General features: G+C 33.0%; 3 protein-coding genes and 1 long non-coding RNA gene across 5 annotated transcripts; 2 read left to right on the forward strand and 2 right to left on the reverse strand.

Moving 5' to 3' along the window:
• Positions 1 to 14,532: 14,532 nt before the first annotated feature.
• Positions 14,533 to 27,939, reverse strand: LOC127721317 (uncharacterized). Its single transcript, XM_052228053.1, has 5 exons — positions 27,680 to 27,939; positions 25,152 to 25,296; positions 22,853 to 23,080; positions 16,410 to 16,629; positions 14,533 to 14,780 (listed from the first exon to the last, which is right to left on the reverse strand). The coding sequence occupies exons 1-5, from the start codon at positions 27,738 to 27,740 to the stop codon at positions 14,559 to 14,561; spliced, it is 876 nt and encodes a 291-aa protein (XP_052084013.1). The 5' UTR covers positions 27,741 to 27,939; the 3' UTR covers positions 14,533 to 14,558.
• A 20,569-nt stretch (positions 27,940 to 48,508) lies between these two features.
• Positions 48,509 to 81,798, reverse strand: LOC127721320 (uncharacterized). Its single transcript, XM_052228054.1, has 12 exons — positions 81,788 to 81,798; positions 74,360 to 75,483; positions 68,317 to 68,392; positions 67,462 to 67,556; positions 66,001 to 66,248; positions 64,951 to 65,054; positions 63,312 to 63,444; positions 61,701 to 61,782; positions 58,597 to 58,687; positions 56,871 to 57,019; positions 53,684 to 53,825; positions 48,509 to 50,764 (listed from the first exon to the last, which is right to left on the reverse strand). The coding sequence occupies exons 1-12, from the start codon at positions 81,796 to 81,798 to the stop codon at positions 50,620 to 50,622; spliced, it is 2,400 nt and encodes a 799-aa protein (XP_052084014.1). The 3' UTR covers positions 48,509 to 50,619.
• Positions 81,799 to 82,009: 211 nt separating this feature from the next.
• LOC127721322 (uncharacterized) lies at positions 82,010 to 84,714 on the forward strand. 2 transcript variants are annotated; one of them, XR_007991143.1, is made up of 4 exons: positions 82,010 to 82,125; positions 82,491 to 82,537; positions 83,679 to 83,757; positions 84,244 to 84,714. It is a non-coding gene; the product is annotated as an uncharacterized LOC127721322 (long non-coding RNA). The 2 variants fall into 2 exon arrangements; XR_007991142.1 differs by lacking the exon at positions 82,491 to 82,537.
• A 4,127-nt stretch (positions 84,715 to 88,841) lies between these two features.
• LOC127721321 (uncharacterized) lies at positions 88,842 to 118,258 on the forward strand. The gene is made up of 8 exons (XM_052228056.1): positions 88,842 to 88,937; positions 93,425 to 93,630; positions 97,791 to 97,953; positions 100,534 to 100,625; positions 102,345 to 102,558; positions 106,279 to 106,431; positions 109,394 to 109,495; positions 109,924 to 118,258. The coding sequence occupies exons 1-8, from the start codon at positions 88,898 to 88,900 to the stop codon at positions 110,076 to 110,078; spliced, it is 1,125 nt and encodes a 374-aa protein (XP_052084016.1). The 5' UTR covers positions 88,842 to 88,897; the 3' UTR covers positions 110,079 to 118,258.
• Positions 118,259 to 144,179: the final 25,921 nt, after the last annotated feature.

Raw genomic sequence — 144,179 nt, forward strand, 5'->3', positions numbered from 1 at the left:
ATATTCAAACAGCCTCAACACAAAAAAGAAGATAAACAGATAGCCTAATTTACTTTGTCTTAGAGAGAAAATAGTGAATCCAGGTGCAGATTCTGCTTAACATGCGGCATCCGTCGTATAAGTCGCATACCGATTTTAGTATGCACTACTCGATCTGGAATAGCATAAAAAGGTATTTCCAGATCAAATATTCGCAATACAAAGAGATAAAACATTAAAAAGCCTCAAAGCAAAAACAACCTACACAAACATGCTAATTGTATTTTTGTCTTTTTACAGGATGCCAGTGTCCGTTATGGTGCTTACGGCATGTAAGACAGTGTCTTCAAACAGGCAAATGTGCTTTATGTAGAAGAACAGCATACGGAAAACGAGAGGTAATGGTTGTAACTGTGCTATAGAACTATGTTAATTCATATCCCGTTGTAAAATCCATGGTTGTGCGGGATATATAAATACGCAACCACGTCCAGTCGAATTGAGAACATAAACCCGATTCCTCCTTTTTCATGTTTCATACCAAACTGTCTTATATTCTCTTCTAATGAATCTAAAATCATTTAAACTATAAAGAAACTTAGGTTACATATCCTTCTTGCAAAGTTGACCTAAGGTGGATCTGACCACTTTCATTTTGTTTTACATCTCCTTTGCGAATTCAAGTGTTTATACACGAGGGTCTGGATGGGGTCCTTCATTTCTGTCTGCTTTAACTGTTTAGGCTATTTTTCTGTATTCTGTATACTTGTTGCCCATTATTCTCTATTCTTTATATTTTAGCACCTCATTATTCTCTATTCTTTATTTTTTTGGTCCATTGTTCCCTATTCTTTATATTTTTTTCCAATTATTATCTTTTATGTAAACCCCCATCCACACACTCATACGTCTTAGCTTTCAATTTGTTAGGATTTGAACGTTCCTGATGATGAAAGTTTGTCCAGAAAAGCGTTTCAGACGCTCCAAATTTATAAACTGTAATTTCATTTTGCAACCACTCGTATAGTGTCCGCTTGTTTCATGTTGCATGGCAAAATGTCTACATCTATCAAATATTCCCACTTAAGGATGTTCGCTACTCTGTTTCAAAATAACAAACTTTTAAAAAGGCTGTAATAAATTAAAAGTATACGAATAAAGGAACTTAAAAAGCAGAAAAAATTGAAGGTTTCGTGTGCTTGTTTTCGAGATATAAGCCATTGAAAATTTGGCGGGAAGTGATTCTCTCTAGATTTTTCATATATTTAACATTGGCACCTTTTTTCTTTCAGAAACTATAAAAATAACAAGGATTTGATAAGATTTTCAAAAAAGGCTTTTTAAACTATATCATAAAATTATTAAAAGAAAAGTAGGAGTTTGGGGGAAAATTTTTCAATGGTACTACATTTCAAAAAACTAGATTAGCAAACATCCTTAATTGTCATTGGCAACCGATTGTCCGGGTTGATCCACTTTACAGAAAATACCTGTTATATTTATTAGTATATTCTCGACCTGGATATGCATGAAAATTTTGCCACTTACGTTTAGGCTAATATCACTGATATTCAATTTAGAATGCTCATGAATGTCTTAAATAGTGTTGCAAGATATCCCGCTGAACGTTATTTATAAATTTATCAAGCTAAGTACAATGTATGACCTCCAAGCATTCGTGATCAAATTCCTTTTTCTGAATCTAGTGCATTGTTGACAATATTTTTTAAAAGAAGCTTACGCCAAAAAAGGTTGTGATTGGTTGAATATGTCCTTGAAATTGGTAATTCAAACAATGCCGTTACATGACGTTACATGTATTTTCATTTTGAGATAAGAGAAAATAAATTAACCCAAAGTCCTTAGATTCCAAATTGATGAATTAAAACTAGAAAATTATTTCGATTGTAGGTACTATATTTTGCTGAGTCTTTTTGTCGTATTCATTTCGAATACACATAGCTATCCAACATATTTACAAATACAAAATACTATTTCCAAACATGTACGATGAGCCTACAATTTACAGTGCTATTTAATTTTGAAAGAACTGCATTGAAACAGAGGCGAAAGAAGCCAAAAGGACATACAAACTCATAAGTCGAAAACAAGCTGACAACGCTAGGGCAAAAAATACAAACAACAGTATACAAAACACAACATCGAAAACTAAACGCTGAGCAACACGAACCCAGCAAAAAACCGGGGGTGATCTCATGTGCTCCGGAAGGGTTAACATAGATCAACGACTACAGTATTTCAACCTTTTTAAATTATTTGTTTTATCCAGCAATTGGGTGTCTTATCATACATATACAGCCCTACAGATATCGCTAAGCTGTATCTGTATACTATACAGATATCGCTTTAAAGCTCCGCCCGATGCCGGACTACGTTTGTGTATTTCTGGTGACGAGTGTTGTAGAACCTTCGTGACCTCAGAATGTGTATTGCAGTCGCATTAATTCCAATGACGTATTGATTGACCTCATGCGAACTATAGATTAATTAACGTTCTGTTTGTTTTTAAGCATTTCTATGAATTATAAACCCATTTTCTGCAAACAGACAAACATGAACAGCAGGATTAACTCCATTTTCTACGGCGCCAATCATCGAGTTCAAAACATGAATGTGTACATGTGTAACACACAAAATCACCCATAGAACAATGTCAATTTCAGCATGTTCAGCGAATGTCCAGTTCAGTTCAAGTTCTGAAGCGTAGGACAAATCATACACTTTTGTTTTAAATCGGACATTGTTCTCTGTTATTTATTTTTACTGTTGAAATTAGTTGTTATCTTATAATTAATAATTATTTACTTTGAGCGATGTATCATTGTTGACCATTCGAGATTCTTTTCTGCGAACCCGTCTTTAGCTGAATGTGTGATTTTGATATTACTACGCGGGCCTCAAAGGTTTTAAATCGAATATAAATGCATTAAATGTGAGTTTTTTCTGTCTTTCAAAGCAAAAACAATATACAAAGTAATTGCAGGATAAAGACAATAACTGATAAGTGTCTTTAAATAATATCAGCTGTATGTGTACTCGGCTCGAAACAGGAGTAATAGCTCGATGAAGCTCGCATTACACCTGTTTCTCAGCCTCGTGAAATACAGCTGATATCTAAAGACACTAAACAGTTATTGTCTATATTTCCAAATCAAAACAAATACATGTATGTGTCTTAAAACTTTTATTTATTTTATGAAAATACAGACAGCTTAAAATATTGTAAAGACGCTATATTTTGCTGAAGTGTTGTGTTGTCGAGACGTCTTGTGGTTTTTTTTTTTGGTTTTTTTTTTCTATTAATGTTTGTTAGCTATCACATGACCATATTCAATCAAAAGACAAAGGTTATTTGAAATAAAATGTTAAAATATATAAATGTCGTAATACGCACGATGGAAATATAGTGTAATTCAGAAAAGGTGGAAGTTTGTTGTCCTAAAGTAAATACTGCGTATTTTTCACTGTTTTGTCTAGTCGGTGTCAAAATTTATTAAAAATATTCAAGTAAATTAATCCTAATTATGTCTGAAGCAGTTGTTTATTTGTAAATTGATAACATCTGCTTTAACTGTACATTGTGTATTCTTTTATTTTCCAGATTGACATCGACGTTAAAAATGGCACTAGACATCCTGGATGATCAACCATCAATTTGCAATACTAATAAATGATTTTTTACGTATTTTGAATAAATACTACCACCATTAAAAAATTTATAGCCAGTACTACATGAACTATTTTATATATATATATATATATCTGTGTGTTATGACGTGTCTCTATGTCGGTGCATGAAATAAAAAACTACAATAGATTATTATTATTGATGTTCAAACATTTTATTTATACAAAAAAATAGGAAAAAATTAAGGAATAGCATTGGCTCGAATTTAGTGGAGCGCGAACGGTCTCATGAACAGGGTTTATCCGTTTACTTCAAATTAACCCAGCGAGACTTGTCATGTGGACAGTGTAAATCCGTCTTCTTCAATTAAACGTAGCGAGATTGGTCTCGTGGACAGGGTAAATCCGTCTTCTCCAATTAAACGCAACAGGACTGGTCACGTGGACAGGATTAATCCGTCGTCCCTTTAAACACAGCGAGACTAGTCAGGTAAACAGGCTAAATCTGTCATCTCCAATTAGTTGCAATGAGACTGGTCACATGGTCATGGTAAATCCATCTTCTCCAATGAAACGGAGCGAGACTGGTCACATGGACAGGGTAAATCCATATTCTCCAATGAAACGGAGCGAGACTGGTCACGTGGACAGGGTAAATCTGTCTTCTGCTATACATGTATCACCCACCATGCGAATCAAAACTCAATAAAAAATGTCACAATAGAGATCGAGTAGTTTGCAACCGTTTAATTACAGCCCATGAATTTTACTCTGTCATTTGGCTTTTATTTTAATGTCCCTTTTGGTCATAAAGCTCTTCTCATGTTTCGGTTTTTATACATCCCCCGATTTTAAATATTTGGTTTTGATCGTTCCTGTGTTATTTATAATTTTATTTCTATGACTTGACCACAAAAAATGACACGAATATCCAGTTTAAGCGCATCAAACCGCTGAAACGTTCTTCAAAGTATTTTTTTAAATGACAAATAGAAATCAAATATACCTAGGGGTCAACGCCATTTAAAAAGAAAGAAAAAAGACGAAAACAAAAACAAAAACAAGTCCATAATTAAAGCACTTTACACAGACTAAAGACTGAGCAAAAACAAAACCACACACCACATTGTTTTCAGCAAGTATACATTTCCTAACATACGAAAACCACACTCCGTCAAAAATGTCGCAATCGGGAAAAGGATACAATCGGTAAATGTAAGGATCAGACTACTAATCTGATATTTAAATAAATACCGCGAAAACATGTCGCGATTGATTTTAGACACAGACACATCGTATTGATCAACAAATTCGTGATGGTGAACGTATACTAATGTTGTTTTTACTCATAACTCTGGGCCAGTTTTTTTTTTTGTCAGGTGCACACCGTACCTGTGTTAGTGAAGTCTGTATAGTGTGAACATGCACAAGCGTAAGTTATAAAATAGAGATAGGTTAACGCTTTATACAATGGGGCAGAGTGTATGTTACTGCTGAGAATTGGAAGTTGACAATTGGAAAGTAGAAATCATCACTTTTGTCAAAGATTCTTGTTTGAAGTCGTCCGTCTGTGACAATATAGAGAAACCATGAACCAGCCAATATTTTGTTTGTACTAAAGTACATGGGTTTCTAGAATTCACTCATTATCTTAAATAACCTTATGGGAATACATGTGTTTAGCTAGATAGTAATCCACACAGGCGGACTATCTGTTTTTCGTTTGTTACGGCAAATAACATGTTCAGGGGTATTGAAACCGTTGAATATTTTACTATGAAACTGTTGAATATTTAACTAAACTTATTGTAATTTTATATCTAAAAATACAAATATGTAGCAGTACCAGTTCACTTTGTGAAGGAGAATAGTTGGCTATATTCTTAATTAGGCGCGAACAAATTTAAATGTTTTAAATTTGATATTTGGTGCTTTCTAGACAGGAACACAACATTTAAGGCGATACATAATACTACAGGGAGATAACTCTGTAAAAAATCTGCTGAACGTTTTTATCACGTTCTATTGTTAAAGAAACACTAAGCTTCTCAATGATTAAAATTAGTGTTTGTCAAACTGCTATATATCCAATGAAATTTTTCCGATAAAGTGTGATTCATGTTTTTTGAAACTTTTATATTGTTATCAAAGGGTCAAAGTAAATATTTTGTCAAAATTTTAAGAAAATTAAACGAGCCAAATTAATTTTAGTCGAGGTGTTTGGTACCCCTTAAGAGAAAGGAAAATGACGGGTGTATACGGTTGATTAATTGTTGGTGTTTAAGCACTTTATGCTATACCGTGGGGACCCATTTGTATTGGTAGAGGAAGTCGGAGTAGCCGGAGAAAACCGCAGAACTGCGGCAGGGAAACTGGCAATCCTCGTCAATTTTGATTGTTGAACGCACTTGCCACAAGCAGGGCTGGAGCTCATAACCTCTGCGATTACAGGACAGTGATCACTATATAGACGAAAACTTAGAAAAATCGGCTACAACGGCCCCTCTAGTGTGAACGGGATCATATGTAATCCGACAAACTGTTTGTTTTTATCTGGCACATTGTTAATACAGATTCAACGGAAGAGTAAAAGGAAATAAAATGCATACGTCTGTAAGACAGCCGCCCGAGGACACACAAAACATTTCGAGATCTACATACGGTTTTCAACAATATGAATGTGTCTATGCATTGCGACTGTCGTGGGTATGGAGATGTCACAATTGATAAATAAAGGACATATACCCCATAACCTCAACCAATCATGATGACGCCAGTTAGCCAAGTAGCCAAATCATAGCATTTTCATGATATAAAGGATCGATTTGATCGTCAAATATGTTGTTCTATAATTATATATTGCCATCAAAACAAAGACTGCAACTTCCTTATTGAAAAAATCACCGTAGGTAGAAGTGATGCTCTTCGATGTTTTGCTTAAATTACACTTCTTTTATATTATAGAAATAAGAAGATGTGATATGATTGACAAGACAATTCTCCATCAGAGATCAAATGACGAAAAATATAGCAACTATAGGTCACCGTATTGCTTTCAACAATGAGCAAAACTCATACTGCACAACTACATAAGATCTTCAACGTAGTTGATACTGAAATAAGATAGATGGGTGGTGGTTTAGTGACAAGTAGCAAATTTAATGCAAATTCAAGAAGGAAACATGGAAATGAGATATGAATATAAAACGTGTTTTGTAATCGACCGACACGCTAGGTCAGATTTTTAGCGTGCTAGTTCACAAAGTTACAATACAAATTCACACTACTCGGACACATTATTCTGACTGGAACTGACCAAATTTTGAACCTTACTCCAAAATAATGCGTGATTATCGGATAAGCATCAAATAACAATTATCAAGTATTTCGATTACCCAGGCCGCGGATCGAACCCATGACCTCTCAATCTCGAGGTCAGCACGCTGCAACGTGATCATCGAAGCGGTTTATTGAAATCTGTGTTGCACGTTTATATTACATGAAGTGTTAATCAATCAGGACGTTGAACAGAATATATCAAAATTAATATATATGTAACACTCCCAAACGTAACCATCCCCGCAAACGTGTCCGATTCCCTCAAACGTGTCTATTCCCCCAAACATGTCCTTAATATTCATTATCGCCCAAACGTGTCCAATAATTGTTATTCGCCAAAACGTGTCCATTGTTAAACGCCAGAACGTCTCGCGTCTTTTAGGGCTAATACATGTATGTCCTCAATAACGTTAAAAACGTTTACGGCAATTCCATGATGGGGGACACAGTTGATGAAGTGGTCATTCATTAGCATTAGTTTGTTCAACGCCGTTGTTAATGATTATCATAATTGAAAATTTAATCTGTAATATATGAATTAACTTTTGAATGAAATTGATTATAGTCCTGTCTCATGTATTTCATGCCTATTTAGAGCAAACATATAAATAATTTTGGTACAGTTAAATTAATCGTTTACTAAGTGAATTATTTTGTACTAATAAACTCCGATGATGCCTTTTTATATCAATCTTGTCTGCGAATATTGCACGGCAGGCTTTCAATAGAATTGACTTCCCTTTTTCAAGAGTTCTAATACAAAATGGTTTACAGGCTCTTTTGTAATAAATTTAAGGTTTTGATCATCACTAAAGACACAGGAACAAGAGACATAACCGATTGCCAAATATTTCATGGATTATGTTAACGACATCATGTTAACAATAAATACTGTAGATAGGTTCTATTATTATACCTGGAATTTGTGATTGGGCCTTAATTTTTACGGTTATTCAAGACAAACACTAGTTTGGATATTGATCTAAAAATGTTAAGAGCGAGTAAAGACCATTTTTTATGACTTCAGTAAAACACTACTCCGATATCCATTATGTAATAGAGGTCGTTTTAAATAAAAATTGCGGAAATTTTAACTGCCAATAGAAAAAAATGATTCAAGACAATAATGTTGCCTTCTGAAATACAACTGATGGCACCACGAAAGAGTTGTTAGAAAGGTTTTAATCTGCAGAGAAAGGGACATTTTCTTAACACGAGGTATCTGATTTAATATCCACAATTTAACTGAGCGTGGCTGCTTACATTTACATCCAACATAGCTGAACGGACGCCCTACTTATACTGCCGGTTTAAAAAAGACCTAAAGTACTTTATTTCTCCTTTTTAATAAAACAGTAAAATGAATATACGCTAATGAAATAGCAATAACCAAATAACGAATTTATAATATGGAAACAAATGAGCATTCAGTAAAAGAAAAATAATTAAGCTTGATATGGACATGTTTTAGGGATTAGGCACGTTTGGGTGTTTATTAAAAAATGAAGACGTTTGGGCGTTCATACAAATGACAAGCTTTGGCGCCGTACGACATGTTTTGCAGTTCAGTGACTTCATCTGGACACGTTTGGGGGAATCGGACACGTTTGGGGGGATGGACACGTTTCTGAATGTTACATATATATATATACAACTCGTCTAAACATCAGCCCAACAATGTTAGATCTGTAAATTTGCTTTCGCAAATTTTTTGTTCTTCCCTCGCCAGGATTCGAACTCTTGCTACTGAGATATCGTGACACCAAATCGCCTGCACTGTATCCGACGCGCTAGACCACACGACCACCTAGGCTTCACAAAAAATAAAGCTTTCGGTGGCCGGGTGTTACCTTTCCTCGTCAGTTTTAATCTAGCGTCGTAATACAGTACATGATATATAAGGCATGAAGATGGAATTGTTACAGATCAGCTGAAATATCTATAGTAAAGGATCCTACAAATTAATGCAAGATACAGTCAAAGAATATATATATATATATCATTTTACCATTATTGCGAAGGTTTGGATGGGGTTAACAGAATAGAAAATAATGGAAAGAAGTCAGTGCAGAATAAAGAGCAATAAAATAAGGAATAGAGAGGAAATAAAAATCGCAAACAAAAATCAAGAATAGAGAAAAATACGCAAAAAAAATATAGAATAGATAATAATTGGGTGCTCAAATATAAGGCATAGAGAATAATGGGCAAAATGAATAAGTAATAGAGAAAAAATGGTATGAAAAAGGAATAAAGAAACGAAGGCCCCCATCCAGACTCTCTTTCATATCAATGTATCACATAGTCGGTCAAGTGTAAGGGTTAGAGAGTTAACCTATACACACGCTGTTTTTTTTTTGTCATTTTGTGATGTCTTATGCATGGTTAGGCAAGAGACAATAGTCCATCTGCTTTTGTTTGATGCTTTTTCATTGAATAAGACTGATCGGCGCAGTTCGTTATAATGACCTGTTGTGATAAACGCTTTGAGTTGTTAAGGTACTTAAATTGGATACATTGATAATGTATATATGTCAAATGTGTTTGAAAAAGATGAAATACTAGTATTGGAGTATAACTTGATTTGTAATTTTTTGAATTTTGTTAGAATTGAAATATGACATTTGTTCCACCTGGGCAGATGCAGAATGTAATACAACGGTGCTCCTTAAGTCTGCTTTCCTGGACTGCTTAGTGATATTGTATAACAGAGGAAATTTGAATCAAACGATTTATCAATTAAAAAAAGAAAAGGACTTGAGTGATCAATGCTTTACCAAGATGACACTATAGGGGATTCGGAACTGTATGGCTTACCAAAACTTTTGAGTTCAGCCCCGGTTGTTGTTGGTTTTCGTTTTGTTTAATAAATCGTTCAAAAATGTATATATAATAGAGGATTCTTTAACTGTTTTCCCATAATTAGTTGATTGGTATAATTTAGATAGCTTACGTTAAACTTTCCTATCAATGTTCCCTTGACAGACAGTTATTGCTGATAGGAAACCTTCTTAATGGTTAAGTTGAAGTCATACTGAATATATCAGGACGCCATAATGTTTTGGTTGACTGTATTCAACTTTCATTATCTGCATCATAAATTCCAACTAAAAGCGCTTCTGACGCACCAGAATTTTAATTTATTAATGAAAAGAAGTCCGCTATCTTTATTATGCGACTGTCATACACGTGCGAGGTTTAACTAGCTAAAAACTAGGTTTAATCCAGCATTTTTTTAAATAAGGAAATGACTGTACCAAGTCAGGAACATGACAGTTGTTTTCCATTCGTTTTATGTGTTTGAGCTTTTGATTTTGCCATTTGATACGGGACTTTCCGTTTTGAATTTTCCTTGGAGTTCGGTATTTTTGTTAATTTACTTTTTTTCTTTTTGATATGGTTTCATAGATTTGAGGACCAGCCACTGTCATTTCAAACGGTGAAACTATATCTAGTAATTGGTGGAAATTAAGTAACCCAATCAGTGCTTTACGTTTGCCTTGTTAGTTACAATTCACATAAGCTTGAGCCAAACAACCATTGCGTCATCTCTTTAAAGATTGTTAGGCATGAAACGTAACTTAAATCAAGTATGGACAATGGAAATTTGATTATTCGTCATTGAAACGAATCTTTTTAGCAGTTGACAAATTTGAAGAAGATAACTTGGATCGATTCACTCAAAATCTGAGGGGTCCGAAGAACTTATATGTAAAGTTTGTGAGTCAGTGGTCCCGTTTACGCACCAATAACCTCTAAGACAAAATGTGTTTGTATGATGAAGATATAATCTTTTGGTCAGTTTAATTGAGGTCTGGAACTCGCATGTCAGTAACTGCTAGTAGTCCTTTGTCAATTGGACATGTCAATTGGACATGCTTTGATACTATATCTGCCCTTGAATTTTTACTTGATAACATTTTTGTTCGCTTTGGAGATTCCGTATATCGTCAAGTTATCGGAATTCCAATGGGGACTAACTGTGCACCACTTATTGCGGACCTGTTTTTGTATTGTAATGAGTTACAATTTATGACTAAAATCAGCAAAGACCCATCGAAACAACATCTGATACACAAATTTAACAATACTTTTAGATATTTGGATGATATATTGGGTCTCAATAATGACAACTTCAGTATGTATACTAAAGAAATTTATCCTGTTGAACTTACTTTAAATAACGCTAATACTAACAATGACCACTGTCCTTTCCTCGATCTTGATATCTATATCATTAACGGGAAGCTTAATACATAAATTTATGATAAAAGAGATGATTTTTCATTTCCTATCGTTAATTATCCATTTTTAGATGGTGACGTTCCCTTGTCACCATCTTATGGTGTTTATATATCTCAACTTGTACGATTCGCTCGTGTATGTAACAACGTATTAGATTTTAGCGAGAGAAATTTATATATTACTGAAAAATTATTACACCAGGGTTTTCGATATCATAAACTAGTCAAAACATTTACTAAATTTTATCATCGGTATAAGGACATCATTCTTAAATATAACTCAACATGCAGACATCTTATACGTTCGGGTATTTCACATCCAATCTTTTATGGTAATATTCTTTACAAAGCACAAAAATGTCAGTATGCACCTCAAAAGCTAACAAAACCTTTAAACAGACTTCATAAGAAGGGATATAGTTACGATACTATTGTCAGGTCATTAAAGATTGCACATTTTGGCTTTAATATTGATTCACTTATAGGGTCTTTGCATCGGAATTAAACATATTTATTCAAAAAACAGTTGTTGGCATGACACGGGTTATGTTCTTCTCATATATTTTATGACGGTATAATACTAAACCCCTAACAGGAGGGATTGTGCCTGATATTCATATGATGAAGACATAATCTTTCAATCAGTTTAATTGAGGTCTGGAGCTGGCATGTCAGTAACTGCTAGTAGTCTGTTGTTATTTATGTATTATTGTCATTTTGTTTTTTTTCTTTTGTTTCCTATTCTGACATCGGACTCGGACTTCTCTTAAATTGAGTTTTACTGTGCGTACTGTTGTACGTTTGTTTTTTCTACATTGGCTAGAGGTATAGGGGAGGGTTGAGATCTCAAAAAACATGTTTAACCCCGCCGCATTTTTGCGCCTGTCCCAAGTCAGGAGCCTCTGGCCTTTGTTAGTCTTGTATCATTTTAATTTTAGTTTCTTGTGTATAATTTGGAGTTTAGTATGACGTCCATAATCACTGAACTAGTATACATATTTGTTTAGGGGCCAGCTGAAGGACGCCTCCGGGTGCGGGAGTTTCTCGCTGCATTGAAGACCCATTGGTGGCCTTCGGCTGTTGTCTGCTCTATGGTCGGGTTGTTGTCTCTTTGACACATTCCCCATTTCCATTCTCAATTTATCTTTGTTAATTTATGTTGATCATTGTCATTTTTTTAATTTCTTCTGTTACCTATTCTATCATCGGACTCGGACTTCTTTTTAACTAAATTTTACTATGCGTATTGATGTGTGTGTGTTTATTCCACGTTGACTAGAAGGTATAGGGGAGGGTTGAGATCTCACAAAAACAGTTTAACCTCCGCCGCATTTTTCGTCTGTCCCAAATCAGAAACCTTTATTTCTAGCTGCGATGAAGAGCTCTATGGTCGGGTTGTTATCTATATGACACATTTCCCGATTTCAATCTCAATTCTGTTAATCCTTAAAATACCCAACCAATTCTTTTATTTCTTTTTTTTTATATATCAACTTTCTTGGAACCCAAGGATTTTATATATTTATTATTAAGGATTAGGTATCGCGCGTGTATATGTTGTGTACAAGTTATCATTTTGTACAAATTATAATTTGTACAAAAGAATTGTATAAATTGTAATTTGTATTTTGACTTTGTACAAATTGTAATTTGTACAAAAAGTGCTTGTACAAATTACAATTTGTACAAAATCTAACCAAAAATCACTTCTAACTTGTACAATAATTTAGTATGGATTTTGTTAATGAAAAAAAGCATTGATACAGACTATAGAATTTTTATTCAATAAACACACAATAAACCTTATTTACATAATACAAAAATATACTACCAAACTCGCTATATTTATATGATGAATAAGCCTCGATTGTTCAACCAATGGAATCTAAAAAAATACAAGTTTGAGCTTTCTAAAAAGCTGTGGACTGCTTCGCTCTATCCTAATTTAAGGTAATATGTGTGCCTGGGGTTGTTGATTTAGTATTGGAAATGTGGTGTTTTTATATATTGATTGATATAAAATGGATGTCTTAGACTTGGAATATAAATTTTTGTATATATATATTAAGATGAATTTTTCTGAAATTTTAAACTGGCTGTTCAGTGTTTAGTTGTCAATGTGTTTTTGTGGAGTGTGGTTTTCTAGTTCTTTCAGCTGCTCATTGAATTGCGATTTTGATTGCTAGTTCTGTATATAATTTATTTAGATATATATGAATGTTTAGGTATGTTAATAACATATAATTGAAAACAGCAATAAATATTCAGTTTCAGTGAAAATGATGTTGTTCTACTTTAAGAGTGTGCGTTATACACCCATGCTTTTAAAATTTTATTCACTTTACTTGTTGAAAATTAAAACATTTACAAATATTTGGACTCTGGAGGTGTGCCTCTCTGGAGGAGTGCCTAGATTGGCAGAAGTTATAAAATACAGATAATGCATTTTTGTAAACATTGTATAGGAACATTGTTTAGCAAAACAAATCGTGAATATTGCAGATTAACAAAGCAAATAAACACGTATTAATAATTGATATTTCAATAATGAATTTCAGTGTGCAATATATGCATAATAAAACGAACATGAATTAATGACAGTTGATCGGAACTGAAATACACATAGTTAATTTTCCGGCATTTGATGTCTTATCCTGAGACGGGAAAAGTCTGTAATTCTTTATCTCATTTAAGCCAATAGCTGTTGCTGTATCTAAGCCGCATCATTAAGCAACCACTTAGAATCTATATGTGGTAAGTAAATATTTCAAGATGGCGTGTTTATCGACTGAAACTAATAGCTCAGCACCATGATGCGAAGCAATCATGTAGTCATTCATGATACAAAAATCACTTTACGCACTAAAAACTTTAAAGCAAAGAAACAGCACGTGTGTTGATGTGTTTCATATCAAAGTCACAGTGAGGTCTAGAATACGGATATACTATATAAATAAGAAGATGTGGATTGAGTGCCAATGAGACAACTATCCATACAAGTCACAATGTATAAAAAGTTAGCAATTATAGGTCAAAGTACGGCCTTTAACACGGAGCCTTGGCTCACATCGAACAGCAAGCTATAAAGGGTCACAAGATGACTAGTGTAAAACAATTCAAACAGGAAAACCAACGGTCTAATCTATATAAAAAACGAGAAACGAAAACCACCTTTGAACCACACCAACAAACGACAATCACTGAACAACAGGCTCCTGACTTGGACAGCTGCATACATATGCAGCGGGTTTAAACGTTTTAACAGGCGCCAACCTTCATCCTAACCTGATACAGTAGTGTAACATTACAACATAAAAAGACACACTTTATATCATTTATTATTTGTTTTTAACCAACAGGTTTGGGGGATTGTCTCCTATAATACCACAATGGTTGATTGGCTCCCTCTGATAAAGTGTAATAGCCATCACCATGTACGTCCCAGCAAACGGACTCTCCCTGTCTTTCGTTATGGTATGGTAACACCTGAGGATGATGAGTTATATGGGCTGCGTAATTACGGTCAGGCACGGACCAGTAGTTCACACGTCCATAAGTTTTCAGTAGAATCTGGCAAAATATTGAAAGTTTATTGATTATATTGTAGATGTGGAAATTTCGCGCAGGAGGTATTTTTTCTTATTTGGCGATCACGTAAAATGCACGAGAATATTCCCCACGCGATTGGTTTACAAAAAAAAACAACATTATAGGTTGTTAATCGGCGAATACAGTTCCCCAGATGACATTATTCGGCTTTGAAATCGTGAGAATATAACCCGCGAAAGTATCCAAGTGTATGTGATAGTAAAAGAGTAATATTAGTTACATAGTGTGCTAGTGACCTAATACGATATATATGGGGTCAGTAAATTCCATATGGTTTGTTTTATGAATTTATTTCAATCATTCATCATCAATTTCTTCGTCTGATGAAACCTTTCAGATTTTTCCTCATCACCGTGTTGTTTTTATAAAGGGACGTAACACCACTACTGACCGTGTATTGAAATAAGCCCCGCCTACTAACCTAATATTAAATATACACGGTCCCCACGCGGTTGCCTTTAACCTATCATATTTCTAGAAATGTATAGGAGGTAAGATAAGTGTGTATACACGTTAATGAGACCGCACACCACACTACTCAAATCACAAAAATCTAGAGAGTAATACACAGTCTTCAATAATAGACACGTGATATTTCACAAAACGTAAACATGGTAAGGCTTTAAATCGTCCACAGTTTTAAAACGATGGTAATGAATTTAACAGAAACTACTAAAGATATGCAAAAATATGATTTTTTCCAAATAACAAAAACTTTAATGTATGACGTAAGACAATTACTGACGAGGTTCCTGACTTTGAATAGGTAAAGGGATAGGAAGAGGTTAAATTTGGTTTTTTTTATACCTCGAACCTCAATCTTTTAATTTCGTTCCGTGCTGGAAAAGCAAAATGTTCACAAGAAATATAATTAAAACCAGTGCAGGAAAAGTTTTTACACCTGTGACATTTTGTTCTCATGTACTAGATACATAAATCGTGAAATTAATTCCAATGCGCATGGAATATGTGTCATGTTTCTTTAGATTTATGAGGGTCTGGATGAGGTATACAGAATAGAGAATAGAGCGGACTAATTCAAAATTATTGATAAAAAAACGGATGAGAGAAAAATATGCCCCTAAAAAACAAAGAATAGATAATAATACAGTGCTAAAATATAAAGAAAAGATAACGTATAATAATGGCATAAAGATTAAAGAATACAGAAATAAAGACACTCCTCAACTCAACTCCCCCCCCATTATGCAGATCCTCAAATGTAAATGTATGGTGTGCATGGTATGGATAATATTCTGTGAAAATATAGCCATTAATTTTGGCATCTACAAATGGAAAATTAAATGGAAAACTATCTGTAAACAGTTAAACGGAATTTGGTTTGCGGGAGCTATATCTTATCTAATTTCGTGATTTAGATCGATAAAATAGATTTTGCATGCTTAAATATGTTCATCAAGGAACAATTGAATCAGGGACACAAAAAATAAAACACAAACACGAAATATGGCGAACATATTTGGTCTTATCAATCGCAAAATATAATAAACCATTCTTGTCTTTTCCTCGGGATTTTTCAGGCAAGTTGTTCTTTTCAATTGTCCTTGACATTTTGTAGATTTTACTTACTTCATTGCCTGCTGGAGAGATGTCTCCGCCTACTGGGTCATACGCGTTTGTTGTTATAGACAGGTACACTCCATCGTTCACATATACATGATGATGGGCTCCCCACGCACTCTTTGGTAAATGTACAAATTTAGCGTGATGACCTGCGCTAACTTTGGACACAACATAAACTTCTCCATTTGGGTCTACCATAACAGTTTCACAATCATGCTGGTCCCAGCTACAAAATGTGAGGAGTCGTATTAGCGCCACCCACATTAACCTTTTTTATATTTTTTCCTATGTTTGCGTTATAAAGCATATGTTTGCGATATTTCGCAAAGGTGTACACAGCTAGGTTATATTTATTCATTTTTTTTTTGTATATGGAATTCTATAATTTTGATTGAGAGACAGCAGAGGATTGGCGATAACTTAGTTTTCAACTGTAAAACGACAGTCGATGATCCAAACTTTGCAACGAGACAATATTGTTTATGTATTACCCTTCCGGAGCACCTTAGATCACCTCGGTTTTTGGTTGGGCTCGTGTTGTCTTTAGTCTTCTTTGTTGTATTTTTGTGTGTACTGTTGTTTGTGTTTTTGTCGTTTTTCGTTTTTTGACATAACATTGTCAGTTTGTTTTTGACTTCTGAGTTTGAATACCCCTGTGTTATCTCTTTTATAGTAACTCAATCAAAATAAAGTTATAAAATAATAAACCCTATAAACAATTTAACTTTTCTTGTTTTGATGCTCCGGGATTTTTATAGTGTTTAAACTTTAATTAAAGGTCAGTCTTATAACAGATGTACCGGTTTTGCAATTTCCCGGGCCAAAAATCTTATTATACATGTAGTTCGATCCTCCTTCATACTTTTTCGATCGTAAGAATCTTTTGATTGGCTATTCACCCCTGAAGAAATCACAAGCTAAAAAAATTCAAAGTCAAAGAGGCACGACTCAATCGCAAAGTTGTTTGGGTGTTCCGAGCATGCCGACAATCAATCCGGTTGGAATTGGGACGAAAAATCCGATACCATGTGTTTAGAAAGTTTCAAACTTTAAGAACCATCGAAACAATTTTTTGATGAGTTCGTTTCAATGCAACATTTCTGTCCATATCTACAACATTCGCTCTTTTTTGCAGTGATAGCCTAAAAGTTCTTCCCTCCTTCCCAGTTGGCCATCTTTGTATAACTTTCTTACGTTTTATGAGGGTCTGGATAGGGGTTTACAGAATAGAGAATACTATAAAGAATAGAGAAAAATTGACCAAAAACATAAAAATAGAAAATAAAGAGGTGCTAAAATATAAATAATAGAGACAAATGAGCAAAAAATAGAGAAAAATGGCAAAAAAAATTAAAGAGTAAAGAAATGGAGGACCCCCCATCCATACCCTCTTATATTTTGGTTCATTGTTTCTCCTTCTGAATATGCATGAAATATTAGCTACTTAACGTTAACCAAAAATCAATAAATCAATTGTATTGCCTTTGATATAGTTTCCATTTTGTATATATCTTTATTGTCATAAAGTCAATGCATTATCTATTTTTGACATTTTTACCTATTGTTTCTGTTTGTTTTGTTCACGCATCGTTGTCAATATAATGGAATTTGATGCAACTGTCATACAAGTGAGGGGTTTAGCTAGCTATAAAACCAGGTTCAATCCACCATTTTCTACATAAGAAAATGCCTTAACTAAGTCAGGAATATGACAGTTGTTATCTATTCGTTTAATGTGTTTGAGCTTTTGATTCTGCCATTTGATTTGGGACTTTCCTTTTTGAATTTTCCTCGGAGTTCAGTATTTTTGTGATTTTACTTTTTTCGGTACAGAGATAACACATACAACAATAAATATTTACAATATGTACAAAACATAAGGGTGACTGGGGAACAGAAGTATGGTCACCATTGGTCTTCCTCCGACCGGCAATAAAACCCTCGCCAAAATGGGGCGTCCGTTTGGCTGTGCGGGATGTACAAATTTGCAGCCACGTCCGGTCAGGATGGGGACGTTAAGTCCGATGCCTCGTGTAACGAGAGTACCACGCTCTTTGCACATTAAGAACCCTTGCAACAACAATTTGATGGGTCCGTAGGTGACCTGTTGCAAGGCTAAATTTCTGTCCCTATCCAATATACCCTCATTTCCCGTGGCAGTCTTATTTCTCCGACCTTAATCCCTTAATCTATCACAGAACCTACCTACTGTATTTATTGTTAATTTGTTCTCGTCCTGAATATGCATGACATACTTGCCACTGGACGTTAAGCAACCAACAATCAATCAATCAATCAATCATACACAAAACAGGCGAGAGAGGTTACAAAAGTTACAAGCCAGGAGTACGAACACCAGTATTTATATATTTTTTATAAAAGACCAAATCTTCTTCAGAACTGGTTTTCTTGTACTTGGCATAAGTTCAGAGAATTTAACTGTATTTTGACGTTTTGTAAAATATGCAGTTTTACAAATACTCTTTCCGTTTTTGATAGGAAAAAAAAGCATTCAAATATATAATGATATTCGTCACCAATCTGTCAATTGTTACATAGACTGCAAAAGCGGTTTTCTCTTATCACGTTTTGCCATCTTCTTGTTTCAATCGGCAATTTAGTATTAGTCGTTCGAAATCGACATAGAACAATAGCGTCTTTGAAGTCTAAAATATTAGAATATTCCTCGAATTCCAAGTTTTTCTTAAAAATTTTGTAGTTAATACCTTTTGGCGAATTTTGAATGAGGGAATTCCAATTCTGAAGATATTGATCTAACAATCTGTCTATTTTCAAAAATGTATCTATGACATACTGTTATAGACTGAGGTTATAGATATATTTTAAAAGGAGTAGATCGAGTAGGCCTAATAAACTGCCTTTTATAGTATTTTTACATTATCGCTGTTTAAAATTTTCAGATTTTAAAGGCCAAAATTATATTTTAGTGAATTAACACCTTTCCAATTTACAAAATAGGAAATATAAGATCTGTTCAAATAATGCACATGGTATAGTTTTCAGTTTCGGATCCAGAATTTTGAAAAAAGTGTGTGTGTGTGGGGGGGGGGGGGGGGGGGGGGGGGGAGGGGGACTAGGCAACGTTAGGAATGGAACAAGTAAAAAGTCTATGCATTAACCATAATTAAAATTATTGACACTGAGGAAGGCTATTTGTTAAGCCGAAATATTTGTCAACACGATTTAATAACAACATCTTCGTATTATACCATTTTATATTAGTATCGTTGTGCAAATCTCTAGACTTATATATATATATATATATATATATATATATATATATATATATATATATATATATATATATATATATATATAAAACGTCTGAATAATAGTCAACGATTTTTCCCACGAGGGCGCTGGATCGTTACGAGTAACGATACATGTACACAATAAACAAATTATATAAACGCCTAAAAAGTGTACACAACAACACCAATAACAAAAAAAGGAACTATAAATGTAATTATTTATAAATATTTCGGATAACAGATATCCTTCATCAGTAAATATGATTGTGATGTTGAATGAATCATATATCAGTCTACTTAGATTAAACTATAACAATCTTGAAATTTATACAATAAAAAAGTCAAACCGAACATCAGGTAAGACGCTTGCACAATTGTAAATATGTGTTAAACACGACATAGGTTATATGACTAATTACAACAGAGAGTTCAAATATATGCTTTAAATAAAAATAGGGAAATTAGAACAGAGAATTCTCAATTCTTCTCTTTATCAACCCCTCTCTTGGTTCCGATTTATCGATGATATTGACATGAAGTGGGATAATACTGAACAAGAACTAAATTTGTTCATTCAACATGCCAACGATGCCCATCCCTCAATAAAATTCACATATGAAATCTCTGACTCTAAGATCACATTTCTTGACACTACAACGCAAGTGAGGGATGGAAACATATTTACAGATCTGTATTGCAAGCCCACAGACAAACATCAATATCTATCTCCATTGAGTTGTCACCCTAAACATTGCACCAAGAGCATTCCCTACAGCCAGGCCATACGAATAAAAAGGATTTGCTCCACCAACGATATTGCAAAAAAACGACTACAAGAACTTCGCGGTCACCTAAAACATCGGGGCTACAAAAGAAAAGACATTGATAAAGGTTTTTCTCGTGCTAACAACATCAGCCGAGATGAACTATTACAATATAAAGTCAAAAAGGTCAACAGGAGGGTGCCTTTTGTGTTGACTTACCATCCAAAATTTGACAACTTATCTCACCTAATCCGCGAAAATTGGAAAGAAATCGAAAAACATCCTAAACTATCCAAAATCTTTCCCGAGCCACCTGTACTGGCTTTCCGTAGGCCCAAAAGCCTTAAAGACTTGCTGGTGAGAGCTGATTTATCCTCTCAAGCAGGCTCTTCGTCTGTGGGCTCTTGCAAGGGTTGCGGAAACAAACGATGTCTAACTTGCAAACAAATACTGGTTACCCAGACTTTTAACAGTCACTCCACTGGTACAGAATACACCATATTTTGCAATGTTAATTGCAAGACTACAAATGTTGTGTATCTCCTACAGTGTAAATGTGGTAAACAGTATGTTGGCGAGTCAGAACAGCCGTTTCACAAACGAATGAACGGTCATCGTAGCGACTACCAATGCAAGCCAGACCTCCCTCTCAGTCGACATTTGAGATCCCCTGGCCACACTAAGGCAGATCTCAATCGACTGACCATTACAATCATTGACCACAACTCTGCTTGGTCTAGGGAGGATAGACTCACTCGGGAAAGATTTTGGATACGAAAATTAACAACTTTGGCACCAAATGGGATAAATGAAAAGATGTAGTTCTACTCCATGCAGTGCTTCACATTTGGGTTATATTGCTTATTATTACAGTCTCTGTTTCTATTTCTTTACCTTACTCATCTCTAAAATCTGTTGAATATACCAATTTAAATTGCTTAATTTTTTGAGGGATGTAAAAGTACCAAGCCACGTTCAACTAGTTAACCTTTATTATCATATTTTAACGGCCGTTTGTTTGCGATGTTTAAATACGCAGACTCTGTTGTAACTACTCTACCGTTGTCAAATTTGAAATATTTACAAATTTAGATCGTTCAGTGCTGTTTATTTGGAATTCTTATTGACGCAATCGTTCTTGTAACATCATAAATGTCGTCACCGTTAAAGCTTTAGAATTGTGCTAGTTCATATCGCACATTATTATTTTTATTTAAAGCATATATTTGAACTCTCTGTTGTAATTAGTCATATAACCTATGTCGTGTTTAACACATATTTACAATTGTGCAAGCGTCTTACCTGATGTTCGGTTTGACTTTTTTATTGTATAAATTTCAAGATTGTTATAGTTTAATCTAAGTAGACTGATATATGATTCATTCAACATCACAATCATATTTACTGATGAAGGATATCTGTTATCCGAAATATTTATAAATAATTACATTTATAGTTCCTTTTTTTGTTATTGGTGTTGTTGTGTACACTTTTTAGGCGTTTATATATATATATATATATATACAAGTCTAAATTGAAAACAACGTTCAAACCTATGATTGCGTTGGATAAAAACCGCAATTTTTATACGTGTGCATGCAAAACAAATTTCTTGTTAGAGGGGTCTAAATACAGCACAAACAACATTTTCCAAAAGATCAAAAAAGTGAAAAAGTATATTTTAACAAAACGCATTTGACTAACAGGTCGAACAACACATGTTCTTAAACCCTGCTGACTGCCATTGGCGATTGCCAAATAAACGGATCACCCGGTGTAATAAATGGATCTTAATTATAAATTTAATACCAAACAGAAAAAAATAAACTTGCGGAAAAGATGGTATACCGCAAACAAAAGGTGCAAAGAATTTTTGTACACAATATCCGGATATCGACAATTAATGTCTCTTCAGTGATGTTAGGAATCGAAACGGTATTTGGAAGGCCATATAATTTACCTCAATTTAGGATAGACTCTTGAATTTTGAGGAGTCAAAATAGGATGAACAGATCATATAAACCCGAAGGCACATATAATACAAGCCCAAACGAAAAAGTATAAACAAGTCTAAATTGAAAACAACGTTCAAACCTATGATTGCGTCGGATAAAAAAAGCAATTTTATACGTGTGCATGCAAAACAAATTTCTTGTTAGAGGGGTCCAAACACAGCACAAACAACATTTTCCAAAAGATCAAAAAAGTGAAAAAGTATATTTTAACAAAACGCATTTGAGTAACAGGTCGAACAACAAATGTTCTTAAACCCTGCTGACTGCCATTGGCGATTGCCAAATAAACGGATCACCCGGTGTAATAAATGGATATATATATATATATATATATATAGCTTCATAAGAGAGGCCAGCCCCTACCCTACAACTAAATCAGCCTCTGGTTTAATATTTACCTGAACTTAAGAGTAGAATCAATGCTGACATGCATATCACCACTGAGATGGTCCGGTTCCCGAATTCTGTAGATAGTGTTTGCATCGCCACCAGCATTTCCGCCTGTATCAGCAATATAAACACAATTTCCGGAACCTCCTGCACAGGGACCGCATGCTATATCTTCCCAATCCGTACTGTGGGCGCCATCTATCCATATCAAAGCCTTTCTCTGACCGTTCGAGCCACTAGAAATAGGGTTGGAAGATCAAACTTAACAAAGGTTACTCCTCGATTAAAAATAACATTGAAAGTTCAGGATCTGGTTACACAAAGATAAGCGCGTGTATACTTGCACTTTTAGTTTACGCGTTTCATAGGTTTAATCACAGTTGGCTAAATTAAATGATTTCTAACTATCTTGAACAGTATTGATTGAAGTTGTTCTTTCGAGGGTGGCATGATAGGCCATCTGTTGATATGGCCTCGTTATCAATATTACGGTGAGAACGAGGCTCGATCAAGTTTATTCATCTTCTGATAATAAACTTCAATGATATTTTTAACAGAATTTCAGAATATATCATCAAAATTTGTAAATTATTTAATAAAAAAGCATTTTTCTCTGTCGATATTACCCTAACTGTTCAAATCTTCATAAAATTGTATATCACGGCTTTGTGACGTCAAATACTTTGACACGGTCTTTATAACTTAAAATGTATAATAGTAGATTTTTATCATGAAAACTCACTAAAATCGATGAATCGGTATTCATATTTTCCTTATATTCCTATATCGTAAAATATCAGCGGCTCAACAAAATATGAAGTTTTTTTTTAATTCATTCTCTGCGCTCTCTCGACAAAACGCTTCATATTGTGACCCGCAGGTGATATTTTACAGTATCAATATGCAGAAACCCATATAATTGGAACGTATCAATGGTATAAGCCTAGGTACACTGTCAAACATTAAGCCCGAGGGCTTCAGAGAAATTTTCAAACACATAAACTAGTAATGTTAATGTATTGATTTTCCTCTTTTTGTTATCTTTCTAGTTCTAATGGACTTGTGCCTTCCGTGGTCAAGAACCTTGTCAGTTGTTATCTTGTGTTTAATCTTTAAATGTTGGTTTCGGGCCAACAGAGAAATTGGTGTAAATTGAAGACCTTTCATTATTTAGTACATCCTTTATTTCTGTAATCAGTATTATATTTCCTAATTCTTTTATTTTTCCAGGTAATTTTCCTTTTGAATCCCATTTTTCGCTATTCTATATTTATATGCTTATTCATCTCTATTCGTTAAGTTTTTTGGCCATTATTTTCTATTCTGTAGACCCCATCTAGACCATCCTTCATACTCACTATTAAACTAGGTCACCACTCGTTGGATGATTTAGAGCTTATCGCACCTCTGATAAATTATGACGTTATGATTGGTTTAACACCGTCACGTGGTGACCCCCTATGGATCCATATGGGATAAGAATATTTCATATGGGGTTCATGACGTCACGTTAACTATTAATGTTTTGGTATTGCATTGCTTATTTATTACACATAACATAGCAGGAAAAGTCCCGTGTGCGATAAATTCGTTTTACTGTTCACTACTGACCCCCTATACGGACCAATAGAGAGTTAGCAAAATCCATAGGAGATTCGGCCTTCGGCATCACACACGTAGGGGGTCAATAGCAAACCATATAACTTATAATAAATTTACACTTTTAGGTATTTAGCGGCTGAAATTTGTCTCTGAGTGACCCTAGATCTGCTTCCGAATAACCTTCTGGCGTCATGCAACAATAACTTTTTAATTATGACGTAAAAACCTTTCAATTGGGATGAAATATTTTGCAGGAACTTTTAGATTTTTAGTAATGGCTGAACAATTTGCATACGATTTTTTATAAAAACGTCTATTCGTATTAGAATTTTGTCTATTCTGACGTATTCTGGTTTTTAGGTGGCTTTTGTATTTTTAGTGTAGTTTGGTTGCTGTCTCATTGAAGCTTATCCTAACGTAAATGATATTTAAAAAAAAATCATGGGGACACACCGTGTTTCCCGATCCGAAATCCGCGGATAGATTAATTCGAATCCCAAGGAACAATTAATGAAAAGTCTGTAACGGTAGGGAAGTAAAGTCTGTATCCGATTCATACGGCGCAGTAACTCCTCCGTGGGAATCGGATCCAGATTTTACCTACCAACCGTTACAAACTTTTCATTAATTGCTCCTCGGGATTCGGATCCCTCCGCGCGGTTTCGGACCCGGTGTTGGGAATATAATTTAAAAAAAATATTTTACTCTATAGCATATATTCTGTGTGTGTCGCCCGAATCGTTGTGAGTATACAGCATGTTAGGATGTCGTCTGCTAGCACACAAACCGGAAGCTTCGTGTATATAATGGCTGGTAACTGTTCCCTTCTGAACTGCATTGCTGAATGTTGCTGTCGACAAAAGAAAGTTCAATAATGTGCAGGAGCTTATAGATACACATATAATTTATTAGAAACATTGTAATACTAAAACAAACTAAACTAAGATACATGATTGGTTTATTAGATGTTATTGGCTGTGAACTAGCTTTCAGCAACTGCGAGTACTCTCAGATCGGTATTTTGCTTCTTTGGTGTTTTTGTAAATTTTTGTCGTTTATGAGTTGAGCCCTTTTCAACTGATTTTATAGTTTGTTCTAAATGTGTTAAGCGACGGCAAACATGTTTAAAACCGCACATTCTGAATGTGTCTATTTCCAAAACAGGAGCCTGTAATTTAGTGGCATTTTGCTGTCTGTTATAACTTCTTTTCGTTTATTGTTTCGTTATAAATAAGACTGTTGGTTGTTTCATATTTTGTCATGTCGGGTATCTTGCTATGTGGTATAGGAGTTTTGTTCATTGTTGAAGGCCGTACGTTGACCTATAGTTGTTAAAGTCTACGTCATTTGGTCTTTCTTGGATAGTTATCTCATTGGCAATCATACCATATGTTTTTATTTTATATAACTTGTGTTTTTTCTTTGTTTTGTAAGCCTTATACATGTGTATCTTTATGGTTTAGATGTCTGAGATCAAAACAAGCACAAAACTGTTTGAGAAACAAATATTTTGAAAAATTTTGAAATTTATTTTTTTCTGGGAACATTGATCTTTAGTCGTATGTATTTCCTATAGCATTTGATTACAAAGAAAAATGTTCCGTAGGTTGCACTTTGTACATGTACAGCTATTCACAAACCACGCCTGTTTTGGTGAGACACTTTTTTTAAATTTTGTTTTATTTACCTACTGGTTCAAAGATATGATCTCTATGTTTCATCTCATAGAGACTCGACTAGGGGGTTTTACCACTATAAATACAAATGGATTGCGGATTTGAACTCTTAAAAGTTCGAGGCATATAAATGTTGAAAATATGCCGCACAGCCCTATGTTTTGACCTATGAAAAAAAAACCGTAGTGCATATGAACTTTCCATTCTAGGATATAATTTGTTACGAAACTTCATAGTAAAAGTAGCACAGTTTTTGCCGTAAAAGGAGTTCTTATAGGAAATTGCATTGTCCATATTTACAGAAATGCAACCTATATATAAAAAGATGTGGTATGATTGCCAATGAGACAACTCTCCACAATAGACCAAATGACACAGAAATTAACAACTATAGGTCATCGTACGGCCTTCAACAATGAGCAAAGTCCATACCGCATAGTCAGCTATAAAAGGCCCCGAAATGACAAATGTAAAACAATTCAAACGAGAAAACTAACGGCCTAATTTAAGTACAAGTTAATGAACGAAAAACAAATATGAAACGCAGCAACAAACGACAACCACTGAATTACAGGTTCCAGGCACATACAGAATATGTCGGGGTTCAACTAGTTTAAAGGCGGCAACCCTCCCCCTTACCATGTTAGAAAAACGTTGACGCAGGATCTGCATTCCAATCAGAATGTGTAGTTTGTCGTATAACATTATTGAACGAGAACGATTTTTGATGTAAAAAAAAAAAAAAAACCCGACCCCCTTTTTTGGAATGTTCATTTTTATTTTAGTATTTAACTAAAAAAATAAAACACAAAAACTAAGATGGTCCATGCCGTTAACCCCTGTTTGAAAAATTATATAAAACTTTAAGGCAATTTTAGTGTTTGAAGATATGTGTGTATGGGTTTTTTCTGTATGACTTTTTTGTGTGTTTCTTCCTGACACGTATATAGGTTTTATTGATTGATTTATTTTTATTGCTCAGAGTCCAGTGACAAATATTTCATGCATGTTCAGGACGAAAACATATTTACAATAAATACAATAGGTAGGTCCTGTAATAGGAGGTCGACCTGGGTGAAGGCGTGAAATTTGTACTGCGAAGCATCGGATTTAACGTTCCTATTTTGACCGGACGTGGCTGTGCATATTTACATACCGCACACCCAAAAGGGCGCCTCACTTTGGCAAGGGTTTTACTGCCGGTCGGAAGAAGATCAAAAGTGACCATTGGCAGTCATACCACATCTCCTTATTTTTTGTTATAAATTAGGTTTTAGTTTTCTCAATTGAATTGTTTAATATTTTTCATGTCGGGGCCTTTTATAGCCGACCATACGGTAAGGGTTTTTCTCATTGTTGAAGGCCGTACGGTTGCCTATAATTGCTTACATCCACATCATTTGATCTTTTGTGGATAGTTGTCTCATTGGCAGTCAAACCACATCTTCTTATTTTTATATATTTCTATTTCCCAGTCACTCTTGGGTGGATAGATTTTGAACATTTGATTCGACTGTAGAGAAATAAAAAAAAGAACAGAAAAATACATTGCCTTACCACAGTGTACTGTGAATGTTGACAACACCAGTACAGACACAGTTAACAGTAGAACTGCCATGCTGGAACTATGTCACTCTTCTCAGTCTTAGTCTTATCTCTATGAAAACTACGTAAACCAAGAGTTTATAAACTTAACTTCCAAAAGATAAAAACCACGTAATAAGGTCATCAGTTTCTTGATGTGATAAACTAGATACATATTAACTTGTCTATACTGGTAATACTTTGTTGAAACGGCCATTTGATCGTTGTGTAACGTAAAATTCACTATGGCTATAAAAGTATTTTAAAGTAAGTGTGTTGAACTCATGTGATGGTCTTGATGGGGCTTACAGAATTGAGAAAAATGTAGAAAAAGAGCAGAAGAGGGTAAAAAATAAAGAACCGAAAGAAAAAAAGGCAAGAAAAAATAAAGAATATATAGAGAATAATGGAGTGTTAAATTATTAATAATAATAAAAGTTTAAAGAATGAAAAAAATAAATGAAGGACCTCCCTTCCTAGACCCTCTTATTTCATGAACTTCTACGTCTTAATTGATGAAGAGAGAGTCCTGTTTTAATACTGGGTACAAGTATAGTTATTACCGTATGTATTTATTTTCGAAGACTAAATTCATGTTCATTTCATGTCACGCTTTCGGGATGTCGAATATAGGGATAAAAAAGTGGGAAGTGGGGAAAAATTGCATAAAAGCGGGATCATTGGTAAATGAGCAACCCCGTGTCACCCCCCATTTCATGATCAATCATTGAAAATGTTACATTGAAAGAAAAAAAAACATCTATAAATTGAAACATCTTCAGGAACAGCTGTAACACGTCATAGATTACCGATACTGAATTTGTTTTCATACGGTTGATATGAACAGAAAAATCGAAGCATTATAAAATTGAGAATGGAAATGGGGAATGTGTCAAAGAGACAACAACCCGACCATAGAGCAGACAACAGCCGAAGGCCACCAATGGGTCTTCAATGCAGCGAGAAACTCCCGCACCCGGAGGCGTCCTTCAGCTGGCCCCTAAACAAATATGTATACTAGTTCAATGATAATGGACGTCATACTAAACTCCAAATTATACACAAGAAACTAAAATTAAAAATGATACAAGACTTACAAAGTCCAGAGGCTCCTGTCTTGGGACAGGCGCAAAAATGCGGCGGGGTTAAACATGTTTTTTGAGATCTCAACCCTCCCCCTATACCTCTAGCCAATGTAGAAAAAACAAACGTACAACAGTACGCACAGTAAAACTCAGTTTAAGAGAAGTCCGAGTCCGATGTCAGAATAGGAAACAAAAGAAAATAAACAAAATGACAATAATACATAAATAACAACAGACTACTAGCAGTTACTGACATGCCAGCTCCAGACCTCAATTAAACTGATTGAAAGATTATGTCTTCATCATATGAATATCAGGCACAATCCCTCCTGTTAGGGGTTTAGTATTATACATGTACCGTCATAAAATATATGAGGAGAACATAACCCGTGTCATGCCAACAACTGGTTTTAGAATAAATATGTTTAATTCCGATGCAAAGACCCTATAAGTGAAACAATATTAAAGCCAAAATATGCAATCTTTAATGACCTGACAACAGTATCGTAACTATATCCCTTCTTAATAAGTCTGTTTAAAGGTTTTGTTAGCTTTTGAGGTGAATACTGACATTTTTGTGCTTTGTAAAGAATATTACCATAAAAGATTGGATGTGAAATACCCGAACGTATAAGATGTCTGCATGTTGAGTTATATTTACGAATGATGTCCTTATACCGATGATAAAATTTAGTAAATGTTTTTAATAAGTTTATGATATCGAAAACCCTGGTGTAATAATTTTTCAGTAATATATAAATTTCTCTCGCTAAAATCTAATACGTTGTTACATACACGAGCGAATCGTACAAGTTGAGATATATAAACACCATAAGATGGTGACAAGGGAACATCACCATCTAAAAATGGATAATTAACGATAGGAAATGAAAAATCATCTCTTTTATCATAAATTTTTGTATTAAGCTTCCCGTAAATGAAAAATTGCATAAAAGCGGGATCATTGGTAAATGAGCAACCCCGTGTCACCCCCATTTCATGATCAATCATTGAAAATGTTACATTGAAAGAAAAAAACCATCTATAAATTGAAACATCTTCAGGAACAGCTGTAACACGTCATAGATTACCGATACTGAATTTGTTTTCATACGGTTGATATGAACAGAAAAATCGAAGCATTATAAAATTGAGAATGGAAATGGGGAATGTGTCAAAGAGACAACAACCCGACCATAGAGCAGACAACAGCCGAAGGCCACCAATGGGTCTTCAATGCAGCGAGAAACTCCCGCACCCGGAGGCGTCCTTCAGCTGGCCCCTAAACAAATATGTATACTAGTTCAATGATAATGGACGTCATACTAAACTCCAAATTATACACAAGAAACTAAAATTAAAAATGATACAAGACTTACAAAGTCCAGAGGCTCCTGTCTTGGGACAGGCGCAAAAATGCGGCGGGGTTAAACATGTTTTTTGAGATCTCAACCCTCCCCCTATACCTCTAGCCAATGTAGAAAAAACAAACGTACAACAGTACGCACAGTAAAACTCAGTTTAAGAGAAGTCCGAGTCCGATGTCAGAATAGGAAACAAAAGAAAATAAACAAAATGACAATAATACATAAATAACAACAGACTACTAGCAGTTACTGACATGCCAGCTCCAGACCTCAATTAAACTGATTGAAAGATTATGTCTTCATCATATGAATATCAGGCACAATCCCTCCTGTTAGGGGTTTAGTATTATACATGTACCGTCATAAAATATATGAGGAGAACATAACCCGTGTCATGCCAACAACTGGTTTTAGAATAAATATGTTTAATTCCGATGCAAAGACCCTATAAGTGAAACAATATTAAAGCCAAAATATGCAATCTTTAATGACCTGACAACAGTATCGTAACTATATCCCTTCTTAATAAGTCTGTTTAAAGGTTTTGTTAGCTTTTGAGGTGAATACTGACATTTTTGTGCTTTGTAAAGAATATTACCATAAAAGATTGGATGTGAAATACCCGAACGTATAAGATGTCTGCATGTTGAGTTATATTTACGAATGATGTCCTTATACCGATGATAAAATTTAGTAAATGTTTTTAATAAGTTTATGATATCGAAAACCCTGGTGTAATAATTTTTCAGTAATATATAAATTTCTCTCGCTAAAATCTAATACGTTGTTACATACACGAGCGAATCGTACAAGTTGAGATATATAAACACCATAAGATGGTGACAAGGGAACATCACCATCTAAAAATGGATAATTAACGATAGGAAATGAAAAATCATCTCTTTTATCATAAATTTTTGTATTAAGCTTCCCGTAAATGAAAAATTGCATAAAAGCGGGATCATTGGTAAATGAGCAACCCCGTGTCACCCCCATTTCATGATCAATCATTGAAAATGTTACATTGAAAGAAAAAAACCATCTATAAATTGAAACATCTTCAGGAACAGCTGTAACACGTCATAGATTACCGATACTGAATTTGTTTTCATACGGTTGATATGAACAGAAAAATCGAAGCATTATAAAATTGAGAATGGAAATGGGAAATGTGTCAAAGAGACAACAACCCGACCATAGAGCAGACAACAGCCGAAGGCCACCAATGGGTCTTCAATGCAGCGAGAAACTCCCGCACCCGGAGGCGTCCTTCAGCTGGCCCCTAAACAAATATGTATACTAGTTCAATGATAATGGACGTCATACTAAACTCCAAATTATACACAAGAAACTAAAATTAAAAATGATACAAGACTAACAAAGTCCAGAGGCTCCTGACTTGGGACAGGCGCAAAAATGCGGCGGGGTTAAACATGTTTTTTGAGATCTCAACCCTCCCCCTATACCTCTAGCCAATGTAGAAAAAACAAACGTACAACAGTACGCACAGTAAAACTCAGTTTAAGAGAAGTCCGAGTCCGATGTCAGAATAGGAAACAAAAGAAAATAAACAAAATGACAATAATACATAAATAACAACAGACTACTAGCAGTTACTGACATGCCAGCTCCAGACCTCAATTAAACTGATTGAAAGATTATGTCTTCATCATATGAATATCAGGCACAATCCCTCCTGTTAGGGGTTTAGTATTATACATGTACCGTCATAAAATATATGAGGAGAACATAACCCGTGTCATGCCAACAACTGGTTTTAGAATAAATATGTTTAATTCCGATGCAAAGACCCTATAAGTGAAACAATATTAAAGCCAAAATATGCAATCTTTAATGACCTGACAACAGTATCGTAACTATATCCCTTCTTAATAAGTCTGTTTAAAGGTTTTGTTAGCTTTTGAGGTGAATACTGACATTTTTGTGCTTTGTAAAGAATATTACCATAAAAGATTGGATGTGAAATACCCGAACGTATAAGATGTCTGCATGTTGAGTTATATTTACGAATGATGTCCTTATACCGATGATAAAATTTAGTAAATGTTTTGACTAGTTTATGATATCGAAAACCCTGGTGTAATAATTTTTCAGTAATATATAAATTTCTCTCGCTAAAATCTAATACGTTGTTACATACACGAGCGAATCGTACAAGTTGAGATATATAAACACCATAAGATGGTGACAAGGGAACATCACCATCTAAAAATGGATAATTAACGATAGGAAATGAAAAATTATCTCTTTTATCATAAATTTATGTATTAAGCTTCCCGTTAATGATATAGATATCAAGATCGAGGAAAGGACAGTGGTCATTGTTAGTATTAGCGTTATTTAAAGTAAGTTCAACAGGATAAATTTCTTTAGTATACATACTGAAGTTGTCATTATTGAGAGCCAATATATCATCCAAATATCTAAAAGTATTGTTAAATTTTTGTATCAGATGTTGTTTCGGTGGGTCTTTGCTGATTTTTGTCATAAATTGTAACTCATAACAATACAAAAACAGGTCCGCAATAAGTGGTGCACAGTAAGTCCCCATTGGAATTCCGATAACTTGACGATATACGGAATCTCCAAAGCGAACAAAAATGTTATCAAGTAAAAATTCAAGGGCAGATATAGTATCAAAGCATGTCCAATTGACATAGCTCTTTTGTTTGTTGCTACTAAAAAATGACCTAAAAGAGTTTGAACATATGTATTCGCATTCCGACTTTTTAAATGCCCGTTTAATTAGGTTTGTGAATTTTTTCTTAATAGGAATATGAGGCAAAGTGGTATATAGGGTAGAAAAATCAAAACTTTGAACAGATTCAAAGTCACCAATATATGCATGCAATTTATCAAGTACTTCCAACGAGTTTTTGACACTCCAAAAGTAGTTAATTCCACTATTTTCAAAGGCCTTATTTGAACAATTTATTATCAGGTTTTTTATTGTATCAAGTGTACTAGTAAGTAGAATAGACAATTTAGTAGTGGAACAATGACTTGAAGACTAAATAAATCTATATTTGTAAGGTGATTTGTGTAGCTTCGGAAGCCAGTACATAGTTGGGACTTTCATTGTATTTGGTTCTGCTTGTAAAGAAGTAGCTAATAGTTTATGTTTGTTACAGATATCGTTTTCTGAAAATGAAGTCAGTTGGAATGTTGGTGAATTCGTGATTTCCTTTTGCAGAACCTCAATGTAAAATTTACGTCAAACTATAATGATATTATTAGCAGCTTTATTAGCCGGGTCAAAAATACAAATTCCTTGGCTAGTTCTTTAGTTTATGTTTGATACGAGAGATAGGATTTTTATGGTTGTTGTTAAGAGTAAAATGTTCTTTAAAATGTTGTATACGTATATCAACTATCTTCATTACTGAATTAAAAAAAGAGTCCAAAGATTTTTTGTCAGCTTTTTCCCGTTTTATCCATTTCAAACAGTAAGCACGAAGTGAGTCGTGGATGATATTACGACACTCATTCCAATTAATAATTGACGGGGGACGATATTTAGGTCCTTTACTTAGGAATGATTTTAACTCTCGGTCGCGAACGATGTTAAGGTCTCCTGTTATAACATGGGAAATGGGGCCATAAGTGTATTCGGAATTACTACAATTACATGACGGAGGTGTATTTTCACTGATATTTACATCTTTACAGACTTGGCTATAATTAAACACAAATTTTCGGGTAGATTTCTTGTAAATATAACAAATAAGAGGGAGTTCAGTATTATCAAAATATCCAGGAATTATGTCTTGTTGTAGATCATGGGTGTAAGATAGGGCTGTTACTATAATTTGAAAAATCTCAATATAGATTTTTTAAATTTCAATTATGAAAATGCAAAATATAACTTTAGTTTTGAATCTGAGCGAAACATCGTTTTATATAAATTAAATGGTTGCACAAGTTTAAAAACCCAAAAGCATGACGAATTGGTAATGTAACCTGGACTTAGCTCCCATCGATGCATTACATTTGCGCGCACTACCATCACAATTGCGCGCACTACCATTAAATTTGCGCGTACAAATCATTACAATCGTAATCATCGTAAAAATGGGCGCAATTGAAAATAAAATTAGTCTCTATATGCGCGCAAATGCAATGCGCCATCCCCTATGACGTACCAAGATGCATCTGTTTGGTTTCCCTTTAAAATGAATTCACAAGGAGAGTGACTTTCAAAATACTTATATTTTTTTTAACGAATTCCCGATACCAAAGTTGCATGTGTGTGCTACATGTTAGAGTTTCTAGCAATGTAATGGCTTATTTCTAAACTCTTAATTCGAAAGAAACAAAAAAAACATCTTTCAACGGCAATAATTAACTCCTCTCAGGTGTCATAAGAAGATTTCAACCAAGTTGACCTATTTTTAGATCTTATTTTGCGGAACGTTTTACTGTATATTGTTGCTCTCTATCTTTGTTTCTGATTTTTTTTTTATCATAAAATGGATGAAAACCGTCATTCAGGGGTAATAACACCTATAAGCGGTCTATTGACAATTTCGACCAAGTTGACTCATTTTTAGATCTTGTTTTGATGAACAATTTTGCGTGTGCATTTTCTCTGCATCTATTATAGTTTCGGCAAAAAAAAAAAAAAAAAAATGTGTTAAATTAGTTTTTCACGGCAATAACTCCTATAAGGGGTCAATAGGCGATTCGTCAAGGCTGACCTATTTGTAGATCATAGTTTGTTGTAAATTTTTCTATTTAAAGATTCTTTCTACAACTATACTTTCCTTTAAAAAAATGTAAAGGAGTAAAAATCATCATTTAAAGGCAATAACTCCTAAAAGGGGTCATTTGACATTTCCACCAAGTTGAATTATTTGTACATTTTAATGTACTGGTCATTTTTACTGTTTAAAATTCCTATCTTTTTTAACTCGCCTTTCCAAAGGAAATGTGAACTTTTGCCATCACTTGGCGTCCGTCGTCGTCCGTCGTCGTCCCTCCGGTGTAAACTGTTTTAAACATCTTCTCCTCTGAAACTACTGCACCAATTCTAACCAAACTTAAGCGGAGTGATCCTTAGGGTATCTAGAATAAAGTTTGTGTTTTATTTTCTGTTTCGTCAAAAAACATGGCCGCTATGGCTAAAATAGAACATAGGGGTAAAATGCAGTTTTTTGCTTATATCTCAAAAACTAAAGCATTTAGAGCAAATCTGACACGAGTAAAAATGTTCGTAAGGTAAAATTCTATCAGCCCTAAAATTTTCAGATGAGTCTACTAACCCATTGTTGGGTTGCTGCCACTAAATTGGTAATTTTAAGGAAATTTTGCAGTTTTCAGTTATTATCTTGAATATTATTATAGATAAAAATAAACTGTAAACAGAAAAAATGTTCAGCAAAGTAAGATCTACAAATGAGATTAATATGACCAAAATTGTCAATTGACCCCTTAAGGAGTTATTGCCCTTTAAGGACAATTTTACACAATTTGTTTATGTTTTCTAACTTTAAAAAATCTTCTCCTCTGAAACTACTGAACTAAATTAAACCAAAGTTAAGCTGAATGATCCTTAGGGTATTTAGAATAAAGTTTGTGTTTTATTTTCTGTTTCCTAAGAAAACATGGCCACCATGGCTAAAAATAGAACATATGGTAAAATGCAGTTTTTGACTTATATATATCTCAAAAACTAAAGCATTTACAGCAAATCAGACAAAAAGTTTCGGTATTCATTAGGTCAAGATCTACCTGCCCTGAAATTATCAGCCAAATCGGGTATTCGATTTTTAGGTTATTGCCCTTGAATTGATGATTTTAAGGAAATTTTGCTGTTTTCGGTTATTATCTTGAATGTTATTATAGATAAAGATAAACTGTAAACAGCAAACATGTTCAGCAAAGTAAGATCTTCAAATAAGTTTTTATATGACTAAAATTGTCAATTGACCCCTTAAGGAGTTATTGTCCTTTAAAGACAATTTTTCACAATATGTTCATCTAGTTTGCTTACTTTTAAAAATCTTCTCCTTTGAAACTGCACCAGTAAGCAGAGAAAACTATAACACATGTGATCGTTAGAAAGGCACATTTAATAATGATCGTGAGGCGGTAAACAATAAAGGGAAATAACCCATCAATAATCATACATGTATATGACACATGGAGTAAGGGAGATAATACAAATCAATACATGTAATCAATACAATACACTGGCGCAACTTCTTTTCTCCTTTAAAGTCTCTCTCTCTCTCTTTACATCTAATATCCTCACAATTGTTAACTAATAATCTCTGTTATCGTAAGAACATATATGAAAATAAATGTGATCAATATGCATAAACTAAACACATAACTATCAATAAGAAACAAAATAATTCTGACATTTCTTTTCTCCTTTAAAGTCTTTTCTATATCTTCATCGAATGCAATCAAATGAATGTATATACTTATATATTGTATAAGTAGTTAAACAAAAAGTACTGTGCATGCACATTGTAATAAACATAAAATGAGCAGTAAACAAAATACAGAAAGAAATATGACGTATCTCTAAGTTAACAACCTAAGGACGAGTGAGCATTAAATTTAAAAGGCAATGCAATCTTTAAACCGCGCTGGCGTTTTCAATTCGGAGCGCTTACGGAGAACGCGTTTATTATCTTGTTCATTGCTTGACTTACTATGTGTCAAGTCACGTTCGAGACTATTATCAGCTTGCCCAGTCGGCTCGTCCAAATTTTCAACATCGTCGATATTTTCGCAAATAAGAATAGGCGGGGGCTCCGCGCGAGCTGGTGGTAGGTCACAGATAGGCCCAGGAAGGCTATCTTCATCATAGTCATCACAATCAGACTCCTGATTGTATTCGTTCTGAGAATATCTTGGATTTCGGTGGACACTTATAGTGTTTAAAACTTTATAACATTCCGAAAGTTTTACTTTGTAGGACGAGGCGCGGAGTTGATTGCCTGAACATTTTTTGATGAAACACCATTCGCCATCACGCGCTACAACAAGGTACCGATCTCTCGATTGGGTCTTTGACCTGTCGGTATAAAGGTAAACCAAATCCCCTAAAGAAATATCAGGGATCGGACGACCGGGTCGACTGCATTTAGAAATTTCGCTAAATCCGTGATTTTTATTTCGGGCCTCGTGTTGTGCGCGAATAAGGTTCATGTCAGAAATTGGCAATTGTTCATGAGTAAACTGACTTCTTTGAGTCCATAGTTCGCGGGAGGACAATCCACGCTGGCGAAGCCTCGAATTAAGTCTCGTGGTAGCAATAACTAGTGTATTTTCAGATAGAGGAGAATTATCGCGTTCCTCACGAAGTAACTCGTCTTCAAGCTCAGCGATGGCTTTATCGGCAACTGGATTTTTGTTCTGATTTTTGACACGGCCAATTTCAATTGATATGTTGAGCTTCTTTAAATAGGAATCGTCACATAAAAAAAACCCGGGGCTGGGTCAACACGAACGACAACACTGGGACCGTTTAAAGGCTTTAAAGGTATCAATAAGTGTATTAGCCCATCTCGCAAGCTACCCAGTTTTTCGTCTTTGATAAAGCACGTACTAGTGTACGAAGTTACAGTTTCTCTGACGACCAGGATGAGTTGACGGTTGCGCTTAAGAACGTCGGCCACGTACGATATGCCAACCAAGTCCGGTGGGTCTTCTGAAGACTGCTCGATGAGGCTCTTAGGGAACCGTTTTAAAGACGCGCATGTGTGACAGGAGTCACTAGCCTGTTCGGCCGCCTTTGGCATATCTAAAGCGTAAAAGTGACGTTTTAAGACAAGGTTTAATTGGTGTTTTGACGGATGGTCCAACTTAATATGTAGAGCGGTGACGAGTCCGTCAAGAACGCTACGTGGAACAATGATCAATTCGTTGGGTGGAGCAAGAGGATCACAACGCCGAACAACTAACAAACCGTCTTTGGCGATTGATGCAACATTTAGGTAACGTTTGACGTCTTTGATGTTTGTCAGTTTTTTGGAGGGCCGAGTGCCTTGTTTTTGATGAGCGTGAGTGCGCCTAAGATCAGGGCATTCTGATTGAATATTAATCCAGGCCGACCTGGTGGTGAAAGGTAGGCGAAATTCGTCATTGAGAACGTCTTGAATGCTTACGGCTCGTACGACAGAATCTTCGGTACGCGATATAAAGCAACAAACCTGACAATTAGGCTCTGTACATACGGGTGCGTTTCTGCTTGCAAAGTCGGATGGAATATTTGCACGACCAGATAAATGATTGACGCTGACCTGGTATCGGCTTACAACGGAAAGAAACGATGTGACACGCGGACTGGCCGAAAATTCACCACGACATAGTTTTTCAAAGCCCTGTACGCATGGTTTACTGTCTGTCAACACATTAGCTTGCAGTTTTGACTGAATAATAAAGGGACTGAAATGTTTGACACTAGCGGCAATGGAAAGCGCTTCGATTTCACACGGTAGCCACAACACCTGATGTTTACGCAACTTAGCACTGAAAAATCCTGCTAAGGACACTTTACCGTCACGGTTTATGTATAGGGTCGCTCCGATACCGCGTTTAGTGACAGATCCGTCTGTGACTATCCACAGTTGATCACTGCATTTAGGTAGCGTGATGGCTTTACGGGAGCTCAGAGACTTTTGGGCAAACTCGAAATGTCCTCTTAGCATGTCGGACCAAATAATTTTGTCAGCTGATTTCATACCACTTATTTTCTCTTCTAATGGGGCTATTAAGTTGGAACAATTCGGTATAACGCGGCTTAGCATCTTGTAAGCACCGATAAATGATCGAAGACCCCGCACAGTGTCTGGTACGGGACACGAGGCTAGTGTTGCTACTCTGTGTGTGCTAGCGGAAATTGAACCCTGTGACCAAATCCAACCTAGGATTGTTATCGATTTTGGGCAAATAACAGTTTTGCTAGGTGATAGACATATTCCTGATTTTTGTAGCGACTGAAGAACGCATTCCCAATTGTATAAAAGCTCCTCCGGGGTATTACCGCCACAAAATAAGTCATCTGCCAATTTAGCTACGCAACCCTTTTGTAAGAAATCCCCCACAATACGACACATTAGTTCTTCAAGAGCCGTTTCGGAACCAGGCATTCCCATCGCACAACGTGTATATACGCGAACTCCACGATAAGGGGTCGCGACTCCGCAATACTTCATCGAATCTTTTGCCAGGGGGATTTGGTAAAATGCGCTTGTAAGATCAGACTTGATTATATATTTCCACTGTGCGATCGTACGGAGTGTGGAATCCACGTCGGGCATAAGAGAGGGTTGCGGCTTACTATATCTGCCAACATCGGCAAATGCCGTTACAAGTCGGAAACCACCGGAAGCTTTTTTGACAAGAAATGAAGGGTTAATATACTCGACTGAAATTCCGACGTCTTCGGGTTTACGGAACACTCCTTTACTTTCCAATTCGTCAAATTTGTTTTGGAGATCTACCAAATTATTTTTTTGAATACTGTGGCATTCTACCTTTCCTTTGGGGAGGCTGGACAGGACCCATATTAACAGATGCTTCAAAGGGACCTATTGCCCCATTATACCCTTCAAAATTAGGACTAAAAACTTCACTGAACTTTCGCAGAAGTTCATTAAACTTGGTTTGGAGATCTGGACTAAGTAAATTATCTGGGTCTACAGAGACTTGTTTGAAAAAGTGGGAAGTATGTGTTGTGTCTATGTAGTTTGTTATTTTTAGGTCACGGATATTGTCGGGAGCCTCTGGTGCGTTGTCTACGGTAGTCGTAAGTCGTACTCGACAGAAATGTTCATTTCGTTGTATGAATTGCGGTACTGACGTGTTATTCACGATGCGTATTTTGCCTGCGACAGACTGAGCAATTTGCGGACTGGGCCAATCTTTCGTACGAGAAGCGTCAGTGTGAGGCTCGATCGCGAGAATGCAATCCGATTCTATTTCCGACGGGATGTCGTATTCGCCGTAACATCTACCAAACTACTGAACTTGCTGATGGAGCCCGGATAAGAAAGGCCTGTGTTCTACGTACGCGAGTATTACCAGAGTTAAGTTCCTCGTTTGGGCTACCATACATAACAGTTACCTTGTCGCGTATGACGATTTTATGTTTGCTAGGGAAAATCGCGATGTCGTTCGATGACATGAAAGGGATACCGGCGAGTATATCAACGTCCAAGTCGTTCACTACTAGGGCCTCTAACTGTAACTCGATTCCGTCTCTCGAAAGTGTGAAATGACATTCACCAACTATATTTAACGGGGTAACGCCGTCAGCTTGTAGAGCGGAATGGTTGCTTTTCTTGATTGTTACGCCGATGTAATCCGCGGAAGAAGCTTTTATCATACTCACCTCAGCACCCGTATCTAGTGTTAGCTCAAGCGGGAAATTTTTATAAAATGCCTTAAAGTAAGGGGACTGTTTAGTGCTCACCCGTCTTAAAGCAGATACAACTCTAAGCTTACTAGGACCTACATTAGCATTTAAAAATGAGACTTGTTCATTATCAACATTGTCCTCAGACTCACTATCACCTACTTCTGTACAATAAGATTGCCTAACTCTGGACATATATTGTTTGTCTTCATCAGGTAAATATTTACAAGTACTTAAAAAATGTTGAGATGGACGACCTGCTTGCTTACATAAAACACAACACTTTATTTGACGACCAGTTCTTATACTACCTGTCTTCTTTGCACTTCTGTCAAAATGTTTGTCTTTTATTGACGCCCGTAAAACCTTGGCATCAGTGGCTGAATGAATTTCGTCAAGTAAACTATCAAGTGCCTGTGAAATTTCAGGTTTCAAAGAAGCTAATGTTTTTGACCGTAATTCAGTTCCATATCGCTGCTTCACTAGGTTGGGTAAGTCACGATTAATAAGTCTTAACCAAGTAAGTACAATCAGGTTTTCCAAAGAAGGCGATAGTTCTTCGTCGGCTTCAGGTACTTCTCCGTGGTGATGAATATTGCCACCGGCACGAAGCAAATTGTCTTCAATAAAACTAGCCAATCGCTGAAATAAGTCCTCAGGACGCTCATTTGGTTCCAAAAAGATGCTATTAAAATCAAGAAAGTGTCCACCAGTAGACTGAAATCCGTAGTGTAGACGTATTGACTGCCAAATAAAATTAATTGATGTCGAATTTTTAATTATAGTGTTTCTTGAAATAATCGGACAGTAATTTGCTATTTGACCAAGCATAAGGTCCAAATGTGTGCACTTTTGGGCTGCTGTTCGTCGGTTAGCTTCGGCAACCTCCTCGCCATCGTAAGCAATGCCACGCAAAGGATTGGCGTTGGTTTTCTTCAGCCATGTAAATCCATCTACAAGGAACGCTGCTTAGTTTTGATCAAGGGACAAGGTATATTGTAAGTTTTGTCTCCACGCTTCAAACGATGTTATTGTTTCAACTTTTGAGAGTGACCATTGTTTTGGAGCACGTGTGCCTGCCATTTTGTAAAGATCAGTTAAGTCCAACAATAGAAAATGTTGTCGTGTTAGTCAAAATAAATGACAAATTTTCCTGCTCACCTTTTACTTCTAGAGTGGAATAATGTTCAAATTCTTGAGTTATTTGAGATGTGGGTTTCTTAAACCGCTGCCGCCACGCCAGTAAGCAGAGAAAACGATAACACATGTGATCGTTAGAAAGGCACATTTAATAATGATCGTGAGGCGGTAAACAATAAAGGGAAATAACCCATCAATAATCATACATGTATATGACACATGGAGTAAGGGAGATAATACAAATCAATACATGTAATCAATACAATACACTGGCGCTGCTGAATCAATTTCAGTCAAACTTGGGCCGAATGAGTTTCAGAGTATCTAGTATACATTTTGTATTTTATTTCCTTGTACTTCAGAAACATATTAGCTACTATGGCTAAAATGAAACATAGGGGTAAAATGCATTTTTTTGCTTTTGAAGAAAATATGACAGAAACAAAGAACATTTAACTGACATTTTTAAACCACTCATTAATATATATTGAAAAGCAAAAATAATCACTGATGAAAGATTTAAGCAAACAATTACAGGTGAGCGATTCAGACTCTTGAGAGCCTCTTGTTTGTATAATTTTCAAGATAATAACCAAAAACTGCCAAATTTGACAAAAATGTACATTCAGGGGCAATAACTCTAAAATAGGTTGTTCAATTTTCCGAAAAATTCCAGATTCACCTTGACCTGCTGATCAAATCTACCCAATGTCAGATTTCAACTTACTGTTTTTGTTTTTGAGATATAGGCCAACAAATTTACTAAAAATTTTAAAACATTTCAGGGGCAATTAACTCCAAAATAGGTTGTCTTTTTTTTATAAAAATTCTGCAGGAGGTAGACCTGACCTTCTCATCATTTCTATTTTGTCAGATTTCCTATAACTGCTTTAGTTTTTGAGATATTAGCAAAAAATGCATTGTATCCCCATGTTCAATTTTTAGCAGCAGCACCCATGTTTGTTGATGGTTCAAATCCCTGGTTATATTTTTCAAACTATATAGCCTAAGACACATTCTGGTAATGTTTGGTAACATTCAGCTCTGTACTTTCAGAAGATTTTTTAAAACGTTTATATCAACAGAGGACGCTGACGGGTGCCAAGTGATGACAAAAGCTCACATGGCCTTTTAGGACAGGTGTACAAACAACAGCCACTTAAGGGTAATAACTCCAATAGTTTATATTTATAGTTAGTCGGTTAAAGAGCTCATGTTTCTTTGTTAATGTTCACATGTATGTCGACTTTAAATTAAAAAAAATACTTTACAGTTTCTATCTAGCTGTTGTAGTTTCAAGATAATTGGCAAAAATGCAACAAAATAAATGATGAAAATGGTCAACATGGTCAATCAACAGCATCCACTTCTGTAAGGAGCCAATTGTCTATTTCAGTCATGTTGACATATCTGTAGATCTTGTTTTATTCCTCACTTTGCTGCTTACAATATTTACAACTATCTTGTAGGTGGTACTGATGTTAGACATTTTGTCTCCAAGAGTATTACTAACCTAGTATTCAGCAATAAATAATCAGTGATGTAATTTGTATGTTACTTTACCTTTGACCCACTTATGGGTGTAATTTTTGCATAATAAAGAATTAATTGATATTGTCATTTAGCATGCAAATTCACTGTTTGTTAAATCAGAGACATACAATACAATTAATATACGTCTCTGGTAAAATAAAAGACTCTTTCAAACAATAAAATTTTCTTTGGTTTTCAGTTTTCTTCAATGGTTTGGCCTTCATGTGAGTTTGATTTGAGTGTCAATGATGAGTCATACATGTAGACAAAACACATATCTGGGTATTTATTTTTATAAGCCTTGTATCTTTGATCAGTTTTGTTTTTAATTTAAAATTTTTAGCAACATGATAGATTCATTGACATATTAACAAAAGCAATATAAACATCGAGACGGTTTATAAATTTTATTGGATTCTTTGGTTCCCCTATGGGTTTGATTCTAGTGTCAATGATGAGTGATATAAAGACAAAACTCATGTCTGGGTACTTATTTATAAGCCTTGTATATTGTTTTGTTTTTAATTTAACATTTTTACCAACATGAGTCTTGTTCAGGTATTCATAAGACCTCTGAATCAAAATATTCTTCAAAACTAAATTTTTCCTGTAGAAAATTTAGATTGATTCAAGTAACTTCGGGAAATCCTTAAAATTGAGATGTTTTATGAAACCAAATTAATTGTCAGTATCTTAGAGGTCCTAACGCTCTGGTGAGTTTAACTCTCAAGAACAAAACACATAATCTTCTTATAAGTTGCATGCCACAGAGCCATCTCTACTATGAGAACAAATAGCTTTCTCGGGTTCAAGTATTGCTTTTCTTTTTTTTTTTAAGTGCAACTTGTTTTTAATTTAACATTCTTAGCAACATGATATAGATTCTTATACATGTAAACAAAAGCAATATAAAAATGCAGCTGGTTTATTAATTTTATTGTGATAAACATTTAAACACAGTGATATGGCACATAAATAAACAAATCATTTAACAACTAGTTATCATTGTCAAGGTCTATTCAAGGAAAAAATATATATAAAATTGAAGGGAGGGGATTGGACAACACTTGTTTATACCCCCACCACCCATAATTATTTTTTAATTTGTAGAAGAATTATATATACTTCCTCTCTTTTTCTATAATGTAGTGTCCAACCCATTTTTTTTTACCTTGAATAGTCCTAAAGTAAAAAATCAATATAAACATGGAGATGGTTTATATGTAGCCAAATTGTCTTGCTTCCTCCCTATTCCCCACAAAAAATATAATGTAGTGTCCAACCCATAGTTTCCCCCTGAAATAGTCCTATGGTAAAAAATCAATAAAAACATGGAAAAGGATTATGAGTTTTATAGTGATAAACATTTGTGAAGTGATATGGCACACACACAAACAAATCAATTAACAACTAGCTATTATTGTTAAAGGCTATTCAAGGAAAAGTGTATATGGAAAGGTTTGGCTGTTTTAATACCCAACCACCCTTAACTTTTATTTTCATTTTGTAGCAGAATTGTATTTACTTTACTTCCACCATATTTAATCCCACAGAAAAAATATAATGTAGTGATCAACCCATATTTTTCCATGGAATAGTCCTAAGGTAAAAAAAATACAAACATAGAAAAGGTTTAAGAGTTTTATTGAGATAAACATTTGTACACAGTGATATGGCACATAAATGAATAAATCATTTAACAACTCTATCAATGTTAAGGACTATTCCATAAAAATGTATGGGTTTGGAGGGGGGTTTAAATACCTCATCAACCATAATTTTTATTTATATTTGTAACAGAATGTATTTTCTTTGTCCCTATTACCCACAGACAAAATATAATGATTGTGGTGTCCAACCATATTTTTTTTCCAGGAATAGTCCTAAAGAAAAAAATCAATATAAACATCCAGATGGTTTATTAATTTTATTGTGATAAACATTTGATCAGTGTGATATGGCACATAAACAAACAAATAATTTAACAACTCTATCATTGTTAAGGACTATTCCAGGAAAAAATGTATGGGTTTGTAAAAGGGGGGAGTTTAATACCCCATCCAATCAACCACGATTTTTATTTTCATTTGTGACAGAATGTATTTTCTTTGCCTCTATTTCCCACAGACAAAATATAATGTGATGTCCTCACCTCCCATGTTTTTTTTCCTGGAATAGACCTATAAAGGTTAACACAAGGTGATTTATTTAAAAATCACAGTGAATGCGGGTTATTGGTGATTCACTCTATAGATAATACTGACACATTTCCACCTAAAACCACCAAATTCCTAGTGAATTAATTATTCAAAACCAGCAAGAGTGTTTTAGACTGAAACTGTCTGATTGAACCACCGCTTTTCTAAAATTAGCACTAATTTAAAAGTAACTTAAAGAATATTGGCTGTACTATATGGTTCAATTAACATCTAGCCATCAATTCTGAAGAAAAGAATTGTTTTCAAATTTGTAAAATATGAGGCTGGGTGGCTAATAGTAGAATCAAATATACTTTCAATGGTATTTTTATATGTGGTATATTTTGTAAAAATCATATAAACCTAAAATTTCTGTAATTTCAAATTAATGCTTGCATTTAGAAATCTGATTGTAGTAGGGAGATTATGAAACTGTAAATAATGCTTTGATCTGAAATGCTTTATGTAAATAAATATAATTTTTTTTTTAAATAATAATAATTTTTTTCGATAATCATAACAATTTTTTAAAATAAATGCTATACATTTTGTGTACTTTCCATGTTGCCAGTTTTGCTTTATTATAAAATGAGATGTTCGAATGGCAATCAGAAACATAATATTGTTTTCTTTCCACTTTATTTTTTTCGAAAATTTTATTTCACAAATCATCATTGAGTAAATTTACTGACCATACCAATACAAAATTATCTATGTAAATTATGTAATACCTTGGTAAGAAATAGATTTAACGGAATAACAGTACTGTATTTGTAAAGCTGCAACTGTCAGTTGGGAATTAGTGAATTAGAAGAATTTGAAGAAGTGCCACTATCAGTTTAAAAATTGACGGTCTCAAATATCTATTTTACAGAATTTGATCGCCACAAATTCTGTAAAATAGATTTTTGAGACCGTCAATTTTTAAACTGATAGTGGCACTTCTTCAAATACAGTACTGTTATTCGTATTCTAATGCAATACTCTTGCAAAAGAACAAAATTGAAACATTTTAAATATCCCAGAAACCTCAACTGCGATTGCGCAACGTTGTTACTAGAAACCATGGAATTGATGGCGGACTTCATCCTATAAAAATTGGCATTAAGGATGTTTCCTGATCTTCTTTTGACTCTTTTTCAGATATTCGAATTCCTCTGTTTTTTTCCATGTAGTGCCATTAAATATTTTGTCCGCTAACCACTAATTTTATTTTTAATCATTTTATAATATACAGTTTAATAAGCCATTTTTGAAAACGTTTACAAATCCTTGTTATTTTTTCATAGTTTCTGAAAGAAAAAAAAGGTGCCAATATTGAATGTATGAAAAATTTAGAGATAATCATTTCTCGCTAAATTTTCAATGGCTCATATCTCAAAAACAAGGACACTGAACTTTCAATTTCTTTTCTGCGTTTTTCCTTCTGTCATTACAAACTATAGATTTATAAGTCTTTTATTAGGCTTGTTATCTTGAAACAGAGCAGCAAACATCCTTAAATGACTTATACTGCATTATAATTAAATATAACTATGAGGTAAAGAGTGTCAGTTAGAGAGACTACAGCAACCCTTAAACAAAAGTTCATCAAAATAAGACGTCTAGAGGTCATCATACAATCTTCACTGAAGGTAGAACATCTCAATTATTTTAAAATAGCAAAACATAAAAAATTCAATTGGCAAAAATTTAGACATATGGTAAATGATCAAAACAAAAACAGCACAAGTTACGATGGCCATCACCAAATTATTAGAAAGACAAATATAAGGAAATTAACATTAACTGACAAGATTAGACAGGCACAAATACATAAAATAAACTGTTGACACAGAGATATGTCTCGCTTGTATGTAATTCGGATATTAAAATTAAAATGGCAATGCTGACACTAGTACTATAACCAGCACGCCTCCACTAAGTCGTAGAGGTGAGACAAAAATTTTATGTACATGCAACATATATTGGTTGGTTGTGCCCTTGAAAAGGATAATGATCAAATAATAAAATGATTTTTTTATCAATGTCTCTGCAGAATAGGAAAGCAAGTAAAACATCATTCCATTACAAGGGTACGGCAAGACATGGCCTATTTATAGTAGCAGCTTTTTACTGAGTTGAAATTAAATAAAGCAGAAGAAATATTTCATTCTGTCAACAATTCTTGGTACAAAAACAAGATAAGAATATATTGAAAACATTATTCTATGGAAATTATAATGCAAACAGAAAACATTTTAAATTGTCAATAATCTTTGAACAAAAACATGAGTGAAATGTAAGGGGCGGAATTATTTTATGAGCATGTGTTGTAAAATACAAAAAAGGGCCATTCATAAAAATTAAATTCTATTGTGTAGCATTCAGTGAGCAAATTAGTCTATAGGCTTTGAAAAATTTTATAATACTGAAAATAATAACTGTAAATGTAGTCAAAGATTCAAGTTAAAATACAAAGTGAATCTATATGAATGTGGATTCATTTATTTTCGTGGTTACCAATTTTTGTGGATTAAGGGAATATTGTACTTTCATGGACATTTGATTTTGTGGTTTTGCAAAAATCTCCATACAAGCTATAGAAAATTTGAACTTCGTTAAACATTTAAATTCGTGGTTCAACTTTAACCACGAAATCCATGAACAGTGGTATCCCACGAATAAACCTGAATCCACAGTACCTTGCAAATAATTTTTTGGTTTTAACACAATTAACATATCAAAATTATAAAAAAAATCATTAATATTTCATAAAAACATGTAAAACATTGGCTCCAGTAACTTAATGATTCAAAGAATATATATTGTACAAATTAGTTACAGACAAAAATGATTCAATATCTCCTTTACCACAACTACATATTTTAATAGAATTTTTCAAATTACTGGCTTTTGATTCCGGAGTTTATATTTTTTCGACAGGTTACCTTCTCTGTGGTTGGACATTCGGTCAAGTAAGAGCAACTTGAAGAAGTAAAATCAACCTCACAATCGGTACAATTTAGGGGGGAAGTTTCTGTTTTATGTTTTCTATACATGACAAAATCATCGGAAAACAGTAACCCCCCCCCCCCCCCCCCCAAATTGCACCCTCGTTTTATATGTTTGATTTTATTTCTTTTGGTTGCTATAACTTGACTGAGTACTAGGATGTCCTACCACAGATAAGGTTACCTGTCAAAAATTATATAATCCAGAGTCAAAAGTCGGTAATATGACAATAGTCTATTGCAAAACTATTCTATGTGACATACAATGTACCTGCCAATACATAAATTCTAGGAAGGACTTCCTCTTTTACCTGTAAAAACTTGACATCTCCCTCTTTGGACTTGTCACCTACTGGGGAGGTCAAAATCTCACTCCTTAGAAAAATCTTCCCTTATTTACACCCTATTTCATCATCATAGACGGTGAATTTGAGTAGTTTTGACAGTATTTTCTGATTGGTTTTCACAAACAAAAAAACAATGCATACGTGTATTTGCATACTTGTAAATAGACATCCTAGGTCATCAAGAATGTTGCAGAAATCATTCTTATGTACACATAAAAACTGATTTAACCCAACCCAATTAGGCTATGAGAACCAATGTGTTGTTCATTGAGTTTTCAAAAATAAGATGTCAGGTTGCAAGGTTGCCAAATTATAATACAGTACTTTCTCAGTACTTCAAAACTGTTATACTATATCAGTACAATACTTTCACAGCACTGGATTTGTACTTCAAGTTGAAAGCAACAGTCTATACTTTTAATGTGTAGTACATGTTATGTAAAAACCTTTTTTGTACTAGTTAAATAGTTTTAAATTATGAACAGTTTCAGTAAAATTACCCATCAAATAATACTTAAAAAGAAGTGCTACATTATTTATTTAACCTTCATAGTACTACACTAAGAAGGTATAAAAAACGGGTACTTCGAATTTGCAGTACAACGCTAGTACTGTAAAAGTATGGTACTAAATTAGTACACTTCTAGTTTGAAAACACCACGTATATACATCACTATTAAGTTATTTAGGTATATTTTCAGTACTTTAAAATTATAGTACTAAATAATTATACATGCAAAAGTAAGGGTGTGGATGGGGGTTTACAGAAAAGAGAATAATGGGCAAAAAATATAAAGAATAGAGAATAATGAGGTGCTCAAATATAAAGAATAGAGAAAAATGGCCTAAAAAATTAAAGAATGGAAAAATGAAGGACCCCCATCCAGACCCTCAAAAGTAGCTGTGTAGGTATTGAAACAATCAAAATGAAATTTACAACTTGCATGACAATTTCTTAACACAAAAATAATTGCTTTTGAGACGAAAATAATGAAGTGTGTTAATCAGATATGTGCAATCATTCTATCCTGTTTGAAATCAAATTTTATTTCATCCGAAATTGGTTTTAAAAAAGGTCTTGTATCAATCAAAATAAAATTTAAAACTTGCGTGAGAGCTTGTTATCACAAAAATAATTGCTTTTGAGACAAAAATGATGGAAAGTGTCAAGTGTCAATGAAAGGTACTACAGTTCAACATAGTGTAAAATGAATTTGATGATGTCAACCATTTTGATTAAGATAACTTATTGCAATCATTCCTAACACCTATTTGCAATTAAATAATATTTCTTGTAACAATAAAAATTAAATTTAACTTGTTGAGTAGCCTTTGACAGCTTCCATATACCAATCGTGCAATTAATGAAAAATGTGATTTACCCGGAAAGAGGCTACATATTTTTAATTTTGATATTTCACTAACTAATTAGTGAAATGAACTATTATTATTCTCATACTGCCTGATCATAAAAGAAAATTGACTAGACATTTTTAATAGAATGCACTGCAGATTATGGAGTATTCTCCCTTCCCAGACTTTTCATAGTACATTTCATATCATTTATATCTCCCATGATTATGGTATAATCTCTGTATCCTTCACTTATGGTTTTTTATTGTCTTCTTAATTGGTATCTTCTGCCCAATCCCCTATTGGTATACAATATCAATAAGAATCAATTTTATAGTTATCTGTATCTCTATTAGACATCAATGTCAGATACTATATCTAACTACCACTGTAGTTCAAATTTAGTTACAGTAATTTTTTAAAAAATCATAATGTAGGACTGCAAACTCCAAAATATATTCCAGAAATTGATTTATGTATATATAGGTAGGCGGAGTTGATTATTCATTTTCTAAAGGCAGGTTTATGTCTCCTATTTCCAGCTGATGGTAGTTCTACCATCAGGAAACTATCGTCCACACTTTTCTTGCAGTATTTGTAGAAAAGATCAGCAGATTTACACAAAATATCGTCCAGGTCAATCTTCACACTGAAAAGAAAAAGATATAATATCACCATGTCAATTTTCACAATGAAAAAAAAATTCAGCAATTATTCCATTTATATAGGGACATAACTCCAGAACAGTGATAGTGATGCCACCAAAATTCCAACTTGATCTGTGTCTAATGGTAATAAGCATTGTGGGTGAGTTTCATAACAATTGGTTGAGGCAAAGTAAAGTTGAACGGAAACCAATTTCATATGTACATACGGATGTAAACCGTAATGCCCCCTTTGAGATAAAGGATACTACAGATACAGTTAAGTCTGCCTCATATCTTGACTTACATCTAGAAATTGACAATGAGGGTCGGTTGAAAACAAAACTTTACGACAAAAGAGATGATTTCAGCTTCCCAATTGTGGACTTTCCATTTCTATGTAGCAACATTCCAGCAGCGCCTGCATACGGAGTATATATCTCCCAATTAATCCGTATTCCTGGGCTTGTGTTTCCTATCATGATTTCCTTGATAGAGGATTGCTGCTCACAAGTAAGCTATTAAGCCAAGAGTTCCAAATGGTGAAGCTGAAATCATCCCTTCGTAAATTTTACAGACGCCATCATGAGTTGATTGACCGTTATGGAATAACCGTTTCACAGATGATATCGGATATGTTCCTTATGTTGTAACTACAATACCCTTCCCTTTTCACGAATGTGACTTACCGAATTAGACTATTTACCGGATTTGTAATAACATAAGCAACACGACGGGTGCCACATGTGGAGCAGGATCTGCTTACCCTTCCGGAGCACCTGAGATCACCCCCAGTTTTTGGTGGGGTTCGTGTTGCTTAGTCTTTAGTTTTCTATGTTGTGTCATCTGTACTATTATTAGTCTGTTTGTCTTTTTATTTTTGGCCATGGCATTGTCAGTTTGTTTTCGATCTATGAGTTTGACTGTCCCTCTGGTATCTTTCGTCCCTCTTTTGTCCATGACGGGTAGCATAAAAACAAATACTGTAAAATCAGAAATTATTGCGAGGTTTTTACTACTGCGAATAATTTGAGTATCGCAATAATAAGAACTCGCATTCAGATATCTGATACATATATCTGTATGCATATTTTCCAGAAATCGCAATAATTAATCTCACATTTATGTCCATTCTTCAAAAATTGCAATAATAAATGCAGGCAATAATTTCTGAATTTACAGTACCATGCAAGTCAATCTTCACGCTGAATAAAAAAAAAAAAAAATATCTTGCAGGTCAATCTTCATATTGAAAAAAAATAATTGAAATTGATATTTAAAATAGTACTTTTTGAAAAATTCTGTAGTAGATAGACCTTGATGATAGATCAAATCCCCTGATACAATTTTTAAATAACATTTCCTATGGAACATTCAGGTACAGTTTAGTAACATTCGGCCCAAAAGTTTCAGAGAAGATTTTTTTGGAAGTTTCAGATCATAGACAAAAGGATGGATGACCAACCGCAATAGCTAACGCCAAGTGTTGGCAACAGCTCACCTGGCCTTTGCGATTCTTTAAAGAATTATTTTTGGAATGCAATAATAGAGCTGATTAGTGATTCCAAGTAATTTTCCAATTTGAATCCTTTTTCAATTATGCAAAGTTCCCATTAGATCACCATGTGGAAATTGTCAATGAAAATTAAGCAATATAATTGACCTTTGATTCTAAGACTAAAGTGGGAGTGTTAATTGTTTATTGAATGCTTGCATGAAGATACAGCTGCCGACACCCAGTGATATTGTTTGCCTCAAATTACAGCCGAAATTCGGCTTTTTCCCCTAGAGAAAATTCCCAATTACTAAAAAAAATGGCTTAAAATTCCTCCCAAAAAGTTTTACATTTTCCCAAAACAGTGATTGCATTGGTAGTAATGTTTGTAAATATCGTATTCATGATATTATTTTGATATTAGAAAGCACTTTTGAGATCCGGTTTTCTGATCAGAATCATCATGGTGTTTGTAACACATGTGGTTTTCAATGCATTAAGTACCATCATTGCTTCTGTTTCTTTCCCCTCTCCGAAAAGTACCTTTCAGGTTGAAAATGTCTGACAACCAAAATATACATGAAAACAACAGTGCAAAAAAGACAGCAAAGGTCAGCAAAAATTCGAAAATGTGTTTAGAATAAAAAATACAAATTTCCCAATTTCCATAAAAAAGATGCATTTTTCCCAATAAAAAAACGGTAGAGGTAGTTTTGAAAAAAGACAACAATATCACTGACACCAATTGTGATGATAAAACAGATGGCCTTTGTATCAGTGCAAAAACTTAATTGCAAAGTTTGGATTTGAATTAGTAGAATCTTCATGTTACAAATGCTTTAGAATGAATGAAACTAACAAATCATCATGGTAACCAATGAAAAACTTACTTGTTTATTACAGTTAAGACTGCAGCAGTGTCTGTAATCTAGAAAAAATCTCCATGGTAACCAATATACAACTTACTTGTTTATTACAGTAAAGACTGCAGCAGTGTCTGTACTCTGTAACAAATCTCCATGGTTACCAATATAAAACTTACTTGTTTATGACTGTAAAGACTGCAGCAGTGTCTGTACTCTGTAATAAAACTCCATGGTAACCAATATAAAACTTACTTGTTTATGACTGTAAAGACTGCAGCAGTGTCTGTACTCTATAACAAATCTCCATGGTAACCAATATAAAAATTGCTTGTTTATGACTGTAAAGACTGCAGCAGTGTCTGTACTCTGTTACAAATTTCCATGCGATATGGTAACCAATATAAAACTCACTTGTTTATGACAGTAAAGACTGCAGCAGTGTCTGTAATTTAGAACAAATCTCCATGGTAACCAATATAAAACTTACTTGTTTATGACAGTAAAGACTGCAGCAGTGTCTGTAATCTAGAACAAATCTCCATGGTAACCAATATAAAACTTACTTGTTTATGACAGTAAAGACTGCAGCAGTGTCTGTACTTTGTAACAAATCGTCACGACATTCCTCTAACAAAGCTAAACACATGAACAGCTCAAATGTATATTCACATTCTGTATCCAACCTGGCTGTTCTCGTTATTCCACCTGTAATACACATAATGCAATTATATATTAAAAGAAAACTTTATTTAAATTCTGTACAGTTTTCAACTACAAAGCATAAGCTCTAGAGAGCTTTAAGACAACTCTAGTTTTGTCAAAAATTCGTAAGGGTTCCGCGGAACCCAGTTCTTGCCTACTTTTGCTGTTAATCGCAGGCTCAACAAAAATGAGGAAAAAAATCAATAAAAATATTCCTTTAGATACTATCTTTTGATTGTAAGAAGCTTCTGTCAAAGTTTGGTATAAATCAAGGATAGTTTATGAATCTAATAAATGTTTTAAAATCTTTAACTGCAGACTGTATTTAATGTTAACTGGAAGAAAAACTAAGTCCATTTATCAGTAAAATACGGATAAACAGGTACAAAATATTAACAAAATTTCCTTCTAGATACTAGCTTTTGATCATAAACAAGCTTCTGTCCAAGTTTGGTACAAATCCAGGATAGTTTAAGAAAGTTATTAAAATTTTAAAAACTTTAACCACAGAGTGAATGTATTGTTTCCTGGCAGAAAAACTAAGTCCATTTATAAGTAAAATACAGACAAGAAATTTTTTTTTTAACAAATTCACTTCTGGATACTATCTTATGATCATAAACAAGCTTCTGTCCAAGTTTGATAGAAATCCAGGATAGTTTAAGAAAGTTATTAAAATTTCAAAAACTTTAACCACAGAGTGAATATTTGTGGACGCCGCCGACGACGACGTCGACGGAATGTAGGATCGCTATGTCTCGCTTTTTCGACTAAAGTCGAAGGCTCGACAATAAAACCACCTTGCAAGTTTAACTTATATTCTATAATATTGTTGGGTTTCCTAAATACTGTGAAAGTATTTTTATTCGTGGGTATCAACTTATCTGTAACTTTTCATGTTCAACTATATACCAATTATCAAATCAATATTTTCAAGCATGACGAAAAAAAGTGAGGAAAACTGATTATTTGAGTGAATTTTCTAAGTCCAAGGACCATAACTCTGCACAAAATCATCAGACCAGAACAAAATTTGAACTTGATCTGTAACTTGTCATGATTAAACTATATACCAATTATCAAATCAATATCTTCAAGCATGACGAAAAAAAAGTGCAGAAAACTGATTATTTGAGTGCATTTTCAAAGTCCAAGGACCATAACTCTGCACAAAATCATCAGACCAGAACAAAATTTTAACTTGATCTGTAACTTGTCATGATAAAACAATACATCAAATATCAAATCAATTTCTTCAAGGACGAAAAAAGAAAGTGTGGAAAACTGATTTGCCAGACTGACGGATGGATGGATGGAAAGACAGACGGAGTGCAAACTTAAAGTCCCCTTCGACTTCGTCAGTAGGGGACTAAAAAGTGGGGGAAACCTTTTTTCAAACAATTTTCTATGTTCAACGACACAACTTCTGCAAAAATTACCCAAACTTGATGAAACTCAAACAAGATCTATTTCTTCTTACGATGTGACTTTATACTATTAAAATATCTCATTAATTGGTTCAAGTTTTATAAAATTACAGCAGCAAATACAAATGTCATGCAATTTTCCATGTCAAAGGGCAACACCTTTCTCAGTATAAGTAAATGCACAAATCTTCCAAAAGTTCATTAAATGAATTCAATTGATGCTGGCAAAATAGAAAGAAGTGCAGAAAATACAAAATTTCAAGCAATTCTTTTAGGTCAAAGAACTGCAACTACACAAGGCACAGTGGGACAAACTAGAACTGTAATTTCTGTTGATTTCAAAATGTCTCATCAATTGATTCAGGCAATACAGAGAGAAGTACAAAAAACACAAAATTTCAAGCAGTTTTCTATATCAAAGGGCCATAACTCCAAATATTACTCAAACAAGATCATTCCCTTCTAATTATGAAATGATAATATCCCTAATATCTAATCTAAAGATAGAAAACATCTTGGAGGGACAGATTGACTGTTCTTACACAACAACTGTTTACTCTTAGTCGGACTGTTTCCTAAATATATATAGTTTCCTTCAGCTCCACCAAAATGAGGATTGTAAATTAAAATGAGGCAAGGCTGCAATTCACTTGTAAACATTCTCATTTTAGATTTTAGATTTTATCTTATTATCAAGATTTTACAAACACTAAAAAAGATTTTGTTTGATTATTTTTTTTTTTATTCTTTTCATCATAAGGGGAGATAACTCATATAATTATTAATTTGAATTTAAATTATTAAAGAATGTACAGACGTTTTCCATTTTGTATTATACCATGACACATAAAGAGTAAGATGACCCTAATTTTTGTTGAAATTTTTGAAAAAAACATTTTATAAGAGTTAACTCATTTTATTTTCTTGAAATTTTTGTAGATTACTTTTCTTTCTGTTCATTTATCATTATGATTTTTATTATATCAGTTAGGAAATTTAAACCATTTGTTTATTTCATGATGATAATGGTGGATGGCTGTTTAAGGTCCAGTGGTAAATTAAATGCGTATTCAGGATGAAAACATGATAATGTGATATAAATAAAACCCTGCTTTGTACTCGATCGACATGCTGAGCCAGCTTTATAACGTGCTAGTTCACAAAGTAACAGTCCGCAGGAACACATGTCACCCTACCAGGACACGTTATTCTGACTATGAGTCAACCAGTCTTTGCTCTTACTTCTAAATTCTGCATTCTTTGTGATGAAGCAGCAAATACAAATCGTCAAGTCTTTGATTTGACCAGCTGGGATTTGAACCCAAGGCCTTCTGCCCTCGAGGCCAGCACACTACCAAAAGACCACTGATGTAGCTTGTTTAGTTAACTTTAGCTTTATGTCTTACAGCCGGACTTACATGCCTCCATAAAAAGTATCTATGTTATCCTTTGATACTGCTATCAAATTAAAGCAACTGATTTGACGACAGAGTTTTTCGAGTAATTCTGATGCATAACATATCATGCATAAGCAATGTCACAAAAACAACATGTTAAACTTGGAGGAGTTAACTATTATCTACGTCTGCTACTGTATCGTATAGCATTTAACAGCAAATACCTAAATTTTGGAATTCTTTCATTGTCTGTTTCCTACGGGCAGTTTCTGCCTCTAGAGAGGAGAGTTCCAAATGATGACTACTAAGTATCTCAAAACATCTGAGTGAATCCGGAAAAGGCATTTCTCTCTTAAAACCAAGTAACAACCACCTGCAAATTAAATATAGAAATTTTTTAAACTTGTTCCTTTTTACCTCTAAAAAAAAGAATTGAATTTACACTGTAAATGACAAAATGTCGAGAAAAATACTTTTCTCTTTTACTTGACTTTCAGTACTAGTATATATATATGTTTTTACCCCTAGAACTTTTTACAGCATATTTTGGATTCATATATTTTACTGAGTATAAGTTTTTGTGGATTAAGGAAAAAATGTATTTGCGGATATTTGATATCATGGTTTTGTCAAAGCCTGCATACAAGCATAAAGAAAATGTTTACTTGGTTGAACATTTAAATTAGTGGTTTACTTATTCCCGAGAAATACAAGAAAATTGGTATCCCACAAAAACTAATGAATCTACAGTAAATTTCTTAGGAATTTCATTTCATAGTTTTGCTGTTGTAAGAATTAAGTACTTGAAGTTCTTAAATTTGTGCATGCATTTATTTATCACGATTATTGCGATCGTTGATAAAAATCGAATAATGCAATCAAAATTTAAAATGCAAATTTTATTTTTGAAAAACTTATCCTGTTGCAATTTTAACAATACCGTGGAAATAAAAAAACCTAAAAGTAATTCTTTATTCACAGTACTTTTAAATGCAGATCTTCAACAGCAGAACAGCAATAAAAGCACAGTTCCCTATGTTTGGTTTTATTTCACCAAATCTCTTTATTTAACTTCTCTATAGTGGGTTTTTTTCCAAAGTAAATTAACATTTTAGTGCCACATGAACTGTGAGATGTAGAAGAGCAATAACACCACTGTTCCATTACTTTTGCTTTTCACAAGTACCAGTGATGTCCCCCCCCCCCCCCCCCCCCAACCCCCTTTTTTGATTGTTTTTGACAATTGTTTTGATTTTTTAATATATTCTGTTTTCTGTAATTACACCCTCCTTTCAAAAATCATGGATCTGCCCCTGAGAACATTTATTGATTGGTGTTTATAATTAACAACACTTATTATTGTGCTATTTCGAGGTTGTCAGTTTTTTAGTGGTGGAGGAAGCTTGGGTGCCCGGAGAGAACCACCAACCTCGGTAGAAGAAACTGACAATCCTAGTCAATTAAACATTGGAGTCCAGCACACCTGCCACATGTTAGATTGGAACTCACAACCTCAGTGTTGACAGATTAGTGATACAGTAGTTGGACTACTTAGATCACTCGGCCAACTAGACCCTACCCCCCAGAGAACATGTCTGTATAGGAATATTATGTCATGAATTAATACACCATAACCATTCTTCTGCATTATAAAATCTTGAATCATCAGATATTTCGGCCATTTTGGGGGTTAAGTCCTTTATCATAAACTCTTTAGGGCTGTTCCAAAATTTACCAGGAGGGGGGATGGAGGCACTCAAATTAATTTAACTATGGGTGGCTGCATTTTCCTTTATTAGTAAATTGTAAGACCTTTAAATACACTGAAAATTTTTAATATTTATGGTTATCAGTCTTAAAAAAAGACCTCCCATGCCCCCCATGCATTTAATTTTAAATTAGCCCTTACAATACCTTATGGTTTTAATGGTTTAATTAATTATCAATTACCTATGACAAAACATTAAGTCTCCCATATCATGTTGTCGTAAATGCTGAAGTAATTCTAAATCCATCTCTTCTAAAAGTTCCACAACCAGTTCTGAAAATAGAAAATGTGTGAGTCTTCCAAGTAAGATGTCTCCAAATAATAATACTTCCAAGTAAGATGTCTCCAAATAGTAATAACAGAAATTTCCAAGTTCATCTTTGAGTATTGAAACAACCAAAAATCATTCAGATAAAAATTTAAAATAGCAGTTGCACATCTTCATTTTTACAATGTTTTATCATTATAAAAATTGCAAAAAATAACAAGAATGTGTCCATAGTACACGGATGCCCCACTCGCACAATCATTTTCTATGTTCAGTGGACCGTGAAATTGGGGTCAAAACTCTAATTTGGCATTAAAATTAGAAAGATCATATCATAGGGAACATGTGTACTAAGTTTCAAGTTGATTGGAATTTATAAACTTCATCAAAAACTACCTTGACCAAAAACTTTAAGCTGAAGCAGGACAGACAGACAAACAGACGGACTAACAAATGAACAGACGCACAGACCGAAAAACACAATGCCCCTCTACTATCGTAGGTGGGGCATAAAAATCTTGAATGTATCTCTTGAAGTCGTTATAATTGATCTGACTTCGTGTCTATTGATCATCAATCATAACAAATAAATGTGGTTAGTGTCCACGTGTGGACACAGATGATGCCCCCGCTTGCATATCATATAGTTATAAAGGGACATAACTGAAGAACGGTAAAAGTGACGTTACCCAAATTTGAACTTGATCTGAGTTTTGTGGTAATTAGCATTGTGTGTAAGTCTCATAACATTTGGTTGAGGCTAACTTAAGTAGAGAACAGAAACTAAAAATTCAGCAATTTTTCTATTTGTAAACACGCATAACTCTAGAACGGTTGTGTATAAGTTTTATAACATTTGGTTGAGACAAACTAAAGTTAGAGAACGGAAACGAAAAATTCAGCAATTTTTATGTTTATAAAGGGACATAACTCAAGTTACAAAATGGAAACTAAAAATTTTGCAATCTTTCGATTCATAAATGGGCATAACTCAATAATGGTTAAAGTGACACTACCCAAATTCAACTTGATCTGTGTTTTATCAGTGGAAGTCAAAATTAAACATTGCATTGTATAAAGCATTGATTGTAGTTGATTCAACTATAATAATGGACAAAGGAAGATAACTCCAATTTTAAAAATTACTTGATATTTAGAAGAAAATAAAAATTTTGCAATTTTTCCATTTATAAAGGGGCATAACTCTAGAACAGTTAAAGTGATGCCACCAAAATTCAAACTTGATCTGTGTTTTGTGGTAATAAGCATTGTGTATAAGTTTCATAACATTTGGTTGAGGCAAACTTAAGTAAGAGAACGGAAACTAAAAATTTTGCAATTTTTCCATTTGTAATGGGGCATTACTCTAGTACTGTTAAAGTGACGCCAACAAAATTCAAACTTGATCTGTGTTTTGTGGTAATAAGCATTGTGTATAAGTTTCATAACATTTGGTTGAGGCAAACTAAAGTTTGAAAACGGAAACAAAAAATTTGTACTTGATCTTAGTTTTGTGGTAATGAATATTGTGTATAGGTTTCTTAATGTTTGGTTGGGGCAAACTTGAGTTAGAGAACAGAAACTAAAAATTTTGCAATTTTCCATTTATAAAGGGGCATAACTCTAGAACGGTTACAGTGACGCCACCAATATTCAAACTTGATCTGTGTTTTGTGGTAATAAGCATTGTGTATAAGTTTCATAACATTTGGTTGAGGCAAACTTAAGTTAGAGAACGGAAACAAAAAATTTTGCAATTTTCATGTTTATAAAGGGACATAACTCAAGAATGGTAAAAGTGTCGCCACCAAATTTTGTACTTAATCTGTATTATGTAGTAATAAGCATTGTGTATAAGTTTCATAACATTTAGTTGAGGCAAACTTAAGTTAGAGAACGGAAACGAAAAATTCAGCAATTTTCATGTTTATAAAGGGACATAACTCAAGAATGGTAAAAGTGTCGCCACCAAATTTCGTACTTAATCTGTATTATGTAGTAATAAGCATTGTGTATAAGTTTCATAACATTTGGTTGAGGCAAACTAAAGTTTGAAAACGGAAACAAAAAATTTGTACTTGATCTTAGTTTTGTGGTAATGAATATTGTGTATAGGTTTCTTAATGTTTGGTTGGGGCAAACTTAAGTTACAAAATGGAAACTAAAAATTTTGCAATCTTTCGATTTATAAAGGGGCATAACTCAATAATGGTTAAAGTGACACTACCCAAATTCAACTTGATCTGTGTTTTATCCGTGGAAGTCAAAATTAAACATTGCATTGTATAAAGCATTGATTGTAGTTGATTCAACTAAAATCATGGACAAGGGAAGATAACTCCAATTTTAAAAATTACTTGATATTTAGAAGAAAATAAAAATTTTTAATTTTTCCATTTATAAAGGGGCATAACTCTAGAACAGTTAAAGTGACGCCACCAAAATTCAAACTTGATCTGTGTTTTGTGGTAATAAGCATTGTGTATAAGTTTCATAACATTTGGTTGAGGCAAACTTAAATTAGAGAACAGAAACTAAAAATTTTGCAATTTTTCCATTTGTAAAGGGGCATAACTCTAGAACCGTTAAGTGACGCCACCAATATTCAAACTTGATCTGTGTTTTGTGGTAATAAGCATTGTGTATAAGTTTCATAACATTTGGTTGAGGCAAACTTAAGTTAGAGAACGGAAACTAAAAATTTTGCAATTTTTCCATTTATAAAGGGGCATAACTCTAGAACGGTTAAAGTCACGGCACCAAAATTCAAACTTGATCTGTGTTTTGTGGTAATAAGCATTGCGTATAAGTTTCATAACATTTAGTTGAGGCAAACTTAAGTTAGAGAACCGAAACCAATTTTGGGAGGTACGAACGTACGTTCCAAAATTGATGCAGACGGACAAGGGTAAAACTTAATGCCCCCACCACTACGGCGGGGGCATAATAAAAATACATTCAAACAAAAAGTTCTGATTTTACAGTAATACTCGTGTCCTGTAAAGTCTTATTACATACCAATCTTTCTGACCATGCCCTCCTCTGTGAAGTCTTCTTGTATCTTGGACATATAATGTGAGAAACACCAATAGGTCTCCACCTACAATAAATATAAAAATAAGGAGATGTGGTATGATTGCAAATGAGACAACTATCCACCAAAGTTCAAATGAAGTGGATGTAAGCAATTACAGGCAACCGTGAGGCCTTCAACAATGAGACAAACCCATACTGTATAGTCAGCTACAAAAGGCCCTGACATGAAAAATATGAAACAATTTAATTTAGAAAACTAATGGCCAAATTTATAACAAAACAATTTACGAAAAACAAATACAAAGACATGAACCAACGACAACCACTGAACTGAGGATCCTGACTTTGGACAGGTACATGAAGAATGTGGCGGGAATAAATGATCATTACAAATAGAAAATATAATAATTGAAGATGAAATTCATTTCTTTTTACATTGTGAAATTAACAGTCTTATGCTGTATCCTTGACATGAAATGTGGAAAACAACAGTAAGTCTCCACCTAAGACAAATATATCATTACCAAGAGAAGATAGATTAATTGAAGATGAAATTCATTTCTTTTTACATTGTGAAATTAACAGTCTTATGCTGTATCCCTGACATGAAATGTGGAAAACAACAGTAAGTCTCCACCTAAGACAAATATATCATTACCAAGAGAAGATAGATTAATTGAAGATGAAATTCATTTCTTTTTACATTGTGAAATTTACAGTCTTATGTTGTCTTGGATATGTAATGTGAGAAACACCAGTAAGTCTCCACCTAAGACAAATATATCATTACCAAGAGAAGATAGATTAATTGAAGATGAAATTCATTTCTTTTTCATTGTGAAATTAATAGTCTTATGCTGTATCCTTGACATGAAATGTGGAAAACAGCAGTAAGTCGCCACCTAAGGCAAATATATCATTACCAAGAGAAGATAGATTAACTGAAGATGAAATTCATTCCTTTTTACATTGTGAAATAAAGTGTTATGTTGTATCTTGGACATGAAATGAGGAAACAACAGTCCGTCTCCGCCTTAACAAATGATCTTTTAACATTTGTGTTACCATTCACAAAGCAAGTCTGTACCGGTAATTAAAAATATTTTAACGGGTTCTGCAGAACCCTCTCTCTTGCCTGCAATTGCTACTGTCAGTGTAAATGTTTTTTGTTTACGGTCTTAAAATAAGTCCATTTATCAGTAAAATTCGGAAAAAAATCATAAAAAATCAAACTTTTTGCTTTAGATGCTATTTCATGATCATGACGAAGCTTCTGTTCAAGTATCGTATAATTTAATGAAAGTTTTACAAAATTATTGATGTCTAAAAAATTTGACCTCAGCCTCTTTGTAAATGTCAAATGCAAAAAAAACCTATTAATCTATCATAAAAAAAGAAACTTGAAAAAAAAGTTTTCAAAATTTTGTCCTTGATACATGTACTGTGTTTTGATCATGTAGAATTTGGATGCAAACTAGACAAAAAAGGTCAACCAATTATAAGTAGGATGATACCCATGACCTCAGGTCATTTAAGACAGGTTTGCAGTAATTACCTCTGAATCAACAGGGTTCGTTAATAACATAAAATTACCTCTGAATCAAACACAACCAAGAACCTGGCTAAGATATCATTCATGCCCTGGGCATAACCAATCTTTGGATGAAATGCTGCAAATGTGGCGAGTACTTCACGTAATACTGTAAGGTTAGGATTCAATGGTCCCCTAAAAGAAATACATGTAAATTTATGGTTAAATGGACAACGGTCAAACTGTAAAGTAAATATTCAATGGTCCACTGAAAGGAGGAATTTTAATGTATAACAGAAATTGTCATGCCATCTTATTTTTAATTCCTGCTTAAAATACTGGGCATGTTGGCAATCTTGGTTTGATCATTTTGAGCTCCTCAGTGGTTTTCAATTTAAAGTGCTTGATATTTGTTTTATTTGTGAAAATTTTAGATTTTTAGGTTTTTACGCAAAGAATATACAATAAAAATGGCAACATCTGCCATTTTTTTAGACTGATGAATATACCAATGGATGGACAGATAGATGGATGAATGGATTGAAAAGACAGATAGATGAATGAATGGATTGAAAAGACAGATAGATGAATGAATGGATTGAAAAGACAGATAGATGGATGAATGGACTGAAAAGACAGATAGATGAATGAATGGATTGAAAAGACAGATAGATGAATGAATGGATTGAAAAGACAGACAGATGTATGAATGGATTGAAAAGACAGATAGATGTATGAATGGATTGAAAAGACAGATAGATGTATGAATGGATTGAAAAGACAGATAGATGTATGAATGGATTGAAAAGACAGATAGATGAATGAATGGATTGAAAAGACAGATAGATGTATGAATGGATTGAAAAGACAGATAGATGTATGAATGGATTGAAAAGACAGATAGATGAATGAATGGATTGAAAAGACAGATAGATGTATGAATGGATTGAAAAGACAGATAGATGTATGAATGGATTGAAAAGACAGATAGATGTATGAATGGATTGAAAAGACAGATAGATGAATGAATGGATTGAAAAGACAGATAGATGTATGAATGGATTGAAAAGACAGATAGATGTATGAATGGATTGAAAAGACAGATAGATGTATGAATGGATTGAAAAGACAGATAGATGTATGAATGGATTGAAAAGACAGATAGATGTATGAATGGATTGAAAAGACAGATAGATGAATGAATGGATTGAAAAGACAGATAGATGAATGAATGGATTGAAAAGACAGATAGATGGATGAATGGATTGAAAAGACAGATAGATGGATGAATGGATTGAAAAGATAACTGCAGTATACCACCAACTGCTTGTGGGATATACTTTAGTAAAGTTAACAGTAATAGAGGAGGGTCTGGATGTGGGGTCCTTCATTTCTGTATTCTTTAATTTTTTAGGCCATTTTTCTCTATTCTTTATACTTTTTGCCCATTATTCTCTATTCTTTATATTTTAGCACCTCATTATTCTCTATTCTTTATGTTTTTGGTCCATTTTTCTCTATTCTTTACATTTTTTGCCTAATATTCTCTATTCTGTAAACCCCCATCCACACCCTCAGAGAGTATATGCCAGGAAGTCTTTAAGAGAAAAATGACTTCGAACAATCTGAAGATATTCCCCAAAATAATTTTTTCCCACAAATATATGTATTTGAAAAAATATATTTTCAATACATACTTACTTGAAAAAGTCTTGGTCCCTATCAGTTCGAGGAACATCCTTATCTATCACTCTCAAATGGCTCCACAGGTTTTTAACATTTACATTGTGTCTATTCACCAGTACCTAGTAAATAAAAAAAATTAATTAAAAATTTAGATATATTTTTCGAGAAATAATTTTTTTTTATAAATACTGTGGATTCATTATTCAGTCAGGGGCAAGTAACTTTTAAAATTACCTGTACAAGTAATGTTGAAAACGAGGCTATTATAAATATTACTTATATAAGTAACTTTTCTAAATATTATTTTTATAGGTGTCCAATTATACAGATTTTACTAGCTTTAACAAATTTTAACAGTCATCTGGTTATTTCTCCCATGAAATATATAAGCTAATCCTTCTGAAAAACTTATTGCCTTTCTGACGCACTTATCTTTCATATCGATGCTTCTGGGTGAAAGATTGGTCTCTTGGGACTATTAAAATATCATTTTGCTTGAAAATCTTGAAGGTAGATAGATATAAATAGATAGAAACTTGTGATTTTATTAAGACTTGAAGTTATTTTTAATTTGTAACCCAAAACAATTACATATGTTCCTTAAATATTAAAGTGTTATTACTGATTCTTTCAAAGATGTGTAAAATAACTTATTCAAGTAATATTTTTGTCATTATTTTTAAAGTAACCCTTTACCTCTATAGTCCTCTCAAATTTAATAAATTCTTAATTTTATGATATAAAATGATGTAAAAATTCAGGAAAACTGCATTAAGTCCATGCTTCTATTGAGATTTAAAATAACTCTATTGAGTAATTTTATAATTTTTAAAAACAAAAATTACCTATATAAGTAACTAAGAAAAATAACTTGTTTAAGTAACGCCCCTGACTGTTATTATTCCTGAGGTATAAAATATTTGAATTTTCCAAAAAGAGTGTTTTTTTCACTATTAAGGGCTAATTTATCAGATGGAAGGATGGAAGGCACTCAAGTTAATTAAATATTGGTGGTTGCATTTTTTCTAAAATTTTGTAAGGAAGATTTTTAAGTACTATTCCTACCTGTGATTGAATTCTCATAAAATCAATTTTCTGTTTAAGTTCTGGGGAATTGATATTCAAATCAGGAAAACTTTTTGACATCGCTTTAAAGTCTGGGTCAGCTGTCTTCATCTTTCCTGCCATGAGATTAAACTGTAGTGTCTCAAACTCAGATATTGGGTCGTTGAACTCTCCGTCTGGACTTCTGACAGCCCTGTTCGTTGTGTCTATCTGGTACCTGGCCACTAAACCTTGTTCCAGTAGTGATGCTATAAAGTAAAGTAGATTTATCAAATGTATTGTATGTTAGGCCAAGAGCCACAGACAAGAATAAGAATAAGAATAAGAATATTTATTGAATCCAATTAAAGGGCCCGTTTCCGAGCATATACATATATATATATAGTATTAATTATACAGTAATTTTTAAGATATATCACCTTAAAAATAAATGATTAAATAACTATACTCCATATCAGATGGTGTTTGAAAATAAATAAAATGGAATATTAACCCTCTCTAATACGTAAAATTAAATAAACTACTGTAACATCACTGCTACATGTATATTTAGTTAGTTACTGGAATGCAAATTTTCTCTTATTTCAAAACAAGTACTTATAGATCTTGACACTGACATATTAACATTTTCAAACTCACATGACACGTCTTGAACATTTATCAGCATTTTAGCTCAGAAATTCAGATACCTTCCAAAGCACCTGAGATAATACTCAGTTTTTGGTGTTCATGATGCTTAGTCTTTAATTTTCTGTCGAGGTATTGTAGACTGTTGATTATCTATTCTTTTTTCCTTTTTGGTTATTGTATTGTCTATTTTCTTATTTGATTTTCATATCCACATTTTTAAAAATTCAAAATCTCCATTAACATCACTTGGAAGATAGATTCAAATCATGTTTTGTGATTTAAAATTGACACCTAGATATGGTGATGATGATTTTTGTTTGCTTAATGTACAGTGGCAAATATTTCATGCATGTTCAAGACGAGAACAAACTAACAATTAATACAAGAGGTAGATCCTGTAATAAGGGGTCAACTGGGATGAAGAGCTGTAAATTTGGAATGCCTCTGGAAAATGAGTGTATATTAGAAAGGGACAGAAATTTTGTCTTGGAACAAGCCACCTACATTTACAAACCCTCAAAGGGAAAAATGAAGGGTTGTTACAATGGTTCTAAATGTGTAAGTATATATAGAGTGAGAGCATGGAACTCTCTCTACACAATGCATCTGAATTAACGTCCCAATTCTTACCGGACATAGCTACGAATTTATACAGTCTGCACAGCCATAAGAGCATCCCACTTTGGCAAGCGTTTTAAATGCTGGTTGGAAGAAGACCAAGTAATGACCCTATTTCTATAAAGCAATCAACAATTGGGGTCCCAAATATTGTTACAATTGCCAGTTATAGGGTAAAGAACTTTCAATGGTATTTTTATACACAGAGTATACCTCCAGGTTTGGCATTTAACATCAGCATGGTCTTCCATCTTGATTTCTGTTCATGGTACTTCATTATATAATCAATCAGTATATCTTCCCTTTCTCTGTAACAAAACAAAAAATGTAAGCCGATACAAGGTGTGCTATGAAAAATAAAAATTTGAAGGAGAACAGAACAAACTCTTATGACAATAAATAAGGCTAAACTCACCATTTTCTGAAGCGGTTGCAGAAACATGATTAATCTTTGAATTCACCTATTCAGAAAATGGTTTATTCAAAGATGAATCTAGCAATGTCAAGGTTTTGCAACAAACTGATCTGAATGGTATTATTTGAAATATTTCGATGAATCAAATTAAATGTAATCATTTTTATGTAGATTGTTGCAAATACACATATACATATTTTTTGGGCTGACATGCTTGTTCAGTGTACATAATACGTCCATTATATTTTGCCCTTTCTTTTCAACTTCTCACAGTAAAAGATATTAAATACATCTGTCTATACAGAAGGTCACATGACGACTCCAATATGTTTATTCCGTGTGATCAGGTGATAATATGTTGTGTGGTTGCCGTCTTATTGCATATATTAATATTTACTCTACATGTACAGTTACTGTAAATAAATTTCATGTTTTGCCCTTTATAGATGACTTCACAGAAATTGATTTTGCGATTTTTAAATTTTAGTGGTGTATTTATATTGGGCATGTTAGGGACGATCCTAATTTTACATACATTTGTATTTCCATTATTTTCTACTTGCAAAAATCATTATAAATAAATAGGTTTAATAGCAGTATATTTTTTAAGTCAACACTTTAGTAACAGTACATGTCTAAAGACACAATTTTACCTTGATGTTGACGAGCAAGGAAAAAATCCAAACAAGAAATGCCAGACTTTCTTTCTTATACTAGGATCAACTCCACCTGTAACAGAAAAGAAATCAATTAAATGTAAAGCAATGTAATATTACCCACAAAACATATCATGCTTATGGAAAGCTACATGTAGTACTTTGCAATATTCTATTACAGTACTAATACTACATGTAGACACGTCATTACCACCACATTCTGTATGTGCCTGTCCCAAGTCAGGAGCCTGTAATTCAGTGGTTGTCATTTGTTGCTGTGTAACATATTAGTTTTTCGTTCATTATCTTTTACATAAATTGGGCTGTTAGTTTTCTCGTTTGAATTGTTTACATTTGTCATTTCGGGGCCTTTTATAGCTGACTATGCGGTATGGGCTTTGCTCACACTACAAACTGCTCAGAGTCTGAAAAGACCAGTTTTTGTGCTCAACCAGTAAAGTCGAGCACAGATTTTACTCAACTTGTCTCGACAGTACTTAACTGTACTCGACTTTGGTCTCGACTTTACTTACATGTAATAAGTCTGATTCAGTAATTAATGATCTTGGTGTAGTCTGAAATGGTCTCGACCAAGGCTCGACCTGTCTCGACCTGTCTCTACTCAGTCTCGACCAGTCTCGACCTGTCTCGACTTCTTGACCTTCAAGTTTAGTGTCAACTGGTCTGAATCAGCCCATCTAACTAAATTAGATAATGATAAAAATTCCAGGTTATTTGGCAGGGCTCACACTACTTCAGAATAATAGGGAGAAGAGACTTCTCTTTTTGAAATTGAGAGGGAGAAGTGGTGAGATTTGAAAGAGAAGTGCTTATTCACTCGTGGCGCTACAATGTTTGGTTTTTATACAATCGCAAAAAAATTTTGCAGTCGTATATTGGTATGATGTTGGCGTCGTCGTCATCGTCGTCGTCCGAAGACACATTCGTTTTCTCACTCTAACTTTAGTTTAAGTGAATGGATCTCTATGAAATGTTACCATAAGGTTCAATACCACAAAAGGAAGGTTGGGATTGATTTTGGGGGTTATGGTACCAACAGTTAAGGAATTAGGGGCCAAAAAGGGGCCAAAAATAAGCATTTTTGTAACTTCCAGACATAACTTGTGTGTTAGTGTATGGATCTCTCTGACATTGTACCACAAGGTTCCATATCACAAACAGAATGCTGGGATTGATTTTTGAGGTAATTGCCTCAAAATTTTAGGAATTAGGGGCAAAAAAAGGGGCAAAAAACAAGCATTTTTCTAGTTTCATGATAATAACTTATGTGTAAGTGTATGGATCTTTCTGAAATTGTACTACAAGGTACCATACCACAAAGGGAAGGCTGGGATTGATTTTGGGGGTAATTGCCTTAAAATTTTAGGAATTAGGGGCCAAAAAGAGGAAAAAAACAAGCATTTTTCTAGGTTCATGACAATAACTTGTGTGTAAGTGTATGGATCTTTATGAAATTGTACTACAAGGTTCCATATGACAAAGGGAAAGCTGGGTTTGAGTTTGGGGGTAATTGCCATAAACGTTTAGGAATTTGGGGCCAAAAAGGGGCCTAAAAACAAGCATTTTTCTAGTTTCCAGACAATAACTTGTGTTCAAGTGTATGGATCTCTCTGAAATTGTACTGCAAGGTACCATACCACAAAGGGAAGGCTGGGATTGAGTTTGGGGGTGATGAATCATAAGGGGGTTCAAAAAATTTGGGGGAGGGATTTTTTTTTCCTTTTTTCCTTTTTTTTCTTTAAAATGTTCCGTTTTAAATTGGTTATTTCTGATTTATATATAAAAGCAAATAATAATGATATGGTTTGAATATATGTAAATTAAAATTTTTAAGTTCTTAGACCACATTTGTTCTGTGTCAGAAACCTATGCTGTGTCAAATATTTAATCACAATCCAAATTCAGTGCTGTATCAAGCTTGAATGTTGTGTCCAATCTTGCCCCAACTGTTCAGGGTTCGACCTCGGCGGTCGTATCAAGCTGCGCCCAGCGGAGCATTTTATTACTATAATACATTAACAATGATTAAGGGCCATATGTATCTTATTTATTTTTATATTGTTCAATTTGTTCCTGGGTATACAATTAAAGTAACTGTTCAAATCTAAAGTTGTTTAATTTTATCATATCTAGTTGCACAATCATATGAGTCTTCTTTTCAGAAAAAAACAATTAAATATCTGGCACTGATAAAAAAGATTTTTTTTTATATCAAAAAGGAAAAGAAAGTTGTTATATCAATTAACAAGAGTGCACACGCTGAAATGTCTCGCCTTCTTTACTAATCATTGATATTATGTTGATAGTCCTAAATATAAAGCTTTATTACAACTGTCACATAAACTTAACATTAACCAAGTAAACTAAACATTGACCAATGAACCATGAAAATGAGGTCAAGGTCAGATGAACCATGCTAGGCAGGCATGTACAGCTAACAATTCTTCCATACAACAAATATAGTTGACCTATTGCTTATAGTTTAAGAAAAACAGACCAAAACACAAAAACTTAACACTGAGCAATGAACCTTGAAAATGAGGTCAAGGTCAAATAAAACCTGCGTGACTGACATATAGATCATAAAATATTTCCATACACCAAATATAGTTGAACTATTGCATATAGTATTAGAAAAAAAAGACCAAAACTCAAAAACTTAACTTTGACCACTGAACCATGAAAATGAGGTCAAGGTCAGATGACACCTGCCAGCTAGACATGTACACCTTACAATCATTCCATACACCAAATATAGTAGACCTATTGCATGCAGTATTAGAAAAAAAGACCAAAACTCAAAAACTTAACTTTGACCACTGAACCATGAAAATGAGGTCAAGGTTAGATGACACCTGCCAGCTAGACATGTACAATGTACACCTTACAATCATTTCATACACCAAATATAGTAGACCTATTGCATACAGTATAAGAGAAACAGACCAAAACACAAAAACTTAACTATAACCACTGAACCATGAAAATGAGGTCAAGGTCAGATGGCACCTGCCAGTTGGACATGTACACCTTACAGTCCTTCCATACACCGAATATACTAGACCTATTGCTTATAGTATCTGAGATATGGACTTGACCACGAAAACTTAACCTTGTTCACTGATCCATGAAATGAGGTCGAGGTCAAGTGAAAACTGTCTGACGGGCATGAGGACCTTGCAAGGTACGCACATACCAAATATAGTTATCCTATTACTTATAATAAGAGAGAATTTAACATTACAAAAAATCTTAACTTTTTTTTCAAGTAGTCACTGAACCATGAAAATGAGGTCAAGGACATTGGACATGTGACTGACGGAAACTTCGTAACATGAGGCATCCATATACAAAGTATGAAGCATCCGGCCAGACCTTCCACCTAAAATATAAAGCTTTTAAGAAGTTAGCTAACGCCGCCGCCGCCGGATCACTATCCCTATGTCGAGCTTTCTGCGACAAAAGTCGCAGGCTTGACAAAAAACTACTCTGTTATCATGGTTATCATGTTCATGAGACCGAGTATTTCTCATTAAAAAGATATATAAATTTAACAGTTTAGTCCCAGAGTTGTGAGCAACTTTAGATTATAAATTGAAACAATGCATATACATGGAAATATATACCTTAATCAAGAAGATCTAACCAAAAGTATGTTAATTCGTGTGCAATGCGTAATTTTTCCATTTGGGATCAATTTTTGTCTGTCAGCAGTGCCATTCATGCGTCCGTAGTCATTATCGTAAAAATCAGGATTTTGGTCATAGTAAGTCCGTTTCCTATGAAATCCCAACTCCGATCCGTAGTTGTACAATAATATGCCCAATAATTTAAATGGCAGACGAAGAAAAATTTACAAAAAATAAACTATGTTTGACACGCTATTTGGAAAGGAATATGACGTTTTTAATGCCATACAAGGATAACAAATTTACTTCAGACAAATTTCATCAAGTTCTAATGAAGTAGCAACTTATTTTGCCGAAATTTAGAATGATTTGATGTACGCTTTCCGAGTAACAAGTACCGGAAGTGATAAAAAATTGTTTTTATGAAATAACATGCCACCAACTTTGAAGTCAATGCTCTAACCTCTTTTCTGAAGAAAATAAATCGTTTATGCCTTGAATTTCTTTACTTTTAAATGAAAAATTGCTGTTTCATCGTCTTGGTAAAAATTGAATATTGCCGATGACGAAAGCGACTGAAAGCGAGTATCGTAAACCACAGGGCGACTTGTTTTGGCTTTTGAAGGTCGGGCAAAGCGAAGTGATGGACAGGAAAGCGACTTCTTCGCCCTAGTCGCCTGGTAGCGTGAGCCCTAATTTGGTAGTTGGTTCATTGCTGGGAAATTAATGAAGTAAATTAATAGTTAAAAAAAAAGCAAGAATTTTCAGTTTTGACTAAATTTAGATAGTCGTCTTTAATTATTTCTATAACTTTTTCAAATCAACTTGGATTTTCCTAAAACTATACAGCTATCTCAATTATACATTGATCTTACTGAATCCCAGGTCGTTATGTAGTTTGGTGTATTGCTGTCAAATTTAAGAATTAAATTAAATCAATAGGTAAAAAAAAGCTAGAATTTTCAGTTGGACTGAATTCAGCTAGTCAACTTTAAATTTGTTTATTATTTTTTTCAAATTGACTTGGATTTTCATATAACTATACAGCTATCTCAGTTGTATATTGATCTTACTGAATCCCAGGTCATTATGTAGTTTGGTGTATTGCTGTCAAATTTAAAGATTAAATTAATAGGTAAAAAAAAGAGATATTTTTCATTTTGGTTAAATTCAGATAGTCAACTTTAATTATTTCTATAACTTTTTCAAATCAACTCGGATTTTCATCAAACTCTACATCTATCTCAATTATACATTGATCTTACTGAATCCCATGTTGTTATGTAGTTTGGTGTATTGCTGTCAAATTAAAGGATTTAATTAATAGGTAAAAAAAAAGCTAGAATTTTCAGTTGGACTGCATTCAGATAGTTAACTTTAAATTTGTTCATTACTTTTTTCAAATTAACTTGAATTTTCATAAAACTATACAGCTATCTCAGTTGTATATTGATCTTACTAACTCCCAGGTTGTTATGTTGTTTGGCATATTGCTGTCAAATTTAAGGATTTAATTAATCAAGGTTAAAAAAGCTAGAATTTTCAGATTGAACTAAATTCAGATAGTTATCCTTAAATTTTTTTATAACTGTTTCAAAGCAACTTGGGTTTTCATCAAAATCTACAGCTATCTCCATTATAAATTTATCTTAAAAAATACCAGTTTATTTGTTAATTTGGTTTATTACTGTCAAATTTAAATATTTAAATTATAAGTATCTGTCTGAATTTAGTCAAAACTGAAAATTTCAGCCTTTTTAACCTATTACCTAATTCCTTTAATTTGACAGCAATACACTAAAATACAAAACAACCTGTCATTCTGTAAGATAAATATATAATAAAGATAGCTGAAAATGTTGATGAAAATTCATACTGATTTGGTCGAGACTGAGTCGAGACTGGTCTAGACCGGTCGAGACAGGTCGAGCCTTGGTTGAGACCATTTCAGACAGCACAAAGATCATCAATTACTGAATCAGACTTGTTAAGTAAAGTCGAGACCAAAGTCGAGTAAAATCTGTGTTCGACTTTACTGGTAGAGCACAAAAACTGGTCTTTTCAGACTCATTGTTATAGACCGTACGGTGAACTATAGTTGTTAATTTCTGTGTCATTTGGTCTCTTGTGGAGAGTTGTCTCATTGGCAATCATACCACATCTTCTTTTTATATGTGTTTGCACAGCTACAGTATTCAAGTTTTGCTATGCAATAAAAGGATTTTTTAACCAATAAATATTTCATATACATGTATGAGTTGTGAGGAAATGTTCTGCTTAAATTGAAACATGAACGTTTAAACCATTTTCTAGGATAAAAAATCTGAAACCCTACAATGCCCTTGATGTAATTACCCATAATACACCACAATGTTTACATATATAAATACCCATAAATACAGCTTTCCTCAGAGCATGCTCATCCACAATTCTACCATCCTCGTCAAACATCATTTCAAATTCTTCTTTACATAAAGGTTTCTCCCGTTTAAATGCCGGACTAAACGTTCCACTCAGTTGACTAGTTCCAATAGGTATGGTTTGTGTACAATCTAGATGTAAAGTGGATTTTTTCTTATTTTTTACAGCCTCATCATTAACACTACTATCACAAAAATCATGATGATCAGCAGACAACAAATCTGCTGCATTACATACATGTATTTGTGCATTGTCTTGACTTTGGTATGATTGACTAGTATTTTGACGTGAGCATTCATTTTTTTGACTAGATTGAGTATTTTGACTCTGATTATTTGTAACTTCACTCTTGTGAATGTTACAAGTATTTATACTTGTGCCATTCAAATTTTCAACACTTTGAAAACTGTCTTCTGATTGTGGGGGCCTAGATTGTTCCAACACTCTGCCTGAGTGGGATCCATTAAATTGTTCTGTGCCTTGAATGCAGTTATCTCCCTTTCCAATAGCCCCGTCTTTACAAATTGCAGAGTTATCTCCACTTTGAACAAGTACCTGTTTGTCTAGACATTTTTGCCTTTCTGACTTGCAAGAAGCACAGGTTATACTATCATGTTTAACATTTAAGCTTTCACCGGTGAACTTGAAATGGTTAAAATTATCAAAGTCCTCTTCTTTGATATTGTTTCCTACACAACTGCATTCTCCTTCTTCATTTTGTACTGCATGCTTTGAAATAGGATCAATAAAAGATATGCTATCCTTTTTAACCGAACAATCCTTCACATCTTCTTCTGTTTGACCTTTGACCTGAGCCTTGCCATGCTGTGTTTGTCCTATTGCTGACCTGACAGACGTCTTTATTTGTTTTTTTTTATATTCTGTATTAGTTTCATCAACTACAAATTTAGAAAGATCTATATTCTTCCCACATTGGTCTAAAGCTGAATGAAAAACCTGAAGGTCAGGACGATTTTCATCTATGATGGCTCCGTCCTCTTTGGCTTCGGTAGCAATATCTGGAATGACATACTCGGCTGTTTCTTCCAAGGCATCAACAAACTCAAACGATTCCTCTTCATCACTGGACAATCTAAAATAATAGTAGAGATTCAGTCAAAAATTACACTTACTTGAGTTGATGTACAAGTAATCTTTATTTACTTGAAGAAGTAAATACAATAAACTTAATATATAGGTTAATTATAATGTTTGAATAATCTCCCTTTAACATGTTTAATTTTCTCAAAAATTTACTTGTATAAGTAATTTTTTTACAATCCCACAAAAATTCTCAAGTTTTGAAATGTAAAATCATGCCTTTAACAATTTTTCTCAGGTTAGCTCATAATTTTTGATAAGAGTTCAAGGTTTCATTTCATTAATTCAACAAAGAAACTGATTGCTCAAAGATTTTAAGTATTTGCGCAAGGCCTTAAAAAATTGCCCCTTGGGGGGCTTGTAAATGAGCAGTGTTCTGAAGATTGAACAGACAAATGAGATTTTCATTGTCCATGAAATTACACTTAAATTATTAGTAAAGACATCTGCAAAAAGTAAATTTATCACAAAAATGAGGAAAATTCAAAAAGGAAAGTCCCTAATCAAATGGCAAAATCAAAAGCTCAAAAACATCAAACGAAAGGATAACAACTGTCATATTCCTGACTTGGTACCAGGCATTTTCTCATGTAGAAAATGGTGGATTAAACCTGGTTTTCAAGCTAGCTAAACCTCTCACTTGTGTGACAGTCGCATCAAATTCCATTATATTGACAACTATGTGTGAACAAAACAAACAGACACAATAGGTAAAAAAATGTCACAAATAGGGGTACAACAGCAACACGAACCCCACCAAAAACTGGACAGACAATTCAAAATTCTGTTAGAGCAAAGAAGTTCTAAGAATTCAAGAAAAGAAGATAGGATGACTTTTTTACTTGTATAAGTAAAAAATTCTGAATGTCTAAGGGACATAACTAGGGCAAAAAATAATTTACCTATACAAGTAAATAAAATACACTTGTATAAGTATCCTACAAATTTACTTATATCAGTATATTAATATTTACTTCTTTAAGTAAATAAAAATAACTTGTACAAGTAGTACCCCTAACTGAGGGTCTGGATGGGGGTCCTTCATTTCTGTATTCGTTAATTTATTGGGCAATTTTTCTCTATTCTTTATACTTTTTGCCCATTATCTTCTATTCTTTATATTTTAGCACCTCATTTTTCTCAATTATTTATTTTTTGGTGCATATTTTTCTCTATTCTTTATATTTTACAAAATGTAGCACCTCATTATTCTCAATTCTTTATTTTTTGGTTCATATTTTTCTCTATTCTTTATATTTTTTGCCCATTATTCTCTATTCTGTAAACCCCCATCCACACCCTCGTTGAATCCTTGTGATATGTCAGCTGGTGACAATTTTTCTAAAATCATTAAGCAACATTAGGGAATTATACTGAAAATCGAGGGTGATGCAAATTTCTCATTGATACTTCTATAGAGCCAAGTTGGAAATTCTAGGGTAACTACCTCACTTTGCCCCATGTGTTGAGCCCTGTCAGGATGATTGCAGGTGATTGTAGGTGAAAGCACTTTGATTTAGCAACCCTGTCATTTAATCATGAAAATACCTATTGAATATACATGTACATGCAGATATTTCAGAGTAAATCACTAAACACTCAACATTCATTCACTTCATAATAAAAAAATAAAACTTTAGAGATGTGGTATAATTGCCTATAAGCATGATAAGACAAGTTTACTATCAAGTACCTACAACTTATTTTCAACTGAATTATTTTGTGTGTACTATATCTGTGTAACAATAAAAATCTCTGAAAAATCCAAATAAAAAAAAATTATGTTATCAAGTTGAAATCTACATGATCTACATGTACCATTTTTTTTTTAACTTTTCACACTTGACACCCTGTGACATGTGTGAAATCCAAACTTATATAAGACAGGTTCCTAGTTCACTGTGTCTAAACTACCCCAGCAAAAAATGTTTGGACTCGATGGTATCTAATATCCGGCACGGTGACGGAACATCAATAGACAGAGAAAAGGTAGTTTTCTGTTTATTTATTTGTTATTGTTATGATATCGAAGAATATTTATACATATATAACTGTTTTCTATTGTGAGATGTAATATTTTCTACAACCGTTCTAGATTAACAGAGAAATAAGTAAAAATGCACGTCAAAATGACGAATTGAGTGAACCTTGCCTCGAATTTGTTTAATTTCTCCTTAAATTGTTCACATGGTACGGAAAGAAAAGTACAGAAAGAAAGATATTGACATGCAGATTGCAAAACTTGTCACTTTGAGCACATCAATACTTGTATTTCTGCGTATAGAACGAAAGAAATGGGTCATGTCAAAATGGAAGCACCCGGTTTTGTCATTGTGTACAACCCGGTTTTGTCCTAGATTTCACAAGGCAGAACCCGGTTTTGTCAAAGAAAAAAAATGCATAATCGCATAACATAATTGAATTTCAGCAATTAAAAGGAGTTTGGTGGCTGGTTGGAAAACGATTTCTTACAGAGGACAACTTGTTATTTATTTGAATCTGTTAACACTTGAATTCCTACTTTATTGGAACAAAAATAATTATAATTTTGCTTTGCATTAAAGAAAATACTCTAACTGCGAAATAGATAGAAATGAAGGTTAAACCGCAAATTGAGTTTTAAGCTCTCTATACGTTTTTTTTTTATATGAATTATGTAAATTTTAGTGTTTAAACTTAAAATTAGAGTTTATGGTCTTAAAAATTGAAGGACGCACATTTGATATGTGATTTTCTTGCACAACAGGATGGTTATCTTTATAAGTAATCCAATCTACCTAGGGGTGTACTATTTTCAAGACCGTTTAAACTAAATCTTCTTAAGGCTAAATGTTCATTGTAAGGCATGATAATCAAACAAATGTATATATGCTTGCAGAATCGAAAATAGAAAATGAATGTTTATGGTGAGAAAAGGATTACAATAATCTTGCATTAAAAATCAAATCTATGATCTATCCTTAATTGTAACTATAATACTTAGTATAAATTAGTATTCTAATAGTCTCAGGCCATCGAGAAAATGCAATAATGATTAGTTTATTAATAGTTGTATAAATAAACGGTTCTGTTATCTCTCCATTGTGTTATGATTATCGTACATTGACGTTGGTCAATATATTATTGACAATATATAGGGACGGATTCAGGTTTTTTCAAAGTGGGCGTAATTCAAACCGCTTACATACCGCAGAGCGTAGCGAAACGAACAATGTTTTGGACGAATTATGCTAAAAAAAATCTTAAAATTTTTAATTTTTGGGCCATCAAAGGTGGGGTGGGGGCGTGTGACCTATACGCCGCCTGGATTCGCCACTGATGTTATATAACTAAATCGTATACCAACTTAAAATTTTATAAGAAATAAGAAAGCAGGGACACCCGCGAAATTGTTCCATAAACAATGTTAATTTTATGAGATACTTTTATTAAATTATTTATCTTACAGACCTTCAAAATAATTTCGATAACGATCATTCCAGCAGTCGCGACATGTCAGTGCGTACAGTCACTCCTGTATAAATAATAAGTAGTATTAATTTTTGTAAAAAAAAACGTATTTGAAGTTGTTTTGCCATGTCTGATTAGTTTATCTCGTTCGTGTAAGCCTTAATTATGAAATGTTAGTTTTTTTTAATTCAAGAACGGTGCAATCTTGTTTGGAATTCTTGGTTGGTTTTAGCTCACCTGACCCCAAGGGAAAAGTGAGCTTTTTTCATCACTTGGCCCCCGTCGTCCGTCGTCTTCCGTTAATTTTTTACATAATATTCTCCTCTGAAATTACTGGGCTACAATACATTTAACAAACCTTATCCACAATCTTATGTCGGTTTTAAAAGGCCTAACGAACTTATGTTTAAGAGTTTTTCATCATCATTGGGGTACCTAGTTTAAAAAGTTTTTGATGACCCCCGCTTGTAAACAAAGATGGCCGAATGGCTTAAAAAAGAACATAGGGGGATGCAAGTTTTGTCTATTATTTGAAAACAGCTATAGATAGAGAAAATTTAACGGGGGCTGATACGTTCATAATGTTGAGCTCTACCTTTTGTCCATACACATCAAAATTCTCACACGAATTCTTATAGAAGTTAATGTCCATGAATGACAAATTTCTCCTTTTTGTCCATTTCTGTCTATTATCTTGAAATATATAAAAGTTATATAGCAAAAATGATCAGCAAGACAATATATACGAATAAGTCGACTTGGTCGATATCCTTGTAAGAATTATTGTCCTTTAATTACGATTTTTACCATTTCTTTGCGTTTTTGCTAATTATCTTACACAAATCTTCTCCTCTTTAACAATTTATTTAACTTGGCCACACGCTTTATTGAGATATCTGGTTTGAAAACCCACATGATCAGCCATTTGTTAATTTATTTTTTTTTGTTTCAGGGTACCAGTGTTAATAGATATAGGAAGATGTGGTATGAGAGCCAATGAGACAGCTCTCCATCCAAGTTACAATTTATAAAAGTAAACCATTATAGGTCAAGGTACGGCCTTCAACACGGAGCATTGGCTCACACCGAACAGCAAGCTATAAAGGGGCCCAAAAAATTACTAGTGTAAACCCATTCAAACCGAAAAAACAATGGTCTAATCTATATAAAACCGAGAAACGAGAAACACGTATTAACTATATAAACAGACGACAACTACTGTAATCAAATTCCTGACTTAGGACAGGTGCAAACATTTGCAGCGGGATTAAATGTTTTAATGGTACAAAACCTTCTCCCTTTTCTGAAACAATAGTATAACATCACAACATAGAAAAACGTTGTTTTTCATAAAATAAACAAAACCGGGTTCTATACATAGACAAAACCGGGTCATTGTGTAGTAAACAACATTGACAAAACCGGGTGCTTCCATTTTGACATGACCTATTTCTTTCGTTCCATACGCAGAAATACAAGGATTGAGGTGCTCAAAGTGACTATTTTTGCAATCTCCATGTCAATATCTTTCTTTCCGTACTTTTCTGTCCGTACCATGTGAACAATTCAAGGAGAAATTAAACAAATTCCAGGCAAGGTTCACTCAATTCGTCATTTTGAAGTGCATTTTACTTGTTTCTCCGTTAATCTAGAACGGTTGTAGAAAATATTACATCTCACAATAGAAAATAGTTATATATATATGTATATATATTCTCCGATATCATAAAATTAACCAAGGAATAAACAGAAAACTACCTTTTCTCTTTCTATTGATGTTCCCTCACCGTGCCGGATATTAGATACTATCGAGTCCAAACATTTTTTGCCGGGGTAGTTTAGACACAGTGTAGTTTGGCAAGTACAAGCTAATTATTATTCTTCATTTGTATATGCAGTTTTAAAAAAATTATAGCTTAAGGTTAAATAAGTTTAATTTGATTTCTGTAAGAAAAAGGGGAAAATTCAATTGTTTGTTGAATATCATTCATCAGTTTCACTGGATACTAAAGGTTTGGAATATTTTATGGAAAGTAAAAAAATATAAACTCAAATACTCTTAATGTCAAATGAATGCAATAGCCTCAACCACCTTAAACTGTGCCTTACACATGTTACAGAGTTGCAATCTAAGTCCATGAAGTCAGTGTAGTACAATTTTGACAAATGGAAATTACTTTACGCCACTCTTCAAACATTCATCTTCAATGTCATATTTTATTAATATCAATAAAAAATTTAAAAAGAATTAGATATTGCAGTGTTTGAACCCCCCCCCAAAAAAAAAAACATACAAACAAACAAAACATTTAAAGGTAAATTTTGCAAGAGAAAATTGAAAAGCATGTTCTTAGTTGCATTTCCCTTTATTAAAAGGTCCATTTGTAGTAAAGTGGTAGATCCTAAACAGCATTGCAAGTTCAAGTTGCAAGTTCAAGAGTGTCAATACCAACCTGGGAATCTCCCAAATTTAAATACAAAGCATGAACAGGAAGTAATTAATTCAATTCATGCAACATGGGGTAACACCCACATTTAATTTGCTAACTTTCTTTTCACTTAAGACAGAAATAAGGGTATAGGTCATATCTTATTACAATACACACAAAAAACACGGACAAAATTAAAAGGAAAACAAATGTAAACAAAAATCAGCTGACTACACATGCTATAGCCAGTACAGGTATTAATTATAATTTGGGTTTTACATTTCATTTTCAATACTATTAAATAAAGTGAAGGAAAATGATGTGAAGATGTTCTATTGTGCTTTGCTTTTCTCGTATTTCTTAAAAGTTGCCCAATTTTGTTTATAAACTCTCTCATAAAAAAACTGTCATCTGCACCTTTTATCCATGTCAGTTCAGCAGTAAATTCGTCTGGTTTCTTGTCTTTTTTGAAATACCAAAGTAATGTTAAATGAAAATTAAGCGAATGTAAGAACGTAAATCGTGAAGTATAAAAGTACGCAATGTTTATTTTTTATTTAAATTCTTTATTTTCCCAATAAATTCAGTATTATGTGCGGATTACCAAAACAGGAAGTATTTTATTTTTAGAAGTCACAAGCAGTAAGGGGAAACAACTCCTTACTATAATGCAACCGCCATGTTTATGCGGGGAAGACCAAGTTTTGTGTTTACAAAAAGGTTGATTTAGCGGATCGTATATATCAGAATGACACGTAAGTCTGCCACATAATATTCTATAACATGATCTTGCGATCTATCTATATGAAAATAATAATCGCACTGTAAAAACTACTGTAACCAGACGACCAAAAAGTTGTGCTATTGAAAATTATTGAAACGAAATCGCAAGATACTTGCGATTTCAACTTTTTTCAAGAAAATGAAATAAAAAGATAAACTATTCTATTTTTTGAAATATTATCCATAACAAATGGTGTATAAAGTTCTACTACTCGATACTGAATGACAAAAATAAAATCAATCAACAAAATAACGAGTTTGCAGTTGCATGTTGACATTGTTGTTGTTCTATTGATATGCTAATCAAACACCACCTCGAAAATTGTTTACCTCACAGTCATGACGAAACATAGAAATAGTTCCTACTTTAAGTGTTGGCAGAATGTAAGTGAATAATACCCTAGATTTTATTATATAATTTACATTGTCATTGCTTGATATAGTCATGTATATTTTTTACAAAAATATACCATGTTGTACTGTTGTATACTCTCAGTCATTGTTAAATTGTCAGGTCAATAATAAATCTTTGCACATGGTAAGCATTATTGCTCCTTTCATAAAGGCAACCAAAGTGATTTTCAGTTTCGGATCCAGAACTTTTTATAAGGGGGGCCCACTGACTGACCAAAGGCCCCCCCCCCCCCCCTTTCTGGATCCGCCTATAAACTTTTAAGTATATTTACTCATATTTTTTTAATCCATGATCATGACCATAAAAAAAACAAAAGACTGGACAGCTTTGTTTGAAATAATATACAGTTTGTATATAGATATAAGAAGATGGGGTATGAGTGCCAATGAGACAATATGTCTGATTATATGAAAAGTTTGTCTCATAGTCATTTAAGTAAAGTATAGCAAAGTAATCTTTATTTAAAGTCGGTTGCATATATAAATATCAATAACAAGGAACATGAGCTCTTTATTAGAGCTCTTTAAGGATTATGTACCCTTTTGTTGTTTCAATGCTAAACATGGAAATTTTAAAGAAAATCCAGCCGTTCCCTTGTACTCTAATGTTTGACCATTCTATTCTTGATAGATAGAGCATTATTGCATGCAGTGCTAGCAATGATTTCCTTAGGACAAGATTATAAATCAAAATATAAATATGGACCAATTCAAGTTCACCTTCTAGGGTGCACTCGACTTTAGTGACTCAGCACAAGGTTTTTTAGAATGTAAAGGTTGTTTAGGCCTTTTTGTAAATAACAAACGCTAGCACATCATGGACAAACAAGTGAGTAATCTATGTTATAAATTTTATAACAAAAATCTCTGTATAAAGTCTGTGAATTTTCTTCAAAAATCTTATATGCTTTTTGCGCCACATTATCCCTACTTTCTATTTAATGCAATGAAACAATAAATAAAATATAGCTTTGAAAGGAGTTTCCCCTTGGTACATGTATATGTGCAAAATGTCTAATCTCTAATATTCATTATCTTTGCTGTTTTGATATTATTGCACTTTGAAAATTTCAATTTTTTTTTTCACACCTTTAAATTTTGGTTGTTGCAGATGCTGTTCTGATTGCAGAGGTATGTGAAATGGAAAGAAAGAGATACATGTACATACAGAGACTGTTTGAATTTAAGGTGTAAGTACATATACATGTATGATATAATTATTAGAAATGACGTATCAGCTTATCAGTGAATGTACAAACATTTATAAGAGTTCTATATTTCAGTTAAAAAAAAAACATTTTTTTTTGTCATTTGAGTATATAAGCAAGGCAAATGAAATTGTTTGTTAATAGTACATTAGTCATCTAACATACTTCTAGAAAATATAATTTTATTGGACTGTTTTCCTCTGTTGTATACACAATTGAATGAATCAGCAGTAACAATAAGACAATTTTATCTTCAGGGGTGGATTTAGAAAGGGGGCAGCGGGCTGCCAACCATTTTGTTGGAAAAATTTGGTTAATTATATAGAGAATCACTGAAACATGACTGGGTCCCCTCTTATGAAAATTTATGGATCTGCCACTGATCTTTATATAATTACATGCCAATTTTGTTTATTCCTTATTTATATTATCAAAATATCTATATCATATGACTCTTCTCTTTTTCAGGTAAAAATGAGCTACATGTACCAGAAAAGATGTTGAAAATACCAGGTCTGGACCTTTGTGGCTGCATGCAATTAATTCTGAAATACCAGGAAACAAGATGTAGCTGCACAGCAGACATGGCAGATCTTTAAATTGCTAATAGGCATCAACTCAACATTTTCAAGCTGCATATAAAAGGAAAAGCATTCCTTTTCATAGAATCCAAGAATTTTTTTAACCAAGTCAAGTGGTTATTAGACCTGTTATCATGAAAATACTAACATATATATTAGTATTTACAGTCACATGTAATATCCCAAATATAAGAACTATTTGGTATGTGTGACTATCTTTCTTCCCATGTCATGTTACATGTATGCTCAGAATATTTTAATGTCACAAGGATATGAAATGGATAAATGATATATTGTCAACCATTTAAATAAAACAGACAGGCTCACATATAAATTAACTGTCTATGTGAAAGTTCAAGTTGACTAAAATTGTATAGAATTAAAAAAAACATATATCCAAAAGTACAGAATTGCCTTTCTCAAAAATTTTGTATGTTTAATAGAATGATATTTGTAGCTTCTATTTTCTTGGATCTGTATCAATATAAAATAGGGAGATGTGGTATGATCGCCAATGCGACAACTTTCCACCAGAGACCAAAGTAAGTGTTAGAAAATACAGGTAACAGAAACTGTTATGTATGGCATTGTGTAGCAATCTATGAAAGACACAAAGATTACAAAGTGTAAAATAATTCCGACAAGATAACCAACCATCAAGGCTTCCTCTTAAACCAGCCAACTCACTGAAACTAAACATAACAGCCAATTACAGTCATATTCACAATAGGTACTATTTTGGGTCAACAGAGAATTCAAAATAGCCACCAAAGGCAAGGAAAATTAGAATGAGAACTCAATAGGATATTGACTTGGATTATTTTCAACTAGGTTTAATACAAATGGTCCCAGTTTTCAAGAACAAATAAAATGGAATCAAATGATCCAGGAATAGTCAGTCTGTCCAACACTTTTGAAAATTTGTTTTCGGTGCTTTTAATCACAATATGTTATATTCAAGCAGAGACATACTACATGAAAAAGTAGTTAGCTGGTTGTTTTGAGGGATTGAATTCTGTTCTTGGAACAAAAACATAAAAAAAGAATGACACGAAATAAAGTAAAGTGGGGAATCCAGTTTTTCAAACTATGTACATACAGTTTGTATTTGAGTGTTTGACTTATTGTTTTAAGTGTTAATAGTGCTCCTTATGCCGCAGTCACACTAGGCCACGATCGCACTACGATCTCTGAAAAAAAAATGCAAATTTTGACGATCTAGTCCGAGAGATTGCGCTACGATCTCACAGCGACGTTATTACGACCTCACTACGACCATCACGTTCTCCCCGCGACCAAACAACGCTTCTACTACGACTATACCACGTTTATACTACAGACGTGGGTTCCGGGGGTTGGAATCCCCCTTTTTTTTGGACGATCAATGCATTTGACTAGGGACATATGGTTGGACCCCCCTTTTTAAAATGACTGGATCCGCCCCTGAGTACGATTCTAGCACGCTCATCAGAGGCGGAATTAGAGGGTTTACCAGGGGGCCCGGCCCACCTTTTGTGGGAAAAATTTGGTTGCCCGTTATATAGGCAATCACTGAAGCATGACTGGAGCGGGTCCCTTCTTAGGCAGTCAGTGGGCCCCCCTTATGAAAATTTCTGGGTCCGCCACTGCTCATGCCGTCCTCATCACGACCGTCTTACGACCCGACTACGTTCATACTACGACCATTTCGAGTTCTAGCCATGCTCATTGTCATTGTCACATAAAATATATAAAAGCTCTCCATGTTTTGTTTGTCTCTGTGTAATTTCAGAGACATATAATAGTCTCTGGTAATTTGGACCTCATGACCCTAATATCCAACAGCTCAACTATGCTTTACACATCTGTATCATTTCCCGTTGGTATCATTCCCACTTTTGTTCAATAAAATATCGTCAGTTGATCTGGATAGATCAGCAATACGTTGTGATTCAGGTTGGATTGCTTGATCCGACATCTGTACTGGATCAGGATTCGTACCAGAGGCCCCTCTGACTACATTTCCCCCCACCACCACGCCCACGAGTTCTGGTAGATATGGATCATGTTGTTGACGTTATTGCTGAGGGCGTAGTTAGTTCGCGGTATGAACGTGGTAAGATCGTACTGAGAATGATCGTGGTAAGAGCGTGCTATAATCTCAGAATAAGCGTGGTAATATCGTTTTGCAATCGGATAAATCGTGATATGGTCGTTATGAGAACGTGAAAAGCGTAGTAAGATCGAAATAATCGCAGTGAGGTCGCAGAATAAGCGTGGTGAGAACGTGGTATAATCGTAGCAAGATCATTGTAGAAGCGTAACGAGGACGTAGTAGCATCGCGAAAACAACGAAAATCTACATTTCAAGCCGCTCTTATCGCGACCTCACCACGATCTGAATTTATTTTAGATCGCGGTGAGCGTGATGCGATCGTGGTCTAATGTGACTTCGGCATTACATGCATCTGCCTGCTGAGATTACACAATTGAAATCCACGCTAAGAAAACCTACAAATAATACTACTGCCTATTTCCTCAAATTGAAAAAAAAACACCTAAACACAATGAAACCCGTGAAATCATCGGCAGATCCAGGGAGTGTTCCTGGAGTCGGAATCCCCTTTCAAAATGACTGGATCCTCGCCTGGAATTAAAATATCACAGGTTGTGGTCAATGGTGGATCTATCGATCCTTGTTATTTAAATAAATGAAAGGATAATAGATAGTACAGTCTGTTTTTTGTTAGATGTATTTCTATTTGATTCCATCTGATGAGTTGAGGCCTTTTTTAACTGATTTTTATGGTTTGTTCTTATATTGGAATATTCTACCAAAGCCCTGCTAACATGTTTAACCCCTCATTCTGTATGAGCCTGTCCCAAGTCATGAGCCTGTAATTCAGTGGTTTTCGTTGGTTGCTGTGTTACATATTTGTTTTTCGTTCATTATTTTGTACATAAATTAGACCGTTAGTTTTCTCGTTTTGCATTTGTCATTTCGGGGCCTTTTGTAGCTGACTATATATGTATTTACGGCTTTGCTCATTGTTGAATGCCGTACGGTTACTTATAGTTGTTAATTTCTGTGTCATTTGGTCTCTTGTGGAGAGTTGTCTCATTGGCAATCATTCCACATCTTCTTTTTGTCAAGACTGCGACTTTTGTCGCAAAAGCGAGACATAGCGATCCTACATTGCGGCGTCCACAAATATTCACTCTGTGGTTTCAGTTTTTAAAATTTTAATAACTTTTTAAAACTATCATCGATTTCTACCAAACTTTGAAGGAAGCTTGTTTATGATCATAAGATAGTATCCAGAAGTAATTAAATTTTGTAAAAAAAATCCTGTTTATCCGTATTTACTTATTAATGGACTTAATTTTTCTGCCAGTTAACATTACATTCACTGTGTGTTAAAAGTTTTTAAAACTTGGATAGAAACTTGTTTATAATCAAAAGCTAGTATCTAGAAGGAAATTTTATTAAAAATTATTTTCTGTTTTTCCGTATATTACTTATGTATACATGGACTTAGTTTTTTTCCAGTTAACATTACATATATATACAGTCTGCAGTTAAAGTTTTTAAAACATTTATTAGATTCAAACCATCCTGGATTTTAACCACACTTCAGTTGGACAGAATAAAAAGATATTATCTAGAGGAAAAAAATCAATAATTTTCCCCATTTTTGTTGAGCCTGCTACTATAACACTATTACAACAAAAGTAGGCGAGACACTGGGTTCCACGGAACCCTTATGATTTTTTTCTATAAACTCTTTAATATATTTTAATGATAAAAGTCACAATAATGTTTTTTATGTACATATTATATGATTTCACATTGACAAATACAAAGTGGTCCTAAAAATAAAGAAAACTGGAATAAAATATTCTGTTGTCTAAGGTGCTGTCATAAGCACATACTCACAAGCCGCTTTTGTTGTAAATAGATAAATAGTGTATCCTTTTATTAATAGAAGAAAAGTCAATAAAAGATGAAGACGAAAAAAATGAAATAATCATCACTGACTCAAGAGTAACTATCGAACAGTTGAAATACAACGACCTGGTGACACGTTCAAAGGCGCATTGCAATTAGAATGCAAATTACCTGTCATCAATTCGTTAATATTGTACAAAAATATGTGCACAACAGAAACATATGAATTTAAGCTCTTTTTTTTTAAATGTTGCCATTTTATAATCATATATGCCTATTATGATCCCTATTTAAACATGTGCATGGCTGTAATTAATACGCGTTAGTTAGTAAACAAAACAGTATTGACCTTTTAATTTTAGAATAATAGAGTTCAAATATATCAATATTCATGTTATAACTTATTGTCATTTTGACGTAAATGTTTTTAAACCAATGGCAAGATACGATTTATTTTTCAATAACCTCTGATATTTACTAAATTGATATGGTAAAGTTCCAACAGGTTCGAATAAGATCTTCCCAGCATATTATCATTGGTTTCCCTCCCCCTTACTTATATTCCCCTGTCACAAGATAGAAACAGTTAAACAAGAAGATTAACAGACACACTATGAATAGAAGTGGTGTCATGTTTCGAACATTTGCTCTATGTATGCATCAATATTTAAGCTATTTACTTTTACTTGGTAAAACACGGAAAAGTTTGAATATACAAGTATTGAAGACATGCTAAAATGGATCAATGCATTGGTTGATCATGTCAAAAGTTGTCTCCATTATATAAGGGAAATTATATAATTCATCCTACCCACTGTTATTTGAAAATATAATTTTAAGCTTAAAAACCATGAAAATACCACATTAGTTCTAGGATGTTTCACTCTCCTACCTAGGAGCATATTTGAGTATCTGGTCGAGAAAGAAACAGGTCAGGAATAACCACCAATTGGTGGATTATACCTTAATTGACGTATAATCCACCAATTGACATATAATGGTATAGACCAATTGACGTATAATTCTTTGTTTTTCAAAACAAATTATTCAACCAAAATGGAGCATTGTTTTCTTAAAACCATATTATTGTATGAAAACATGTCAAACATTCCTAGTTTAGTGTAGTGACATAACATATTGCATTTAATCGATAATTGTATTTGCAGTTTCTTCTATTGTTATCTTGTCAATTCTTGATTGGCAAATACACCACTAATCACCTGTCAATGGACATCAATACTGTCTGTAGTCATGTGATTATGAGTACAACTCCACAGGTGAATGGAGCTCTTGGTTAATACTTGACTTTTATTATTAAAAGTCAATCATGGTCAATAGTACAGATGTTTCAACAAAAGAATTGTTGTACACATGCATTCTCCAGAGATGCAGCAGGCTTTGACAAAACTGAAACTCACACTAGCATTTTATAACAGAAAAACTTGCATTATACGTCAATTGGTCTATACCAATATATGTCAATTGGTGGATTATACGTCAATTGGTGGATTATACGTCAATTGGGGTATAATCCACCAATTGGTGGTTATTCCTGACCTGAGAAATGTAGGATTTAGTGTTCAATGTCCAGTGGTAAATATAAGTGAGGTCGTGAATATGTTAATGTGATATGAATATCAACCCTGCTTTTAACTAGACTTGACATGTTCAATTAGTTCTTTTACCCTCTTGTGCTGCTAATTTAAAATGGTTGCATTTTGTGTGGCAGAAAATATGGCATCAGGATGTCTTGTAACGTTAGATGCCCAACTATAACGTCATTTGATATATGATGCCATGCACAAATTAAGTTTCATTGGAGACCCATTGAAGAAAAATATGACACTTAATAATTGTTTATGTTTTATTTGAAAGGGATATAAAAATGAACTGGTGCTTGCATAAATTAAACACTTGAACAGCAAGAGGGCTTATCAGAGTTCTCTTTAAAGCTTGTATACACATCCCTGACACATGGTTTTCTGTTAAGATGCACCTTTTCATGAATCTGTTCATCCACAGGACGCATCCTGATAACTTTCTGATTGATCCTGTTATCATCTGACATCAGAATTTTTCCTCTCCTATTTACAAATGATTTAAAAGTAGCTGAAAACAAGCTTTATATATATATGTCAATATTTTTGCCAGAAATTTACTTTCTTCAGAAGATATTAGGGCTAGGATACAAACCGTTCACAGTATGTAGCCTTCAAACATTAGAAATCCCATATGTTTGCGTTGGGATTTAGTTTAATAACAAAGATTTGTTTGTTGTATATAATCATAATGTACTATTAACCAGACTTGGAGCCTGTTTAGTGGTTGTCATTTGTTAGTGTGGTTCATAGGTGTTTCTCGTTTTTCGTTTTATATATAGATTAGACCGTTGGTGTTCCTGTTTAAATTGTTTTACACCAGTCATTTAGGGGCCCTTTTATAGCTTGCTGTTCGGTGTGAGCCAAGACTCCGTGTTGAAGGCAGTAGTTTGACCTATAATTGTTAACTTTTTATACATTGTGACTTGGGTGGAGAGTTGTCTCATTGGCACTCATACCACATCCCAGACTCACCATAAAAATATTCTAGTGAAAACCCTGGGTTAATGTGAATTGACAAAATCAACTATTTACATGTACCATCAGAACTTATGTACTTCTCCCCTTGCTTGGATACAGAATTTGATAATACCCTCCTAAGCCGCTATTTTAAATCATTCAGTCTTTATAAATTCTTCAAGTTTTAGTAATTTTAACTTAAAAAATTCAAATTCTTTATTTCCTAATGACAGGACCCTTTTGGGCATTACACAAAATTTGAAACGTTCATTCACACTTTCAGTCAGGGATAATACTTATACAAGTATTATTTTTTTACTGGTACAGGTAAATTATTTTTGGAGGTTAGAGTTATATCCCATAGACATTCAGAGATTTTTTACTCATATTTAAGTAAAAAAGTCTTTTTTTCTTCTTTTCTTGAATTTCTCTTGGCTATATTGTTCTTATAGAGTGTTTTATTGTCTGTCATTAATAGTCATGATAGTTGTCTTTACTCTTCATGAAAGTTCGGATATTAAAAAAGAAATAAAACAGAGATTCGTTGACCAATTTGGACAGAGTCTATCTGCTGATATGACAAACTCATCTAGAGGTGTGTTTTATGCGTCATACAAAACAATGCTTTGTTTAGAGCCATATTTACTCAATCTTAAAGTGGCAGATCGTTATATCTACAGTAGATTTAGATGTTCAAATATCAAAATCCCTATTGAAGTTGATCGGTGGAAAAATAAAAAAGAGAATCGTATATGCTGTCACTGCGATTCAATCACAATTGGTGACGAATATCATTATTTTTTGCATATACCAATGAGCAAATTATGTCATTAAGAGAAAGGTATTTACCTTCATATTACACAAAAAATCCTTCCCAATTAAAATTCACTAGTCTATTCATTGTCACACTGTAACGTGCCAGTTCAAACAAAACTGTGCACATTTCTAAGACATTTAGAAAAAATATTTTCATAATTTATATCATGTTACAATGTAGTATTAAAATAACAACTTATCCAAGTTGCAATTAAGAATATATTCTATATTGCAAACAAATCAACCAAATATAGTATATTTCAATTCTATTGTTACAGTATGATATCATTAATTCATTTATTGTGTGTCTTGCTTGCAAATGTATAAGTATATATGTAATTGTTAATGTATAATTGTTATCCTCTTGTAGCACCATACATGTGCCCAAGTTGTAATAAATTGTCTTGTCTTGAAACTATGATTTCATTGACAATGAAAATTTCATTTGTCTGGTATCTTCAAAATGCTGCTTATTTGCATTTTTACAAGCCTACAGAGAGCAATCTTTAAAAGGCCTTGCGCATGTGCAGTTACTTAACATCTGTGCACAATCATGACAATAGATATATTTCTTTGTTAAGTTTTTTCGATAAAAGTTGAACTTTAATTAAAAAATAAAAAGAAATCAGAAAAAATCTGTTATGGTATGTTTTGGCCTCCCAAAACTTAAGAATTTAAGGGGTTGTATAAAAAAATTACTTGTATAAGATTATTTTTGGAGAAGATTCAGGGGAGATAATTCAAACCTTGAAAATAAAATTAATATCATACAAGTATATATTACTTACATCTTCAAGTAAATAAAGATGACTTGTATAGGTATTACCCCTGACTGACTTTCATACTTCTTTCACTCTGATTATGTTAGCTATATTAATGTAGGTACAACACAATAGAACTTGATGTGAAAGAGAGGTCTTGCTTGATGCATGACTAAAGAGAGATAACTCTATTTTTATAATTGACAATTTTACCAAGGCTTCTAGAACTACATGTTTATAATCAGTATTCATAATTGCTATGAGAGTGACTAATTTTCAGTTTATTTTCAAAGGCACTCCAAAACTTTGAAGATATACATTTGTAGTGAAGAAACAGAATGCAGAAACTGAAATTTCATTTGAAAAATGTCAAAAGAAGACAATTTTTTAGAGTTCAATATTGATTATAACGCCTTATCAAGCTATATGCCGTGTACAGGGAACTCACTAAGGAATTTCGAAGGGGAGTCCAGGGACTATCATATTTGGCCATGATGAGACAAACAGTGAGACGATGAAATTAAATAGATATATCATTTATTATTTTAGTCCCCATGACAAAATAGAGCAAGGAATTGACATAAAGTTTTGATTATTTTTAAACTTTTGTCATAAAATGATGATATTTGTCTCCTGTTGATACAACATGTTACAATCTTGATGCATCTTTGGACTCACCAGTTCTGAAAATGACAGATTTCAAAGAGTTCTGAACTCAGGGACTCACTGTAGTGAGAACCCTGATGCATGTGTAAAATTTCTAGGTACATCCAATCTATGCATGATATGGGTAATGATAAACGGGTAAAAAAAAAGATATTTATCCCTAATTTGTGAATTTTTAAAACATAATTTTGCTGACAGAAATTAAAAAAAATTGCCAAAATTACTACCTGATTTTTGGTGGTGAAGAACAAAAGAACCGCCAATTTTCTAGAACACTATGAAACTTACTGTAAATATTTGATGTTGAAATTAACTTTATGATGGTCTTTTCTATTTCAGTGAGTTTATATTTTGTCTATACATCACAACAAGCACCTAATACAACTCAACGACCTGTCAGTCGAAAAGATGCCTGCTCTTTCTGGCATAACTTTACGAGGGAGATGAACGAGGTTTATAAAACATACAGCTACCAGAATTATAACTGTACATATGATCCACAAAAATGTAATGGAGCAGATTGCACTGGTTCCATTTATTACAAGGTTTGTATAGCAGTAGCCCATTGATGGTCTCTTAACATTAGAGCTAGGCTACAGAATTTTTTAACACCTTTTTGCATGATTATATATTTCTAGGCCATCAAAATATAGTCATCATATAATTGATATTGTGAAATATCAGCTGCAAGTCACTATATGAAGTTTTTTTTATCGAGTGAGCGCAGCAAACAAGTTCAAAAGGCTTCATGTTGGTGGAGCAGTTGATAATTTTTACAATATCAATATGCAGACAACTTAATAATAGATTTATTGAATTGCATTTTTATACAACCGCAAAAAAAATTTTGCGATCGTATATTGGTATGACGTTGGTGTCATCGTCGTAGTTGTCCGGCGTCGTCATCCGAAGATACACTGGTTTTCGCACTCTAACTTTAGTTGAAGTGAATGGATCTCTATGAAATTTTAACATAAGGTTCAATACCACAAAAGGTATGTTGGGATTGATTTTGGGGGTTATGGTACCAACAGTTAAGGAAAAAGGGGCCACAAAGGGGCCAAAAATAAGCATTTTTGTAACTTCCAGACATAACTTGTGTGTTAGTGTATGGATCTCTCTGACATTGTACCACAAGGTTCCATATCACAAAGGGAATGCTGGGATTGATTTTGGGGGTAATTGCCTCAAAATTTTAGGAATTAGGGGCCATAAAAGGGGCAAAAAACAAGCATTTTTATATGGACAAATACTTTAGTACAAAACATAATTTAAAGCAGTGTAAGGGAGATAAATCAAATACATCATTTGAATTACCTCCCTTACACTGCTTTTAAACTGTATAAAGTAATGGTTAATGAACAATTAAGACAATTTAAAACAGTGTAAGGGAGGTAATCCACATACAACGCTTTGATTACTTCCCTTACACTGCTTTTAAATTATGTTTAAAGAAATGCATATTTATAAAGGAAGACCAGTAAAAATATCTGCAAATGTTGCATTATTTTTTTTACAAAAAAATCCATATGAAAGATTTGACACCATATTTTAAATTCTATTATAAAATAAATTAAGTTAGCACTATGGTAAATTTAAATGGGTAATTATGGTTGCAAATTCCATTGGAAATTTGAATTGAGATTATGACAATATCTTGAGGGAAAGAATTGAGGGGGGGGGGGGGTAAAAAGAAATTGTGGGGGGTCAATTTTTTCTCATTTCAGATTTCAGAAATTAAAAAGAATTATTCTTCAAATATTATTTTTTTTTCAAATTTCAAATATTGAAAAATTTCAAGAAGTAATCTTTAATTGCACAGTATGGCGCATTAGATTTGTAAAATCTTTGACCACATTTATTTATTTGTTATGCCAAATCTGACCGTGTACTTAGATTTTTAATTTTGGGTCCAGTTTTCAAATTGGTCTACATTAAGGTCCAAAGGGTCCAAAATTAAACTTGGTTTCAACAAAAATTGAATATATGGGGTTCTTTGATATGCTGAATTTTGGGTCCCGTTTTTTAAATTGGTCTACATTGAGGTCCAAAGGGTCCAAAATTAAACTTAGTTTGATTTTAACAAAAATTGAATTCTTGGGGTACTTTGGTATGCTGAATCTAAACATGTGTTTAGATTTTTGATTATGGGCCCAGTTTTCAAGTTGGTCCAAGTTGGGGTCCAAAATTAAACTTTGTTTGATATCAACAAAAATTGAATATATGGGGTTCTTTGATATGCTGAATCTAACCATGTATTTTGATTTTTGGGCCCCATTATTAAATTGGTCCACATTGAGGTCAAAAGGGTCCAAAATTAAACTTTGTTTGATTTCATCAAAAATTGAATTCTTTGGATTCTTTGATATGCTGAATCTAACCATGTATTTAGATTTTGGATATTGGACCATAATAGGTAAATTAAAAAAATTTAAATTCTTAGACCACATTCATTCTGTGTCAGAAACCTATGCTGTGTCAATATTTAATCACAATCCAAATTCAGAGCTGTATCAAGCTTGAATGTTGTGTCCATACTTGCCCCAACTGTTCAGGGTTCGACCTCTTTTTTTTTTTTTGGGGGGGGGGGGGGGGGGGGCAACAACATAAATTACATTTATTGGACAAGAAAGTAGGAAACAAACTTTATAAAAAAAAAATTGAAACAATTTGTGTCATTTTTTCGGGTAGGATGCTTTTAAGGTGTGTAGGTTTTCAACATAAAAAAATTTCTGGCCCCATCAGTATCATCAAAGAATTATTTATACAAAATGAAAGGACACACCACTAGCACAGTTTACATTAAGGATGTTCCCTACTCTTTTTCAAAATAACAAGCTTTTTAAAGGAGCATTAGCTACGAGATATAAAAAATATATATAGGATTTTTTTTTAGTTCAATCATTAATGAAAGTGAAAAAGTGAAATAATAGTTCGCTTTTAGCAGCCAGTTTAGTACAATTTTGTCAAAATAAGATAAGAAACATCGCTAAAAGAGAATTATTATTTCATTAATGATTGAACAAAAAAAAACAACAGCTAATCGTGTTCAGCCGCTAAAAGAAAAGGAATGTCAACATTGAAAGTGAAACAAAGATGAATCATTTCGTTGACTGATTCAATCCACAAAAAATCATTCTTATACAGGTAAAAACGATGATAAACTTATTTTTTTAACCTATAACATGGGGGGGGGGGGGGGGGGGGGGGGGGCAACAACATAAATTACATTTATTGGACAAGAAAGTAGGAAACAAACTTTATAAAAAAAAAATTGAAACAATTTGTGTCATTTTTTCGGGTAGGATGCTTTTAAGGTGTGTAGGTTTTCAACATAAAAAAATTTCTGGCCCCATCAGTATCATCAAAGAATTATTTATACAAAATGAAAGGACACACCACTAGCACAGTTTACATTAAGGATGTTCCCTACTCTTTTTCAAAATAACAAGCTTTTTAAAGGAGCATTAGCTACGAGATATAAAAAATATATATAGGATTTTTTTTTAGTTCAATCATTAATGAAAGTGAAAAAGTGAAATAATAGTTCGCTTTTAGCAGCCAGTTTAGTACAATTTTGTCAAAATAAGATAAGAAACATCGCTAAAAGAGAATTATTATTTCATTAATGATTGAACAAAAAAAAACAACAGCTAATCGTGTTCAGCCGCTAAAAGAAAAGGAATGTCAACATTGAAAGTGAAACAAAGATGAATCATTTCGTTGACTGATTCAATCCACAAAAAATCATTCTTATACAGGTAAAAACGATGATAAACTTATTTTTTTAACCTATAACATGAAATCAAACAGACCTAGAAAAGTCCAATTGCAAGAGGTCGCTATCTATTTATATTTATGTTTATATTGGGTTATGTGACCATCGGCAGTCTTTGGACGTCATCTCGATAGTTAATTAGATGGCATCTAGACTACAAAACACATGAAATGCTGATATCTATTATCAGTCCCATGCATTGTTAATTGTTTATTTCAGACTTATTGTAATTTGGATACACGTTTTAGTATGTTATAAATCAAATATGAGAATTTGAGTCAAATCGGTAAACATGAATTTGACACATTATGCCCCCTTTAAAAGACTGTTATAAATTGATAGTATATAAATAAAGGAATTAAAAAAGCAGAAAAAACTTAAGGGTCTATGTCCTTTTTTTCGAGATTATATATAAGCCATTGAAAATTTGTCGGGAAATGATTCTCTCTAGATTTTTCATACACTTAACATTGCCTATGATTGGCACCTTATTTCTTTCAAAAACTTAACCCGAATAATTCAGTCGTTATATTCCACTGCGCTACATTAACGCCTGATGGCCTTGTCAATAATAAATCGTCAAATAATCATTCGGAATTAGCTCGGGATTTATCTATCTCGATAACATTGAGCTATAAGCTGATTGGCTCTCTCTCACAGAGAGCACCAATCAAAATCCTGGATTCGTGACGCGTTTTTATTGTATAAAGAATTCAGGCCCTCGCGAGTGGGAGAGTCGATCACGGGGAGGGACTGAATTATTCGGGTTATCAAAAACTATGAATAAATAACAGGGATTTTATAAGATTTTCAAAAATGGCTGTTTAAACTATTTGTAATAAAGTTATGAAAAGAAAAGTAGGGTTTAATGATAACTTTTTAATAACATTACATGGATAAAACTAAAGGATTCCGAATATTTTTTAGGTACAAGGTACAGATCTGATTAATGTATCGTTTTGTTTTGGACTGAGAATGAATCATTGTGACCACCCAAATATATCAATGGACATATATTATGCTGACCCAAACAATGCCTCGACAGCATTTACAGACCGAATACATCATAATGATAAAAAAGAGATCAAAAGTAAGTAATATTAAGGATGTACTAAGGTCAGGTTTAGGAATTTCTGTCAGATGTTCGGACTGCTTGGTCTTCTTCCTACGATACAGGGTGAAATTTTTTGCCCCATAACACCCATTTTTCTTTTCATATAAGACTTCAATCATGTCAATTGCTCAAAATAGGTCATTTACCAAAATTATTCAGATTCTAGATTTCTTTTCTGTCGTTTTGAGACCCAAATAATACCAATGCAAATATAAGGTAAAAGTCTAAGTCAGCCTTTTCCCGCCATTTAAAAAAAATATTTATCTTGAAAAGGAGCTCCATAACCTATCAAAATTTTTAGCTTATTTTGTTCCTTAACTAATGCTCTTCCGACTTGTAGTATCAATTTTAAATTCTAGATTCTTTTAATTTCATCTAAGTACATCCTTAAGACAAAGTCCTCAATAACAGTAGAAAAATCAATAAAACGAAAAATAAATATAAAAATAAAAAATGGTGGAAACCAATACCAAAGGAACATTCAAACTCATTAAGTGGAAATAAATTGGCAAAGTCATGGCTAAAAAAGAAAGAGACAAATAGACAAACAATAGTACACAAGACACAACATAGAAAACTAGGACTGTGCAAAACACAAACCCCACGAAAAACGAGGGGGTGATCTCAGGTGCTCTGGAAGGGTAAGCAGATTCTGCGCCACATGCTTAATATACTAATGAACTTGAAATCTTTTAAAAAAAAATTTCTACCAGTTGTACTTGTGCATTATATACCCTTATTCTGTTCTATTGAAATACACTGACAAGTTGTATTTGAAGTCATATGATTTCCTGCAATTTTGTATGTCTGATTACCAAAAAAAATAATGACAACAATACAATGAAAATGAAATTCGTAATACCGACTTTGTCCTCTTTCACAGGTAACACCTGCCTCATACTATTATAGGTGTCAGACCAAATGATTTTCTCTAGTGATCGACTGTTATTCAGTTAACGTTATTACTAGTACTAGTGCTTGACCATTATTTAACTAAACTTTTCTTCAATTTACCAGAAATAATAAAATACACTTTCTGTAAATTGAAAAAAATTGCAATGATAATTGCTCAAAACATCTTGCATTGTTATATTAAGCAGATAAATTCTGTCTTTTTTTTCTAGCATTTAATAATTAATACATGTATTGCTTTTCTACGTATGAAAACTACAATCCCAAAAATAGATGCATGCAATTATAATTTGAAGTAACATTCCATGTCTATTACGTTTTTGTCTGTTCTAACGTTTGTACAGAACCAGTTATAATTATAAAGGTCCCAAATTTTTAATAATTTTCAAAAAGGATTAAAATAGTCTTGTAGTTATTTGAGTTGGCTATTTTCCCCCAGATTATATTATGGCATTTTATGTTCCAATTATGGGCATTATGTTTTTCAGTCTGTGCGTCCGTCCATCCGTTCATCCGTCTGTTCGTCTGTCCGTCCGTCTGTCCTGCTTCAGGTTAAAGTTTTTGGTTAATGTTTTTGGTCAAGGTAGTTTTTGATGAAGTTGAAGTCCAATCAACTTGAAACTTAGTACACATGTTCCCTTTGATATGATCTTTCTAATTTTAATGCCAAATTAGAGTTTTGACCCCAATTTCACTGAACATAGAAAATGATAGCGCAAGTGGGGCATCTGTCTACTATGGACACATTCTTGTTTAGTCTGAAATTTTCTGATAAAGAGTTCAAGATACATTGTAACTTGAGATTTTGGTCTCAGTTGACCTAACTTTAACCAGAGTTATGGTCCTTTACCATTGCATTTATAAGGTTTTATCGGGAATAATAGTTGTCAGAAAATTAAATTATGACATGGTCTTAAGTTATAGTTTTACCACTATGTTTAGCAGTCTCAATCCATTATTTGTTAAAAGAAAGTTATTCAATTTAGTTTGATACCATCAAGAGTTGTCAGGGAGATTTCGTGTCTGAGTGGTCTAAGTAGTCCAACAACTGTATCACTAGCCTGTCAATACTGAGGTTGATAGTTCAAATCCTGTGTGGGGCAGGTGCACTCTACTCCAATCTTTATTGACAAGGATTGTCAGTTTTCCTACCTAGGGTTGGTGGTTCTCTCCAGGAACTCTTGGTTCCTCCACCAATAAAAACTGACCGCCACAAAATAGCACCAATCAATCAATCATTCAAAAGTTGTTGTGAATGATCTTGTGTTTACTGTATCTATAGATAGGTTTTGATTGACACAATTTGAGCAAGAGTTACTTCCCTTTTGTCACTATGTTGGATTGCACAAATTCTAACTTGTTATACAGATCGCTAGACTTTAGAAAAAAAAAATTTCTGAAATATTTTAACTTCTTTTAGCCTTTCTTGATTCATCACTGCGATCTAGTAAGGATATTTTATCAGCCTTGTGTGTATGGCATGTTTCAATTTGGTTAGTAAAATAAGAAAAGCAAGCATTTATTTTATCCCTCCAAAATGGTGTTCAAGGAACTCAAACTTAAATTATGTTTTTTCAAAACCTATCCAAGTTTTATGAAGACACTAAACCCATCTGATCTATATATTCTACTTAAATATTTCAGGTTTGAAGATGGATTTAGCTGGTATAGGGACTTTGGAACCATTCCTATTCTTTCACCTGACCAAACCAGTTCCACATCATGTACTGTTTGGGGTAAGATTTATGAAGAATGTCATTTGGTCTCTGATGGAGAATTGTCTCATTGGCAATCATACCACAGCTTCTAATTTTTATGTGTATCCAACATTTTATTTAAGTTATCTGATAAAGATATAGAAAGAACACATTTTCAAAATTTTAAATGCAAATGTTGAAAAGAATGGCACCTTTTGAATATCATTGATATCAAAGTTATAAGTCGTAGGTGAAGGTCACCATTCCTTTTCTTCTCTTGACCAAATTAGTTCCACGTCATGTATTGTTTGGGGCAAGATTTATTAAGAAAGAACATGTATCCAACAGTTCATCTGATAAAGATGATATTTGTAGAAAGAACAAATTTCAAAATTTTTAATGTAAATGGTGCAAAGGATGGCACCTGTTGAATATCATAAATATTGAGGTCAAAGTTCAAGGTCACATTATTTTGCCAATTTAATTATATTAGATTAAGTCTATGAAAGTAAGACAGACATTTAAACTAAGACACATGTATATCCCTTTCATATTAAAGAGGACCTTCAACAACTACTTTGATTAAGATATTTGATAAAAACTTATTTGACGTTAGATTTTACATCTATCGATATGCTGGCTTTTGTGATCAAGGGTGATGGGCTGGCTCACAGCATTGACAGTGTTTTCTGTTGTTGTCTAGCCATCCTTCAGATGTACATTTATACTCATCATGATCATTAATTAGTCCCCTACCGACGAAGTTGAAGGGGACATTAGGTTTGCACTCCCTCCATCTGTCTTGTCTTGTCTTGTCTTGTCTTGTCTTGTCTTGTCTTGTCTTGTCTTGTCTTGTCTTGTCTTGTCTTGTCTTGTCTTGTCTTGTCTTGTCTTGTCTTGTCTTGTCTTGTCTTGTCTTGTCTTGTCTTGTCTTGTCTTGTCTTGTCTTGTCTTGTCTTGTCTTGTCTTGTCTTGTCTTGTCTTGTCTTGTCTTGTCTTGTCTTGTCTTGTCTTGTCTTGTCTTGTCTGTCTGTCTGTCTGTCTGTCCGTCTGTCAGTCTGGCAAATCAGTTTTCAACACTTTTTTTCTTAGTGCTTGAACATATTGATTTGATATTTGGGGTATTGTTTAATCATGACAAGTTTCAGATCAAGCTCCAATTTTGTTCTGGTCTGATAATTTTGTGCAGAGTTATGGTCCTTGGACTTAGAAAATTCACTCAAATAATCAATTTTCCACATTTTTATTCGTCATGCTTGAAGATATTGACTTGACGCTTGTTATATAGTTTACATCATGACAAGTTATAGATCAAGTTAGCATTTTGTTCAAGTACAATGAATTTTTAACCGGAAGGGGACTATGTATTGCCAAGCAATACTAACAGAGTGCTTGTTTATGTAGATGTTTTGTCATTTGATAAAAAAAAAAAAAAACAACAATTTTTAATTCGTTCATCTGAAGTGCTTTTCTAGATTTACCTTCATCAGAAATGCTCTTTGCCAAATATTTTGAAACCAAATGATGTATTAGATTAGAAACAGTTAAAAGGAGCTATATGATTAAAAAGGACCTACAATTGACAGCCAAATTCATCTAAGGTCAACTGCACCTGAGGAAGTAGAAACTTTAGTTTCATAAAATTTTATAAATTCATGGATGGACAAATTTAGAAAGAAACTATCAATGAGTAAAATTTTGACTGATATCAGAATTTATATGAAATCCAAAATGAAATTATTTTTTTTTCCATTGCAGATAAGATTAAAAGTTCGACTGACATCAAAATTGTTTGGTATTGAATCTTGGCCGTCACAGTACCAGCAAGATATCGTTCCAAAAACAGAAATTCCAGCTACACCATGTCCTGCTGGTCTAAATGCGACTTCACCTCCTCTTGCTAATGCTACATGTGTGCGTAATCCTGTGATGATTCCTCGTACAACACCTATAACATTCCCAATCCATTCTTGTAAGTATAAATTGGGGTAGGGTAAAAGGGGTAGTCATCCCAAATTCCCGAAAAAATAAAGCATTCTTTCCTAGATACCAAAAATTAATCATTAATCTCCAAGTTCAGATAGGTGTAAATCCCATATTTCCGCAAAAATAAAGGCCCAATCCTGACACCCCGAAAAATGTGCTTCAGCCTCTCTATACTTTTTCCATAGTCTCCAAAAGTTACTTCTATGTACTGTGCATTTATTCATTTTGGTGGGTACCAATATTTGTTGATTCGGGAACGATATTATTTTTGTGGATGCTTGATTTTGTGGTTTTGCCAAAGTTTGCATTCAAACCCGATCTATAGGGAATTTGTACTTCACTGAACACTTAAATTCGTGGTTCACATATCCCCACAAAATCCATGAACAATTGGTACACCTTGAAAATAACGGATCCACAGTTCTTTTCTTTGCCTGAGCTGTCTGCAGACTGAATCTGTAAAACTGTTTGCTACAAAATTAGCTGTTAACTTTCTTACAGACTTGAGGTAAAGCTAAAATATATCACTACATTCTGTCTTGCTTGGAAAGTATGTACATGTAGCTGGTAACTTCAAGCCATTTGTCATTTTGTATGCCTGGGTATGTGTTTTTCTAAGATCATGAAGATCTTGTTTATGGCCCCATGGTTGGGGCCATATATTTTTAACCTTGTCCTTCATTCTGTTATTCCACAACAAACAATTAAACAGACTTTTTTCTAAATGCCTTCACATATTGAGCTGATTACTAGTGTATGAGTCTACTATGATGAGTAACAGATCGAGTTTACGTTTGGTTCCACTCCGCTGAATTTTGCTGAAATTACCGGCTTTGGCCTTTGAAAATTTCATGAAAATAACAGTTATACAGACTTTTTTTTCTAAACGCCTTCACATATTGAGCTGATTTTTAAGTTTTGAGTCTACTATGAGGAGTTACAGATAGAGTTTATGTTTTGTTCTGCTCTGCTGATTTTTTGCTTCAAGCTTTTTTTGCGAGCGGGGCCATTTGAGGTGTTCTGACAGATCTAGTTTTTCTCTCGGTTACTTCCAGAAATTGAGTGAATATTTTTGTCTATGGAATCATAGCTAGTACTATAATATATGTATATGTCCTTCTAACAGGACATGGAGATGGACATGATGACTCCTATATCATGTATATATATATATATATACCCCCAAACTTTTGTTTGCAGGGGAATTATGAACCATGAAACTTAGGTTCATATTAAATGGTCCCTAGACCTAAAAATGAGATATGTGCACTTTACAATGATCAAACAGACAACATGAAGTTAACCTATCTCAACTCAGAACTCACCTCTGGGTGAATATTGAACTTGATTATTGAACTTAGGGTGAGGTCAAGTTCAAATTACCCCCTCTGTCTGTCCGTCCCACTTCCTGTCCACTGCATAACTTTTATTTAAAAAAAAAAGTTTTTACTTCATTAGAACATGAAGAAAATACCTTCAGTTAATGTTTCATCCATTTATTGCATTAAAAGCATCATATTCCTTTCCAAATCGCTTGTCAAACATTGTTTATTTTTCGTAAATTTTTCTTAGACTGCCATTGAAAAATTCGTACAAAGTACGGATCAGAGGCGGGATTCATTGGAAGACCGAAATCCATATTCTTACAATAATGACTACAGAGGCACAAATGGCACAGCTTACAAAAGAATAATGATCCCAAAAGGGAAAATTATGCATTCCACACGAATTAAAAGACAATTTGTTAGATCACCTTGCTAAATGAATTTATTTCTATGTAAATCCATTGTTTCAATTCATTGATTAAAGTTGCTTATAAAAATAAGGAGATTAGCTATGATTGCCAATGAGACAACTATCCACCAAAGTTCACATAAAGTGGATGTAAGCAATTATAGGCAACCGTACAGCCTTCAACAATGAGAAAAACCCATACCTAATAGTCAGCTATAAAAGGCCCCAACATGAAAATTATGAAACAATTCAATTGAGAAAACTAAAGGCCTAAAAAGTAAAATAACAAAAATACTGAACTCCAAGGGAAATTCAAAACGGAAAGTCCTTTATAAAATGGCAAAATCAAAAGCTCAAACACATCTAACGAATAGAAAACAACTGTCATGTTCCTGACTTGGTACAGGCATTTCCTTATATGTAGAAAATGGTGGATTAAACCTAATTTATAACAAAACAATTTACGAAAAACAAATATGACATACATGAACCAACGACAACTACTGAATTACAGGCTCCTGACTTGGGACAGGCACATAAAGAATGTGGAGGGGTTAAACATGTTTGTGAGCGCTCAACCCTCCCCCTTACCTGGGACACTGGTATAACAGCACAACATAAGAACAAACTATAAAAATCAGTTGAAAAAGGCTTAACTCATCAGATTGATACAAAGAACATAAACACAGACCAGACGTGGCAGGGTATTTATGTATCCCTCATCCCTAACAACAAAAAGGACACTAAGTACAGATCTGATAGTACTCACAGTTACTGACAGCTAGCTAGTTCAAAGCCAATAACAACTAATAAAAAAAAACATGTATCTAAGACTAAAATATCAATCAGTACACATCCAACATCCAATGGATTTAGTGTAGAGACGTCAGAGAAAAACATGACCTTGTGCAATGCCAAAATAAAGGTATCGACAGACAGTAGTACCGTTAAAGTGCATATGTGTATAACAAAACTATTTAGTACGATTCTAATTTACTGATAACAAAAACAAATATTTATACCAATAAAAACAATATTCAAAGATCTAATTACAGTGTTGAATTGGTAACCTTTTAGAACAAGTTTATTTAAAGGATTGATAAGTTTACCCGGATCGTATAAAAATTTCCAGACTTTGTTAAAAATATATATCTTTTTAATGAGAAACAACTGCAATGAATTTCATAAGAGCTATTCCATTAAAATGTATGTGGAAGAGTAGGAAGGGACTTTCAAAATATCCCTACAACCAAGAACCATTTTTTAGATAATTTTACATAATGGTAATAGACGCATACTGAAAAAAGACCCATGACCCACATTCAATAATTAAAACTTCCCTTCCTACCCTCCCTCATACATTTTAATGGAATAGCCCTAAACATAATAAACAGAATAGTTTTTTAATTGAATTTCTATTGATATATGATACTTTCTCTTCCTTTTTTGATATAAAAGCTAGATATTTAGTTGGTAATCATACCACATCTCCTTATTTGCACACATATAGATACATTTGCACACATATAACATATACTTAAATTAAAATGTATATTACAAAAAGGAAAAACAGCATCATTGCGACATGATAAATGACACTGAAAAAAAAACCTATTTATTTGTTTACACCAAGTGTGATGCTATCCAAAATTTCTGGGGAGAACACTGGTTCCATTGTTTAGAATATAGTTTATCAATCACAATAAAAGATAGATTTTAAATTTTATCATTATAATGAAATAAACTCTTTTAAATCTGGTTTGTAAGTGCTTTTCTGAATTTAATTACCTTCATCAGAAACGAAGTCAGGGATGTGCAATTACTTTGTAAATTTAAGAGCTATTTAACAGTCTGAAAATTATCCAAACAGAATTGCCAAATGCATCTAAGGTCAACTTTGCATGAGGGAGTTGGAACCTTAGTTTCATAATCATTTCTAAATTTATGAACTAGTATATATTTCTTCTTTAAGCATCCTACCACAAACCATGTGCTTTGAATGCCTTTGGCAGCTGCTCTGGTCCTAATGAAATATGTCAACAGAAAAACAAAACCCACGGGATTTGTGGATGTTTTGATGGTCATGTTATGAGCCCCACAACTGGGACCTGCTCAGGGAAAGACGGTAAGAAAATAGATTATGTCTATTGAACTAAAAAGCTGCAATAACCTTTGTACTAAGTAAAAAGGTTTGCAACATATATTTTGCTTAAAATTTAAATTAAAAATTTCCAAAGCTGCAGAAATCAATTTTTTTTAATAATTATTAGTGATAATAGTAAGTAAAAATTGCACCTTATTATTTATTTTCTTTGTTACAATTATTTATTTATTGTTATGTCATGTATGTTTAGAAGTATATTTTAATTTTGAAATATGAAATTTAAAATATTTGTTGGTAAACTTCTTTCACTCTGTATATTACATAAAAGTTGAAAAAGTGCATCATCATCGAAGATCAAATTAAAATACTGTGGATTCATCTGATAAAAATTAATTTGGATGAAAGTTTTTTGCCTGTCTGCTGATAGACATAATTTTGTCATGTGACTGTGACATCATCAATGTTTTTGCATGATTTACTCCTTAAAAATGGAATTTAGAATTAAATTATAAGGAATGACTTTAATAATTTTTCTGTTTATTCGAAATAACCTCAAAATGTGATGCATACTTTTAAATAACCTGCTACGCTAACATGTTTAACCCCACCACATTCTGTTTGTATGTGCTTGTCCCAAGTCAGGAGCCTGTTATTCAGTGGTTGTCCTTTGTTTATGTGTTACATATTTGTTTTTCGTTCATTTTTTTGTACATAAATTAGGCCGTTAGTTTTCTCGTTTGAATTGTTTTACATTTGTCATTTCGGGGCCTTTTATAGCTGACTATGCGGTATGGGCTTTGCTCATTGTTGAAGGCTGTACAGTGACCTATAGTTGTTAACTTCTGTGTCATTTGGTTTATTGTGAAGAGTTGTCTCATTGGCAATCATACCACATCTTCTTTTTTTATATATACGCAGGTTGTTTAGTGTGTACAACATTTTTGATGTTATTTCTTCATAGACAGAAAAAAATATTACAGTCATTCCTTAATTAACAGTTACCAATTTTTATGGATTGAGGAAAAACTGTTTTTCTGGATACTTGATTTCCTTGATTTGTCAAAAGTCTACATTGTATATACAAGTCTATATGGATGTTTACTTTGTTGGACATTAGAATACTGGTTTTCCTGGACTTTGTGGGTATACATTGTTTTCAAAAACACAAACATGTGACAAATTAGACTAATTATGGCCCTATCGTAGGCAACAGGGGCATTAAGTGTTACCCATGACTGTCCTTCCGATCATCCCATTTTCGTTTCCAGACACTCTAACTTAAGTTTGCCTCATGCAAATTTTATAAAACTCATACACAATACTAAGAATGACAACACACAGACAGAGTGTGAATTTGGGTTGTGAGTCATTTACCGTTCTAGAGTTATTTTCATTTTTGACTTGGACAATTGCAAAGCTTTAGCCGGGGCAATGGTGTCCTCAGACACATTCTTCTTTTATTTTATTTGCAACAGTATTTGTCTGCTAAAAACATATCTTATTGATATTTACTAGGATCCAGGCTCAATATTTTATACCAGTAAGTTTGTTTAAGAACTCTGCAATTTTTATACTACTGCAAAAAAATTTTGCGGTCATATATTAGTATGATGTTGGCATCCGAAGACATATTGGTTTTCGCACAATAACTTTAGTTTAAGTGAATGGATCTCTATGAAATTTTACCATAAGGTTCAATACCACAAAAGGAAGGTTGGGGTTGATTTTGGGGGTTATGGTACAAACAGTTAAGGAATTAGGGGCCAAAAATAAGCATTTTTCTAGTTTCCAGACAATTACTTGTGGAACGGTGTATGGATCTCTCTGAAATTATACCACAAGTTTTCATACCACAAAGGGATGGTTAGGATTTGCTTTGGGGGTTATGGCTCAAACCTTTTAGGAATTAGGGGCAAAAAAGGGGGAAAACAAGGGTGTCCTGGTTAATGGACAAATACTTTAGTACAAAACATGATTTAAAGCAGTGTAAGGGAGGTAATTCAAATACATCATTTGAATTACCTCCCTTACACTGCTTTTAAGTTATGTATAAAGTAATGGTTAATGAACAATTAAGACAATTTAAAAGCAGTGTAAGGGAGGTATTAATCCAAATACAACGTTTTTTTTCATTTCAGATTTCAGAAATTAAAAAGAAAAATTCTTCAAATATTATTTTTTGCAAAAAAAAGTGTGTGTGTGGGGGGGGGGGGGGGGGGGGGGGGGGGGTTAAATTTTTTTAATTTTTTTTGTGGGGGGAGGGGGGTCAATTCGCAACAGCAAAGTGTATTGCACAAACGCAAAAAATTGAATATAAATTCAAATCATATAACCAGTTCCAAGTTCTTTGACTACAGTTATTCTGTGTCAGAAACCTTTCATGTGGTAAATATTTAATTACAATCCAAATTCAGACCTGTATCAAGCGCGAATATTGCATCCATTTTTGCCTCAACTGTTCAGGGTTGGACCTCTGCAGTTGTATCCAGCTGCGATCGGCGAAGCAATTCATCTCATTTAAAAAAAAATATAAAACAACAAGTGTCAGTAGATATTTGAATGACCTTGAAGATATGACTTTGAAGGCACATTGATATACCTATCAATTATTTTGCTTCCCAAATTCCTATACTTTCTTTAACCTTGATTTTTTCAATAGACCTTATCGCTATTTGGAAATCTGCACTGCTTGACCCGAGAATCTGCGCCTGTTGAACTATTGACATCATACAACAATCACTTTTCCATTGTGGCGTCAGTTATTTTCTATTGTGATGTCAAAATTTTACAGGGACCTTTGTGATGTCCAGTAATGGCAGACAAATAGCGATAAGGTGTATGCTAATTTAGGCCCACAGCATATTCTGTCTTTTGAAAGAAAACAATTAAAATTTTATTTATATGTCTGTTAGAGTTAGATTGTCTGTTAGAGTTAGATTGGATTTAATTTTAATGTTTGATATGTTTTTTTTTTATTTTACAGCTGTCGTCCCAACTTGGAATCTTGGTCCTGTTTCCACAGCTCTACCTGCTGTTATCCCTCATAGTCAGCCACAGACCGGGAATAAGTCCACATCTGTCAGCAGTAAGTTTCATGATAAATTTCAAAACATGTAAATTTCAGTCAGCCAATCAGATATATATTTAGGCTCCTGATTTTAATATTCAACAGGATTCTGAATTAAAGATATTTAATCAAATGACACACTTACAGTATCAAACAGCTTTTTAATCCAACAACCAACTTTCACATGGAATTTGCCCGTTAAATGAAAAAAGAAAATGTTTTAGTGATCAAGTCTGGTAGCAAATCCATCACTACATTGACAGAACTTTGATTACTATATAATTTTCCTTCTGCACAGCTGCCATTAGAGAAATTTGAAAAATAAGTAATTTAAATGCATGCAATATTCACCATTACCTTAAGATAAATATATAATTATATGAGGAGTTCAAATTTTATTTTCTCTTTTGAATTATAAATTATGTGACTATTATTTCTATTTTTAGAATCAGTTCTGATTGGTGGAGTAGTTGGAGGTATTATTTTTATACTGATTATTGGAGTTGTCGTGGTTGTGGCTTGCAAACGCCATCGCAACAATCGACAGTATATTGGACGCCTCTTATTGGACACTGATGATGACACTGATAATGTTATTTAAATGAAAAGGAGGCTGGGAGATGAAAAAGAGTCTGGGTTAAAAAGGACAGGATAAGGACTCATCTCATGTGATTTAGAAGCATCCTTAGTATCAATTAATAAAAACTTCCTTTTGAACCCAACTGTTGAGGAAGTTAGCCTCATAAATAACTCTGATGTATAATGGTGGTTCAAAAGGAAGTTTATCATTTTTACATTTTTCAGATTTTAAGGACTTTTTGTGAGATGCTTTCTGAATTTAGTTTCAATGGTTATTTTTTCTAAAATTTATTTTGTATATATGAGGGTTGAATTTTTTTGTTTGTTACTAAGATTCCAAATTTTTTGCCGATGTGTTGTATATAGCACTTTTAGTCAGTTTGTTTTCGATCTATGAGTTTGACTGTCCCTCTGGTATCTTTCGTCCCTCTTTTAGAACCAATGCCACTAATCGGCTATGGTATTTAGTAAGATTGTCCTTGGATCAGACTTAAATATATTTTTTGTCCATTTTTATTACTTTGAGCTGGAAGATGTTGAGCTGATGATGTTATGTAGTTAGAATTACCAACTCCCTCATGCAAATAAAGTTCTAAGTTATTTTTGGGGAGGCTGATTTATATAGGAATCACACTGTCTTTCTGTTCCTCAATTCACCGTTTCAGAATCTAATGAATTCTGGGTAATATTTTCAAAAGCGTACACCGACGCGTTGTGATTGGTTTCAAACGTTCTAAACAATGGAAATTCAATGAAATGTAATGTTATTTTTATTTTGGTGTACAAACAATGAGATTACCCAGAGTCCTTTAGATTCTGATAGGGTGAATTAGTCTGTCTGTCTGTTTGTTACTCTGTCTATCCATGTGCTTTGTAATGGCAACTCCTCCTTAATGTCTGCTTGTTACTCTGTCTATCCATGTGCTTTGTAATGGCAACTCCTCCTTAATGGATAGACATATTTTAATGAACTTTACACAGGGGAGATAACATATTAAAGGGGAGATAACATATTAAAGGGGAGATAATCAAATTAAAGGCGAGATAACATATTAAAGGGGAGATAATCAAACTAAAAAGGAGATAACATATTAAAGGGGAGATAACATGTTAAAGGGGAGATAATCAAATTTGCAGGACAGGGGTATTCTTTTCTGAGTTCACTCACAGTCCTAAATTGAACCATGATTGTTAAATTGAATTATGAATTTTTATGTCTACCCATCTTATCAAGAATATATATTGATTAAAATAGGTTAAGCAACATATGCCTTAATTTAAAAACTTTAAAATGAAAGTTTCCAAGTTTTAATCTATAAGGTTAATTGTTTGTTGAGTAAACTATGCACCTTATTCTTTATTTTCTTTGTGACAGAAATTTATCATGTTTATAGAATTAAAAATATTTGTTGCTAAACTTTTGTTACTCAGTTTATTTTGGAAAAAGGATATATATGCTTTTAAAGTCTGGTGTTGGTTGTTGTGGTGATCTGTTGTAATGTCATATACATTTGGTATTTAGTGTTATCCTCTATGTTTTTTTAACTGATGTTTATATCTAAGTCGTGTAAAATCATTTTTCTATGTGCAATAAATAGAGAATATCATATGGCTTTTTCAATATCACATCCGTATCAACCCGAGACACCAATATAATCAAAAGAGCTCTGCTCGAGGGATTATATTGGTTGAGGGTTGATACGGTGTGTGATATTGAAAAAGCCATATCATATACACTTTATTATATACATATACCTCACGTAAATGTTTTTTATGTGACACGAAGTCATACAGATAAGGAGGTTTGAAATGATGTCATACAGATTACAGGTTTGACATGACGTCATACAGATTAGGGGTTTGATAAAGCCTTTGCAACAGTGACTGCAATCGATGAAGTGACGTCATACAGATTTAAGGTGTGATAAAGCCTTTGCAACCGTGACTGATATCGATATCATCACGGGTGGCTGATACAGCACGCTTGCCAATGATTGTATTACACATACAATTTATCTGTATTTACTACTAAGTATATAATAATGTATTTAAATGTATTTGTTAAAACTTCGTTACTCCTTAATTTAATGTAAAAAAATTTAGTAACTCCTTGATTTAATGTTAAAAAATTTAGTAACTCCTTGATTTGATGTTAAAACTTCGTTACTCCTTGATTTAATGTTAAAAAATTTAGTAACTCCTTGATTTAATGTTAAAAAATTTAGTAACTCCTTGATTTGATGTTAAAACTTCTTTACTCCTTGATTTAATGTAAAAAAATTTAGTAACTCCTTGATTTAATGTTAAAAAATTTAGTAACTCCTTGATTTGATGTTAAAACTTCGTTACTCCTTGATTTAATGTTAAAAAATTTAGTAACTCCTTGATTTAATGTTAAAAAATTTAGTAACTCCTTGATTTGATGTTAAAACTTCGTTACTCCTTCATTTAATGTTAAAAAATTTAGTAACTCCTTGATTTAATGTTAAAAAATTTAGTAACTCCTTGATTTGATGTTAAAACTTCTTTACTCCTTGATTTAATGTAAAAAAATTTAGTAACTTCTTGATTTAATGTTAACAAGTTTAGTAACTCCTTGATTTGATGTTAAAACTTTGTTACTCCTTAATTTAATGTAAAAAAAATTAGTAACTCCTTGATTTAATGTTAAGAAATTTAGTGACTCCTTGATTTAATGTTAAAAAATTTAGTAACTCCTTGATTTGATGTTAAAACTTCGTTACTCCTTGATTTGATGTTAAAACTTCTTTACTCCTTGATTAAATGTTAAAAAATTTAGTAACTCCTTGATTTGATGTTAAAACTTCGTTACTCCTTGATTTAATGTTAAAATATTTAGTAACTCCTTGATTTAATGTTAAAAAATTTAGTAACTCCTTGATTTAATGTTAAAAAATTTAGTAACTCCTTGATTTGATGTTTAAACTTAGTGACTACTTGATTTAATGTTAAATTTACTAACACCTTGATTTAATGTTAAAAAAGTTAGTAACTCCTTGATTTAATGATAAAAAATTTAGTAACTCCTTGATTTGATGTTAAAAAATAAGTAACTAGTTAATGTTAAAACATGGGAACTTATTGACTTAATGTTTAACATGATTCTTAGCATCTGTTGAAATTAAAATTGCTGATGAAAGATTAAAGATTTATAAATGATCATGTATAGATAAGACTGCATCATTGTTGCAATTTTAATTTTGACAACTGTACAAATTGTAAAAAGCTTTTTTAACAAAACAGAAAGAAAACTTTATTTTTTGTTTGTTGAAAACTTAAGTTTAGAAGGTATATGTTATTATTTTTGTTAACATCGTTTAAAACAATCATGAATTTATTGTAACTTTGAAGCATAAATGTACATATATTTATTGAATTACACAAATGATAGAATGTCATATGATTTGATGATGAAAAGAAATATGAAATTGTAAAAAAATCTTCAGATGTTGATTTGCTTTACAATATATTGTAAACAAGCTTAAGGGAAAATTCAAGGCCGTCTGTTGCTATGGTTTTGATATTTGTGACAGTTTTATTTTTGTAGTAAAAAGACAGTTTGCCAAAAATAAGATGTCATTAAATGCAAAATATGACAAAACATCACTTACATCTTGTATTTTAAAAACAAAATCCCATATACAGTACCATGAATTCTTTTCTAGCTATTAGTATAGAAACAAATTGTTTGATTGATTTTTGCTGTCATGTTTTTGTTAGCCATATACTGAAGAACAATTATTTTGTCTTTGAGATTAATAAACAGGGGTACAATGTCATAAATGTAGGCATAATTTTTATTTTACTAGATATTTTTATTTGACAAAATGCATAATATTATGATCTGATCATATAACATTAAGGAAGAGTCGAGTTTACATGTCATTATAATACTGAATATTGAATTTATTTAACAAATTATTTTCTTGGACTTTTGAACAAATTTGTGAGATATTAACCTCTGGTTAGGTTTTTTTTCTTCAAATAATGTGGGTTCAATATAATTCATACATAATAGACTATTTTCATATTACCAACTTTCGACTCCGGATTATATAATTTGTCGACTGGTTACCTTGGACATCATGGTACCAAGTCAGGTAAGAGCAAGCTAAAGAAGTAAAACCAAGCTTTCAATCGGTACAATTTTGGGGGAAAATTACCTGCTTAACATTTTTTTTTCACTACAAAATCATCAGAAAACAGTAAACTTTCCCCTCAAATTACACCGATTATATGTTTGATTTTACTTATTTTGGTTGCTCTTACTTGACCGAGTACCATGATGTCCAAGGTAACCAGTCGACAAATTATATAATCCGGAGTCAAAAGTCGGTAATATGAAAATAGTCTATTGGATACCAATTATCATGGATTGGGTTGGTATAGGTAACCACTTATTTAAATGTTTAACGAAGTACAAATATTCTATTTGTTTGTATGCATGCAGACCGAATAAATGAAACATCCAGGAAAATACAATTTTTCTTCAATCCTTGAAAATTGGTACATGTATTCACAAAAATAAATAAATTGACAGTAGATACAAATAAGTATGGAGTTGAGTTACTATAAATTCAGAAATTATAGCATGCATTTATTATTGCGATTTTGAAGAATGGACCAAATGCGAGATTAATTATTGCGATTTCAGGAAAATATGCATACAGATTTGTGTATCAGATGTCAGAATGTGAGTTCTTATTATTGCCATCATCACCCAATTGCATTATTTTCGCATTAATAAAAACCTTGTAATAATTTCTGAATTTACGGTATATTGAGAGTAGATCTGTGCAGTGTTTTTGGACTGTTGTTTGTGTTAAACCTTCCCTATTGGTCATCATATTGGCTATCTTCTTTAGTCTTCTCTTGTTATCATCTTACCTGTTGTTACAGTTGCTTCTAAATGTTAATAAGTTAAATATATTGACCGTATTAAATACACTTTCAAAGATTGAGTGAAATGTGCTGTTTTTTTAAAAGAACTTAGCAGTCTTACATTATTATGACATATGGAGTTGGTTGTTAATCAAAGCTAAATACTTCTGTGTCTACATGAACCTTGATCATGAACTGTAATGGAAACTATGAATATTTTATGTGATTAAGGAACCAATACAGATACAAAATTTACATAAAGATAAATACTAGAACACACCCATGGGTCTGTGATTGAATTAAAGTACCTACGCCTTGTTTTTAGCCTGGATTTTTTTGTAATCATATTGTCATCTGATAGAAGTCATACTGATTATAAGGTGCACAGTTTTCTCTGCTTTCAAAATCTTTCTGTTTGAACCCAGCCTGGTTTTCGTACAACCATACAACTGGAAACTACATGTGACATATACAATTGTTATCAATATTGGATTTGACCCGGAACTTGTTAATTACTGGTAATATTAATTATGTGGAAAACAAAAGGGCTTGGAATGGTGTAATTTTTAATCAACACCATTATCCTATATTAGTTAAGGAATGACTGTAATACTTTTTCTGTCTATGAAGAAATAACATCAAAAACACTGCACAGATCTACTCTCAATTTATTAGAAATTCAGAAATTATTACATGCATTTATTATTGCGATTTTAAAGAATGGACCAAAATGCGAGATTAATTATTGCGATTTCAGGAAAATATGCATACAGATTTATGTATAAGATGTCAGAATGTGAGTTCTTATTATTGCCATCATCACCCAATTGCATTATTTTCGCATTGATAAAAACCTTGCAATAATTTCTGAATTTACAGTAAATTGAGAGTAGATCTGTGCAGTGTTTTTGGACTGTTGTTTGTGTTTAACCTTCCCTATTGGTCACCATAGTGACTTTATTCTTCTCTTGTTATCGTCTTACCTTTTGTTACAGTTGCTTCTAAATGTTAATAAGTTGAATATATTGACCATATTAAATACACTACCAAAGATTGACAGAAATGTGCTGTTTTAAGAACTTAGCAGTCTTACATGATGATGACATATGGAGTTGGTTATTATTCAAAGCTACATACGTTTTTGTCTGCATGAACCTTGTTCATGAACTGTAATTGAAAGTTTTGAAACTAAGAAAATTTTCATGTGATCAAAAACCAATACAGACGCATAACTTACATATAAATAAATATTAGAAAAAAATAAAAATTGTTTAACCATATACATGAGATCTGTCATTTTTTGGATTCCTTATTTAAGAAATACTGACATTGTCTCCCAGTGGTCATAATTGAACTACTTTTACTATTTGACATATTTTATAGGTGTTTCCTTTAGTTCTGATTTCAAGGGTTGTGTGTTTATATTTTATAAGTTTTTCTTTTTAGATCTGAACTTCTATATATTTATAAATTACTTGTTTTATTGTAATTTTGTTAAATAGATCTAAGTCTCAAAATTTCAGGAAAGTTGTTATTGTTGCAGCAGTATGATATAAATGGAGAATGTTGATATTGTTGCGTTCATCAATATTACTTGATCAGACAAAATTTGAATTTATCTCACAAAAGTTTGAATCATTGTTTTTTTAAACTTGAATCATAACAGATAAAGGCTTGATGGCTTATATGCCTAATTAATTTCAAGAAACATTTCATTTCATTTATTAATCATACTTACAATCAACCATTTTGTTATTACTTTCTTTTGATTATGTTTTTGAAATAGTTGATTTGTTATAACTAGCAATGTATAAATAATCTTTTAACAAAAATCACTAGTCAGTAAACACTGAGGTTGTGGAATCCTGCACATGGCAGGTGTGTTTGACTCAAATCTTCTTTCACTAGGATTGTCAGTTTTCCTACCAAATGTCGGTGGTTCTCTTTGGGCACTCCTGCTTCCTCCACAAATATTGTTGTATCAATGCTAAACATATGGTCATTTTATAGAAAATCCACTGACTTTCCCCCTGTACTCTAATATTTGACAACTCAGAGCTTGATAGATGGAGGATTATTGCCTGCAGTGCTAGCAATGAATTCCTTTAATTAGTTTATGAATTAAGATTTTGGTGAAAGCAAATATAAATATGGTCCATTTCAAGTACACCTTCTAGGATTCGCCTGACTTTAGTGACTCAGCACAAGGTTTTTTGGAATGTAAAGGTTGTTTATGATTTTTTGTAAACAATAAATGCTAGCACATCATGGACAAATAAGTGAGTAATCTATGTTTAAAATTTTATAACGAAAATCTCTGTATGTTTTGTGTACACTTTTTTGTTATTGTTTGTATGATATTATAGGTTGTTTTGATATGAAATCATGTTAACAACAGAAATCCATTTCCGTATTTCTATATGTATATGTATTGTTAATTGGTTCCCATCCTGAACATGCATGAAATATTTGCCTCTGGACGTTAAGTAACCAACAATCAATCAATCAATCTATATGTATAAATTCAAACCACTAAACATACATGATAATGTTCAATAAAACCATACTTTAGAAGGGAAGGCACTTCAAAATATCATTTATGGATTGGAGATTTTGAAAACTGAAATGTAAGAGTAATTCCAAAGTAACCTCTATAAGTTAGTACCCCTTTTTCAAAGTGCCTTTTCTTGGTACCATGTATGTTTTAGTGGAATAGCAGGATTGATTTGGAAGATAAATTTGCAGTTTGTAATAATTTCTTTGTTTGTAAGCTTATATGGATTAACATAAAATATTTGCAGTGTTTTGTTGGTGATTTTCATTTAATCACTAAATTAAGCAAAAGTAATCAATAATAATCTTCTCTATTGTATTTACATGTGTGAAACTAGTCTACTATGATCTTGGAATGAAATCTGCTATCATTTGTATAACATTCAAACATATTAAAGGACGTAGAACGACTTTTTGTGTTCTCAACATTACTAAAGTACAGTCAAAGCACAAGTTAGGAACAGTTGAAGAGATTTTAGTCTAGTTTCATGTTTTCAGTTATGTAAAAAAATACTTTTGTCTGAACATAATGATGTCATAAAGTTGTTTATATTTTTTCTTGCTTTAATTTATAATTTTATAATACTAACAACATGTTATTCAAGAGTGATATGTAACTAGTTATTGTATTTGATTTTAATTGTTTAAATATGATTGTTCTCTTTGTAAAGAAATTTCCTCATCACTGGTTCACCTTGTTCTCATGATAATTATGTAAGTTTCATCCAATAAATTATTGTACCTGTAGTATTGTATTTCCTTTATTTGCTCCAGCACACGAACATATGGTATGTCTGTCTGTCTGTCTGACTGTCAATATAAAAAAGAAGATGTGGTATGGTTGTCAATGTACATCTCTCCACAAGAGACCAAATGACACAGTAGCCATCTTGACCATATGTTGTTTGTTATGTTAGTATGTCTGTTATTTTTGCAGAGGAGTCAGCTGTTGGTTGATATGGTACGTTTTACTGTCCAGCTTCTGGCTGTTCCAATCATCCTTGTTTTTTTTAACCAGAAGATGACTATCAGTTCCCGAGGGTATCATCAGCTCAGTAGTCAGTACTTCGGTACTGACATGATTTATAACAAACCTTTCTAAAATTATCAGTTTATAAATTTATAAATTATAATGAAACTAAGGTTTTAAATCCCTCAGGCAAAGTTGACCTTAGATGTAATTGGCTATTTTTTAGGTATTTTTTTTTTGTCATATAGCACTAAGCTCTTCTACTGTTTCTGTTCATACATCTTGGCTTTCAAAAATTCAGCTTTGAGCGTTCCTGATGAAGGTAAATCAAGAAAAGCGCTTTTGGTAGCATGATATTTTTTAAAGTGTGGTTTTCTTTTTTTTTTTCTCAAGAAATAGACTTCTGGTATAACTGTATAAGAGTGAAAGGTATCAGGCCAGTATCTTACACTTGCATCTCTTAAATGGTAGTTAAATTAAATAAGATATCAATTTTCAATTGATGCAGATATGAACAAACTAACTATAAATTAAGGATTTTAACAGTTACTTTCCTAATTAGCCCTAGGCAGATGAAAAATGAGCTATGTTGAGAGAATAATGGATTACGGTTCTTTTATTTTTATTAGGTTTAGTTGTTAACCATGTATAATAAGAGCTTGAGGTTTTAAATTTTTCATTTAAATGAACTAAATTTTGTCCATCTTCTTATTTTTGCAAATATTGTTATGCATTTCTTAAAAAATGAATGAACATTAACAGTATACCGTAATAATAACCTTTATCAATACGGCTGGTCAGCAAAGTAGAAAGATTTGAAGGAAATATGTAATTTTTGAAAAAAATATTAACATAAAGGCAACTACTTTATGCGGTTATAATAACACTTCCATAACAAATCTCTATATGTGTGATAAACGTTGCTGTTTTGAATCTATGGATATAAAAATAAAGGACAGAATGCTTTTAGACCAAAAGTTAAAACATTAATCGTACCATTCTTTACTGCACCAGATGCGTATTTCGACAATTAATGTCTCTTCTGTGATGTTCGAGACCGTAATATTTGATAATCCAAAACCTAACGCAAGCGTTTAAGATCGACCTGATATAATCCAATGTAATATTTAACCCGTACAAATTAAAGATACATGAGGTTATGCATTTTCACTTTTCCTTCGGTGCATGTATTTGATTTTATAACATTCGATAAAAAATAAGTACAAACAAAGACAATTAAACCACAACAAACACCATATGGTCCAGCAAGCACAGGTTTAAACGCGTTTAATGAAATGTACATTAAAAATGCATAACTGTTCAGCAACCAATTCCATCATGATAACTAAATTTAACAAAGTAATGAAAACAGAACAAACATCGGGAAGCAATGTTTACTGCATGAAGCTTACTGATTTAACCACGGCTGTGGGTTGAATACCTTATGTTGACCTGTAAATGACATTTCGGTTTTCTTGTAATGTTACAGTACATTTTATCACAAATATACACACCACATCTACTTTGCTTTATCAACTAGTTTAACTACAACAGTTGTTTAATACTCGGATGTACGATAGAAGCGTTTTTCGCCTCCAAAAGTTGAAGTGCATTAAGGACCCGGGCTATTCCTGGGGCAGAAAAGCCTTAGTTTTTAGAAAAATTGAAAGGTTTGTTAACAGTTAATTTATAATCATGACCATATCAATGATAATTCATGTCAACATAGAAGTGCTGACTATTAGGTTGCATAAGTATGTGTCAACTACATAACACAGTATGATTTTGTTATAAATATATTCATCCCTGTATCGAGTAGATCAGTGTGTTAACTTACTACAAAAAAAACCAACCTAGTAGTATGAAAAACTAGGAAAAAGAATAATTATTACTAAAACAGAAATACCTATCAGTTGTCATTTATGACGCAAATAAAAGACCTTCCAACCATATTAAGATTGCATCCCTAAACATTTGGATAATTGCTACGGACATTCAGCAACCAACAATTAATCCATTAAAACTGTCAACGCCATGAATTCAGCTTTGCAATTAAAAAGCTCTTGGACGAATATGTTCATTTAATGCAGCAACACTAATTTTAGAAAAAAACACTCTATAGGCAAATAAATGGAAAATTCACAATGAAACAATAAAAAATCACATCCATTAGTTCTTAACCATTATAAATTCAAAACGTTAGTTAAGGTACGAGGAGATGCAGCTGTACTGTTTACTTCAGAGTTATCATTATAGGTTATCAATAGAAAGAAAAAAAACGTTTTGCAATACAGTGTCAGTCGGCATTCATATTGAAAGAAAAACATTTCTTGGTCGACGTAAAAAGAAGCATGCAAAAAATGTTTTTTTAAGGGGCCAGCTGAAGCCCGCCTTGAGGTGTGGGATTTTCTCGCTGTGTTGAAGACCCATTGGTGGCCTTCGGCTGTTATCTGCTTTTTGGTCGGGTTATTGTCTCTTTGACATATTCCCCATTTCCATTCTCAATTTTAAATAGACAATTCAGCAATCAACGTTAAACAAAGCACGAAAGAAATTGAATACACATTAAACATGTTAAAAGATTTATTTTCAAATTTTATTATCTGACCGTTAAAGAATTATTGCAATATGTATTGCCAAAAGCACTTTAAAAGCGAATATTTTTCCTGTGGAAAATTGTGTTGTTTCTGTAATGCTATCCTTCTTTTCTCCTCCAAGTATGATTCAACAACTGAAAAAAAGACATATAAGTAGAGGTCAGTATAGTACAGAGCAGGGCATATACAGCATAAGTAGAGGTCAGTATAGTATAGTGCAAGGTATATATCGCACAACAATATGAATAAATTCACCATAAATAAAAGGTTTAAAATTTTGTACGCAAAAAGCGTGTTGCGTCTACAAAAGACTTACATGTTTAACCCCGCCGCATTTTTGCGCCTGTCCCAAGTCAGGAGCCTCTGGCCTTTGTTAGTCTTGTATCATTTTTAATTTTAGTTTCCTGTGTATAATTTGGAGTTTAGTATGACGTCCATTATCACTGAACTAGTATACATATTTGTTTAGGGGCCAGCTGAAGGACGCCTCCGGGTTCGGGAGTTTCTTGCTGCATTGAAGACCCATTGGTGGCCTTCGGCTGTTGTCTGCTCTATGGTCGGGTCGTTGTCTCTTTGACACATTCCCCATTTCCATTCTAAATTTTATTATCATTGGCGCTCGAACAAAAAAGATTAAAAACCCAAATAATGTAAGTAGATGAAGAGCAATTAGGACCAAAAATTCCGAAATGTTTTGCTAAAAACAGCTATGGTTATCTATTCCTGGGGTGACAAATCCTTAACAATTTGAAAAAAATTAATTTACTGTAAGTATTTCATTTATAATTATATCTATATAAATGATAATTCCTGCATGACACAGCAGTGTCAGTTTTGACTACCGCGCTGGTGATAACCCGATGTTGGAAGGTGTACGTTTTTGTTGTGAACAAGTTACAAGAAAATCTTAAGTCCTTTCTTGAAAATTTTGCTCTTAAGACAACAGCTGGTAACTAGTCTTTTCTATAATTAATGTATATGGAGGACTATTCAAAAATCCGATTTTGCATCAATAGAAATTAATGTAAAATACATAATAGAGCATAGTTTCTCCATTGCATTATTACAATCAAATAGACAACAAAGCTATTGGACAGGTTTGTTTTTTGTAATACAGCTTTGGTTATACAATACAACTGTCTCAAACGATTTCGTGAGGAAACATATTTTAAATTATCAATGAACATAAACATCTGTCAGAGGTGAAGCAAATTTGGTCTTTATAGTAAAAAAGGAAATAGAACGTACAATACAAGTCAGTATATGTATTACTGTTAATCAAAATCCAGAACATAGATACAGGTAAAAGTAAAACAATTGCACTCTAAATAATCGTCATCATTTTTCTCTAATTAAGTGTAGTTAGGTTGCCTTTTTTTTATTTATAGTAACTCCATTTTAAACAGAAAACCGCAAGGAAACAAAGGTAACACTTTTTTGTGTAAGAAAGCACACTTTTAAATATTTGGGAAAATTACCTTCATTTTTATTAATATTGAAAAATCTCAATGTAGAACTTTGTCCAATTTCAGTAAATGATGTACCAGTTTCTATGTATGCACTTCTTCTCGTATGGCAGGTTTGTGTACACCCGACAGAGATGTCATTCCGCAAGCAAAACGTTGCATTACACTCTACGTAAACGTTGTCCTTACTGTTTTGGAATTCGAAAGCACCGAACTCAAACTTTGTTTCATGTATTGATTGGGTCAAGAGTTTCGTCGTTGAATCAGTTGCACATCTTAAACGAAAAATAATATTTCATGTAATTCAATGAGAACAACACATTTGTTAGTGAAACTGTGATCTGGTTTAATGAAAAACAAGACAAGTGAAATAATTGGAGTGGTATCTGTTTACTTTATCTGTATAACTGAGATCATCCCCGTTTTTTTTTGTTGGTGTTATGTATTCAGTTGTCTATGTAATGTTTTTGTTTTGTTTTTTATTACCATAGTGTTGTCTGTTCCTATTTGACCTATTTGACCTATCAATTTTGAATGTCCCTTTGTAATTTCGGCCTTTTTTTTTTAACTAACAAAATTAATTACGACAGTGATTTGATAGACAGTTTAATACGCATCGTTTTTTACTTACAACATAACTATTATCACTTAATAACAAACATTGACCTAGTTTTAAATGTCACGTTCTGTAAAATGAAATCCATGTTAAAGAGAGGCGAAAGATACCATGGCATATTTTTATTATTATTATTAAATATATTAAAACAATTGTGAAACCTCTTTTTGCGATAGAATTTGAAAAAGACTTTTATAGCTGACTATGCGGTATGGGTTTTACTGATTGTTGCAGGCCGTAATGTGACTTATAGTCGTTAATTTCTGTGTCATTTGTTCTCTTGTGGAGAGTTGTTTCATGGACAATCATACAACATCTTCTTATTTTTATATTGATATAAAGACAGTATGGATAAAATTCGATCTTTCAATAAGTCCTGTATGACTATCATGACACGACATGTAAGATCTAAAAAAAAACTATATGAGGGATCATGCTGTATACAAACTTTCAATTAACCAATCATTTCAATTGGCATGCTGATACTTTGAAAACAAATGTTCCTCGTGAATATATTGACACAATTGTTAACAAATTAAATTACCGTCATTTTTTTTATATTCCATTGAATATCATTATCTAATGAAAACATTTAGGTTGGTTAATAAAATCTGACCTATGTCGGTGAAATTCTATGGGAATAACGTATAATTCCCGAACTATATTCTAAAATAATTCGTTGTATACTCAACAATTTGTTTAGATTTTCCATTGATAGAACAATATACCGTCTTTTTTATGGGAAAGATTTGAATGGAAAATAAAAGTTTACGATACAGAAACCCCGATGGAATGTTTTCATGTTTCACACGCCGCGACATTTAAATCCAACGAAGCAAATCAAAACATAGGTTTTAATCAGAACGGATTCAAAAAGATACCAAAAGGGACAGACAAACTCACAAGTCGAAAATAGACTGAAGATATAATATACTATTTAAAATTGATTCCGGTCTCTCATTTCGGGAATGGGAAAATTGGAAAAAAAATGGATTTTATCGAAACTTGATTTCTAGCTACGTACGCTTGTCCATATTGACTTTCCAATTAAGTGCCAAATTTGAGGAAAGGGAACATTATGGTAAACAGTAAGTTTTTGTTAGACAATTACATATTATGATTAACATCTATTGTGCCTTGATTTCAACACACACATGGTATAATCTGCTACTCCAAATTGATTTGCTGTGTTAAAAATATTTATTCCTCGGCCGCCTTGTTACATAAAATATCATAGTGTCCAAAAATTAACAAAATGTGGTATGTATGTACAACATATCCTGAATAGATTTCTGTCAAAATTTACGTAAACTAATAACTCATGAACATCAATCTTTTTTTTTAGTAGTGATTGCTTATGTGCCTTACGCATCAATGTGCAAACAAACGAGATATTTCTGGCATGTTTTACAATTGTTTAGTTTTTGTTTCTCTCGTACAGGACCATCAAGATTGAAAATTGAATAATAAACTTAAGACGTTAACACTCAGTAAAATTAAAGAATCGAAACGTACAAAAATATTTGACATCACACTCTTAAATAAACTAAATTTCTATCTATCGAAATTCTATTCATATTTCATCACATAAAATGAAATATTCAATATGTATGTATACCAAAGTTCATTTCGGCTTACCCATCTTTTATCAAAGGATAGCTGCTCGTCGATGATGAAGAAGACTGTGGTTTTGCAACACAGGAATGAAGTCTCATCTTGTAATTAATGTCTGTTGTGTGAGCTTTAACTTTAACGTAAATTTTGTCCCCGATATGAATTTGCAATGGATTTCCTGTAATTTCCTCTAAAAAGTTAGGGTCTTTGTAGAATGTTATTTCCACGCCTTCTTTGTTTGATCCAGTGACAACATTATGACCACTTTGAGTGAATCCGGAATTAGAACGAGTTGTTGAATCAATTTCATTCGGATGAAAGTTAACATGTCCACTATTTATTTTATTTAGTTCACATTGTACATCTACGGTCCACCTGAAGCTCCGAATAACAATAGGATTAGGTGTATTTGCCTCTGGGTACATCAACTTATTTCTGTATATTACACTATTTGTGTTGTCCTTCAATACAGTAGATACAATTTTCGTTTTAAATAAATTCATGTTATCAATAAATTTTCTTATTTTTCATTTACTACCTTGTCTTTTTGACACGTTTTATTAAAAAGTTTGGTTTCCATTTTCGTCCTTTAATTTATTGTAAAAAAACAAAAAAGTTGACTACATTTAATATTTGCTTTTTATTTATTTATTGATGATTGTCAAGTTCTTATTTTCATTTTCTATGTAGATATTTTAAAACGATTAACAAGATTTTAATTTTCGGTTAATGAATTCTATAGGAATACAAACTAGAGGTTCTAAAGAGCCTGTGTTGCTCACCTTGGTCTATGTGCATATTCAACAAAGGACACTCTCCAACATTATAGACGAGAATAGAATTCATGACAAATATCTCTGTTTTGTTGATTTTGTATTGCTGATCATTTAATCTGTTTACTTTCTCTCTATCTTCTTTAATTTTTGCTCAAAACACAAAGGACGGTTAAAAAAATCCTCATTTAAAGAGTGACAGTTTACTAAATATATCATCAAAATTTAATTGTTAGTAGATCTTGACTTGCTGATCATTTTGTTGACTTAAAGTGTATATTTGTCTATTATAATTTTTATCATATAAGGCAAAATGCCAATAAAAAATGGTGAAAATCTTCATTAATGGGCAATAACTCCAATAAGGAGTCGTTGGATGATCTCCTCTACATTGTCTTAATTGTAGTTCATGACTTGCTGATCATTTTTGCTAATTTAAGTTTCTATCTATCTATTATAATTTTTAAGATATAAGGCAAAAACGCAAAACAATGGTAAAAAACGTCATCAAAAGGGCAATAACTCTATTAAGGCGTCGACTGACGATTTCGACAATCAGACTTAGTTGTAGAAATTGTCTTGCTGATCATTTTTGCAATTTAAAGTTTCTCTCTATCTATTATAGTTTTCAAGATAATAGGCAAAAACGAAAAAAAAGGTAAAATTTGTCATTAAAGGGCAATAACTCCTATAAGAAATCTTCCGACAGTTTAGAAATATATGGACAATTGGTAGAGCTCAACATTCTGAACATTTCTGCCCTTGTCAGATTTTCTCTATTTATAACGGTTTTTAAAATAGAAGACAAAACTTGCATTTTACCCCTATGTTCTATTTTTAGCCATGGCGGCCATGTTGGTTGGCAAGCGGGGTCATCGAACACATTTTTTAAACTAAATACCCTAGAAATGATTGTGGCCAAATCTAGTTAAATTTGGCCAAGCAGTTATAGAGGAGAAGATTTTTGTAAAAGTTAACGGACGAAAACAACGGACGACGGACGACGGACGCAAAGTGATGAGAAAAGCTCATTTGGCCAATTGGGCCAGGTGAGCTAAAAAAGAAAGAAAAAAATTTCCTGATGAGTAAAGTTGGACTAGGAGATTTATGTTGCCACCAAGTATACACGGCTGCCTTGGCTTTTTGTTGACAACAATTTAGTTAACCAATTTTTATATCTCATAAAATCATTCACAACATGGAAATCAACAAAACATGAACATGTGTGTATACTTGGTGGCAACTTTACTCATCAGGAAATATTTTTTCATTCCTTTTTAGCTCACCTGGCCCAATGGGCCAAGTGAGCTTTTCTCATTTAGTCTTAGATGCATGATTTTTTTTATTAGTTGTTAGTGGCTTTGAACTAGCTGTCAGTAACTGCGAGTACTCTCAGATCTGTACTTAGTGTCTATTTGTTGTTTGGATGTACCCGGCCACGTCCACTTGTATTTGTAGTTTTGTATTTTTATCCATCTGATGAGTTAAGCCTCTTTCAACTGATTTTTATATTTCGTTCTTATGTTGTACTGTTACACCACTGTCCCAGGTTAGGGGAGGGTTGGGATCCCGCTAACATGTTTTACCCCGCCACATTCTGTATGTATGTGCCTGTCCCAAGTCAGGAGCCTGTAATTCAGTGGTTGTCGTTTGTTTATGTGTTACATATTTGTTTTTCGTTCATTTTTTGTACACAAATTAGGCCGTTAGTTTTCTCGTTTGAATTGTTTTACATTGTCATTTTCCGGGCCTTTTACAGCTGACTGTGCGGTATGGGCTTTGCTCATTGTTGAAGGCCGTACGGTGACCTTTAGTTGTCATTTGGTCTCCTGTAGAGAGTTGTCTCATTGGCCATCATACCACATCTTCTTTTTTATATCTTAATGAATTACATGAGCTCAAAACAGGACCAGGCAGGGTGTGTCAGCAGAAAGTCTTCACCGGTAAGCCTGATCAACAGATATGCGAATCCATATTCAATCAAAATGTTGTAATAAGGAAGAGGACACAATAGGTACATTACATATCTGAAAATGTTTCTTGCATCTAAAGATCTTTGACATCGAAAACATCTCGCTTGTGAGTTGATACATAGATTCATCGTATTATTTAAAGAATTTGTTACGATAACCGCAAAACCAAAGTAGTACCCATTTCAGTCCTTACTTCTTCATATCCATGTTTGAGCATTTTTCATTTAAAGAGCACACCCCCTTTAATGAAGTCTCTAAAATGTGGACATGCACAAGTGTAGCGAATCAATTGAGATAATTTATTATATGAACGACATACGATGGTATAGAGTGTGCTTGTATGTCACTGCTGAGAAGTAGAAAGTTAACAATTGGAAAGCTCAAATCATCCTGTTTGTCACGTATGCAACTTTAGAGCCGCCCATATTTGTCATTATCACAGAACATATCAAGATATAAAGCAGCCTTAAAGCTTTAGTAGTAGCTTTAATTTTAAGTTAACTGAGATATACGAGATGCAAGCACTCACTCATATACGGGTTTTTTAGTTACAGGACATAATCTATATATATATACAAAAAATGTAAGTAAAGAACTTGGCAAGTTGTTTGAAATTATTACTTTCTTTCCAATCTGCTTCATATGAGTACACACAAAAATCGACCATAAGGGGTGCACATCATTTAGTACCCAATGAACTTTCGACTGTTCGATTATCTCTGTATTTGATTTTGTTCTATTTAATAGTAATCGCATTGGCATGTATCTAATATGTCTTATTTGTTTACACCTGTCCTAAGTCAGGAACCTGATGTTCAGTGGTTGTCGTTTGTTAATGTGGTTCATAAGTGTTTCTCGTTTCTCGTTTTTTATATAGATTAGACCGTTGGTTGTCCTGTTTGAATGGTTTTACACTAGTCATTTTTGGGGCCCTTTATATAAAGGTAAAAAATAATAGCTTGCTGTTCGGTGTGAGCCAAGGCTCTGTGTTGAAGGCCGTTCTTTGACCTATAATGGTTTACTTTTACAAATTGTGACTTGGATGGAGAGTTGTCTCATTGACACTCATACCACATCTTCTTATATCTAATTTTTCAGATGTTTAGATTTGAAATTTACATTTGTAATGAAAAAACAACAATATTGCTTTTTTCTTATGCTAAATATTTGCATTACAAGCAAATATTTTCTTCTCCAATATTGTCCCCCTTTTTAAAACATTGATTTTTAAACGGATGAAGTGTATTCATTGTAAAGGCGATACACTGCCAGAATGCTAAAACAACAGGTAATTTAATTTTCGTTGCATAATCACCATTCGATGCTTTATATTGATTAGTCTATTATCCTCAATAGATTTCTATTTTAATGGAATGCATGACTATTCATATCTAAAATCTAAAATGGTTTGTTTCTACGAAACTCATTCGTTGTGTGACTGTCTTTAGTTTTATAAATGCCTTATATTCTTCAAACACATACTATACTGTGTCTATAGATAGATTTATAACAAACAAAAAGCCAAAATTTTACTTTTTATAACAACCGAAACATATGGACACAATTCAATTAGGTCAAAATAGTCCTTTTTTACCTGTTATAATGAAGAGTTTTATCTATTAATTAATTTATATAGAATAGCAAACACCAAATTTGAACTTTCTTAAAACAGTTTTCATGTACAGTATATTCAATGAAACCAATTATTCTTTCAGATATTATGGTTTTGACACTTTTTTTCAAAGATATCCAAAAATAACTTTTTAACCGTTGATTTTGGTACAATTATCATATCTACCTTCTTGTTTAATTGTATTTTGTTAATCAAAACAAAACAATCAATCGAATCTACAGGCAATTGTCTAATTTTCTAGAATTTTCTTTTCTTTAAACGGATATGTTGCAGTACAAACTGGATGTTCTTTTCTCGAATTCACAGTAGTTTATGTTTGTTTGTAAGCAGCAACACAATGGGTGTCGACTACTACTAACCTCTTTGTGGCCTACGGCTTTCAATAAGGTTCTAATTGCTGAGACCTTAGTTTTCTATAAAGCATTTTGTGCACGCTGTTTTATCTATTTGTATTCCTTGCTTTTGACTAAGGTATCATCTTTTTTCATTGATCGTATCTCAACTTTATAAAAGCATGCATAATTTAACAAGAAAACCAAAGCCAGAAATATAAAGCTCATATTTACAACTCGGGTCGTTCTGCATTCAGTATATTTTTTGGAGAAAAATATTGTATCATCTTTCCAATATCCAAGGCAATTTCCATCTGGGAAATAAATAAGTTCTGGAATGGAATCTGGATAAAGCTCTTTTAAAATGGTCATATTAACAGCAATGTCCCATGTATTAGTTCCACATTGTACCTCAATGGCATCATTTTGTTCGAGTGCTAATAAAACAAATAGGCTCAAGATAAAAGTATACTAGTAAGATCTATAAATTCATTGTATGTTTCATTTTAAATCGAAACTTAGCTAGCCTAAATAAAACTATCCGTTGATCTTTATGAATACATGTTTCACAGATGACGACTAATGTATTTCTCTTGTCGAAAAAACCATCCAATCTCCATTTCATCGGTTGTGTCATTACATAATTCAACTTGCCACCAACGTTACTGGTACCGCTAATGCAACAGAAATGCTTTTCTTCCTACAGCATTTGAATTCACAATAGAGCTATTGATGAATTCGTTTGGCTTAATGTATAGCGTGGTACTGTGAAAAATTTGTTTGAGAGTTTGTATGCTTGTGTCAATTCATATATCTTTTTTGAGAAAAAAAAAAACAATAAAAAACGACAAAAAATAAACAACGGAAGATTTTATGTTTTTCATTTTTGATACATAAAATAAAAGAAAAACGAAAATGAAAATTTATTTTTCAAAACGTGTTTAACTATATTCTTTTGTTTTTTGTTTGTCGTACCATAAAACGCAGAACTACAAATTGGAATGAAATTCGCGCCACGGATAAATACGTTCTGCTTTGTCAGATTAAAAATAAGATTAAGAATTTTTTCTATCCACTTTTAATGACTTGTTATTAGAAATTTAGTGTAAAAAAGATCCTACCCGCTAAAGTAATAAAGACGTAATTATAATATACCGACTTTTAGTTAACATAAGGCAATAGATAAAAGTATCATTCCCTACTAGTAAGTTTGCACAACGCATGCATACAAACAAAGTTTATTTAGGAGAAAAAAGAACCAGGTAAAAAATTATATGTTTTGGTAGCTATGAAGCAAAATAAGACCGCATTCAAATGATTTTCACGATTACAGCCCTAAAACCAGGATAACATATTTCCATTTTATAGTTGTTGACAAATACTTCAATTCAATATAAAGTTTACGATTTTGTTTTATTCTATTAAACGGAACCCGAAATGCAAAAACATTAATTTGGACCGTTAATGTTCTTTTTCAAGAAACAAAGAAAAAAACTTTTTTTTTTAATCTTAATTACTAAAGACACAGAGAACAAAAACACGGAAGGGACACAAAATATGTCAGAACCCATGTTGTGTTTATCATTCTTCGACTAAATTGTTTTTTTTTTTTTTTTTTTATCCCAAAGTGATTTCTCACCCATTTTATGTCAAATACACCTTTTAGTTTTTAGTTTAAAGACGATGAACTTTAGCATTACTTAATGGTCAATTCAATCAATCATTGAACAATGAATACAAATATACGCAAATAGAATAATTCGTTTGGTTTCAAATAAATCTGTTTTTGTTTAGAATTATATCATTTTACAAATGCATCTGAAAAAATATAATTGAATTCTTGATTATTTTTTCAAAAGTTTGGTTTGACATTCTTTATGATGTAGTTGCGATCACCTACTAGAAACTTACGTTTCCATGAAAACTTTAATTTTTCATTGACTGATGATGATGTACTGTATTGGATGAAAAATTCTTTGCCAACAATTTTGTACGTTGGTTTATAAATGGATATTGATGATAAAAGTTGTCCCTGATATCCTTCTCGTATCTGAAACAAATATCATGATCTTATTGCATGTATACAATAAACAAAATGTGAGTCACACTGTGTGGTTTCTAAATCATGGATGCAATGTACAAATTTATGAAAATATTGATAATCCATATTTTTCGTGCATAGTTCGATACATAACTTTAAAAAAAAAACAATTTGAAAACTGTAAATTATTTAGTGTATCTGTACATAGAATTTACCTCTATTTTCCTGTAATACGTAGAATACAAGTCGTCAACTGTCAAGACGTATTTCCCAACAGCATTTCCTAAATGCATTGGTTTTATAATATAAATGCAATCCATTCTGATATTAACAGAGGACGGGTAGTTCTTGGAAAATATTTCACCCACTTCAGAGTTGAACTCATGAACACAGTCTACATTGAAAAACAAAGTTTGTAATATATTTAAGATAAAAGAGTAACTAAAAGAGCACATTAATTCTAAAGATAAAAAAAGCAGGCCAGTTGCATATTTATCACGTCATACTCCATCTATAGATTGATTCGCATAAGCCACGGAATATATATCAAGATGTATAGGGTGTATATTTCATTCATATTTTGATATTGATACCATGAGGTATGGGGCATGCATTCAGTTAGACAAAAAGTGGACGATATAAATACTCAGAACCCGTCAACATAAGTCAACTTACAGTAAGTAATCGAGAGATAGCCTCACAAGTCAGGAACACCTTTACTGGAAGATTTAGTTACTAGTATGATAAATGAGTTTGCCGTCAGAAAATGTGTTAATGATATATTATAAATACATTATGTTACATTTAATCAAGGACCGACCATAATAATTAAGGATTTGAATTAACTTTGGATTCTTTTGGTGTAGAAAAATTATATATTCCAGTTTAAAAAAAAATGAAAAACTTTAATTTACAACAAAAAGAAATGACAAAGATAGCTAACTAAAATAGGTTCTTATAGTTGAAACAGAATGCGTTGAAATTGTCTCCACACAATATGTCTGGAACAACATTAATGATACAAATAGCAGAGCTGTCATGGATATTGTTTTATATTTGGTTGAAGTGAAATGATAGAGCTGATGACATTTTTTGGTTCACGCAATGTGTTTTAATGTGAAATGTGTAATCTGAATTAGTATACATTTATTCTGTGCGTCGTATAACTTTCATGTTATACACATGTCTCTACAATGACACCAAATGATTAAGAACATGAATGTCAAAATTATTTATAAGTTAAAATATAATACAATAACATAAAAAAAAAAAAAAAAACATGACATGCAGTAACTTCATTACGGCGAACAATTAATATTTAATGTTTACCATTAAAACGAGTTCATTTACTTATGGCCTAGGATTGTTGCATGTCAGTTATTATGGATCATTGAGATAGTGAATTGGCACCATTGCTATGATTAATCTGTCAGAGGTAGTGTGTGGATATTCAATCAACGATTGCTTAACGTCCAGTGGCAAATATTTCATACATGATCAGGACGATCAATCAAAGACAAGAAAACTGTTCATTATTCTAACGTAGGGAGTGTTTAACCCCAAAACACATAATGTTCAACCAGATTAAAATATATTCTTGCATATATCATACCAACTTATTATATTCTACATGCTACATAAATTGTGTTTGTGCTTTGTAAAGATCTGATGAGTCAATCCCTTTTCAACTGATTTGGAGAGTTACTATATTGTGATACTACACTGTAGGTAAGTGGAGGGTTGGGCAACCTAAAGCAAGTTTAACCCAGCCACGTTCTGTGTGTGCATTAGTAACATTGTATTTATTTGGCTTATCAAACAGAAAAAAAAATCATTCTTTTATTTATTTTCCTTTTCTTGGGAATTTATGCATTAGAGAATTGAAGCTAGGTTTTTTTTCAGTAATGAATTACAAAGATTATTTGATATTTTTTATTTGCTTTTGCCTCAGTAAAATAAAACTTGCATGTTTATACTTTCGGTATAACACACTAGTAACTTTAAGTAGAATACAAAGCACTAGCATTCTTGAATAAAATTTAAAAAAAAACCTATTAGATGTTTTTTTCACGGTACCGTTCATGATAAAGGATTGTGTGCCTAAAAAATCTGAAACCAGCATATTTACATTCATTCATTTATAGAAATTAAACGAATATATAGAAGTTAAATCTCAATAGGATAATTCTTTATCTTCTATTTAGCTTTAATTATTATGTATATATTAGTAATCAATTATATCTTATATGCTTAAATATACATAATTCATAGAGTTTTAAATAAAAATCAACATTGTAAAATTGTATATATATTTCTTCCAGTCAGTTGTTAAAATGAGACAGCAGGTAAAGGTAAATGGAAATCACTTCAGTTAAAATCAATAAGGTCTCTTTTACACTATTTAATTGATTAGCATGAAGGAAAGAAATAAATCCCGGTATAGAAATACGGTAATACCAGTTCTAATTAAACTCATCATAAATTACAAGTATAAGGTAGCTGTAATTCAGCGGTTGTCGTATTTGCTGTTCATCATCTTTTTTCGTTTTCTTTTTTTGTTTTGTACATAAATTAGGTAGCTGTTTTTTTCGTTTGAATTATTTCACATTTTTACATTTTGGTTTGCACATTGTTTGTCAAGTGCGTTGTCCTATAGTTGCTAACTTCTACATCATTTGGTTTTGTGGATAGCTGTTTTAATCGCAAAATTATCACATCTTAGTATTTTTATATAAACAGCAACTGTAGCAGTTCCCACTCTTAAATAAACATAATATTTAAACAAAGCTTTTTAGTACAAAATTCCCACCATCAAGATATTTAAGCAGCGTCTGAATGTTCAGTATAGCAGAACCTACGCCGTCGGCAAAAATATCGTGATGCGCTTATAATTAAATGTGCCCAATGAATTGCCCATTTACGATAAATTTTCAAATTTCAATGAGTTTTCACATATGGACGACTAAATTTATAACTGATGAAAAAGTACCATTATCTTTTTCCTTACAAAAAGCCATGTGATTTTTTATTTACCACAACACATTATCAAAATAATATGACATACTAGTAAGTATACTATGCATAACAATTTTGTTTTTCAATGATGGACATTTGGGAATATATTTTATATCCTACAAAAATAAGGATATGTGGAATATGATTTCCAATGAGACAACTATCAACCAAAGTTCAAATAAAGTGGATGTAAGCAATTATAGGCAACCGTACGGCTTTCAAAAAAAACCCATACCGTATAGTCGGCTATAAAAGGTCCCGACATGGTAAATGTGAAATAGTTCAAGTGAGAAAGCTAAGAGCATAACTTATAACAAAACAATTTACAAAAAACAAATATGGCAGACATGAACCAACGACAACTACTGTAGTACAGGCTCCTGACTTGAGACAGGCAAATAAAGAAAGTGGCGGGGTTAAACATGTTCGAAGCCGCCAACCCTCCCCTAACCTGGGACAGTAGTGTAACAGTACAACATAAGAAAAAAACATCAGTTGAAAAGGGCTTAACTCATCAGGTCGACAAAACACAGAAAAAAAACATCTAACAAAAAGACAGACCAGACGTGGCAGGGTTTTTATACATTATTTAAAAAAAAAAGACACTAAATACTGATCTGAGAATACTCGCAGTAACTGACAGATTGTTCAAGCCACTTCAAACTAATAACACAATCATGTATCTAAAACTATAATGTCAATCAGTGCACATCCACCATCCAATGGATTAAGTGTGAAGACGTCACTAAGAGAAAGTTATGACCTTGTACAATGCCAAAATATATTAGTATCGTGAATGTGCATATGTGTATACAAATAATATGTAGTATGGTTTTAATTTAGTAATAACATTTGCACATATTATGTCTGATGTTTCTTATTATTGTTTGGTAGATTTGTTTTCGTAGCGTTCCTTAATTAGTTTTGAACTTTATTTCAACTCATTAAAATATAGAATTTCTCATTTTGATGTGCCTTTAGAAACCACACATATATAACATGTATAATGCACCTACGTTTGTTAATTTTTGTAACATTTGGTTGGTCCTTTAGATATTGATAAAACTTACCAAAACAACTTACACCAGCTTTATCTGAACTAGAACATGATCCACCGTTCTCCTGTATGGTGCATTGTCCTATGTGGTCTTCCCAACCAGAACATCCTAAGTCATAGATAGCATGCGAAATATTTCCATTTCCAAAGTAAGAATTTGACAATACCCTTGGCGATGATGAACTATGAAATTGAAAAAAATGTCATGTATAGTGTTTTTTATTGTCGCTTAATAAGTTTCAGATAGACATCATATAATAAACCGGCAATATTGTACAGTTGCATTAAACATTGATGTGTGACAACGCCAACATAATGTACACTATCAAGCTGTTCATTTCGGATTAGAGTATATTTAACAACAACAATAGCAGTAACAGCGGCACTATCTTGACAATTTCGGTGTTGTTTTACTTAATAATTGAAGATATCTTTTGAGATCATTTATATTCTAATTAATGTTTTAGATTCCTTAACGTCATACAATGTAGGTATAAATAATAAAAATAGTCATTAAAAAGAATACCACAGATTCAATTAAGTCTACCTCCTAGCTTGTCTTACATCTAGACTTGAACAATGTGGGTACTCTGAGAGAGAACAAAATACCAAAAAGGGATGATTTCCGTTTCCAACTGCGAACTTTCATTTTTAATGAAGCATTGTCAAGCAGCGGCTGCATGTTGAGTATATATATCAATATAGATGAGTATGAGTTCGAATTCCGGCCAGGGAAGAACAAAAAATTTGCTTCCGCAAATTTACAGATCTAACATTGCTGGGCTGTTATTTAGACGAATTATGTATACAGAATGTGTTTTCAGCCTTGTATCACCATCACTGGTGATCCGATGGATAAAATCTGTCGTAGAGTTGTCACTGGTTCAGACGTACTTATAATATAGATAAATATATATATATATAGAAGTCTATAAAAAAGACCAACCAGCAAATTTGATATATACCTGATCGACTAGAATAGACGATGCAGCGCAGATAAGGAAAAAACATAAAAAGTCTTAAGATTTGCACAACAGTACTACGAAATTGAGGTGTTTGCGCTTTCTATCATAATGTTCTTGATAGAGGATTGCTGCTTAGAAGGTAGAAGGAAGATATTGGTTCCACATGCTAAAGGTAAAGTCATCTCTTTGAAAGTCTTACGGGCGCCATTACGAGTTGATTGATCACATATATGTTAAAATCGTCATAACCACAATCCCGTCCTAGTTTTATCGATTGTGACATAAAAGAATGAGATTAATAATCGAATTTACTTGCCATGATTTACATCACTAAGAAGCAAATCGGTTTACACTTCCGGAACACATGGATCCTACATTGTTTTTAAGGAGTTTGTGTTGCTCAGTCTTTAGAAGTTAATGTAGTGTTTTGGACTAATGTGTTGCTTCGTAGTGTTTCGTTTTTTTGTCATGCTGTTGTCAATTTCTCCTAGACCTGAGTTTTGAATGTCTGCGTGAAATCATGTCTTTTTTTAAGGACATTGTGTTTAGATCTTTTATTGCTGAATATTTTTGCTGAGACAGTGTAACTCTATCCAATGATATTTTAATGATAATTTAAAAATCAAAAACAAAAGAAACGAATTATAAAAAGTCATACAACGGAATAGTAAAAATGATGGTTAATCACGACCAACCACACAATCCAATAACAAACTTAGGATTTACAGAGAATTTCATTTAATTCTACATGATGAAGTTAATAGATTATATCAGATTAGAATGATATAGTAACACAAAATGCAAACCAATGAACAAATATAACAACGAATAATAAGATCATTAGAGACCAATTGTTCAACAATTGAAGGTCTTTCCTCTAACCGAAATCTATATTTGATAAACAAATATTGATGAAAAATAATAGGTCAAGTTAGTTCCTTAATTAGAAGAGAGCTAATTTCACGATGATCACTTCTGTAAAAGTTAAACAAAACTTACTAGGATGTAACGAACAATTTGGAAAAAAGTTTATTGATTTTTTGACGGTTCATAAGGAGTTGTGATAACGAAAAAAGCAGGAAATAGTGTACGATTACACAGCATCAACTGCAAAAGCGTATTCACTGTTCGATATCATTGCCAAAAAACTTTTCTATATCCTTCATAATAAAAAAAATCTCATCATGAAAATGTGTCAGAAGAAAAATAATTAATTTAAGAATATTGTTAAGAGAACAATTGAAGGTCTTTCCAACTCAAATGCATATTATTTGATTGGAAAATATCAACTTCCGGTTTGAAATGCAGTTTCTTGATTCAGAATATAGTTATCTTTCACTGATTCCACAAATACATAGTTTATAGTACTTTTAATTCTATAAAACAAGGGACTTAATAAGTCACTTCTGGTCTTCACAAAGTCACTGTCGGTGTCATAAAATAGCAAACTTAACAGTGATTCTAAAAAATGTATGGTTTAAATGTACTTTTGATCGTAAATAAAGGAGATTACTTCTGATTTACTCAAAATAAATTCCGGTTTCAGATAACAGGTTACTTTACACTGGCTCCAGAAAATATATGGTTTTAGGTAACTTTACATGAATTAAGTGAAAAATATAGCTACTTCCGGTTAATAAAAAGTCATTCCCGGTTGATCTCTTTCAACAGCATATGTTTTCTAACTTACACAAAATACCTTTTGGTTGTATTATGTACCAGTATTTACCAACCGTGCAGGACCCTCACGGTAGTCAAGGTCGTTAAAAAAACTTCGTCGTCGCCAGTGTGAATTTATAACAAAGCTTGAAATCTCAAATTAATAACTTTTGACATTGACCTAAAATTCATGGTCAAAGGTGAAGAATATAAAATCAACAGAATCTAGGTATCTTCTTTTAAAAGATTATGAGTTATATTACTATATAAAAATAAGGAGATGAGGCATGATTGTCAATGAGACAACTATCAACCAAAGTTAAAAAAAAAGTGGATGTAAGCAATAAAAGGCCACTGTACGGCCTTCAACAATGAGAAAAAACCCATACAGTATAATCGGCTATAAAAGGCCACGACATGAAAAATATGAAACAATTCAATTGAGAAATAGTACGGCCTAATTTATAACAAAACAATTAACGAAAATAAATGTGACAGACATGAATCAACGACAACCACTGACCTACAGGCTCTTGACTTGGAACAGGAACAAAAAAGAATGTGGTGGGGTTAAAGATGTTTGTGAGCGCTCAACCCTCCCCTTAACCTGGAACAGTGGTATAACAGCACATCCTATACAATGATTTTAAACTTACAGGAGAGAAAAACACTTATTAAAAGACACTGTATCCTTCGGGACCAAAATGTTTCAGTAACATCATGTCACAACTAAGAATTTGTTATTAGGTAAAGTTCTTTTGTCATTGTCAGTTGCAGTTTCGGAAGAAAAGGGAAAACAATCAAATGTCAAGATCTAAAGCACGACCTTTACCTACGACCTTGACGTCAAATTTCTTTTGGTGGAAAAAAGAACTACAAATCAAAATACCCTAAATCTTTATCACTTACGGATTATGTCTTACATTTACATATCACCTAATATGTAATATATAGAAGGAAAAATAACTTTAACACGGAGTCTTCTAATTGCTCCATTCAAACTATTTTCAACATCTCGAGGATGATTGGTAGAATTTGGAAAATGAATATGTGGACAACTTTTACGGTTACCAAGAAGAAATAAAAAAAAAACCCAGTATTCTGGGTGATAACTCTAACAATGAAAGATGTTTGGATAAACGGTATCAGTTTAGTTAAAATGCGTATAAACTGTTTAATGTCATATACCAAATATCTAAGCGACATCTTGCGAAACAAGAATGCCCGGTCAGAAACAAATTTGACGGAAAAAAAGAAATAATAAACAGAACAAATCCTATAGGTCTTATCACGGAAAAATGGAAAGACATTATAATCAGCACAAAATCAAAAGGTCTTTCAACTTTCATGTTTATATGATCCCTGCATAGCTAGGTAAGGGTAAACATAAATGAAAATGAGTAATTAATTTTTTTTTTATCACCAATATGCACTACAATCAGAAACATAATATAAATGAATGTCAGCAGCTTTCTTTAAATCATATATTAACTATATGTATATAAATATAACAATATGTATACCTTACACCAAGTGATGCACATATAGCTTTTGCATCATATGTAGAAAAACTAGAGTCGCAAACTGTTTTCCACCGACTTCCAGTATAGATCTCAATTCGACCTTCAAACATACTGGATCCGTTTTGAAGACGAATTTTCATTCCGCCTAAAATAATATGCTACAATTTTTACTATGCAGATAAGTTATTACAGGTCCTATACATATTAAAACATTTTGAAGAAATTACAATTTAAATTTTGCAATTAACTAACTTAAAATTCAAATCACATTTTAAAATCTATTTTGATTTTTTTTGATATATTTATTTTAATTCGTAATGCATTCCCAATGTTATCCAATAAATTAGAGAAAACTGTTGTGTGCCGATGTATATTAATGTCTGATATATAAAAATAAAGAGATGTGGTATGATTGCCAATAAGACAACTATCCACCAGAGTTCAAATGAAATGGATGTAAGCAATTATAGGTAATCGTACGGCCTTCAACAATGAGAAAAGCCCATACCGTATGGTCGACTATAAAAGGCCCCTACAGGCTCCTGACTTGGGACAGGCACATAAAGATTGTGGCGGGGTTAAACATGTTTGTGAGCGCTCAATCCTCCCCTAATCTGTGACAGTGGTGTAACAGTATAACATAAGAACAACATCACATGAACATAGAGAACAAATTTTAAAAATAGAAAAACCTGCCGGAACCGTATTTATTCAAAAAGGAGTGAGACAGGGTGCATTCAATATTCACGAGATATAGTTTTAAGTGGAAGCTGACCTTAAACCAACTTATCGGAGTATTTTTTTTACAGTACTTTATATATACCTTAAAAAATTAAGGAGTTGTTCCAAATTTATCTGTCTGTGAAACAGCACGGCCGTTTCATGTGTTTCGATGAAAGGAATGAACTATTTATTTGTGTCTTTCGGTATTGTTTTAAAACAATAACAAATCGCTCCTGTATGACGTCAACTTTCGGTATTGTTTGACATGTTTGAAAACTATTTTCATCTTAAATTGGTGATTATTTTCTGATGATGCAGAATAATTCAAGTAAAATAATATAGTGCCATTACGATACAATCTGTGTAATCAAGACTTATTACTTTTTACAAATTGTGACTTGGATGGAGAGTTGTCTCATTGGCACTCATACCACATCTTCTTATATCTATATATTATATTTGCTTAAAAATACGTCACTTGAAAAGTTGAAAAGTTATGGCAGTTTTTGCATGCACGGACCACCATAATGTTTTATAATCATGTGTATCTCACCGAGTAACATATTTTAGTTATAGCGAACAGATTTTAGCTGAAGAGTGTGGACTATGTTTTACAGATGTAAATATTGAAATGGTAAATATCACATATTTGAAGTTGTCAAAATGGTAGACACAAACATGTCTATTTGATCTAAATACGCAAATATTACATAATAAATAATAGTTTTCATTACAAAGTACGATTTTTACATGTTTTACGGCCAAATGTATGCCTTCTTGACCCTACTCTTTTGAAAGTCTATAAACTCTGTTGTCTCTTACTTAAATTACAAAGTTTAAAAGAATTCAAAATACAGATAGCATTTTATTCAGATAAGTCAATATTATTCTATTATAATTTCAATTGTCGATATGAAACCATTTACCCTTTTACATTGATTAAATATTCACAGAATACCGTTTTCTTTGAACAATATTACCTTTCAAGCAATTTCAAAGACTAGTTTAATCATCTCTATTATTTTCCTTATAGATTAACGTATTAATTGACTGCACTTACCAGAACAATCTATTCCAACGGCATCGTTATTATTACAATGGTTAACATCAAAAGACCCTTTACACATTCCGATATCAGTTTCGTTTCCAGTACAATTTAATTCTTTTATGTACAGTGGATGTTTTAAATTGTTCAGTCGAAAAATATTTCTGTTTCCGCTGCTTCTGTTGAATACAAATTATCATACTTATTTCACTATTCGAATATGAACATATATCTGCAACAAATAACATATAAATGCACTATTATTTACTTGATTACATTGATTCCGGTAAAGATATTAACCGATTTAACTGGAGTAGTTAATTACTTATTACGCTTTGAAAAATTGGTCCGGGTACACAGTTAGCGATACATTTTCCAAATTTACTCTGTCTTATGCATAAAATAGTTAGTAAGGAGGGGCAACAACCGTTAAAAAATTGGGTATAGACCTTTTAGGGAAAGCGGTGATTTGTACATGTGAAAATGAGAATGTTAAAAGCTGTAAAACTAAATCAAAGACCACTTTAACATGAAATTGTCAATATTTTGAGTATACGCTTGTAGACTTTTCTATATTTAATAAAATTTGTCCCAAAGTTCAAATTTGATTTTCCTTTTGTTTTAAAGAAATGCTCTATACATTAACTGTATTAATGATGTTTAGGCGTTCTTTCATCTAGAGAACATACAATACCCCGTTTATAAATTCTACAGTTCTATTGCACAAAATTGTTTCACCGACATGAGCTAATTTCTGTGCATGACATTTTAAAATGAATATGATACAGAAAATAACTAGAGGCTCCAAGGAGCCTGTGTCGCTCACCTGATATTTTTGTTTACAATTGATGCATGAAATGATGCAACCATTATACTTTTGCTTTAGTTTCAGAGATATAAGCCAAAAACTGCATTTCACCCATATGTTCTATTTTTAGCTATGTCAGCCATGTTGGTTGTCAGGCGGGGTCATCGGACACATTTTTTGAACTAGATACCCTAATAATGATTGTGGCCAAGTTTGGTTAAATTTGTCTCAGTAGTTTCATAGAGGATTTTTGTAAAAGATTACAAAAATGTACGAAAAATGGTTAAAAATTTACTTTAAAGGGTTATAACTCCTTAGGGGTCAATTGACAATTTTGGTCATGTTAAATTTTTTGTAGATCTTACAAGATAATAACCAAAAACTGCAAAATTTCCTTAAAATACCAATTCAGGGGCAACAACCCAACAACGGGTTGTCTGATTTGTCTGAAAATGTAAGGGCAGATAGATCTTAACCTGATGAACATTTTTACCTAGTCAGATTTGCTCTAAATGCTTAAGTTTCAGAGATATAAGCCAAAAACTGTAATTTACCCCTATGTTCTATTTTTAGCCATGTCGGCCATGTTGGTTAGAAGTCGGGGTCATCGGACACATTTTGTAAACTAGATACCCTAATGATGATTGTTGCCAAGTTTGGTTAAATTTTTCTCAGTAGTTTCAGAGGAGAAGATTTTTGTAAAAGATTACAAAAATTTTCGAAAAATTGTTAAAAATTTACTTTAAAGGGCAATAACTCCTTAAGGGGTCAATTGAAAATTTTGATCATGTTGACTTATTTGTAAATCTTACTTTGCTGAACATTATTGCTGTTTACAGTTTATCTCTATCTATAATAATATTCAAGAGAATAACCAAAAACTGCAAAATTTCCTTAAAATTACCAATTCAGGGGCAGCAACCCAACAACGGGTTGTCTGATTCGACTGAAAATATCAGGGCAGATAGATCTTAACCTGATGAACATTTTTATACGGTGTCAAAATTGCTCTAAATGCTTTAGTTTCAGAAATATAAGCCAAAAACTGCATTTTACTCACTATATTCTATTTTTAGCCATGTCGGAAATGTTGGTTGGCAGGCGGGGTCATCGGACACATTTTTTAACTAGATACCCTAATGATGATTGTGGCCAAGTTTGGTTGAATTTGTCTATGTAGTTTCAGAGGAGAAGATTTTTGTAAAAGATTACAAAAATTTACGAAAAATTGACTATAAAGGGTAATCACTCCTTAAGGGGTCAGTTGACAATTTTGGTCATGTTTGACTTATTTGTAGATCTTACTTTGTTGAACATTATTGCTGTTTACACTTTATCTCTATCTATAATAATATTCAAGATAATAACCAAAAACTGCAAAATTTCCTTAAAATTACTAATTCAATATAAGCCAAAAACTGCACCTATGTTCTATTTTTAGCCATGGCGGCCATGTTGGCTGGCAGGCGGGGTCGTCTTACACATTTTTAAAATTAGATACCCCAATGATGATTGTGGCCAAGTTTGGTTAAATTTGGCCCAGTAGTTTCAGAGGAGAAGATTTTTGTAAACGTTAACAGACGACGACGGACGACGCCCTTTTGGGCCAGGTGAGCTAAAAATAATAAGACTTAAATCTTGGTAGTATACATATTGTTCAAACATCTTCACATATTTTATAATACCTACCTTTACTTCAGCATTTATTATTTTGATTGAAATAAGAACCGTCAATTGTTCCTATTCCAAGTTACCATTAATAGTAGGGTACCCAGTGAATAAATTTTATCGATTTGGGTTAACGGAACAACACACGGCTGTATTTGACATCATTGGAAAGAGGAGAACAAGCAACATC

The sequence above is a fragment of the Mytilus californianus genome, unplaced genomic scaffold, assembly GCF_021869535.1.
Source record: "Mytilus californianus isolate M0D057914Y unplaced genomic scaffold, xbMytCali1.0.p SCAF_12, whole genome shotgun sequence".
NCBI classification, from domain to species: domain Eukaryota; kingdom Metazoa; phylum Mollusca; class Bivalvia; order Mytilida; family Mytilidae; genus Mytilus; species Mytilus californianus.

What these genes read in the sequence shown, in the direction of transcription:
- LOC127721317 (XM_052228053.1), bottom strand. Translation starts at nt 27,740, where the DNA reads ATGGCAGTTCTACTGTTAACTGTGTCTGTACTGGTGTTGTCAACATTC. An exon ending in AACATTCACAGTACACTGTG is followed by an intron (nt 25,297 to 27,679) that starts GTAAGGCAATGT and finishes TTTTGTCGACAG; the next exon opens with CAACATTCAGCAATGCAGTT. An exon ending in TCTCTCCAGCAGGCAATGAA is followed by an intron (nt 14,781 to 16,409) that starts GTAAGTAAAATC and finishes ATATTTTGCCAG; the next exon opens with ATTCTACTGAAAACTTATGG.
- LOC127721320 (XM_052228054.1), bottom strand. An exon ending in GTTAAATGCCAAACCTGGAG is followed by an intron (nt 66,249 to 67,461) that starts GTATACTCTGTG and finishes TTTACTTTATAG; the next exon opens with CATCACTACTGGAACAAGGT. An exon ending in GAAAGAATTCCAAAATTTAG is followed by an intron (nt 53,826 to 56,870) that starts GTATTTGCTGTT and finishes TGTGTATTACAG; the next exon opens with GTGGAATAACGAGAACAGCC.
- LOC127721321 (XM_052228056.1), top strand. Translation starts at nt 88,898, where the DNA reads ATGAATAGAAGTGGTGTCATGTTTCGAACATTTGCTCTAT. An exon ending in GTTTCGAACATTTGCTCTAT is followed by an intron (nt 88,938 to 93,424) that starts GTATGCATCAAT and finishes TTTCTATTTCAG; the next exon opens with TGAGTTTATATTTTGTCTAT. An exon ending in AACATTCCCAATCCATTCTT is followed by an intron (nt 102,559 to 106,278) that starts GTAAGTATAAAT and finishes TTCTTCTTTAAG; the next exon opens with CATCCTACCACAAACCATGT.